General features: G+C 42.6%; 2 protein-coding genes across 18 annotated transcripts; one reads left to right on the plus strand and one right to left on the minus strand.

Annotated features, from left to right (window-relative positions):
* The first annotated feature begins 5,300 nt into the window (after nt 1–5,300).
* On the plus strand, nt 5,301–6,260 carry LOC117081038 (olfactory receptor 5B21-like). Its single transcript, XM_033206616.1, has one exon. It carries the CDS (start codon nt 5,301–5,303, stop codon nt 6,258–6,260), a length of 960 nt encoding a protein of 319 aa, XP_033062507.1.
* Nucleotides 6,261–53,664: 47,404 nt separating this feature from the next.
* On the minus strand, nt 53,665–113,111 carry CTNND1 (catenin delta 1). 17 transcript variants are annotated; one of them, XM_033204433.1, is made up of 21 exons: nt 112,822–113,111; nt 84,259–84,377; nt 81,635–81,923; nt 79,239–79,310; nt 77,586–77,738; nt 76,322–76,857; nt 71,069–71,532; nt 69,755–69,938; nt 68,992–69,109; nt 67,752–67,905; nt 67,305–67,322; nt 66,801–66,869; nt 65,196–65,323; nt 64,943–65,093; nt 64,000–64,192; nt 62,935–63,049; nt 61,660–61,747; nt 58,509–58,571; nt 57,354–57,460; nt 56,855–56,941; nt 53,665–56,545 (listed from the first exon to the last, which is right to left on the minus strand). In XM_033204433.1, exons 3-21 carry the CDS (start codon nt 81,827–81,829, stop codon nt 56,537–56,539), a joined length of 2,904 nt encoding a protein of 967 aa, XP_033060324.1. In that variant the 5' UTR covers nt 81,830–81,923; nt 84,259–84,377; nt 112,822–113,111; the 3' UTR covers nt 53,665–56,536. The 17 variants fall into 17 exon arrangements, with proteins under 17 accessions (XP_033060324.1, XP_033060322.1, XP_033060331.1 ...); XM_033204431.1 differs by having other exon boundaries at nt 53,665–56,548; XM_033204440.1 differs by having other exon boundaries at nt 53,665–56,548; nt 81,635–81,816; nt 112,822–113,090.
* Between the last annotated feature and the right edge of the window lie 9,349 nt (nt 113,112–122,460).

A 122,460-nucleotide genomic window follows, 5' to 3' on the forward strand; every position in this document is an offset into this window, starting at 1 on the left:
GACCTGGAGGGATGATAGAAGAGACCTGGAGAGGTGATAGAGGAGACCTGGAGGGATGATAGAGGAGACCTGGAGGGATGATAGAGGAGACCTGGAGGGATGATAGAGGAGACCTGGAGGGATGATAGAGGAGACCTGGAGGGATGATAGAGGAGACCTGGAGGGATGATAGAGGAGACCTGGAGGGATGATAGAGGAAACCTGGAAATACTCTACACTTGAGAACCTCAAAGTACACCTGGAAGGCTGTTGCCACGGTCACAAATAATTGAGAATTATTGATAGGTGTGCCGCTGAAGGAATCAAATGGCCGTCTGGGAGTTGAGATGGGAGCAGTGGAGGATTAGGAGGCAATGCAGTCCTGGGCCATGGGAAGACGGTGGAAGAGAGGGATTGGGAAGGTAAACAAGAAACATTATTTGCTGGATTCCAGGAACTCAGCCTAAAAATATGGCTGGGCGTGGTGACTCATGCCTGTTATCCCAGCACTTTGGGAGGCCAAGGTGGGAGGATTACCTGTATCAGCAATGCAAGACCAGACTGACCAACCTGGTGAAACCCTGTCTCTACTAAAAATACAAAAGTTAGCCAGGCATAGTGGCAGGTGCCCGTAATTCCAGCTACTCAGGAGGCTGAGGCAGGAGAATTGCTTGAGCCCAGGAGGCAGAGGTTGCAGTGAGCCAAGATCATGCCACTGCACTCCAGTCTGGGTGACAGAGCGAGACTGTCTCAAAAAAAAAACTTTTTAAAATAATAATAATGCTGAGTATGACTTTGTGAATGTGTGTGTCTAAGGAACTGGGCTGTCATCCTATCAGAGAAAAATGAAAGCAATAATATTCACTGTAGATCAGAGACTCATGGACATTTAGATTTGAACAGAAGGAAACCCCTAAGAAAGGTAGAAAGGAAAAAGTGTAAATGATTCACGGGGCATCTGGGTGGAGAAACTGGGGCACAGGCCAGGAGGCTGACTGTGCTAGGTTGAACGACAAAGCTGAATCATGGATAGGATTCTGCCACACCACCAGGACCCTGACTTTCGAGATCGCATATTCTGACCTTTCCAGTAAATAGAAGGCCATTCTGTGAAGGGCCTGGAATGTTTCCTGAATTCTCCTACAGTCACATAATCACAAGCCCATCTCTGGGAGAGAGGGAGGAGAGGCAGCAAGGGCGGAGGCAAGGTCCTGGAGGTTTCAGTAGCTGGCTAGTTCTTCTAAGGCCATAGTCTTCAAACGAGGGTTGGTAGCCCTGAGGGTAAGTGAAGACTCTTCAAAGGGTTCACAGGCAAGACCATCTTAAGGGCACCAGTTTCCAGGACCTCAATGTCCATATCTATGCTTTCCTAAAACTGACAGGCTTGAGAACACCTCTGTGATGAGAATGCTGGACTCTCTCTCAACTCCCCCTTCACGATTGCCCTTCTCCCACTTTTGAAAAGAAATGCATGTTTTTTTTCTTTCTGTCTTTTTTTCTTTTTTGAGATGGAGTCTTGCTCTGTCGCCCAGGCTGGAGAGTAGTGGCTTGATCTCAGCTCACTACAACCTTCACCTCCCGGGTTCAAGTGATTCTCCTGCCTCAGCCTCCCGAGTAGCTGGGATTATAGGCACACACCACCACGCCCAGCTAAGTTTTGTATTTTTTGTAGAAACAGGATTTCACTATGTTAGCCTGGCTGGTCTCCAACTCCTGACCTCAAGTTGTCCATCAGCCTTGGCCTCTCAAAGTGCTGGGATTACAGGCATGAGCCACCACACCCAGCAGAGAAATACATGCTTCTAACGCATGCTGAATCTTATGAGAAGGCATCTCACCAGCATATGCAGACTTCCAGAATACCACACGAAGATATAATTCGATAACTAAGTATTGAAAAAGTAAATAGAGATGCTGCTTAGTCCGGAGGCTGTTAGCTAGGCCTGTTCTCTCCTTTCGAATCAGAGGCTTCTGCTGCAGACATGCCCCACCAGACCCCTCAGTCAGACCAAGAAGCACCTGAGTTTGATATCCTGCTTCATATTTATTGGAGCTGGGAATACTGAAGCAGCATGGTATGTCTTGTGTCTGGCATTTTCAGTCTAGATGTTAGTTGGGCCAGGAAGAATAACCCAGAACCCTGGAACAAACTGAGTCCCAATGATCAATACAAGTCCTACTTAGTGAATGTGGATTACAGCAAACTGAAGAAAGAAGGCCCAGATTTCTAAATGAAATGCTTCACTGTAAAGCTGCTTAGAATTAGGATCTTCTAGATGCCATCCACACACTTTTCCTCTTAACCGGGAAATATTTCTCCTCCACAAACATGAAATCATGTTGGTGTACTGCGTTGGACATTACACTGATTAATAAATAACTGAGACATGAAAAAAATAAAAGAAAAAGCAACTAACTTTAGAATGCCTATAAAATCCCTTTTTTGGCTTCTTGTAGAAGGATACTTATACTTAACTTGGTGTTTGATATAGTTTGGATGTTTGTCCCCACCAAATCTCATGTTGAAATGTGGTCCAAGGTGTTGGAGGTGGAGGCTAGTGGCAGGTGTTTGGGTCTTAGGGGCAGATCCCTCACGAATGTCCTGGTGCTATCCCCACGGTTAATGAGTGAGTTCCTGCTCTGTTAGTTCATACAAGAGCTGGTTGTTTAAAGGACCTGGCACCTCCTCCCCATTCTCTCTTGCTTGCTGTGTTGCTGTGTAACACACCTGCTCCCCCTTCCCCTTCCTCCATGAGTAAAAGCTTCCTGAAGTCCTGACCAGAACAGATGCTGGGGCTATGCTTTTCAACCTACAGAATCATGAGCCAAATAAACCACTTTTGTTTATAAATTACCTAGTCTCAGATATTCCTTTATAGCAATGCAAAATAGACTCACAGAAAATTGGTACTGAGAAGTGGAATGCTGCTATAAAGATACCTGAAAATATGGAAGTGGCTTTGGAACTGGGTAATGAGCAGAGGCTAGAAGAGTTGGCAGGGCTCAGAAGAAGACTGGAAGATGAGGGAGAGTTTGGAACTTCTTAGAGACTGGTTAATAGTTGTGATCAAAATGTTAATAGAAATATGGACAGTAAAGGCCAGACTGACGAGGTCTCAGAGGGAAATGAGAAATTTATTGGAAACCGCAGTAAAGGTCACCCTTGTTATGCCTTTGCAAAGAGCTTGGCTGCCTTGTGTTCATGCCCTAGAGATTTGTGGAAGGTTGAATTTAAGAATGACGACCTAGGGAACTGGGTGCAGTGGCTCACATCTGTAATCCCAGCACTTTGGGAGGCCAAGGCAGGAGGACTGCTTGAGCCCAAGAGTTTGAGAATAGCCTGAGTAACATAGTGAGACCCTGTCTCTAGAAAAAATTTAAAAATTAGCCAGGCATGGTGGCACATGCCTGTAGTCCCAACAACTTAGGAGGCTGAGGTGGGAGGATCTCTTGAGCCTAGGAGGTCGAGGCGGCAGTGAGCCATGATCAGTGCCACTGCAATCCAGCCTGAGTAACAGAGTGAGACCCTGTCTCAAAGAAAAAGAAAAATGATGATGACTTAGGGTATCAGGTGGAAAAAATTTCTAAGTAGCAAAGCATTCAAGATGTGGAGTGACTGCTTCTAAAAACCTATGATCACATATTGGGGCAAAGGAATGACTTAAATCTGAAACTTACTAAAAGTTAGCGCAGTAGAAAAGTTTGAAGAATCACAACCTGGCCACGTGGCAGAGAAGAAAAAAGCGTTTTCAGGAGAATCCAAGAGGGCTGTGGAGCAACCATTTGCTAGAGAGATTTGCATGAGTACAAGGGAGGCAAGCGCTCATATCCAAGGCAATGGGAAAAAGGCTTTTAAGCCATTTCAGAAATCTTGGAGGCAGCATCTTCTATCACAGGCCCAGAGGCCTGGAGGGGTGGGGGGAATGGTTTCAGGAGCAAGGCCCTAGTCCATGCTGCCCTGCTCAGCCTCAGGACGCTGCTCCCCAATCCCGGATGCTACAGCTACAGCCGTGTTTCAAAGGGCCCCAGGTTCAGCTCAGGCCACCATTCTAGAGGGCACAAGCCATAAGCCTTGGTGGTTTCCATGTGGTGTTAAGCCTGCAGGTGTGCAGAGTGCAAGAGTGAAGGAGGCTTGGAAGCTTCTATCTAGATTTCAAAGGATGTATGGAAAAGCCTAGGTGCCCAGGCAGATGCCTCCTGTAGGGGCAGTTCCCCCACAGAGAGCCTTTACTAGGGCAGTACTGAGGGGAAAGATGTTGGTGGAGCCCCCATACAAAGTCCCCACCAGGGCACTGCCCAGTGGAGCTGCAGGAACAGAGCCACTGCCCTCCGGATCCCAGGATGAGCCATTAGCAGCTTGCAAATCCAGCATGGAAAAGCCATTTTAACCCATGAGAGCAGCCATGTGGGCCACACCCAGCAAAGCCACAAAGGTGGAGCTTCCCAAGGCCTTGGGAGCCCACCCCTTTCACCAGTGTGCCCAGGATGCAGGACATGGAGTCAAGGATGACTTGGAGCTTTAAGATTTAATGTCTGCCTTGCTGGGTTTTGGACTTGTGTGAGGCCTGTTGCCCCTTTCTTTTGACCAATTTCTCCCTCGTGTAATGAAATGTTTACCAGTCCCTGTACCACTAATGTATCTTAGAAGTAAGTAACATGTTTTTTTATTTTACAGGCTCATAGGTGGAAGGAACTTGCCTGGAGTCTCAGATGAGACTTTGGACTTTGGACTTTTCAGCTGATGCTGGTACAAGTTAAGACTTTGGAGGACTATTGGGAAGGCATGACTGTTTTGCAAGGGGAAAAGAACATGAGATTTGGGGGGCCAGGGGAAGAATGCTATAGTTTAGATGTTTGTCCCCTCCACGTCTCCCCACTGTTGGAGGTGAGGCCTGGTGGGAGGTATTTGGGTCATGCGGGAAGATCCCTCGTGAATGTCTTACTGCTCCCTCCATGGTAATGAGTGAATTCTTGCTCTGTTAGTTCACACAAGAGCTGGTTGTTTAAAGGAGGCTGGTACCTCCTGCCCTCTCTTGTGCTCCCTTTCTCGCCATGTGACAGGCCTGCTCCCCCTTCACCTTCCATCACGAGTAAAAGCCTCCTGAGTTCCTGACCAGAACAGACGCTGGTGCCATGCTTGCACAGCCTGCAGAACCAGGAGACAAAGAAATCTCTTTTCTTTATAAATTACCCAGTTTCAGATATTCCTTAATAACAACACAAAACAGATTAAAACAGTGTTCTTCCTCATTGTACCTTGCACAGAAGTAGATATGCTCAAGTAATTCTGTTTGAGTGATTGCCAAGTGTAAACTCTGCAGATGACACCTGGAGAACTAGCCCTTGCCAGTGGCAACCACACCCCAGTCACCAAGTTCATCTTGCAGGGATTCTCCAATTATCCAGACCTCCAGGAGCTTCTCTTCGGAGCCATCCTGCTCATCTATGCCATAACAGTGGTGGGTAACTTGGGAATGATGGCACTCATCTTCACAGACTCCCATCTCCAAAGCCCAATGTATTTCTTCCTCGGGGTCCTCTCTTTTCTTGATATTTGTTACTCTTCTGTGGTCACACCTAAGCTCTTGGTCAACTTCCTGGTCTCTGACAAGTCCATCTCTTTTGAGGGCTGTGTGGTCCAGCTCGCCTTCTTTGTAGTGCATGTGACAGCTGAGAGCTTCCTGCTGGCCTCCATGGCCTATGATCGCTTCATGGCCATCTGCCAACCCCTCCATTATGGTTCTATCATGACCAGGGGGACCTGTCTCCTGCTGGTAGCTGCTTCCTATGCATTCGGTGGAGCCAACTCTGCTATCCAGACTGGAAATGTCTTTGCCCTGCCTTTCTGTGGGCCCAACCAGCTAACACACTACTACTGTGACGTACCACCCCTTCTCCACCTAGCTTGTGCCAACACAGCCACAGCAAGAGTGGTCCTCTATGTCTTTTCTGCTCTGGTCACCCTTCTGCCAGCTGCAATCATTCTCACCTCCTACTGCTTGGTCTTGGTGGCCATTGGGAGGATGCGCTCAGTAGCAGGGAGGGAGAAGGCCCTGTCCACTTGTGCCTCCCACTTTCTGGCCATTGCTATTTTCTATGGTACCGTGGTTTTCACCTACGTTCAGCCCCATGGATCTACTAACAATACCAATGGCCAAGTAGTGTCTGTCTTCTACACTATCATAATTCCCATGCTCAATCCCTTCATCTATAGCCTCCGCAACAAGGAGGTGAAGGGCGCTCTGCAGAGGAAGCTTCAGGTCAACATCTTTCCCGGCTGAGCCCTGCAAGGTGATTTGTTGGAATGAGGAAGGTGTAACATCTTCCAAAGCACACTGTGAATTAACCTAACCAACCAAGAGCAGCCCTGGTTTTGGAGGAGATAGAAAAAGTAAACGAGAAACAGCAAATATATCTTGTACAGACCATGACAGTTTATAAGGCAGCTTCTTACCCATTATCATATCAAATTCTCACCACCATATTGTGAGGTACCCTTTGTTACAATGATCCCATTTTACAAATGAAAGATACATGACTCAAAAAATAATAATTACCTAAAGTCATGCCATGAGTGAGAGGATGAGTATCTAAAATCAGGGATTTCACATCACAACCAGAGATAGTTCAAGCACACCACGACCACAGTTGAGTCTCTATTGGCAGCTTATTGTAACTTCCAGGAAACATCAGACAAGGTGCAATACAGTCATTTCTGTTTTGCCGCTGATTTAGTGAACTGGGAATGGGCAACAAGTGACTTCGTTCTTTTTTCCTGCTCTAAAAAGAGAGATAACCAGGTTAGAGGTGTCCTTATTTCTTATTGCAACCACATTTTGCTGAACTGTTCCATGATAACCTCAGGATCCAGAGAGATCTTTTTTTGTACATCTGTATCTTGGCCAGATGTGTGTGTGTGTGTGTGTGTGGCTCATAATTCTCAAGGGTTTGGTGGCAGGGGGACGTGTATGATGATTAGGCAGTTACATCATTACATTAGATACTGTGCTTTGAGAAACTGATTTTTTAAGTATTTATATTCGGCCTGACTATCTTTAAGTGTACATGTCATATGGTGAGCATATGTGTTTTATAGAATCACACCAATGATGAAGCTGAACTTGAAGACCTAATTCAGGGTTGAGCACTGGATTAGAAAGCATACTCTTAAACCAATGCAAAGTCCTAATCTGAATGGAGTTGGTTTTAGCCTGAGATTTTTGGATTATTAAAAAGTTTTTTTTTTTTTCAGATATACCTCAAGGCCGTTATTCTAAATACAGAAAATCTTACTATACACATAGGTCTATCATAGGATCATATGTGAAAATGAAAAATTGGTAATGACCTAAACATTCAAACAAGAAAAGGATGAAATAACTTATTTCCTGGATGTATTATAACATCAACCATTACAAATTATGCTTGTGAAGACTATGTAATAACATGGAAAACAGCAGGCCAGAACATCTAGAGTGCAATCGCAATAATCTAACAGAAACAAGAAGCCGAAAAACACACAAAAATATAAATTATAGTTTTAGAGGAGGAAAAATGTTTTTCTATTTTTCTGAAACATTTTCCAAAACTTTTTTAATGAGTTTTTTTGTTTTGTTTTGTTTTTGAGATGAAGTTTTGCTGTTTTTGCCCAGGCTGGAGTGCAATGGCGTGATCTCAGTTCACTGCAGCCTCCGCCTCCTAGGTTCAAGTGATTCTCCTGCGTCAGCCTCCCAAGTAGCTAAGATTACAGGTGCATGCCACCACACCCGGCTAATTTTGTATTTTTAGTAGAGACAGGGTTTCACCATGTTGGCCAGGCTGGCCTTGAATTCCTGGCCTCAGGTGATCCACCCACCTCGGCCTCCCAAAGTGCTGGGATTACAGGCATGAGCCATGGTGCCCAGCCTAATAAGCATGTTTAATCTTGATACTTTATTCTTGTTACTAGTGGTGAATCCATACAGGTCTGTAGCAAATTCAATCCTTGCCTCCTTGGAGGGAAAGAATTCAGCTGAGGAGCAGATGTAGGTTTAAGGAACAGGGAGAGACTGAGGTAAGTTTTAGAGCAAGAGTGAAACTTTATGAAAAACTTATGGAGCAGGAATGAAAGGAAGTAAACTTCAAAGAGGGCCAAGTGGGCAACTTGAGAGATCCAAGTGCCTTGATCAACTCTTGACTTAGGGTTTTATACATTGGCATGGTTCTGGGTCTTCTTTTCTCTGATTCTTCCCTTGGGATGGGTTGTGCACATGCGCAGTGGCCTGCCAGCACTTGGGAGGGGCCACATGCGCAGTGTGTTTACTGAAGTTGTAGGCATGTTCACTTGAGGCATTTGTCCCTTGCCAGTTAAGTGTTCCTAGAAGAAGACCACACAGCAGTTAAACTTCACCATTTTGCCTCTTAGCATGCACGCATGAGCCCACTCGCCCCACTCCTGAGATCTTATCGGGAAGCCACTGGTCATTAGCTTCAGGTGTTTTTTTGGGGGGTGAAGGTTTAGGTTGTTTTGTTTGTTTTTTTTTTTTGAGATGGAGTCTCGCTCTGTCGCCCAGGCTGGAGTGCAGTGGCTGGATCTCAGCTCACTGCAAGCTCCGCCTCCCGGGCTCACGCCATTCTCCTGCCTCAGCCTCCCGAGTAGCTGGGACTACAGGCACCCGCCAAGTCGCCCGGCTAGTTTTTTGTATTTTTAGTAGAGACGGGGTTTCACCGTGTTAGCCAGGATGGTCTCGATCTCCTGACCTCGTGATCCGCCCGTCTCGGCCTCCCAAAGTGCTGGGATTACAGGCTTGAGCCACCGCACCCGGCCTAGGTTGTTTTGTTTTGTTTTGAGATGGAGTCTCATTTTGTCACCCAGGCTGGAGTGCAGTGGCACAATCTCGGCTCACTGCAACCTCCACCTCCTGGGTTCAAGCGATTCTCTTGTGTCAGCCTCCTGAGTAGCTGGGATTACAAGTGCACACCACCACACCTGGCTAATTTTTGTATTTTCAGTAGACAATGTGTTTCGCCATGTTGGCCAGACTGGTCTCAGACTCCTGACCTCAAATGATCCACCCACCTTGGCCTCGCAAAATGTTGGGACTACAGGTGTGAACCACCGCTCCTGGCCCAGGTGTTTTCTATCTATTGGAAGACTGTCTCTCCCTGGCACTGGCTGCAACCAGTTATTACTTTAGAGAGACAGTTGAACAACCCCCTGACCATCACTTGATGGTTGCCTGACATTCCTGGAGGGGGGACCTGTCTTGCCCTGGTCATGTCTGCCTAACTCCCTACCTACCTACTACCTACATTCTAAAAACGAACAATTTAAAAATCCCTTCCAGGAGGCTGAGTGTGAAAATTTCTCATTTTTGTCTTCTTTCATTCAGCAAATCTTTACTAAATTCCTCCTATGCTCCACCTACTTTTAACTTATAAACTAAATTTTTAGTACATTCAGTTGAAGTCAGGACTAGAATCTTATGGTAAAGAGATTTAGTAAAAGTTAATCTAAGGCCGGGCGCGGTGGCTCAAGCCTGTAATCCCAGCACTTTGGGAGGCCGAGACGGGCGGATCACGAGGGCAGGAGATCGAGACCATCCTGGCTAACACGGTGAAACCCCGTCTCTACTAAAAAATACAAAAAACTAGCCGGGCGAGGTGGCGGGCGCCTGTAGTCCCAGCTACTCGGGCGGCTGAGGCAGGAGAATGGCATGAACCCAAGAGGAGGAGCTTGCAGTGAGCTGAGATCCGGCCACTGCACTCCAGCCTGGGTGACAGAGCAAGACTCCGTCTCAAAAAAAAAAAAAAAAGTTAATCTAATTCATTCATCTGGGAAAATATTTACATGGCAATTAGGTGTGACACAATGTGGTAGGCCCTAGCTTGACAGTCAGAACATCTATTAGGCAGATTGCTTATGCCATAGTAACAAACAAACCCCAATGTCAGTGACTTCATACCACAAAGCTTTTCACCTATGCTAAATTTGAGACACATCAGGTGACCCTCGGGGAAATTTATCCAGCCAGTGACTCCATATCTGAGCCCCTCTCATGTTGCAGTCCTGCCATCTCACCCTTTGCCCTCCAAGATCTTAATGGTGGAGGAAATGGTCAAGGTCACACAGCATTTTTAAGCACCTAGCCTGAGGTTGGCTCACATCATTTTGACCCATGTACCATTGGCCTGAAACCAGTCTTATGGCTGATATATGGCAAAGGAGGCTGGGAAATGCAGTCCTTTTTTCACCCAGAGGAAGAAAAAGAAATGAGATTTAGTAAACACATAGCTTTATGTGTCACTGGCCAATTGGACATTTGATTAGACCATCATCTGTAAGAAGTACTAAAACATCACTGGAAAAAATCAGAAATAAGGTACTGGTTAACTCATGTTTCTACGTAACTGAGGTAGACTGTTTCCTTGAGTGGATATTTTAAAACACTCCTTGCCTGGACTGACCTATCTCTTTTCAGCATTTTTTAAATCACATGCCCAAGTTGCATGGTGCCACTACAAGCAGTAAAACTAATGATGAGACCAGTCATTTGATGGCTGCCTGAAGCTGGGGGTCACAGTTACCTCCTTGAATTCTAAAACTAAATAATGTACAACATAGTGGTATCTACTAAGAGTGATTTTATCTAAGTTTAACCCCATAATCTATCACCCAAGAAGTGGTACACACACAAACACATATTCTCATGAAGAAAGAAGAAACTACAAAACAAAAACTCATTGGAAAACATGAAAGTCAGATAAAAATACAAAAGTTGAATGTGCATACCATGTGGCTCAACTGTACAATTTTAACTAGTAGACTGTAAGTTGCTATTCACCTCAACTATATAAATATTGAATAAATACTTATAGGCTTTCAGTCTGAGAGTGGTAAACTATCCTCCCCTTCCACTGTTGTATCTTCTATGTGTAGAATAACACCTGGCACGTGGCAGGCACTCAATAAACATCTCTTCAATAAATGAGTGAATGGGTATCCACATGCTTGTTTTCCTTGGACTAGCAACACTGTCATCACCTGGGAACTTTCAAATGTAGAATCTGGGGCCCCACTCCTGACCTGCTGAATAAGAATCTGCATTTTGGCTGGGCGCAGTGCTCACACCTGTTATGCCAACGCTTTGGGAGGCCGTGGCGGGTGGATCACCAGAGGTCAGGAGTTCGAGACCAGCCTGTCCAACATGATGAAGGCCCATCTCTACTAAAAATGCAAAAAAAAAAAAAAAAAAAATTATCCAGGCATGGTGGCAGGTGCCTATAATGTCAGCTACTCAGAAGTCTGAGGCAGGAGAATAGCTTGAACCTGGGAGGCAGAGGTTGCAGTGAGCCAAGATCTCACCACTGCACTCTAGTCTGGGTGACAGAGTGAGACTCTGCCTAAAAAAAATAAAAAAATAAAAAGAATTTGCATTTTAACATGATCCCCATATAATTCGCATGTGAGTAAAAGTTTGAGAAGCACTGAACCATATGACTCAATCTAGTCCTAAATTTATGAACAAAGTATGCAGTTTTCCTCCTCCCAGAGCTCACAGTTTAGGCCAGGAGAGTGTTCTTAGCAGAGGGAAAAGCATAGCAAAGACCAAGAAGTGAGAAAAGAACAATGTGTCCTCTTCCCTGATCCTCTTTCACCATTGCATATGATCTACATTAAAATGAGCATTAGGAGGAGAATCAGCTTTAACAGAGTCATCATGTTACCTAATGTGGGAAGTGGGATGATAGGAAAGAATAGGTTACTATTCCCATAGTGACCTATCCCCAGCAAAACTGGACAAAGTGCTATCTAAAAGTAAACTAAGTAATTTTGATAGTGGCAAAAAAGTTAAGCAGTTCATATGAGTTCTCACAGCTAGTAAAGATATGAAGGACCTGGTTAGCTAATAAACATGAAAATCTCATTTTTTGAAGCAACAATTAAAAATCTCAAGATACACTTTCTTGGTTTTTGGTAAGCAATGTGGTTTGTTTTTAATTTTTTAATTGATGAATAACAATTATACATATTAATGGGGCACATAGTGATGTTTTGATACACATAATGTATAATGATCAGATCAGGGTAATTAGTTTATCCATCATCTCAAACATTTATCAATTCTTTGTGTTGAGAATGTTCAATATCCTCCCTCTAGCTATTTGAAGCTATATGTTATTGTTAACTATAGTCATCCTATAGTGGTATAGGACACTAGAATTTATTCCTCCTATCTAGCTGTAATTTTGTAGTCTTTAATCTTTCCCTATCCCTCCCTTCCCCTACCCATCCCAGCCTCTAGTATCCTCTGTTCTACTTTTTACTCCTATGAGATCAACTTTTTTTAGCTTCCACGTATGAGTGAGAACATATGGTGTTTAACTCTCTGTGCCTGGCTTATTTCACTTAACATAATATCCTCCAGTTCCATCCATATTGCCAGGAATAACAGCATTTCATTCTTTTTTTATGGCTGAATAATATTCCATTGCATACATACCAATTTTCTTTATCCATTCACCTGTTGTAGAACACCCAGGTTGATTCCATACCAAGATACACTTTTATAGCCACCTAACCTCCAAAAAAATCTGACCAGCCCAGTGTTAGTGGATGTGGAATGAGGGGCGGGGTGTGAATTGGATTGACTACTTTCAACAACAATTTAGCATCAAAATGAACATTGAAGATGTATATACACTATGATCCTGCAGTTCTATTAGTAGGCATATAATCTAGAGAAATTTTGGCACATTTGCACTGTAAAACATGTACCAGAAATTTGTCATAGGAAAAAAGTGAAAACAACCAATGTCCATCAACAATAGAAATTCATGCATAAGATAGGACCTATTCATGGCTGGGTGTGGTGGCTCATGCCTGTAATCCCAGCACTTTGGGAGGCCAAGGCGGTGGATCACCTGAGGTCAGGAGTTCAAGACCAGCCTGGCCAACATGGAGAAACCCCATCTCTACTAAAAATACAAAAATTAGCCAGGCATGGTGGTTGGCGCCTGTAATCTCAGCTACTAGAGGGGTGCTGAGACAGGAGAATTGCTCGAACCCGGGAGGCAGAGGTGGAAATGAGCCAAGATTGTGTCACTGCACTACAGCCTGGGCAACAGTGCAAGACTCAGTCTCAAAACAAAAGCGTATTTATACAATGGAAACTAACAAGTGGCAAAAATTAATGAACTACAGGTCTCTGTATCAACATGAATGTAGCTGTAAAACACAAGGTTGAATAAAATAAGCAAGCCATAGAGAAATGTACACTTATTTCATTTGTATAAAATTTTAAAATAGGTAAAACTAAACAGTTATAACGTTTAAAATGTATTCACAGGTAAACTTTCAAATAAAACAAGGAATAATTGACACAAAATTTAAGAAAGTGTCTACCTCTTATGGAGAGAAAAGGGATAGAATTAGAAGCAGCACACAGGAGCCATCTCAGATCATGCTATTCCACGCGTGATCATTGGCCTACCAGTATCTGTGTCACCTAGTAGCCTGTTAGAAATACAGAATCTGCTAGGGTTTCTATGGTTTTAGGTCTAACATTTAAGTCTTTAATCCATCTTGAATTAATTTTTATATAAGGCATAAGGAAGGGATCCAGTTTCAGCTTTCTACTTATGGCTAGCCAGTTTTCCCAGCACCATTTATTAAACAGGGAATCCTTTCCCCATTTCTTGTTTCTGTCAAGTTTGTCAAAGATCAGATGGTTACAGATGTGTGGTATTATTTCTGAGGGCTCTGTTCTGTTCCATTGGTCTATATCTCTGTTTTGGTACCAGTACCATGCTGTTTTGGTTACTGTACCTTGTAGTATAGTTGGAAGTCAGGTAGCGTGATGCCTCCAGCTTTGTTCTTTTGGCTTAGGATTGTCTTGGCAATGCAGGGTCTGTTTTGGTTCCATATGAACTTTAAAGCAATTTTTTCCAATTCTGTGAAAAAAGTCATTGGTAGCTTGATGGGAATGGCATTGAATCTATAAATTACCTTGGGCAGTATGGCAATTTTCATGATGTTGATTCTTCCTATCCATGAGCATGGAATATTCTTCCATTTGTTTGTGTCCTCTTTTATTTCACTGAGCAGTGGTTTGTAATTCTCCTTGAAGACATCCTCCACATCCTGTGTAAGCTGGATTCCTAGGTATTTTATTCTCTGTGAAGCAATTGTGAATGGGAGTTCACTCATGATTTGGCTCTCTGTTTGTCTGTTATTGGTGTATAAGAATGCTTGTGATTTTTGCACATTGATTGTGTGTCCTGAGACTTTGCTGAAGTTGCTTATCAGCTTAAGGAGATTTGGGGCTGAGATGATGGGGTTTTCTAAATATACAATCATGTCATCTGCAAACAGGGACAATTTGACTTCCTCTTTTCCTAATTGAATACCCTTTATTTCTTCCTCTTGCCTGATTGCCCTGGCCAGAACTTCCAACACTATGTTGAATAGCAGTGGTGGGAGAGGGCATCCCTGTCTTGTGCCAGTTTTCAAAGGGAATGCTTCCAGTTTTTGCCCATTCAGTATGACACTGGCTGCGGGTTTGTCATAAATAGCTCTTATTATTTTGAGATACGTTCCATCAATACCTAGGTTGTTGAGAGTTTTTAGCATGAAGGGCTGTTGAATTTTGTCAAAGGCCTTTTCTGCATCTATTGAGATAATCATGTGGTTTTTGTCTTTGGTTCTGTGAAAACCTAGGCAATACCATTCAGGACATAGGCATGGGCAAGGACTTCATGTCTAAAACACCAAAAGCAATGGCAACAAAAGCCAAAATTGAGAAATGGGATTTAATTAAAGAGCTTCTGCACAGCAAAAAAAACTACCATCAGAGTGAACAGGCAACCTACAGAATGAGAGAAAGTTTTTGCAATCTGTTTTTGCAATCTGACAAAGGGCTAACATCCAGAATCTACAAAGAATTTAACAAATTTAAAAGAAAAAATCAAACAACCCCATCAAAAAGTGGGCAAAGGATATGAACAGACACTTTTCTTTTCTTTTTTTTTTTTTTTTTTTTGAGACGGAGTATCACTCTGTCGCCCAGGCTGGAGTGCAGTGGCCGGATCTCAGCTCACTGCAAGCTCCACCTCCCAGGTTTACACCATTCTCCTGTTTCAGCCTCCTGAGTAGCTGGGACTACAGGCGCCCACCACCTCACCCGGCTAGTTTTTTTGTATTGTTTTTAGTAGAGACGGGGTTTCACCGGGTTAGCCAGGATGGTCTTATCTCCTGACCTCGTGATCCACCCGTCTTGGCCTCCCAAAGTGCTGGGATTACAGGCTTGAGACACCGTGCCTGGCTGACACTTTTCAAAAGAAGACATTTATGCAGCCAACATCCACATGAAAAAATGCTCATCATCACTGGTCATCAGAGAAATGCAAATCAAAACCACAATGAGATACCATCTCACACCTGTTAGAATGGCAATCATTAAAATGTCAGGAAACAACAGGTGCTGGAGAAGATGTGGAGAAATAGGAACAGTTTTACACTGTTGGTGGGACTGTAAACTAGTTCAACCATTGTGGAAGACAGTGTGGTGATTCCTCAAGCATCTAGAACTAGAAATACCATTTGACCCAGCGATCCCATTACTGAGGATATACTCAAAGGATTATAAATCATGCTGCTATAAAGACACATGCACACATATGTTTATTGGGGCACTATTCACAATAGCAAAGACTTGGAACCAACCCAAATGTCCATCAATGATAGACTGGATTAAGAAAATGTGGCACATATATACCATGGAATACTATGCAGCCATAAAAAAGGATGAGTTTATGTCCTTTGTAGGGGCATGGATGCAGCTGGAAACCATCATTCTAAGCAAACTTTCGCAAGGACAGAAAACCAAACTCCGCATGTTCTCACTCAGGGTGGGAATTGAACAATGAGATCACTTGGACACAGGATGGGAAACATCACACACCAGGGCATGTCATGGGGTGGGGGGAAGGGGGAGGGATAGCATTAGGAGATATACCTAATGTAAATGACGAGTTAGTGGGTGCAGCACACCAACATGGCACATGTATACACATGTAACAAACCTGCACGTTGTGCACATGTACCCTAGAACTTAAAGTATAATAATGATAAAATAATAAAATAAAGAAATACAGAATCTCAGGCTCTTTCACATACTGAATCAGAATCCACACTTTAAAATGATCCCCAGGTGATTCATAAGCTACCAAAGATATTTGTAAAGTTCTATTTCTAATGTGGATGGTGCAAAAATGGGTGTTTATTTTAGCAATATTATTTAAATGCCAGAGGTTTTAATACACTTTTGCATTTATCATATATTTTATAATTTAATAATATTTTGGAGCCAGGCACCATGCTCACACCTGTAGTCCCAACACTTTGGGAGACCGAGGCAAGTAGATCGTTTGAGCCCAGGAGTTCAAGACCAGCCTGAGCAACATGGTGAAACCCCGTCTCTATTATAAATTTTTTTAAAAGAAAAATAATATTTTTGAAATATATAGTTTTAATGATGTTTTATTTTAAAATATGTATAAAGACAGAAACAAAAATGAAGACCACAAAGATGACAAAGAACTGAAACCAAACCCAGATATTTAGACTCAAAATCCAAGGCTATTCTCACTATAATGATAATAATGAGGCCCACTATCTTTTTTTTTTTTTTTTTTAACATCTCTTGTGCTGCATCGGTAAACAGAACTTTGGTTAGTTTTATGAAATGCACCATCTAACCCCTTGTTTTCTGGGAAAAAGAAACCGCAATGACTTGGAGTTAAGAATGGCCTGGCACGGTGGTGGCTCAGGCGGGGCGGGGTGGTGGCTCACGCCTGTAATCCCAGCACTTTGGGAGGCCGAAGCAGGTGGATCACCTGAGGTCGGGAGATCGAGACCAGCCTGGCCAAAATGGTGAAACCCCCGTCTCTACTAAAAATACAAAAACTAGCGAGGCGTGGTGGCGAGCGCCTGTAATCTCCGCTACTCTGGAGGCTGAGGCAGGAGAATTGTTTGAACCTGCGAGATAGAGGTTGCGGTGAGTGGAGATCACGCCACTGTACTCCAGCCTGGGCAGCAGAGTGAGACTCCGTCTCAAAAAAAAAAAGAATGTGGATACCGCCTCCCTCGCGAACACTCATTCGCAGGCTATAAAGCATCCCTCACCCTCCTTCTTGCCGGCAAGCATACAGTACCATGTGGCAAAGGTACAGCAAAGATGGGCTTGAGACTCAGGCTCCATCTTTCTCCTCAGTAGCAAAGGAATAAGGTCCACTGTCTGAGTGTTTGCCCCAAGACAGTAAGTGAACTGACTCCGATGAATTTATCCATTTCTTTTCTTTTCTTTTTTGAGATGGAGTTTCACTCTTGTCGCCCAAGCTGGAGTGCACTGGCAGGATCTTGGCTCCCTGCAACCTCCACCTCCCAGGTTCAAGTGATTCTCCTGTCTTAGCCTCCAGAGTAGCTGGGATTACAGGTGCCTGCCACCACGCCCAGCTAACTTTTGTTGTTTTTGTTTGTTTGTTTGTTTGTTTGGTTTTGTTTTTTGAGACGGAGTCTTGCTCTGTCGCCTGGGCTGGAGTGCGGTGGCCGGATCTCAGCTCACTGCAAGCTCCGCCTCCCGGGTTCACGCCATTCTCCTGCCTCAGCCTCCGGAGTAGCTGGGACTACAGGCGCCCACGACCTCGCCCGGCTAGTTTTTTTTTTTTTTTTTTTTTTTGTATTTTTAGTAGAGACGGGGTTTCACCGTGTTAGCCAGGATGGTCTCGATCTCCTGACCTCGTCTCGGCCTCCCAAAGTGCTGGGATTACAGGCGTGAGCCACCGCGCCCGGCCAGTATTTTTTTAGTAGAGACGGTTTCACCAAGTTGGCCAGGCTGGTTTTGACGTCAGGTGATCCGCCCACCTCAGCCTCCCAAAGTGCTAGGATTACAGGTGTAAGCCACCACACCCGGACGAATTTATCTATTTCTAATGGTCGTGCTGCAACTGGATGGACAAAATCCCATGATAAAAATCGATAAACTACTAGAAGCTTCAGTGGTTTGATCATTTTCATTTCAATATTCTGGAATGGGGGGTGGGTAGGAAAGCTATTTTCCCATTCAGACAGTCCCTGCCTTTAATAATACATAATGCTTTCCTGGAAAATGTTTTGGAAAGTAGAATGCCTGAAATTTGAACTTTATACTTAAATGTTTTATTTGGTGGGGGAAGGAGGAGGAAGGGAGGAAAGAACAGAATTCAATCCATAGAGCTAGAGAAAAAAATTAACGAAGTCTCAAACATGATATTAATGTTTAACTTGATTTTACATCTGAATGTTATACACTGTGTGCAGATATTTAAACTATTAAAAATAGATTATTTTTTTTTTATTTATTTATATTGAGATGGGGTCTCTCTCTGTCACCGAGGCTGGAGTGTAGTGGTATGATCTCGGCTCACTGCAACCTCCGCCTCCCGGATTCAAGCGATTCTCCTGCCTCAGCCTCCCGACTAGCTGGGACTACAGGCGTGCGCCACTACGCCCAGCTGATTTTTGTATTTTTAATAGAGACGGGGTTTCACCATGTTGGTTGGCCAGTATGGTCTCAATCTCTAAACCTCGTGATCCACCCACCTCGGCCTCCCAAAGTGCTGGGATTACAGATGTGAGCCACTGCACCCAGCAAAAACAGATTACATTTTTTTGCCATCAAATTTAATTTTCTGGTGTATCAAATTTAATTTTCTGGTGTATCCTTGCAACTCAAAATCCTTGTTCATTTAGTTTACTTGAAATGATATTTGGCATATTCCTTCTCTCAGGGTTCATAAAGCACCAAGGAATAAGAATGGGACAGAGAGGGATACCTGCATATTGGCATTTACTATAACATCTTATTCCCATTTGCTTTTCAACTGCCAAACCATGTTGATCATATTTATGACTCCACGTCCCAAAAGGAAAGCCTCTCCGGGCTCTCAGCTACTCCTTTTTCTCTCTCAGACGGCAGTGGGCACATCCATCCACTCTCCCATGCCACTCTGGGTCCATAGGAATATTGTCTCAGACCCTCTCTGCCTGGCACTGCCACACGAACATTTCTTCTCAATGTCTACACTTCAAAAAGTACAGAAGCGGCCAAATGGGGTGACTCACACCTGTAATCCCAACACTTTGGTAGGCCGAGGTGGGCAGATCACAGGTCAAGAGATAGAGACCATCCTGGCCAACATGGTGAAACCCCATCTCTACTAAAAATACAAAAAAATTAGCTGTGCTTGGTGGTGCATGCCTGTAGTCTCAGCTACTGGGGAGGCTAAGGCAGGAGAATCACTTGAACCTGGGAGGCGGAGGTTGCAGTGAGCCAAGATCGTGCCACTGCACTCAAACCTGGGTGACAGAGCGAGACTCCGTCTCAAAAAAAAAAAAAGAAAAAGAAAAAAGGTGCAGAAGTTCTAGCAACTTGGGCCACTGGATGGATTCCTCCTTAAAGATTCACCAGACTTAGAGCTCACTTCTCCTCTGACTGCCTTCACTTTACAAGTCTAAGGAATTTGTTTCTAGTCTTTAAGAGAAAAGAAGGCACTGGAAAAACTGGCTCTGACTGATCACATATGCTTATGTGTCTGTGGTTAAGGCCTGAGTTTATTCTCTGGGTTATTCTCTGACTTTATTCTCAGGATGGTTCTAGCTTTTGAAGTTCAAAAGCTTTTCAATCACAAAGGTTTTATCTCTGCCTTGAGTTTCCAAAACATATTTTAAACCTCAAAGGCCAAGGATTGACTTCTTTGGTATCTGCACTATGCTGCAACAACCCTATCTCGAAGCATGGCTGCCAAGAGGTCAAGTTTGAACTGGGAAGGACCCCCGGGTTAAAAAAATATGTATTATCTGGAAATAAAACCTGATATATCAAAATAATATTCTGCTACACGTAATTGTAAAGATTCACACATTTGTTCCACGACTGCACCTTATTTTTAGCCACAAGCTTTGCCAACATACTCATAACATTTTGTACATGTGTTTTAAGTTTGATTGTTTTCTTTTGTAATTGAACACAGTTGTCAGATCTGCTTAAATTTGATAAGCATCAAAATTTACTGTTTTTGGCATACTGAATGACAGCTTCCTTTGACACAATTGGAAAATCATTAACATCAGCACTTTATTTTTCCATTTCCACTATACTTTTATAAATAAGGGCAAATATGCAACCAAATGTTCAAGTAACTGCACAGACATTGCCATGTTTAGATGGCAACACTGCTAAAATGAAACTATTGGCTGGCAGATGACAGTAACATAATGTAACTTGAAATAGTTATTTGTCTACTAAAATAAGAAAGTCAAAATTTGGTATAGAAAAGTTTAGAAGTGTTTATGTATAACATATGGAAATGATAGTCATATAAAAGCTAATGACTACCTGCATTTTGATTCATTAATTTTTGTTCATCTTCACCTGGCTCCATATCTCTTAAATATAAACAATTATTTTAAGAATTATTTGTAACAGCTTTATTTAGATACAATTCACATAACATACAATTCACCCATTTAAAGTATGTAATTCAGAGGCCAAGGTTGGTGGATCACTTGAGGTCAGGAGTTCGAGACCAGCCTGGCCAACATGGTGAAACCTTGTCTTTACTGAAAATACAAAAATTCGCGGGGCGTGGTGGCAAGTGCCTGTAATCCCAGCTACTCGGGAGGCTGAGCCACGAGAATCGCTTGAACCTGGGAGGTGGAGGTTGCAGTGAACCGAGATTATGCCATTGTACTGCAGCCTGGGCAACAAGAGTGAAACTCTCTCTCAAAAACTAAAATAAAATAAAACTAAAGTATACAATTCAATGATTTTTAGTGTATTTACAGAGCTGTACAACCATCACCACAATCAATTTTAGAAAATTTTCATTATCCCAAAAAGAAGCCCTGTACTCTTTAGCCACCATCTGCCAATCCCTCTATACTCCGCAGTTCTTTGCAATCACTAGTCTACTTTCTGTCACAATAATTTGCCTATTTTGACATTTTATATAAATGGAATCACAAAAAGCTATGTTAGAGATCGGTTTCTTTCACTTAACTAAATGTTTCTAAGTTTATCCATGAAGTACCTTGTATCAGTAGTTCATTCCTTCTTATGGCTGAATAATATTCCATTGTACGGATACATGGCTACACTACTCTTTATTTATTTATTTATTTATCGGTTAGTAGATATTTGGATTGTTTCTACCTTTCAGCTATTGTGAACAATACTGCTATTAACATTCATGTACAAATTTTTGCATAAACATATATTTTCAATTCTCTTGGTTACACATCTAGGAGAGGAATTGCTGGGCTATAGGGAAACTGTGTTTAACCTTTTGAGGAATTGTCAGACTGTTTTCCAAAGTGGCTGCATCATTTTACATTTCCACCAACAGTGCCTGAGGGTTTCAAGGTCCCCACATTCTCACGAACACTTGTTATTATCTGTCTTTTATTATTATAGCCATCCTAATGAGTATGAAACAGTATCTCATTGTGGTTGTGATTTGCATGTTCCTGATAACTAAAAGCTCGAGCACCATTTCATGTGCTTATAGGCCATTTTGATCTCTTCTTTGGAAACAACTGTCTCTTCCAATCCTGTGCTCATTATTAGTTGGGTTATTTATCTTTTTATTATTGACTTATAAGAGTTCTTATACAATCCAGATAAAAATCCTTTAACCAATATGTGATTTTCAAATATTTCACCCATTGAATAGCTTTCCTTTTCATTCTCTTGTTAATGTCCTTTAATTTATTTTTCTATGTTTTTCTAGAATTTTTTATTATTATTATACTTTAAGTTCTAGGGTACATGTGCACAACATGCAGATTTGTTACATAGGTATACAGGTGTTGGTTTGCTGCACCCATTAACTCGTCATTTACATTAGGTATTTCTCCTAATGCTACCCCTCCCCCACAACCCCACCCCATAACAGGCCCTGGTGTGTGATGTTCCCCGCCTAGTGTGCAAGTGTTCTCATTGTTCAATTCCCACCCTGAGTGAGAACATGTGGAATTTGGTTTTCTGTCCTTGCGAAAGCTTGCTTAGAATGATGGTTTCCAGCTTCATCCATGTCCCTACAAAGGACATAAACTCATCCTTTTTTATGGCTGCATAGTATTCCATGGTATATATGTGCCACATTTTCTTAATCCAGTCTATCATTGATGGACATTTGGGTTGGTTCCAAGTCTTTGCTATTGTGAATAGTGCCGCAATAAACATACATGTGCATGTGTCTTTATAGCAGCATGATTTATAATCCTTTGGGTATATCCCCAGTAATGGGATGGCTGGGTCAAAGGGCATTTCTAGTTCTAGATGCTTGAGGAATCACAACACTGTCTTCTACGATGGTTGAACCAGCTTACAGTCCCACCAACAGTGTAAAATTGTTCCTATTTCTGCACATCCTCTCCAGCACCTGTTGTTTCCTGACTTTTTTTTTTTTTTTTTTTTTTTTTTGAGGCGGAGTCTCGCTCTGTCGCCCGGGCTGGAGTGCAGTGGCCGGATCTCAGCTCACTGCAAGCTCCGCCTCCCGGGTTCACGCCATTCTCCTGCCTCAGCCTCCCGAGTAGCTGGGACTACAGGCGCCCGCCACCTCGCCCGGCTAGTTTTTGTATTTTTAGTAGAGACGGGGTTTCACCGTGTTAGGCAGGATGGTCTTGATCTCCTGACCTCGTGATCCGCCCGTCTCGGCCTCCCAAAGTGCTGGGATTACAGGCTTGAGCCACCGCGCCCGGCCGTTTCCTGACATTTTAATGATTGCCATTCTAACAGGTGTGAGATGGTAACTCATTGTGGTTTTGATTTGCATTTCTCTGATGGCCAGTGATGATGAGCATTTTTTCACGTGGATATTGGCTGCATAAATGTCTTCTTTTGAAAAGTGTCTGTTCATATCCTTTGCCCACTTTTTGATGGGGTTGTTTGATTTTTTTCTTGTAAATTTGTTAAGTTCTTTGTAGATTCTGGATGTTAGCCCTTTGTCAGATGGGTAGATTGCAAAAATTTTCTCCCGTTCTGTAGGTTGCCTGTTCACTCTGATGGTAGTTTCTTTTGCTGTACAGAAGCTCTTTAGTTTAATTATATCCCATTTGTCTATTTTAGCTTTTGTTGCCGTTGCTTTTGGTGTTTTAGTCATGAAGTCCTTGCCCATGCCTATGTCCTGAATGGTATTGCCTAGGTTTTCTTCTAGGGTTTTTATGGTTTTAGGTTGAATATCTAAGTCTTTAATCCATCTTGAATTAATTTTTTTATAAGGTGTAAGGAAGGGATCCAGTTTCAGCCTTCTACTTATGGCTAGCCAGTTTTCCCAGCACCATTTATTAAATAGGGAACTCTTTCCCCATTTCTTGTTTTTGTCAGGTTTGTCAAAGATCAGATGGTTGTAGATGTGTGATGTGATTTCTGAGGGCTCCGTCCTGTTCCATTGGTCTATATCTCTGTTTTGGTACCAGTACCATGCTGTTTTGGTTACTGTACCTTGTAGTATAGTTGGAAGTCAGGTAGCGCGATGCCTCCAGCTTTGTTCTTTTTGCTAAGGATTGTCTTGGCAATGCGGGCTCTTTTTTGGTTCCATATGAACTTTAAATTAGCTTTTTCCAATTCTGTGAAGAAAGTCATTGGTAGCTTGATGGGGATGGCATTGAATCTATAAATTACCTTGGGCAGTATGGCAATTTTCACAATGTTGATTCTTCCTATCCATGAGCATGGAATGTTCTTCCATTTGTTTGTGTCCTCTTTTATTTCACTGAGCAGTGGTTTGTAGTTCTCCTTGAAGAGATCCTTCACATTCCTTGTAAGTTGGAGTCCTAGGTATTTTATTCCCTTTGTAGCAATTGTGAATGGGAGTTCACTCATGATTTGGCTCTCTGTTTGTCTGTTATTGGTGTATAAGAATGCTTGTGATTTTTGCACATTGATTGTGTGTCCTGAGACTTTGCTGAAGTTGCTTATCAGCTTAAGGAGATTTGGGGCTGAGATGATGGGGTTTTCTAAATATACAATCATGTCATCTGCAAACAGGGACAATTTGACTTCCTCTTTTCCTAATTGAATACCCTTTATTTCTTCCTCTTGCCTGATTGCCCTGGCCAGAACTTCCAACACTATGTTGAATAGCAGTGGTGGGAGAGGGCATCCCTGTCTTGTGCCAGTTTTCAAAGGGAATGCTTCCAGTTTTTGCCCATTCAGTATGACACTGGCTGCGGGTTTGTCATAAATAGCTCTTATTATTTTGAGATACGTTCCATCAATACCTAGGTTGTTGAGAGTTTTTAGCATGAAGGGCTGTTGAATTTTGTCAAAGGCCTTTTCTGCATCTATTGAGATAATCATGTGGTTTTTGTCTTTGGTTCTGTTTATGTGATGGATTACTTTTATTGATTTGCGTATTTTGAACCAGCCTTGCATCTCAGGGATGAAGCCAACTTGATCTTGGTGGATAAGCTTTTTGATGTGCTGCTGGATTCAGTTTGCCAGTATTCTATTGAGGATTTTCACATCAATGTTCATCAGGGATATTGGTCTAAAATTCTCTTTTTTTGTTGGATCTCTGCCAGGCTTTGGTATCAGGATGATGCTGGCCTCATAAAGTGAGTTAGGGAGGATTCCTTCTTTTTCTATTGATTGGAATAGTTTCAGAAGGAATGGTACCAGCTCCTCTTTGTACCTTTGGTAGAATTCGGCTATGAATCTGTCTGGCCCTGGACTTTTTTTGGTTGGTAGGCTATTAATTATTGCCTCAATTTCAGAACTTGTTACTGGTCTATTCAGGGATTTCACTTCTTCCTGGTTTAGTTTTGGGTGGGTGTATGTGTCCAGGAATTTATCCATTTCATCTAGATTTTCTAGTTTATTTGCATAGAGATGTTTATAGTATTCTCTGAAGGCAGTTTGTATTTCTGTGGGATCAGTGGTGATATCCCCTTTATCTTTTTTTTTTTTTTTTTTTTGGTGTATTTGATTCTTCTCTCTTTTCTTCTTTATTAGTCTTGCTAGCGGTCTACCAATTTTGTTGATCTTTCCAAAAAACCAGCTCCTGGATTCATTGATTTTTTGAAGGGTTATGTGTCTCTATCTCCTTCAGTTCTACTCTGATCTTAGTTATTTCTTGCCTTCTGCTAGCTTTTGAATGTGTTTGCTCTTGCTTCTCTAGTTCTTTCAATTGTGGTGTTAGGGTGTTGATTTTAGATCTTTCCTGCTTTTCTTTATGGGCATTTAGTGCTGTAAATATCCCTCTACACACTGCTTTAAATGTGTCCCAGAGATTCTGGTATGTTGTGTCTTTGTTCTTATTGGTTGCAAAGAACATCCTTATTTCTGCGTTCATTTTGTTATTTACCCAGTAGTCATTCAGGAGCAGGTTGTTCGGTTTCCATGTAGTTGTGTGGTTTTGAGTGAGTTTCTTAATCCTGAATTGTAATTTGATTGCACTGTGGTCTAAGAGACAGTTTATTGTGATTTCTATTCTTTTACATTTGCTGAGGATTGCTTTACTTCCAACTATGTGGTCAATTTTGCAATAAGTACAATGTGGTGCTGAGAAGAATGTATATTCTGTTGATTTGGGGGTTGAGTTCTGTAGATGTCTATTAGGTCTGCTTGGAGCAGAGCTGAATTCAAGTCCTGGATATCCTTGTTAACCTTCTGTCTCATTCATCTGTCTAACATTGACAGTAGGGGGTTAAAGTCTCCCATTATTATTGTGTGGGAGTCTAAGTCTCTTTGTAGGTCTCTAAGGACTTGCTTTATGAATCTGGGTGCTCCTGTATTGGATGCATACGTATTTAGGTTAGCTCTTCTTGTTGAATTGATCCCTTTACCATTATGTAATGGCCTTCTTTGTCTCTTTTGGTCTTTGTTGGTTTAAAGTCTGTTTTATCAGAGACTAGGATTGCAACCCCTGCTTTTTTTTTGCTTCATTTGTTTGGTATATCTTCCTCCATCCCTTTATTTGGAGCCTATGTATGTCTCTGCACGTGAAATGGGTCTGCTGAATACAGCACACTGATGGGTCTTGACTCTTTATCCAATTTGCCAGTCTGTGTCTTTTAACTGGAGCATTTAGCCCATTTACATTTAAGATTAACATTGTTATGTGTGAATTTGATCTTGTGATTATGATGTTAGCTGGTTATTTTGCCCGTTAGTTGATGCAGTTTCCTCCTAGCATTGATGGTCTTTACAATTTGGCATGTTTTTGCAGTGGCTGGTACCAGTTGTTCCTTTCCGTGTTTAGTGCTTCCTTCAGGAGCTCTTGTAAGACAGGCCTGGTGATGACAAAATCTCTCAGCATTTGCTTGTCTGTAAAGGATTTTATTTCTCCTTCACTTATGAAGCTTAGTTTGTCTGGATAGGAAATTCCAGGTTGAAAAATCTTTTATTTAAGAGTGTTGAATATTGGCCCCCACTCTCTTCTGGCTTGTAGAGTTTCTGCTGAGAGATCCACTGTTAGTCTGATGGGCTTCCCTTTGTGGGTAACCCGACCTTTCTCTCTGGCTGCCCTTAACATTTTTTCCTTCATTTCAACCTTGGTGAATCTGACAATTATGTGTCTTGGAGTTGCTCTTCTCGAGGAGTATCATTGTGGTGTTCTCTGTAGTTCCTGAATTTGAATGTCGGCCTGCCTTGCTAGGTTGGGGAAGTTCTCCTGGATAATATCCTAAAGATAGTTTTCCAGCTTGGTTCCATTCTCTACATCACTCTCAGGTACACCAATCAAGTATAGATTTGGTCTTTTCACATAGTCCCATATTTCTTGGAGGCTTTGTTTGTTTTTACTCTTTTTTCTCTAAACTTCCCTTCTCACTTCATTTCATTAATTTGATCTTCAATCACTGATACCCCTTCTTCCACTTGATTGAATCAGCTACTGAAGCTTGTGCATGCATCACGCAGTTCTTGTGCCATGATTTTGAGCTGCATCAGGTCATTTAAGGTCTTCTCTACACTGTTTATTCTAGTTAGCCATTCAGCTAATCTTTTTTTCAAGGTTTTTAGCTTCCTTGTAATAGGTTTGAACATCCTCCTTTAGCTCGGAAAAGTTTGTTATTACTGACCTTCTGAAGCCTGCTTCTGTTAACCTGTCAAAGTCATTCACTATCCAGCTTTGTTCCATTGCTTGCAAGGAGCTGCAATCCTTTGGAGGAGAAAAGGCTCTATGGTTTTTAGAATTTTCAGCTTTTCTGCTCTGGTTTCTCCCCACCTTTGTGGTTTTATCTACCTTTGGTCTTTGATGATGGTAACCTACAGATGTGGTTTTGGTGTGGATGTCCTTTTTCTTGATGTTGATGCTATTCCTTTCTGTTTGTTAGTTTTTCTTCTAACAGTCAGGTCCCTCAGCTGCAAGTCTGTTGGAGTTTGCTGGAGGTCCACTCCAGACCCTGTTTGCCTAAGTATCACCAGCAGAGGCTGCAGAACAGCAAATATTGCAGAACTGAAAATATTGCTGCCTGATCCTTCCTCTGGAAGCCTCATCTCAGAGGGGCACCCAGCTGTATGAGGTGTCAGTCAGCCCCTACTTGGAGGTGTCACCAAGTTAGGCTACACGGGGGTCAGGGACCCACTTGAGAGGCAGTCTGTCCATTCTCAGAGCTCAAACACCATGCTGGGAGAACCATGGCTCTCTCCAGAGCTGTCAGACAGGCACGTTTAAGTCTGCAGAAGTTTCTGCTGCCTTTTGTTCAGCTATGCCCTGCCCCCAGAGATGGAGTCTACAGAGGCAGGCGGGCCTCGTTGAGTTGTGGTGGGCTCCACCTAGTTTGAGCTTCCTGGCCACTTTGTTTACGTACTCAAGTCTCAGCAATAGTGGACACCCCTCCCCCAGCCAGGCTTGCCATCTCACAGTTCAATCTTGGACTGCTGCGCTAGCAGTGAGCAAGGCTCCCTGGGCATGGGACCCGCTGAGTCAGGCACGGGATATAATCTCCTGGTGTGCCATTTGCTAAGACTGTTGGAAAAGTGCAGTATTTAGGTGGGAGTGTCCTGATTTTCCCAGTACAGTCTGTCACGGCTTCCCTTGGCTAGGAAAGGGAAATCCCCCAACCCCTTGTGCTTCCCAGGTGAGGCAGTGCCCCACCCTGCTTCGGCTCACCCTCCATGGGCTGTACCCACTGTCCGACCAGTCCCAATGAGATGAACCAGGTACCTCAGTTGGAAATGAAGAAATCACCCGTCTTCTGCGTTGATCACGCTGGGAACTGCAGACCAGAGCTGTTCCTATTAGGCCATCTTGAAATGCTGCTATGTCCTTTAATTTTTATCTATAAAAATCACAGCAATTTATCTATTGTTATGGACTGAATTGTGTCTCCTGCCTCCAAAATTCATGTGTTGAAGCTCTAATCCCCAGTGTAATGGTATTTGGAGATGGGGCCTTTGGGAGATAATAGATTTAGATGAGGTCATGAGGGGTGGAGCCCTCATGATGGAATTAGTGCCTTTGTAAGAAGAGACACCAGAAAATGTGCTTGCTCTGTCTCACTCTCTTCTCTGTGTGAGGACACAGTGAGAAGGTAGCTGACTGCAAGTCAGGAAGAAAGCCTTCATAAGAACACAACAATGCTGGCACCTGATCTCAGATTTCTAGCCTCCAGAACCAATAAATTTCTGTTATTTAGGCCACCCAGACTATGGTATTTTGTCATAGCAGCTTACGCTAAAACATCTGTTTTTTCTTTTGTTTCTAATGCTTTTGATGTCCTATCCAAAAATCCATTGCCAAATCTAAGGTCATAAAGATTTACCCCCTATATTTTCTTCTAACAGTTGTATGGTTTCAGGTCTTACATTTAAGTCTTTGATCCATTTTGACTTAATGTTTATATACAGTGTGAGGTAGGAATCAAATTTCATTATTTCGCATGTGGATATCCAGGTGTCTCAACAACGTTTGTGGAAGAGATGGTTCTCTCTTCACATCAAAAATCAACTGGGGCCGGGTGCAGTGGCTCATACCTGTAATCCCAGCACTTTGGGAGGCTGAGGCAGGTGGATCACTTGAGGGCAGGAGTTTGAGACCAGCCTGGCCAATATGGTGAAACCCTCTCTCTACTAATGATACAAAAATTAGCTGGGTGTGGTGGTACACACCTGTAATCCCAACTACTTGGAAGGCTGAAGCAGGAGAATCACTTGAACCTAGGAAGTGGAGATTGTAGTGAGTTGAGGTTATGCCACTGCACTCCAGCCTGGGAGACAGAACAAGACTCCATCTCAAAAAAAAAAAAAAATAAGAAGAAAGGAAAAGAAAAGAAAAAAAAAATAAGAAAGAAAAAGAAAAGAAAAAAAATCAATTGGCTGTAAATATACGGGCTTATTTTTGGACTCTGAGTTGTATTCCATTCTATATGTCTATTCTTATGCCACTTCCATATTGTCCTAATTACTGTAGCTTTGTAGTAAGTTCTGAAATTGGGAAGCATGAGTCCTCCAACTTTGTTTTTCTTTTTCAAGAATGTTGTGGCTACTCTAGATCCTTTGAATTCCCATATGATTTTAGGATCAGCTTCTCCATTTCTGCTAAGAAGCCAGCTTGAATTTTGACAGGGACTGTGTTGATTTGAAGATCAGTTTGGGGAATATTGCCATCTTAAAAATATTAAGCCAGGCATGGTGTTTCACACCTGTAATCCCAGCACTTTGGGAGGACAAGGCAGGTGGATTGCCTGAGCTCAGGAGTTAGAGACCAGCCTGGGCAACACAGTGAAACCCTGTCTCTACTAAAATACAAAAAATTAGCCAGGGATGGTAGTGTGGTGACATGCACCTGTAATCCTAGCTACTCGGGAGGCTAAGGCAGTAGAATCTCTTGAAACTGGGAAGCAGAGGTTGCAGTGAGCAGAGATGATGTATGATGTTAGCTGTGGGTTTTTTTGTAGATGTCTTTTATCAGGTTAAGAAATTTATCTTCTATCTCTAGTTTGTTGAGTGTTTTTATCGTAAGAGCATGTTAGATTTCTGCAAATGATTTTTTCCTGCATCTATGGGAACACACCTATTTTTTTTTTTTTTGTCCTATTGGTTGATTTTTGGATGCTAAACCAATCTTATAATACATTGCTAGGGCCAGGCACGGTGGCTCACGCCTGTAATCCCAGCACTTTGGGAGGCCGAGGCAGGCAGATGACCTGAGGTCAGGAGTTTGAGACCAGTCTGGTCAACATGGCAAAACCTGGTCTCTACTAAAAATATAAAAACTAGCCGAGTGTGGTGGCGGGTGCCTGTAATCACAGCTACTCAGGAGGCTGAGGCATGAGAATAACTTGAACCCAAGAGGTGGAGGTTACAGCAAGCCAAGATCACACCATTGCACTCCAGCCTTGGGGATAGAGCGAGGCTCTGTCTCCAAATAAATAAATCACTGGGATAAGTTTAACATGCTTATGGTATACAAGCATTTTTATATGTTGATAAACCCTTTTTGCTAGTTTTTTTTTGTTTTTTGTTTTTTTTGTTTTTTTTTTGAGGATTTGGGAGTCTGTCTTCTCATTTGGGTTTTTTTGTTTGTCTGTCTTGGGGAGGGTCTTGAGACAGGGTCTTGCTCTGTCACCCAGGCTGGAGTGCAGTGGTGTGATAACAGCTCACTGCAGCCCCTACCTCCCAGGCTCAAATGATCTTCCCACTTCAGCCTCCCAAGTAGCTGGGACTACTGGCATGCACCACCACACCCAGCTAATTTTTAATTTTTTTTGTAGAGATGGGAGTCTCAGTATGTTGTGCAGGCTGGCCTTGAACTCCTAGGCTCAATGCCATTCTCTCACCTCAGCTTCTTAAAGGGCTGGGATTATAGGTGTGAGCCACCATACCCAGCCAGGGTCTATATTTGTAAAGATACTGATCTGCAGTTTTATTTTTATGTCTTTGTCTGGTTTTGGTATCAGGATAATACTGACCTCACAGAATAAACTGAAAAGTGTTCATCCTTCTTTTTTTTTTTTTGGATAAGTTTGTAAATATTTCTATTAATTCTTCTTTAAAAGGTTGCTGCAATTTGCCAGAGAAGAAATCTAGGCCTGAATGTTTGTTGTTGTTGTTGTTGTTGTTGTTGGCAATTTTATGTTACTTGTCCAATATTTTTACTTGATAAAGATCTATTCAAAATTTCTATTTCTTCTTGAGTCACCTTTGGTAATTTGTCTCTTTTCAGGGATTTATTCACTTTATCTAAATTATCTAATTTATTGACATACTATTGTTCATAGTATTATTTTATAATTCTTTTTATTTCCATTAGGTCAGTAGTGATATCCCTTTTTCATTTCTGATTTTACCAATTTGAGTCTTCTCTCTCTTGCTCAGTCTAGCTAAAATGTTTGTTGATTTTGTTGACCTTTTCAAGGAATTGGCTTTTGGGTTTCATTTTTTTTCTCTATTTTTTTAATTATCTATTTCATTAATTTCCACTCTAACCTTTATTATTTCCTTTATTCTGCTTGCCTTAGGTTTGGTTTGCTCTTCTTTTTCCTTAAGTGTCTTAGGGTGGAAGTTTAGTTTATTGATTTGAGATTATTCTTCTTTTATAATATAGATGTTTATAGCTAAAGATTTCCTTTAAGTACAGTTTTAGTTGTATCCCATAAGTTTAGTTTTTTGGGTTTTTTTAGTTTTTTTTTTAGACGGGGTCTTACTCTGTTGCCCAGGCTGGAATGCAGTGGCACAGTCATAGCTCACTGCAGCCTTGATCTCTTGGGCTCAAGCAATTCTCCCACCTCAGCCCCCTGAGTAGCTGGTACTACAGGTGTGCCCCACCACTGCCCAGCTAAATTTTTTTTTTTGGTAGAAATAAGGTCTTGCAGAGAATTGCTTGAACCTGGGAGGAGAGGTTGCAGTGAGCCGAGATCACGCCACTGCACTCCAGCCTGGGCAACAGAGCGAGACTCCGTCTCAAAAAAAAAAGAAAGAAAGAAGGTCTTTCTATGTTGCCTAGGCTGGTATTAAACTTCTGACCTCAAGCAATTCCCCCACCTTGGCTTCCCAAAGTGCTGGGATTACAGGCATGAGCCACCACACCTGGCTATTTTGTCTTAGTTTTTATTCATCTCAATGAATTTTCTCTTGTATTTTGTGTGTTTTGTTGTTGTTGTTTGTGTGTTTGTTTTTAAGACAGGGTCTCATTATGTCACTCAGACTGACCTCAAACTCCTCAGCTCCAGTGATTCTCCCAACTCAGCCTCCCCAGTAGCTGGGACTACAGGCACACACTGCACTCAGCTTCTCTTGATACTCTTCTTTAACCCACTGGTTTTTAGTGTGTTAATTTCCATGTATTTGTGAATTTCTCATATTCAGTTGTTGATTTCTCATTTCATTCCATGTAGGTGAAGAACATACTTTGAAGCATTTCAATCCTTTTAAATGTACTGAGGTTTGTTTTATGGTGTAGTATATGGTCTATTCTGACGAAAGTTTCATATGCACTTGAGAAGAATTTATATTCTGCTGCTCCTGGAGTATCTGTTAGGATTAGTTGGTTTATAATGGTCAAAGATTCTGTTTCCTACTGATCTTCTGCCTACTTGTTCTATCTATTGCTGAAGGTATTGAAGTCTCCAAGGACTATTATCAAATTGTCATCTCTCCTTTCATTTCTGTCAGTTTTTGTTTCATGTATTTTGGGATGCTGTTAATAGGTGCATATATATTTATAATTGTTATGTCTTCCTGATAGATTGGCCCTATTATTATTATAAAATGTCCTTCTTTAGCTCTAGTAACATTTTTATTTTAAATTTTATTTTGTCTGACATTATTATAGCCACTTCAGATACCTCTGAGGCTCTGTTCATTTTTCTTCCTTCTTCTGTCTTTGGATTTCATAATCTCTGCTGATCTATCTTCAAGTTCAATTCTCTCTTCTGCCAGTTCAGATCTACTGTTGAGCTTCTCTAGTGACTTTATTTCAGTTACTGAAGTTTTTAACTCCACAAAATCTACTTATTTTTTATAGTTTCTACCTCTTTATTAATATTCTCTACATAATAAAATATTGTCATCCTATCTTCTTTTACTTCCTTAAGCATGGTTTCCTTACTTTGATAATGGCTACTTTGAAGTCTTTGTTAAGTCTGACATCTGTCCCTCTCACAAGTAGTTTCTGTTGACTGATTTTTATCCTGCATATAGGCCACACTTTCCTGTTTCCTTGACATTAGCATAATTTCTGTTGGAAAAAAAAGCACTTCAGATGATATATTGTAGAAGTTCTGGATATCAGTCCCCTCCCTCTGCCGCCAAGGCTTGTTATTGTTATATGCCTGTTTGTATATTGTCTGGCTGGACTATTTTAGTGAAGTCTATTTCCTTCACACTGTAAAACCTCTGATGTTGTTCCTCAGAGGGTGCAACATTGGGCATATGCACAGCCACCCTAGGATGTCAGTAATGTTATTTTAGCACGGCTCTCTTCAACAGCCTCTTCCCTTGATCACTCCCAGCTCTTATGCTTCACTAATTGTCAGCTGATTGCTCTATTGTTTGTGACAATGTCCTGGGACATAAATTGCTCCACAGCTAATCCAATTAAATTAGAACTCCCTTTCAGGGTTCATTTTTGAGATGCATGTTTAAGGTTTGCTCTGTCCCCAGGAGGTCTCTTCTTAGGAATCCTTTCCCCTGATTCTCTCTGGTAAACTAGTTGGTCAATGGGTTAGCTTGTATCTATCATAAAGCCACCAGCTGCCTCTTAATTGCTTTCTAATGAAACTGCCATTGTTTGAGAGAACCCTTAGACTTGAACTTCCCTACATCCTGTATCAAACTCCGTTTCTTATGGGAAGACTTTAGATTTATTTGTTTAGAGTCCGCTTCTCCCCCTAGGAAAAACATCAGAGCCACAGTTCCAGAGCTGAGGGGTGGGGATAGAAATGACTGGTATGCTTCTCTCTGGGTAACAGCTCTGCCTTAGGCAAACTAATTTTTCCATCCTCTGACCTCCCCTCACTCTGCTCCTTGACTGTAAGTCCCCATTTGTCCTTGTTGTATTCAGAATTGAGCTCAGTTCTACACTGAAGTCTCTTTCCTCTATTGCAATAGTACTGAATAAAATCTGTCCTTACCACCTCTAGTGTCCTGCTCCATTTAACACTCCTCACATTAATATTCCTCACACAGCAGTAAAACCCCACAAAACAATTTTTTGAACACTCTGTCATATATAATTTCTAAGTTTGTAAATCCTGGAATTAAAAATTTAGAAATTGTCAAATGTGTTGGGTATCATATATATGTATTACTAGTATACTTCTAGGGCATTACACAATGTATTACATTTATTTTCATTTCATTCCCAATCCCATCCTGAGCCCATCTCTCACAAAAGCTTTTCCCTGTGAGTTTTGTTTTTGTTTTGTTTTCGGTTTTTTTTTTGAGATGGAGTCTCCCTCTGTTGCCCAGGCTAGAGTGCCGTGGAACGATCTCAGCTCACTGCAACCTCTGCCTCCCGGGTACAAGCAATTCTCTTGCCTCAACCTCCCAAGTAGCTGGGAGCAATTTATGTCCCAGGACATTGTCACAATGCACCACTATGCCTGGCTAATTTTTTGTATTTTTTTTTTTTAGTATAGACAAGGTTTCACCATGTTGGCCAGGGTAGTCTAGAACTCCTGACCTCAAGTGATCGGTCTGCCTCGGTCTCCCAAAGTGCTGAGATTAGAGGCATGAGCCACTCACTGTGCCTGGCCATGATTTTAAAGTCTGTAGAATTTTACATGTCTGCTATTATTATCTCTAAAACTTTTCTGTGGGTCTTACCTCTCTTCTCAGCACACTGTCAGCTAACACAGGCATAGACATGCAGTTCAACTAATGTTAGTGGTTGGCTCAGCAGCACAACAGTGTTGAGTAAATGAAAATACAGCAAGTATCTGAGACTTACCAATGTGCATGGCATTATCCTGCTCAACGACAACAGTCTAGACCCCCTAAGTGAGCTCTGCATTCAATACATGCTAATAATCCTAGGTAGCCACAGAGAATAAAAATGGAAGCATTACCCCATATAACTCATCACAACTAAAAAAAATGCTACTGTGCTTCTCCCACATATATGCAAAATATAGGCAAAATGATTTTCAATGAAACATTATTTAATGGAGCAAAAATCAGAAACAACAAAAACATCCATCAACAGGGGAAAGATCAAATAAATTCAGTGTGGCCATGTAACAGAATGCTATGCATAGGGACTGACATGGGCAGATGTTCAAATCATACTGTTGAGTTGCAGAACAATACACACAGAATCATCGTTATTTATTTAAAGAAGGAAGGCAAAAGGAGGGAGGGAGGGCTGGAGGCCGGGAAGAAGGAAGAAAGGGAGGGAAGGAGGAAAGAAAGAAGAGAGAAAGGGAAGAAGGGAACTGTGCATGTAAAAGTATCTTTATGCCTATAAATATATAGGAGGGGTTTTGAATGAAACTCTTAACAGCAAATATTTTTCTGTGAAAAGTAACACTGGAAGTGGCGATGCAGAGGGAAAGGGAAGGCTTTGATGCTTTATGTACTTCTATGTTGTTTGAATTACCTATTCCTTAAAAAAAGTAACTAAATAGGAAAGAAAACGCACTGATATCAGGAAGAATTGAGTTGGAAATTCAGCTCTGCCACTTACTGGGTGACCTTGTACAACTCTGTCCTCTCTGCCTCAGTTTATTGTCGCTATAGTAGAGATTGGCATCAACCTCCTAGAATGTTGTGTCATTAAATGAGATAAGGTATGAGAAGGCTTCTATCAGTCTCTGGCACAGAGTTGGTACTCACTGACATTTTTAAAGATCTTGGCTGGGCACAATGGTTCATTCCTGTGATCCCAGAACTTTGGGAGGCAGAGGTGGAAGGTTCACTTGAGCGTGGGAGTTCAAGACCAGCCTGGGCAACATAGTGAAACCTATTTCTACAAAAAATTAAAATAAAAATATATTAGCTGGGCATGGTGGCTCCCACCTGTGGTCCCAGATACTCAGAAGACTGAAGCAGAAAGATTGCTTGGGCCCATGAGGTTGAGGCAGCAGTGAGACCTGATTGCACCACTGCTCTCCAGCCTGGGTGACACAGCGAGACCCTCTCTCAAAAAATTTAAAAAATAAATAAAAATAATTTAAAAGACCTTCATATATCAGTGAATTGCCTTGCCAATTTAGACTCCTCTCTGCCATGTATAAATAGCTTTTCCAACACATTATTAGACAATAGCATTGAAAACTTTTTAGCTAATTTGGTAAGCCCAAAAAGTGGAAATACTTTATTGTTTTTATTTGCACTTATTTGATTACTGGAAAAAGTAAACAATTTTCCATATATTTATTTGTTCTATAGCCGCATTTATTAATTATCTGGTCAAGTCTTCTGGTTATATATATGTATATATATGATATATGTATATGTATATATCAGCTTTTCATATAATGAACACATTTAATGATTTGTCATATCTGCTGAAGATATTTTGCCATTTTTTGAATATCTCATTTTATTTTGTTTATGTAGGTAACTTTTAATGCCTGTGTACTCTATATTTTCCTTCTTGACTTACTCAATCATTTAGAAGTTTGTAAGTTACAAAAATGAAAATACAAGCCACAGACTGAAAGAAAATATTTACAAAACACTTATCTGATAGGCCAGGTGCTGTGGCTCATGCCCATAATCCTAGCACTTTGAGAAGCTGAGGCAGGACGATCACTGAAGCCCAGGAATTCAAAAGCAGCCTAGACAACATAGTGAGACTGTAGTCCCAGCTACTCAGGAGGCTGAGACAAGAGGATCCCTCAAGCCCAGGAAGTCGAGGCTGCACTCCAGACTGGGTGGGAGTGAGACCCTGTCTGGAAAACAGCCAGCCACAGTGACTCACACCTGTAATCCCAGCACTTTCAGAGGCCAAGGCGGCAAATCACCAGAGGTCAGGAGTTTGAGACCAGCCTGGAAAACGTGTTGAAACCCCATCTCTACTACAAATACAAAAGTTAGCCGGTCATGGTGGCACATGCCTGTAATCCCAGCTACTCAGGAGTCTGAGGCATGAGAATCGCTTGAACCCAGGTGGCAGAGGTCGCAGTGAGTCGAGATCACGCCACTGCACTCCAGCCTGGGCCACAGAGCGAGACTCTATTCCAAAAAAAAAAAAAAAAATCCACTTATCTGACAAAGGATTGGTATCCAAAATATATGAACTCTTAATAGAAAAAAAATGTAAAAGGGGCAAAAGATCTGAACACTTTACCGAAGAAGATATAAAGATTATAGGTATGCAGATGAAAAGATGCTCATACCATACATAATTAGGAAACTGCAAATCAAGGCAATGGTGAGAGAGAAAACAACAGGAACAAGATACCACTACACACCTATTAGAAAGACTGAAATCTAAAACATAAACATTTACACCAAGTGCTGGAGAGGATGGGGAACAGCAGGAACTCTCCCTCACTGCTGGAGGAAAAGGCAATTTCAGTTTACAATGCTAAGCACAGACTTACCACATGACTCAGCAACTGTGCCCTGTACCAGTCTGTTCTCACACTGCTATAAAGAAATACCTGAAACTGGGTAATTTATAAAGAAAAGAGGTTTAATTGTCTCATGGTTCTGCAGGCTGTACAGGCTTCTGCTTCTGGGAGGCCTCGGACAACTTAGAATCATGGCAGAAGGCAAAGGGGAAGCTGGCACATCTTACATGGCTGGAGCAGAAACACAGAGAAGGAGGAGGTGCTACACACTTTTAAACAACCAGATCTCATGAGAACTCACTCATTTTCATGAGAACAGCAAGGGGGGAATCTAACCCCATGATCCAATCACCTCCCACCAAGCCCCTCCTCCAACACTGGGGATTACAATTCGACATGAGATTTGGGTGGGGACACAAATCCATACCATATCATGCTCCTTGGTATTTACTCAAATTAACTGAAAACGTATAGCCTCACAAAAACCTGCACATGAATGTTTACAGCAGTTTTATTCATAATTGCTAAAATTTGGAAGCACCCCGGATGTTTTTGGTTTTGTTTATCCAGGTAAATGGATAAACTGTGGTATAGCCACACAATGGAATATTATTGAGCAAGAAGAAGAAATGAGCTATCAAACCATAACATGACAGGAAAGATCTTGAAATGCTATTTCTAAGTAAAAGAACCCAATCTGAAAAGGCTACATACTCTAACCTTTCTGAATAATAATTTAGTACTGTATATCAAGAGTCTTAAAAATGTTCGTAATTTCTGACCCAGCAATTCCTCTTCTAAGGAAAAAATCCAGAAGAAAAAGATTTAGGTACAAAGATGTTTATTACAGCAAGTTTATAATACTATACATAGGTATTACACTTAAGTATCCAACAACTGAGCAAAAGTTAAATAATGGTATATTCATTTAATTAAATGTCATGCAACCATGAAAAAAATATGACTTTGAAGAATTGGGAAATGTTATAAAACAATGTTAGGCAAAGAAAAGCAGGTTAACTGTGTTGTATATATTGTATAATCTCTATCATTTTAAAAAATAGAAAAACACTAGATGGAAGGACGCCAGAATGTTAATAATGGTTGCCTCTGGATGGCAGGAACGAGGATTATAATTGACTTAGCCTCTACTTAAAAAAAAAAAAAAACTTCCTGTACTTTCTTATTTACTTAAAGATGGGGTCTCACTCTGTCACCCTGGCTGTGCAGTGGTGTGATCATGGTTCACTGCAGGTTCAACCTCCTGGGTTCAAGGGATCCTCCTGCCTCAGTCTGCCAAGTACCTGGGAGTACAGGTACACGTGACCACACCCAACTAATTTATTTTTCTTTAGAGACAGGGGGTCTCACTGTGTTGCCTAGGCTGGTCTTGAACTCCTAGGCTCAAGTAATCCTTCTACCTTGGCCTCCCAAAGTGCTGAGATAACAGACATGAGCCACTGTGCCTGGCCCTTTCTGAACTCTCTAAATTATTTTCAATTATTACATTTTTAAAATTGTTTACAGCTAGTAAAAATAATATATTAAAAGTTACTCAATATGACCTTCTCTGCTCTGTTATCAGTTTGTTGTTTGTTTTTGAGACACAGTCTCACTCACTCTGTCACTCAGGTTGGAGTGCAGTGACGCAATCTTGGCTCACTGCAACCTTCGCCTCCTGAGCCATTCTTCTGCCTCAGCCTCCTGAGTAGCTGGGAATACAGACATGCACCACCACACCTAGCTAATTTTTGTATTTTTAGTAGAGATGGTGCTTCACCATGTTGGCCAGGCTGGTCTCAAACTCCTACCCTCAAGTAATCTGCTCACCTTTGCCTCCCAAAGTGCTGGAATTATAGGTGTGAGCCACTGTGCCCAGCCCTATTATCAGTTCTGTACCTCAAAGAAGTACTTTGACCTGCTGGGATGTAAGCTTAACTCTGCAAACCTTTTTACTGTATCCTACCTAGAGGCACTTACAAGGCACTCTAACTCTGGACCGCTGGCTACCACACAGGAATAATACACCTGGGTGCAAACATGCAGAAGCACAAGACATCTTGCATGGTGGAAAGCCACACCTCCAGAAAAAGGAAAGTTCCAGTCTGAATTGGGGGAAGATGAGTACAGAAATAATTGATGAGAGACGGACAGAAAGAAGGAGGGAAGTGTGGCTCTCTGGGACATGACTTGGCTTTCTGAATTCAGAACTATACCTGAAAATGAAGGAAACCTGGGTCCACTGTCAGACTGTAGTGCTTCTCCATGAAGGGGCTTCACTTTAGCCCTAGAGGAAGGTAGTTGTTCTCTTTAGATAATGACCAGGACTCCAGAGTTTGAACCCCTGTAGCAGGAGTTAAGTGGCGGGAGCGGAAGATGCGATAGACTGTGAAGATAAGCTGAGTCTTTAGAGCAGAACTTCTCAAATCTTAGTGAACTTTAGAATTACCAGGGAGATTGTTCAAATTGGTGATACCGGCACCAGAAATTCTAGGGTAGGACAAGAAATACCGTATTTTTTTAAAACCAACCAAACAAGCAGCAATAAAGGAATACTGTATTTTTATCAAGAAACTCTCTGCCGTCAAATCTTCCTGATGCATTTAAATTGCAGCAGCTTTAAAATTCCAGAGACTCTCAAATGGCAGGCAAAATACTATGTGTGTGCATTTTTCTGGAGCAGGTCCATAACAATCATCAGATTCTCAAGGAGTTCCATAATTCAAGAAGGCTAAGATCTTAATGAGCACAAAAAGTAAGAACTAAAGAGGCTTCACTCAAGCATCAAGTCAGAGGGGCAAAGGCAATGTCAAGAAACTTGCATCCTGCCCACTAGGACATTGTACAGTGAAAGTCAGAGGGATAGAGATGCATAAAGATATACCTAAATGGGCCAGGCACGGTGGCTCAAGCCTGTAATTCCAGCACTTTGGGAGGCCGAGACGGGTGGATCACGAGGTCAGGAGATCGAGACCATCCTGGCTAACACCGTGAAACCCCGTCTCTACTAAAAAATACAAAAAACTAGCCGGGCGAGGTGGCAGGCGCCTGTAGTCCCAGCTACTCGGGAGGCTGAGGCAGGAGAATGGCATAAACCCGGGAGGCGGAGCTTGCAGTGAGCTGAGATCCGGCCACTGCACTCCAGCCTGGGCAACAGAGCGAGACTCCGTCTCAAAAAAAAAAAAAAAAAGATATACCTAAATGATTTTCACCAAATCTGGAATTCTTTTTATTTTTAGACAAGATCTAAATGTTCTTATTTTTATTTTTAGACAAGATCTCACTTTGTCACCCAGGCTGGAGTGCAGTGGCATGATCATAGCTCACTGCAGCCTCAACCTCCCATGTTCAAATGATCCTCCTCCCTCAGCCTCCTGAGTAGCTGGGATTACAGGCACGTAACCCCAAACCCAGCTAATTTTGGGGTTTCTTGTAGAGATGGGGCCTCACTATGTTGCCCAGGGTGGTCTCAAACTCCTGGGAGCTTCCTACCTCAGCTTCCCAAAGTGTTAGGATTACAGGTGTGAGCCACTGCACCTAGCAGAGTCTGGAATGTTAATAGTTCATTTTTATCAGCCGTAAGCAGCTTGATGCATGAGTATGTGTCCATGTGTTTTAAAAGCACAGGGCTCAGTGAGACATTACGTCTGAGGGAGATTACTAGGAGGGAAAGTCTGTGGATTTGCCTAGTCAGAAAGACTCTAAGATTTCACAGAAAAGGGAAGAAGAGATGGCTAACTGTTGGGGTCTTACAGACTGGAGTTTAAGCCGCTATAAGAAGGTAGAGCACTGTCAAGTAGATGTGGTGGTGCATACTGAAAGCAGCTATAGTTGAGACAAGAGCAACAACAATACAAGTGGTTACTGTGAACCCAAACCACTGGCATTACTCCCTGCCTCACCAAATTATCAGTTACGGTGCACAGGAGGACAGACCAGAGACTCTGATCAAAGAAGATGCTGAGACAGTTGTAAGGGAGACATGAGCTCTCCGTGTGCTCTGCCAAGAGCCAGATAGAAGAGAAAGGAGCAGGGTTCCAGCCTATTCCCCAGTAGGTGCTAAGGACTGGCTCTGTTGTTACAAGGAGTGAGCATATTTCCAAACCCTCTTTGTTGTCTTCCCTAGGTGTATGGCCTGGGAAACAATAACTACAAATAACGTCTTAAAAGGTTTACCTCCTGGCACCAAATCCTCATTGGCTAAATTCCTCTCAAAACAAATGGCTTTATTCATTTGTCATATTAAAATAACCTCCCAGCTGATTTCCCTACCTCCAATCTTCTGCACTATGGCTCAAGTGACGGTCTTTAAAATATTCAATTGTTCTCTCAATGGCTATAGAGAAATTTTTTGAAGCCTCAGAATCCGGTTTTTAAATAAAATATTACCTGAAAGCCCAATTTAATAAAAGTTAGAAGCAAAGCTGTTCTTGTTAAAATGTCCTGGTATCCCCTCTGTTCAGCTCCTGTCCCCTATCCTTGCTCCAGAGGCTCCATCTCAGAATGCTAGGTCTCCAGGATGGTGTGAAACTCATTTGTCTGCATGAAAAGAACTTTATAGCCCAAGCACCACCCCTGCCACTGCCACTCCCTTCATAACCCCATATCCTGCTGCCCCGTATGTACCTGTGACTCAGCCACATGGAGCTAATAGATCCCAAATATACCATTTTTTAAAAAATTATTACAGGGAATTCTAATTTTAAATTTTAAATAATATACAGAAAAATCAAATAGAATACTATAATGAACCTTGGTGTACCCATACCTCAGCTTGAATTACCCATAGCCAATTGTGTCCCTTGTAGCCCCATCTACTCTTCCCCCATACTTAGAAGCAAATTTCCTCATCGTAACATTTTGTCCATTAAAATTTCAGTACATTGCTCAAATTTACAATGAATTAATCATAACCCATGATACCACCGTCACATCTAAAAATAATAATCCCTGAGTAACATCAAATACCCAGTGTTCGAATTTCCAGTTGTCTCATAAAATGTCCTCTTTATGTTAGGATCCGAATAAGACCCATACATTGAGATGGATATTTTTTCTTTTAATTTATAGGTCTGTCTCCATTTTTTCTTTTTCTTACAATTGATTTATTAAAGACATTGGGTCATTTGTAATTCCTCCCATTTTGCTAATTACATCCTCATGGTATAGTTTAACATTGCCCCCATCTTCTGTGTTTCCTATAAAATAGTATTTGGATCTACAAGTTTGATCAGACTCAGGATTGATATTTTTTTAAACTACTTCATAGGTGATACCGATCTCTTTTTGTGATGTTAGCAGCTGTTGATGCTCAATATCTAAGATCCCTTTATTAGGGATTGCAAAAAGATAATATTCTATTTCAACCACACCTTCAATTATGAGCTGAAATGTTTCTATAAAGAGAAACTTCCCCTTGCCTATGTGGACACCTAATGAGCCACATTCTTTTTATATTTCTGTACTCTTGCACATTATTCTGAGTTGAATGACTTCACACCGGTGGAATCTTAATTATCCTTTCAAACCAACCAAAATGTCACCTCAGTGAAGCCTTGCCCTCCTTCCTGGCAGAAGTCAACCCTCTTCTAAATGTTAAAAAGAAATCATTATAATAATGCTTACCTCGTTAATGAATGTACTGCCTTCATCCCTGGGATCAGAGCTCCTCAAAGACAGGAACAGCCTTAGGCCCTAGCATCTATATGAAGTGGTTTCCCATCACTAGCAACATCGTAATGGTTGTAGTACCATAACACAATGTATTACTCATGTATTTGTGGTGATACTGGTGTAAACAAACTTACTGCACTGTCAGCCATATAAAAGTACAGCACATACAATTATGTATAGTACATAATAGTTGATAATAATAAACGATTATGTTATTGGTTTATGTATTTACTATATTTTATCATTATTTTATATATATATTCCTCCTTATTAAGAAAAAGTTTAAGTATGCCAGGCAGGGTGGCTCATGCTTGAAATGCCAGCATTTTGGGAGGCTAAGGCAGGAGGATTGCTTGAGCCCAGGAGTTTGAGACCAGCCTGAGTCTGGGCAACATGGTGAGACTCCATCTCTACAAAAAAAGATACAAAACTTAGCCAGGCATGGTGGCATGCACCTGTATTCCAGCTACTCAGGAGTTTGAGATGGGAGGATCGCCTGAGCCTAAGGAGTTCAAGGCTGCAGTGAGCCAAAATCGTGCCACTGCACTCCAGCCTAGGCAAGAGAACAAGACACTGTCTCAAAAATTAAGAAAGGTTAAGTGTAACATAGCCCCAGGCAGGTCCTTCAGCAGATCTTCCAGAAGAAAGCATTATTACCATAGATGACAGCTCTATGCACATTATTGCCCCTGAAGACCTAACAAGACACAATATGGAGGTGAAAGACAGTGATGATCCTGACCCCACGTAAGCCTAAGCTAACGCGTGCTGTGTGCTTGTGTCTTAGTTTTGGCTTTTGTGTGTGATTGATTCATTTTGAGAGACAGGGTCTTATTCTGTCATCCAGGCTGGAGTGCAGTGGCTCACTGTAACCTGGAACTCCTGGACTCAAGGGATCCTCCTGCCTCAGCCTCCCAAGAAGCGAGGACTACAGGAGTGCCTCATTGCTCCCGGCTAATTTTTTCATTTTTTTGTAGAGACGGGGTTTGCTATGTTTCCCAAGCTTGTCTTGAACTCCTGGTCTCAAGCTATCCTGCCAAAGAGCTGGAATTATGTCTCAGTTTTTAACAACAACAACGAGAAAAAATGTTTAAAGTAAAAGAACAAAATTTAAATAGAAAATAGCTTATAGAATAAGGATATGGAGAAAGAAAATATTTTGTACAGCTGTCCAATGTGTTTGCTTAAGCTGCTATTACAAAAAAGTCAAAAGTTTTTTTTAATTTTTAAAGTTTATGAAGAAAAGCTATAGTAAGCTAAGGTTAATTTATTACTGAAGAAAAATAGTTTATAAATTTAGTGTAGTCTAAGTGTACTGTAATGTTGCAGGTCTTCACATGCACTCACCACTCACTCACTGACTCACCCAGAACAACTTTCAGTCCTCAAGCTTCATTCACGTAAGTACTCTATGCAGGTATACCAGTTGTTTCATCTTTTATACCATATTTTTACTGCATCTTTTCTATGTTTAGATATGCAGATACCATATTACAACTGCCTACAGTATTCATTATTACTGTAATAATGGTACACACATGCTGTACAGGTTTGTAGCCTAGGAGTAATGGGCTATACCACATGGCCCAGGAGTGTAGTAAATGGTACCATCTAGATTTGCATAAGGACACTCTATGATGTTCCCACAACAATGAAATTGCCTAACGATGCATTTCTTAGAACATATCCTTGCCATTAACTGATGAGTGACAGTACTGATAGGGTCAGGGTTGCACTTCTTAAGTCAGTTTCGTGTAAACAACACTATGGAATGCAGGTAGCAAAGCAACTGGCAATGAGGTACCATCACTAGAATACGAGTTACCAGAATTCAAGACACTCTACAGGAAGTAAAGGTGAAGTCAGAGCTGAGATACCAAATGTCCACAGTCAGACATCAGAGAGGCCCAGAAAGGGGTTTTGGACCTGACTTCTCCAAACTACAGAGAAGACATGAGAGTTAGGTTGAGCCAGGGTCCTTCCTGGGAACTCCATCAGAAATAAATTAGAAGCAGGCTGTAGCCTTCAAACGGTGGCTAGGACCCAAAGCCGACTGCATTCCACCTCCTTCCTCTGCACTCATTTCACAGTGTCAGGACTGTAGGTTTTGGGATGGCAGGCAGAGCAATCCCTATCTTTAGATAAAACGTAGGTTTAAAAAGCCAAAAATCCTCTGTGTTATGTTGCGAAGGAAGGCAGGGACAGGATACTTAGCATCTCTGCCCAGGGGCACAGCGTAGTAGGAAGCATATGTCCAAATCCTCTGGGGAAGTGAGATGGAGGTTGATAAGGCTGAATTGTCCAGAGAGGGGGCAAAACGGCCACACTGTCTGCTCATCCTAACCATAGGATCATGGGCTCTGGACTGAGGTTCCACACTGGGAAAAATGTCTCCTAAGTGGGCTATAAGACTTCCATGTTGGCCACAAAAAGGTGGCCCAGAAGAAGGAAGATACCAGGTCTAAAATGGCACAGACTTACAATGGTAAACTAGGCAATCATGAGGAAAACAAGGAAGACTAATATGCACTATGGTAGAAAGATGTCCATGACATGCTTTATGGGAAAGAAACAAAATTACAGAATATGTACATCATACATTTCATTAAATTTTTGTGGTCGGGCACTAACTAAACTTTTCTTTTCCAACATATCCTTCTACTTGCCACTGTTTCCTGTCTCAATCAGTGGCTGATATCACCCACATATCAGAAAATCATTCTTTATGTTTTTTTTTTTTAGATGGGGTCTCACTCTTTCACCCAGGCTGGAGTGCAGTGGCATGATCTTGGCTCACTGTAACCTCTGCCTCCCAGGCTTAAGCCATCCTCCCACGTCAGCCTCCTGAGTAACTGGGACCAGAAGCCCTGTGCCACCACACCCAGCTAATTTTTTGTATTTTTAGTAGAGACAGGGTTTCACCATGTTTCCCAGGCTGGAGGAACTCATTCTCAACTCTTCTCCTCACCCTATGTTCCACCAATTCTACCTTCTAAAGCAATCTATGTTAGTAGTGAAAAAAATAAAAAGAAAAACCCACAGCATTTCTAATCAAACAAATCCGATCAAAAACAAAAAAAATGTTTAACCTTTGTCACTGAGTGTAGCCTAAGGCAAGTTACTTAACTGCTGTAAGATGGGGAGAATCACAGAGTTGTAGTAATTAAACAAGAATAATGCATATGGCTGGGTGCGGTGGCTCATGCCTGTAATCCTAGCACTTTGGGAGGCTGAGGAGAGATCACCTGAGGTCAGGAGTTCGAGACTAGCCTGGCCAACATGGTGAAACCCCATTTCTACTACAAATACAAAAATTAGGCAGATGTGGTGGTACACGCCTGTAATCCCAGATACTTGGGAGGCTGAGGCAGGAACTGTTTGAATCTGGGAGGTGGGGGTTGCAGTGAGCCAAGATCACAGTCACTGCACTCCAGCCTGGGTGACAGAGCAAGACTCCGTCTCAAAAAAAAAAAGAAAAAAAAGAAAAAAATGCATGTGAAGCCTAGCACAAAGTTTAGCCCCAAAATATTTGCTATTATTATATATGTTCAGGTCATTCTCCTATGTATAGGGTTCGTGTGATTAAATGTCAATATATTCAAAGTACTTAGAAAGTTTTACACAGCACTAAATATTAGCTATTTACATTACTGAACTGGAAATATTCTTTTCTTTCTGTACTATGACCTAGTCTATGCCACCATTATCCCTTGCCTAGAATCTTGCAGCTTCCTCTGATCATCCAGTCTTTTCCTCTCCACACTCTTCTCTATAGCTACTGATCTAATGACTTCACTGCTTAAAACCCTTTGCCCTTGGAGTAATTTACCAAATGTTCCTTGAGGACATGTGCTCACTACATGTCTATCACCAGTATAGGGTCTAGCATACAACAAAGTACTTAATAAATGTATATAGCTTTTTATTCATTCTTTCATTCAATTAAATCCCTTCATATCGCTCATGAGTTCTCATGCCCAAAGAATACTCCTTTATCTCTTGAGGTTGCAGACACCCAGAAAAACCTTGATATCTTGTGAGGAAGTCTTTTCTCAAGAAAAGTCTATGTGCTGTCACAAGCACTACCAGAATAAACAGATGCTTCCACGTGGGAATGCCATATAGTAATCTCTAAGCCTTTAACATTCACTTTTGCAAGAATCATTCCTAAAGGTCCTAACACTTAAGCACCTAGAACAGAGCCTGGACAAAAGAGGTCTAAGTACCCACTGAAAGACTAAGGCTATCTTTCCCTAATCTAGGGTGTGGACATGTATACCACTTGCTTGTTATTCTGAGTTCCTCTTGAATCCCTGAAGTAGTTGGACATAACTCAGTAATCACATAACTAATTATATGCATATATATGTAAAAGTACCTGGTGATAAATACAATAGTAATAATACACTATGTGCCAGGTACTGTTTTAAGTCCAATTACATTCATTATCTCATTACATCTTCATAATATGTAGATATTATTCTTCCCATGATGAAGGGTACCAAACGCTTTAGAAATCTGCTCAAGGTCACACAGCTAAGTAGCACAGCAAGGACTTGAACTCAAACAATTTGGTTCCAGAGCCTGAATTTTGTGCTGAGTAGTTTAATATAAATGATCATTCGAAATCATCTCAAAAATCTGAGCTAGATTTCAGAGTCACTAACCTCAATAAAAAGAAAGAAAAAGCCAGGCATGGGGGCTCACACCTGTAATTCCAGCACTTTGGGAGGCCAAGATGAGCGGATCACCTGAGGTCAGGAGTTTGAGACCAGCCCGGCCAATGTGGTGAAACCCCATCTCCACTAAAAGAATACAAAAATTAGTGAGGCATGGTGGCGGGCACCTGTAATCCCAGCTACTCGGGAGGCTGAGGCAGGAGAATCGCTTGAACCCAGGAGGTGGAGGTTGCAGTGAGCAGAGATCGCACCACTGCACTCCAGCCTGGGTGACAGAGTGAGACTCCGTCTCAAAAAAATAATAAGAAATAAAAAGATTAAAGCAAAAGGCATTTGAATAACACAGAAGATAGCACATCTTGATCCCATATATAATCTAAGCTTGTATCACTAGTATAGACATGCTTTAAGTGTACCATAAGGGACAGAGAAATGTCTGTTGCAAATGTGTGACATTGTAATGTACCACCAATTCAAAATTGAATCAATGTCCCCGAGTAAGCCCTTCTTAGTGCCCAGGAAATGATGATCCAGAGATGAGCTTGAATAGCCTAATGCTTCCCCATGACCTCTCCTACTCTAAAGCCAGTGGTACCTAAAAATGATACATCGTCATGTCAAAGGTTGGCCTCCAGCTTTAGTCTAGCCCTACTCTGGGTCAAACCCTTTTAGGATATGGGGAGGCTACTCAGACAAATAAGACTTTGCAATTTCATCAGCAAGGTAGGCAAGCTTTTGTACTGACTCTGTCTTTAAGCCAGGCTGACCAACTCACATAGCAGCCAATTTTTAACTTTGCTTTTACAGAAATTGTCTTGGAGCTATTTCCCTTGTCCCTATTCTTGTTCTTCACTCTGCTCTTTGCTGCACACATCTACTTCACTTGCCACAGGCTATGCCCCAGTGCTGTGATATGCAGGTGGGTGCTTCACCACCACCTACCACCACTGCCCTGCAGGCTCAGCTTGTTCCATCAGATGCAGCACCAGTACTAACCTTGCCCACACTCCTTTTGCTTTCTTCTCTATTTGTTTGGAGGTTATATGTCCTATGTTCATTCTTTAGTGGTTATTCCAGCTAATACGTATTAGGTTGGTGCAAAAGTCATTGCAATTTTTGCCATTTCAATGCAATTACTTCTGTACCAATCTATTTAGTTTTTCAAGTCTTATCAGTATCTTTACTTTCCTCCTGAAGAACCTGAAAATTAGTGTTGTAATTGCTCCCTCAACTTTACATGTTCTTGTTGTCCTGCATTTTAATTCTAGTCTGTATTTCTCTCCCATAAATTACACATTCCTCTTACAGTGAAGGCTTTAGCAATCTTGTTCAGTGTTCCTTCTTGCATCTCATTCTCCATCTGAGGTCATTTTCCTTCCACCTCAAGGACATCCTTTTATGAGTGGAAACTCTGCTTTTGTCTGAAAATGTTTTTATTAGCTCTTTTAAAGAAAAAAAAGTGTCACTGGGGGTAAGCTTCCATAATAAGTTCCTTTTTTTCTTAACATGATGAAGATAAATTTCACTGTTTCCTGGCTTTCATTGTTGACATAGAAGTCACCATCTGGCTAGTTTTCTACAGGTAGTCTGTATTTTCTCTCTAGATGCCCAAAATCTTTTCTTTGGTTTTCTGCATCTCACCCTGATGTACTAGATAAGTTGGTTTATCTTGCTTGAGATTCACTGGGCTCCCTAAGTCTGAGGTTTGGTGCCTTTCATCAAACCCTAAAAAATTTCTCTTTGAATATTGCCTCCTCCTATCTCCTGATGTTCCAAATAATGTATTTTAGATCTTATTCCGTTGTCATCTCAACCTCTTGCCTATTTTCCATTCTGTCTTTATCTGGAGTACATTCTGTATAATTTCTTATCTTCCAGTTCACAAATCCTCCTTCTATTTGTCTAATCTATTTAATCCAGCCATTAACTTACTACCTCAAATTTGTATTTTTCACTTCTAATTCAAAAAGCCTTTTTTTCCACTAATTCAAAAAGTTCATTAGTCATTATTTCATTACAATCTGTGCAACAATGCCAACATCTGAAGTATTTAAAAGATCAGCTTCTGTGTCTGTCTCCATTTTCACTCATTGTGCCTTACGTCTTTGTTCAGTTTATAATTTTTGGGCAAGAGCACTCATTTGCCTTGAAAGTGTATCTATGGGAATTGTTCTGGGGGCTTAGAGGAATTGCATTTGCTTCTGGAAATCACCTGGAAGCATAAACAACTTTAAATTCCATAAATCACTTTAAATTCCCCAGTTAAGCTTTTTGGACCACACAGGTAGCCTAAGTTTGGACTGAAAGCCCATAGAAGGCCACTTGTGGTTATGAATTGTCAGGGCAGATACTCTATACCTTCCATGTGGCACTAAGGTTGAGACAAATGAGTTCCTTGCTGTACCCTTCTATGGAGTGTTTATTTCTTGTTCACCTTTACACTGAGGGTGTCTAGCTTTACAAGGGAACCTACTAGATTTCTCATTTCCTGTTGCCCATACTTTGTGTAATCACTAAAATAGAAGGTTATGGTCTGCTGAATTTGGCAAAAATTCTGAGGAAAAGCTGGCTTTGGCAGTTACTTCCTAGGATTCCAACTTTTGCTTCATTTTGAAGAGCTGTAGGCTCCTTACTTTCGTGCCTGCTCACAACATGTTTAAAAGTATTTTTTATAAATATATTTACCGAGTATCTTGGTTGCTTCATGCTGAAAGGACTTTTCAGAATATCTAATCCAGCATACTGCCAAAAACAGAGCCCTGAATTAGTTCCAAATATGCACACCAACGCACTCCCCCTGCCCCGATTCTGCCAACAGCGTGAACTGTTTAAGACCAAAGCTAAGCCTGCCTTTAAGATGGAAGGAAAAAAAGAATTGAGGTGAGCTAGGCATGGTGGCTCACGCCTGTATCACTGCACTTTGGGAGGCTGAGGCAAGCAGACCACCTGAGATCGGGAGTTTGAGACCAACCTGACCAACAAGGAGAAACCCCGTCTCTACTACAAATACAAAATTAGCCAGGCATGGTGGCACATGCCTGTAATCCCAGCTACTCCAGAGGCTAAGGCAAAAGAACCACTTGAACCTGGGAGGTGGAGGTTGCAGTGAGCCGAGATCGCGCCATGGCACTCCAGCCTGGGCAACAAGAGTGAAACTTCACCTCAAAAAAAAAAAAAAAAAAAGAATTGAGGTGAAGACAAAAGTGGGTAACTGACTGGAACATCACCACGGATATGTCATATTTCTTTCTCCTCAGGCACAAATGTCTTATGGCACTGTCCATTAGCACTAGAGATACTGGGGGAAAAGACAGCAGGGTAGTAATACTTTTGCGTCCTCAATAAAAATGGAATAACCTGTCCTTTTTCAACAATAAAGATAAGTTTATGGAGATAAGTATAGCACTTTTTCTCAGGTAAAAATTTTTAAAGCTAGTTGCCACATGCTTATAGCTCCTACAATTATAACAAGTGTAAAGCTCTTCGTCCATTCATGGATAGCTATCCATGGTCATTTTACACTGCATAAAAGGATAAAAATATGTCAGGTTAAAATGATCAGACCAATCAATCTATCTTACCTCCTCCAACTTTCTCTTCATCCATGTCTGCCTCTAAATCCTGGACGGATCAGTTGAACTAATGCTTTAAGTGACACAGGAAACAGAACAGTCTTAAAGCTGTATGAAAAAAAAAATTGTTCCTAGCAATTATCTTGTTTCTTTTTTGAGCTTTCCTGAGGTAGCTCTCTCTGGAAGCTACCAGAGTGATTTAAGTTTCCACATGTGGTCTCCTTGGCTTTAGCCAATGGGGCTACTTGTTCCCCAGTTGAGGTACCCTTTGTAGTTAGAAGTAACACAGTTGAGGTACCCTTTGTAGTTAGAAGTAACACTTAAGTCAAAGTCGGCAATTCCAGGGGATTCTCTGTGACCTAGAGGACCCCGTATTAAGGGCTAGCTTCCTGCCTCAGCAACCTGAGCATTACCTGCATACGATTATTCAGGATGAGAATCTTCTCCTACCCAGATACCACACACCAACCTATCACCATTATCTCAAACTCTATTCAAAGTAATACATTCCTTTGACATAAAGTTTCCTCTATGAATGCTCTCTTAAAATGGCGATCACCACATCATATTGTCTACATTCACCATACTAGTATTACTGTCAGTGGAGTTGAAGCCAGTAATCCTGGGTTCCACTTTGAGGCTGTAACCTTAAGCAAGTCACTAGATCAGTCCCTTAAGTCACAGTTAACTGACCACACACATCAGAATATGGGCCAGGCGTGGTGGCTCACGCCTGTAATCCCAGCACTTTGGGAGGCCAAAGTGGGTGGATCACCAGAGGTCAGGAGTTCAAGACCAGCCTGGCCAACATGGTGAAACCCCGTCTCTACTAAAAATACAAATATTAGCTGGGCGTGGTGGTGGGCACCTGTAGTCCCAGCTAATCAAGAGGCCGAGGTAGGAGAATTACTTTAACCTGGGAGGCAGAGGTTGCACCAAGCTGAGATCGCGCCACTGCACTCCAGCCTCGGTGACAAGAGCGAAATTCCGTCCCCCCCCCCAAAAAAAGAGGATAACCTGGATGACCTACCATGATTTTAGATTCCTGAATCCCACCTACTGAATCGATTTTTGGAAATGGAACATGGGACTCTGCATTTTCAACAAGCATACAAGGAATTCTTATGTAAGTTGCTCAGGTCTATAGGGCTAGGTCTAGTCAATTCCATCTATGAAAATATTAAGAACCTTTGCTTCAGAAATAAAAATAGACAAAATGAGAAAAAATGATATGGAAAGACTGGCCCTTAGTTCTTCCTGGGTGAGGTGTTTCCAGTTTGTAGCAAAGAATATTAGTTCAGCAAGAAAAACAAGTGGCTGGCCATGCGCAGTGGCTCATGCCTGTAATGCCAGCACTTTGGGAGGACAAGACAGGTAGATCACTTGAGGTCAGGGGTTTAAGACCAGCCTGGCCAACATGGTGAAATCCTGCCTCTACTAAAAATACAAAATTAGCCAGGTGTGGTGGTACGCACCTGTAATCCCAGCTACTCGGGAGGCTGAGGCAGGAGAATCGCTTGAACCCAGGAGGCAGAGGTTGCAGTGAGCCGAGATTGCACCACTGCACTCCAGCCTGGGTGACAGAGCAAGATTCTGTCTTTAAAAAAAAAAAAAGTGGCCAAGTGAAGTCCCAGCTTTGACCTCTGTCACAAAGTACATCAATATCAAGAAACTTGTGAGATAGGGCCTTTACACAACATTCTGTGTAACATCTCACTGTATTTAGATATGGCACAGAGAAGTGTTTTTAAGATCATAGATCTTGTCTACGGCCATACCACCCTGAACGCACACAATCTCATCTGATCATAGATCTTAGCTATAGACGATTCTCATGGATTGCAATCTATGAGAAAAGATCCATCTGTTTCACTCTCTAAACCTAACCTTGACACAACGCTTACCATATAGGAGATGCTTGGCAAATATTTATTGAATGAGATAAAACAAATGGACCAATCCAGGAGGAAGAGAGAAGAGTAGGGTTTGTATATCTAGCTCAATGCAGTGAATAAGAACATAACAGGGAAATAAAGTGTTGCTGACCAAGTAGCCAGGTTTTTCTATATAGATAAAAATCACCTCAAGCAGGGCTATCAAAACTCTTTGGAAAGTAAACTCTAAATAGCTTTTTGGCTTTGTACTTCACCCTCTAGTCTAACACTACAATTGTTAGACACAAATCAAGCTTTAAAAGGTAGATTTCCTGGTCTCACGAGCCCATGAAAGTTTTCATACCCAAGTCCTAGTTCAATAAAACAAGACAGGACCATCATCAGGAGCAGCTATATAATTTTAATCTAAAGATTTGGGCATACAGAAAGCATTTCACATAAATTCTCTTTAGTCTTTAATTATATGACAGGACATAAAGACCTCAGAAAAATAAGTCTCTTCCCATAGATCTTAACCCTTGGTCTCTGCAGCAAAGACAGTTCCTAGTAATCCAGGTAATATGGTCTGTAAAATATTAATAAATAGGCCTGTCTACTGACTTCTGACTAAAGGACTGCATATAGCCTGAGAAGCAACATGATGACCCAGTGGTCAGTACTTATATACATGGGCCTTTTGATCCTACATTTTCCTATTAGGTACTTGGGATTGGTAGTTTCTCATCTTCTAGTCCTAAGTGTTATATTTAAGAGGGCTACATATTACAGTGGACCTTATTCAATGTTAGTTCTGTCAAATGTTGCAAAAGAATCCCAGTAATTAAAGTAAGTCACTAATTCTTTATGCTTCAGTTTCCTATCTCTTAAGTTAGCAATAAGCTCCCATGTTCAACTTCAGCCACATTCAATTTTTAAGAATCTTCAGAAGAAAAAAATGTTTCACATATAGTTAACAAGAATGTTGCTTAATAAGACTTGGGGCTGAGCTCAAAATAAATCTTGGTATAACCTCCTTCTGGTTGCTCTGGAAAGGACACTGATACATAAGGAAGTAACAAAGATGAAAAGCAGGGAAGAAATAACAGCTTGAAGTGAAGAAATGACACAGACCCCCCACATACACACTTTAAAAACTTTATTTATATAAAAAACTCATTTGTTTTTAAAAGCATTAACAAGACAGAAAGAAAAGAGAAAAGGTATGGAGCAGAACACAGGCCCCTTAGTAGTGTTCGGTGGGAAGGTGGGATTTTTGGTTCTCTGGAATTGAATGTTTAGTGTTTTTATAAACAAAAGAGGAAAAAAAAAGTTAAAGGTCCCCAAAAGCCCATGGCTGTTCTATTACCCACACCCCACCGAGAAAAAAGAGCACCAGGAAAAGAGCAGAAGAGGACAAAAGAAATCAAGAGTGGAGCCAGGTCTGGATGGGGCAATTTCCCCTGTGCAGTATGCTCTTAGGGGTCACAGAGAGCAAAAGGCTCCTTTTTGCCAGAAAAGGTAGATGAAAGTGGGAAGAAATGGAAAGGGGGGAAAGGGTAAATGAGAAATTTTAATGCACGAGTAAAGGGGGTGGTGGGTTGTGCACTTTTCTCCTACCCCATAGCCTCAATATATAAGGGAAGGGGAAGAGAGGGATAAAGAACTCCAGTTGCATGGAACAGAGCTTTTAGATTAGATTAAGGGGAGTAGAAGGCAAATAAGGAAAAGCATTAAAAATAATAATAATAATCAACCCGCATAGCAGCTGATTTCTCTAGCCCAACCTGCTAATTAATATATGCTAAAGTGAGAGGAGGCAATACTGGAGGGAGGGGACAATTGGGGAGACCACTTCCCTGTAACTCCTTCAGAGATGATGGTAAATTCTGGGCACCTAAGGAGTAAGAGTCACACCACTCACTTCCCTTACCAACCTTACTTTGAGATTCATCAGAATAGAATTTTGGCAAAATCCCACCCACATGCTGTTGAGCAAAAGCTTGCTATGACTGAAATCATGGCTATACCAATCCTCAGTGAAGAATCTGAGGTTCTCTAGGTCACTTCTCTTCTTTCTGCTATTTAGGGCCAATAGTAGGTAAGAAAGCAACAAAATATAATTTGCAAAATTATGAGAAATGAGACTGCAGAGGCAAAGAAAGGCACATGGAAGGGCGGGAGGAGATGCACCCCAGGCCAAAGGCACAAAGAAGAGGCAAAGCCAGGGGCAATCCCCACCTTGTAAGGGTAAAAGGGACAGGAGTTATGTACATCAAGTCCTTTAGTTTGCCAACCAATCCAGGGCAGAGGCAAGGGACAGGCCTATAAGGATAGGAAAAGGAGAAACAGGGGAGTGGGGAAGCCAGTTTCAGACTAATCGTTTCATGTACATTCCTACTAGCTCCTCCTAGAGGTCTTCTTCTTCCCAAAAACACATCTTTCTGCTCCTTCTCAACCGAAAGTCTTCCTTGACATTCTCCCCTTTCTATAGCCTCTTGGAAATGGCCAGGCCAACTCAGCAGACATATCACAGGGCGGGAGAAGTGGGTTAAGGACAGCCTCTGTTTAAGGGGCAGCAGCAATAGCCCAGGGTTGGCATGAGGCTTGCAGAAGAGATGGAGTCTGTAGGTTCTTGATGGTCCCTGCCTTGGAGATGAGGAGAGCAAGGTTTCTTAATCCCAGTTCTAGGAGACCTTCACTTACTCAAGGGTCCTTTGCCAGGTGGCATGTGCCAATGTTGCCGGCCTTCTTTGCTTCAAAAATAGCCATTACGAATAAGGGAAGAGTTCACACTTTCCCCTCTCTAAAAGAAAATAAAAGTCCCTTCCCCACCAGGAAAAAAATCTTAAGAATCATCAGTTTATCAGACTGCTGGACATTGCATATACAGCATGTAACTTCCAATTCTTCCCACGGCTTCCAGTGAAGATTGCTATTCTCTCCATCCCTCCCTCCACAAAAGGCCAAGAGTTCCAAGGAGAACTGGCAAAAAGAACTGATCTGCAGCAGTTTCTCAAAATATGCAAATAACTGAGTCAGGCTTCTTGGGAGAAAATGGAGGGAATGGGCGAGGGGGAAGCATTGAGACAATTAAACTTCACCGGAAGAAGTTGGGAGTTGATGGAAAGAAGGCAGCCACTTAGGGCTGTAAGGGCAGGAGGCAGCCTGGCCGTTGGCACAATAGTCCAGCGAAGAAAAAGGAAAATCATCAGTCAATTTCACCACCAAAAAATAAAAGTACATATAAGCCCAGATGGAATGGAGACAGTGGTGCTAAATCTTCTGCTGTGGAGAAAAAAGAAAAAGAGAGGATGTTAACGGGGTTGGGATTAAGGAGACCCCCCCGCCGCCGCCTCAAAAAAAGCTGAGCAAGTCTGGAGAAAGGAAAGCAGCACATAATGGAGAATCAGATTACCAGCTGCATGTCCCAGACTCTTAAGAAGTAATAATCACAAAAGCAGAACCCCTCGAGCCCCATGTGGCTGAGACTAGTTAGCCTCTGGCCTGATCAAATCAGCATGATTGACAAATTGCTGGCACACAGGAGCCTCCTTCCTCAAGGACAATCTTGGGGGTGACTGAAGGACATACCATGGAGGGGTAAGACACTTGGCCCCCCTCATCATCCAAAACCAACACATCCAACTCTTCCTCCAGAGATTCCTGCCCCTCGTCCTGCTGTGAACACATGCAATTTGTTAGTATGAGTAGAGACAGGAACCTCATGTGTGTGCCAGACCTAGGGAAACTCTGAAAATTTTTAAACTCAAACAAAACAAGATATAATAGTAAGAGAAGGGCAAAACATTCATAAACAGGGAGGAAGAGGAAAAAGGTAATGTTTGAAAATAGATCAGTTAGTGTTAGTCATATCAGTAACACTTTTACAGACATGCTTCCCCCATTTTGACCACTGCAGAATAATGGCCCACGAAATCCCAACATGAGTCAAAACCCTTACTTTTTCCTAAAAACCCCTACCAGAAAAGGATGTGATCTTTCTCTGTACTTTTTTTTGTATTTCACAAAACACATAGGATTCAAAATAGAACTAGCCTTAGACAGATAGCAGTATATAAAAAGAATTTACCATCAAGGGTGTTGTTCCCTTCAATGGCTCCATGTCGCCTAGATCCCCCGATCGATCCAGTGTTCTATTGTGGTCTCCTCTCTCATTTGGTGTGGAATAGTTGTTATCTGGTTAAAAAAAAAAAAAAATGTACACAGAAATATGACATTCCCCTCTACCGTACAATATATATCAAGCAGATAGGTGTAATTAGGCACCACTGTTGGGAACTGAGCTTGCCAAATGCTCCAGAAAGGCACTGAAGTCTGATGGTCCCAACTTAAAGAACTTGAATCTGGCTGACCGCGGTGGCTCATGCCTGTAATCCTAGCACTTTGGGAGGCTGAGACGGGCGGACCACTTAAGGCCAGAAGTTCAAGATCAGCCTGGCCAACATGGCGAAACCCCATCTCTACTAAAAATATAAAAATTAGCCAGGTGTGATGGTGTACACCTGTAGTCCCAGCTACTTAGGAGGCTGAAATATGAGAATCACGCCACTGCACTCCAGCTGGGAGTGAAAAAGTGAGACTCTGTCTCAAAAACAGAACTTGAATCTTGAATCTAAGATGGAAGACAATATGTATAAAATACCCAGAATATGACATAATAAAGCTAAACAAGAGGTCTGTCTGAAAATGATATTGGAATTAAAAGAAAAGCGAGTGAAATACGCTGCAATCGTTAGAAAGGACCTGACAAGGGAGAACAGGACTTGAGTTAAACCTTTGGAGACAAAGAGAATTTGGAAAAGCAAAAGGGAAGCACATACCAGTAAGAGGTATTACATGAGCAGAATCAAACTACAGAGTGAAAAGACAGAATAGCAAGCAGAATAGTTAGGCAGAAACAGAATGTATCCATTCACTCCGGAGAAGGAGACTGGGGTAGGAATATAATGGGCTATAAGTTTAGGGACACAAACTTGAATGTGTAGTAATGGGAGAGGCATAGAAAGATTTCTGAAAACCTTTGAGCATGTAGGGATGTGAAAAAAGTAGACAGATCAGATTTTATTAAATTTCCTTACATACTTCAAAATGGAAATGATCAGCCAATGCTCTCCCAGGATAGGAAATGGTTAAGGGTGTTAGAAAAAAAACTGTAGAGCTAGACAGCTCTCCTTAGCCCAGTGAAATATTACTCCACATCCTTAGGCAGGAATTAATCACATACCTAGCGATTTTGTGTTTGATCCCATATTGCTCATCTGAATTTCTTCCCGATCAGGCTTCTTATCTGTATGAAGTCAGAAAGTTACCCGTGTCAAAAACAATTCTTCAAAATCTGTACACATCATGAAAACTGCTCTCCGGTCCTCCTTTCTTCCCTTCATTCACACTTCTGCTTAGCACCAACTATGTGCACCACAACGCCTGGATAATTTTTTTTTTTTTTTTTTTTTTTTTTTTTTGTTGAGACGGAGTCTCGCTCTGTCACCCAGGCTGGAGTGCAGTGGCCGGATCTCAGCTCACTGCAAGCTCCGCCTCCCGGGTTTACGCCATTCTCTCGCCTCAGCCTCCCAAGTAGCTGGGACTACAGGCGCCCACCATCTCGCCCGGCTAATTTTTTGTATTTTTTTTAGTAGAGACGGGGTTTCACCGTGTTAGCCAGGATGGTCTCGATCTCCTGACCTCGTGATCCGCCCGTCTCGGCCTCCCAATGGATAATTTTTAAGTTTTTTGTAGAAATGAGGTCTCACTGCATTGCTCAGGCTGGTCTCAAACTCCTGGGCTCAAGCCATCCTTGCACCTCAGTCTCCCAAAGTACTGGGATTACAGGTGTGAGCCATCACACCTGGCCCTTACAGACTCTTAAATCAAAAAACAATTCCATCTAAACTAGCAGTTTTCAAATTATTTGGTCTCAAGGTCCTTTTATAGTATTAAGAATTATGAGGATCTAAAGAACCTTCATTGGTGTGACTTATATGTATTAACTGTTACCGTACTGAGAAGTTTAAAGTATCTATTTCACTTAAGTAAACTTATTACATGTTACCATAAACAATCTTTAATAAAATCCTTTTCATTTTTGCATATCTCTTTGAAGTTTAGCTTAGATTCTCATATCTGCTTCTGCATTGAATCTGTTGTGATATGTTATTATAGTTAACGTATATCAAGAAAATCCAGCCTCACACAGATAAAAAGTTGGAAAAGAGAGGATGATTTTAATAGTCTTTTCAGATAATTGTGGTTATTATTCTTTAATAGTATATTAATTAATAGTAGTTTCTTAAAGATTGATAGTAATGTGGAATCTATAACTAACAATCTCTTCATACTGTTTAAAATCCATCAGTCCGTCTTGCACTTTTAATGGATCAATTACCTATGTGCAATTTTGACATATGCATTTGTCACTTGCAAAATACTGCTTCAAGTTATCCAGATGTTCAAAATGCTAACACATAGCATTATACAATATTTTGAAATCACATTTGTTAATATCACTATTTCATTAGAAATGTCGCTTTTTTTATTTTATTCATGTATTTTTTGAGACAGGGTCTTGCTCTGTTGCCCAGGCTGGAATACAGTGGCACAATCACGGCTCACTGCAGCCTTGACCACCTGGACTCAAGTGATCCCCCTGCCTCAGCCTCCGAAGTAACTGGGACTACAGGAATGTGCCACCATGCCTGGCTAATTTTTTTGTACAGACATGGTCTCATTACGTTGCTCAGGCTGGTCTCAAATTCCTGGGCTCAAATGATCCTCCTGCCTCAGTCTCCCAAAGTACTTAAATTATAAGCATGAGACACTGCACTCAGCCTAGAAAAGTCTTTTCAGTATTGTGAAGTTACCAGGCTCACAGTAGCAAATAAAAGTTTTTCAAAACTACAATTTCCACTTGAAAGCTCAGGCAGCAAACACTGTGTTCTTGTCCTCAAAGCAACAAGCTTATCGCATTCATTTTTTGAGGAAATGTCTGCCAAATGCGCACATCTGAATAATCCCTTTGTCTACCAGACATTGTTTTCCAAGTAAAAATGGTGTTCCATTAAACAAAGTGGCTAGTGTGACTGGGTGCAGGATGTAATCCCAACACTTGGCCAAGGCAGGAGGATCACTTGACACCAGGAGTTTAGGACCAGCCTGGATAACATAGGGAGACCCCATCTCAAAATAAATAAATAAACAAACAATTAAAAAGTGGCTAGTCTAACTAGTAACTGAAACAATAACATAAGTACATTTCCTTAAGACAACCATCATGCTTTAATATGCTATTTCATCAGTACAGAATATTAAAAAGATGTATACTCAAGGGTAGAAAAATAATAAAAGTGATTTTTATTTTCTTATGAGATGGAGTCTCTCCTCTGTCGCCCTGGCTGGAGTGCAATGGTGCGATCTCGGCTCACTGCAACCTCTGCCTCCTGGGTTCAAGTGATTCTCCTGCCTCAGCTTCCTGAGTAGCTGGGATTATAGGGGTCCACCACCACACCCGGCTAATTTTTGTATTTTTAGTAGAGATGGGGTTTCACCATGTTGGCCAGGCTGATCTTAAACTTCTGACCTCAGGTGATCCGCCCTCCTCAGCCTCCCAAAGTGTTAGGATTACAGGCATGAGCTACCACACCTGGCCTGATTTTTTTGTTCTCCAATTAAGTGAAAATGGCTCTCTGCTTTTACCTATGTGAGTGGCAATGAAGACTACAATGACTCATTCAGCTTTACGTCACTGCTAAGTCACCAGAAGCATCACTACTTTCTGTGCCATAAGTACAAATGGTAACAGTCTTGGGACTCTCAGACCACACTTTAAGAACCAATAATCAAGGAAAAAGCCAAGTGTGATTAAGATAATAACGGTCACAATATACACTTCATGTGAAAAAGAAAAAAAATCACAAAACAAAATATATAATTCATCTCAGAGGAAAAATGTGTTTGCTCACATGGTAAAAATGTTTAAAAAGATACAAGTGGTTTTCTCTGGATAATAGAAACAAGTGATTTTTTGTTATTTTTCTGATTGTTTATAGTTTGTAATTTTAAAATAGTAACTATCTATTATAATATTCGGTATTAAATGGAAATTTAAAAGGAGAAAAAATAGAGAAAACAGACTAGAGTTCACTTTCCAGTGTTTTAAGTTCACAAGCAATGATAAGGGAATCACACTCAGGCTAATTACCTGTTTTAATTTCTAATGCTTAGACCTACCCATTTCTGCATTAGGATCCTGGAGTGGAGAATTATTCCCCTCCCCCAAAAGACTACCTAATTCAGAAATAATATATATCCTATTTGTTAGTAAGCCACCTAGAACAGCAAGAGTGGCTAAAAGGAGAGGGTGTGCCTTCTAGATACTGCACCTGATTTTTGGTTCCGGTCAATGAGAGGGAGAGTACTATCATCGTATGAATGACTGCTCTGGCTTCGGGAAGCATTGTTTAGATTCACCTAGAGGCAAACACAAATGCAATAATATCACAGAATACTGAATTCACCCATATCTTATGCTCTAATGGGCATAAACCTCTAGGTTCCTATTCCCAAATAGAATTACGAAAAAGCAACTCATAAGAGTTGAATAAATAACCTAGATAGTGAAACAAACTAGGATATTATGGCTTCTATTTGTGTTCCAGAACAGGAGATTACAAAGGATCCAAATGTTGATACTATCAGAAGAAAATACAGTTTCAGAGAATAGTAAAAATTCCCTCAAAGGGCTATGGTAGATTTGGGCAAAAGTCAAAAAGGCCATCATCCTTCATTATCACCTGCATCTAAAGTATGTTATGACATAGAGGGATGCCTGAGCTGTGTCGGCAACAAATGAATTGTAGACACACATCATCCTTTTGAGGAGTAAACCAAATGTTTTTCTTTCTTTTTTTTTTTTTGAGACAGGGTTTAGCTATATTGCCCAGGCTGGAGTGCAGCAGTGTGATTTCGGCTCACTGCAACCTCCACCTCCTGAGCTCAAGCGATCCTCCCACCTCAGCCTCCTGAGTTGCTGGGACTACTGGCAAATGACACAACTGGCTACTTCTTTTATTTCTATTTTTGGTAGAGATGGGTTTCACCATGTTGCCCAGCCTGGTCTCACACCCGTAGGCTCAAGCAATCCACCTGCCTCAGCCTCCCAAAGTGTTCAAATACAGGTTTGAGCCAACACGCCTGGTCAAATAATTCCTAATTAAGAAATATGGGTCAAAAATAGATTTAACATGAGGCCGGGTGCAATGGCTCACGCCTGTAATCCTAGCACTTCGGGAGGCCGAGGCAGGCGGATTGCCTAAGCTCAGAGTTCAAGATTAGCCTGGCCAACATGGTGAAACCTCATCTCTACTAAAAATACAAAAAATCATCTGGGCATGGTGGTGTGCACCTGTAGTCCCAGCTACTGGGGAGGCTGATGCACAAGAATCACCTGAACCCGGGAGGTGGAGGTTGCAGTGAGCCAAGACTGCACCACTTCACTCCAGCCTGGGCGACTGAGTGAGATTCTGTCTCCAAAAAAGAAAAAAAAAAAAAATAGATTTAACATGACGGTGAAATGGAAGAAACCAAAGACAACAGAAGCATTATCCTGGGACCAAGAAAAAAAAAAGTAAAAGTCTTGGTCTCAAAAGTTACTATACCTGAAAGTCTGATTTCTTCCATCCTTCTTTCTCCAGTGGCTTCCGCAGTTCCTTATATCCCCAGATTGTTTGTAATACAAGTGCTGCTGCTCGAACTTCTTTTTCTGAGCGGTTCCTTTGGAGGAAAGTAACACCATATGGAATTTGGATATAAGACCAGGAAAAAAGCTTAGACCCTATATCCTCTAACAACATAAGAATATAAATGCCAGGGGCAGGGCATGGTGGCTTATGCCTGTAATCCCAGCACTTTGGGAGGCCAAGGCAGGTGGCTCACCTGAGGTTAGGAGATGGAGACCATCCTGGATAACACCGTGAAACCCCATCTCCACAAAAATACAAAAGAGTAGCTGGGCATAGTGGCACACACCTGTAGTCCCAGCTACTCAGGAGGCTGAGCCTGGAGAATCACTTGAACCCGGGAGGTGGAGGTTGCAGTGAGCTGAGATTGCATCACTGCACTCCAGCCTGGGTGACAGAGTAAGACTCTGTCTCAAACAAACAAACAAGAATATAAATGCCAAAATGGGTTAAATCAAATTTTTACCAAATCCTGTATTCTATCCCAAATAGTGACACAAAAAAAGTCTGACATAAGAGCCTATTATCAATTTATGGATCAACATCAAGAAAGATAATAGAGCAACAGGTCTTCACATTTTACATGTAAATAAGGGGAAATTTCCTTTTTTTTTTTTTTGAGATGAAGTGTCGCTTTGTCGCCCAGGCTGGAGTGCAGTGGCGCGGTCTTGGCTCACTGCAAGCTCCGCCTCCCGGGTTCACACCATTCTCCTGCCTCAGCCTCCGGAGTAGCTGGGACTACAAGCGCCTGCCACTACACCTGGCTAATTTTTTCTACTTTTAGTAGAGACAGGGTTTCATCATGTTAGCCAGGATGGTCTCGATCTCCTGACCTCGTGATCTGCCCGCCTTGGCCTCCCAAAGTGCTGGGATTACAGGCGTGAGCCACCGCGCCCGGCTTCCTTTTTCTTAGTAACCAAAAGAAGGAAACAACTCCCCACTCACTCAAATTCTTCTGATTGTAATTTTAGGTAGTAAGCTCACCCTGATTTGTTGATCAACACCAGCTTCTCAATACCCTGTGTCTCTCGAAGCTTTTTGGCAGCCTCCAAGTTCTCAGCGATAACCTCATTGATAGTGTTCAAAATAGAGACTACAGTGTCCTCAGAGAAATTCCAAGAGGAGTTCTGCTGTCCTCCTGGCAGATTCTTTACCAAATTAGGAATTGCATGTTTACCTAGTCAGAAAGAATGTATGCAGGAAGAAAAGATCAAGTCAGGTCATGAAGAGCCTTACATTATAATTAATTGCATTAATCATATCAAGTGTAGGTGCTGTCCATAAGAATCAACTTCATTATCCTATAGGATTATCATCTCAAAAGGGCTAAGGACCTGAAATAGCCATGAATTTACTGTCCTACCTATTCCTTTATTTCTTTTCTTCTTCAACCACAGTGAAAGTGTACATACTGTATATTAGATAAGCTACACAGTACCTGAAAAGTACCTTTCAGATACTCTAATGAAAATATCTTGAATATTATAATAATTTGATAGAAGAGTTATTATGAATTTAAAATATAAATAAACAACTGGGCTCCGCTACTAACTAGCTACATTAACTCTGGGCAATTTACTTAACTTCCATGAGTTAAGTAATTTCCTTATCCTATAAAAAAAAATGGACCTTTGTAAAGTGGTGAGGATTAAATGAAAACACAGAAGCGTTTAACAATACCTAGTAACAAAGTAAGTGCTCAATAAATAATAGCAATTATTATTCTATTTTTGAAGAGTCGTCATTTGTTTTCTTTCCAAGAACCATTAAATTAAAACCCTTACCAACTCTCACATTCAGGAACTATGAAGTGGGGGAGGGTCCTTCCCTTCAGTCATTTCAATAAATTCAATAAATTATTAGGCACCTGTTGGACTACAAACACTGTACTAAATTTTGAGGTAATAGTTAGCATTCAACTCCTCACCAATTAATTCTTTGTTGCGAGCATCCACAGCCAGGTTTCTCAGTGCTCCAGACGCAGCTTTCACCACCCGTTCATGTTCATTAGTCAGGAGGTCAGCTATGGCAGAAAGAGCCTTCTCTTGACGCAGAGCAGAGCGGATGTATCGACCATACTAGAATAGCACATAGAAAGGGGTAGAACAAATTACAAATGGCAGCAAACTAGTTATCTAAGTTTTCCCATCTCCAAATCCATTTTCTAAAAGGTACTTTACCGTCCAGCGCCCAGCACACAAGTTCTGGATAGCTCCAGCTGAGGCTTCTAAGATGGCAGGAGTCTTGCTCTCCTTAAGAAGTGAGATGTATATCCGAACCACCTCTGGCTGAAATAAGAGCTCATAGCCTGCACAATAGAGAAAAAGAAGGCAGAAGGTGCTAATCGGTACCAATAAACCAGGCTCTAGCTGGCTGGAGTCCAGCCTTAATACTCCTGGTTGATGGATTTATGCTTCTATACCATTAGGTTCCCTAAACTCTCTCACACTCTCTACAGCAAATTTAGAGGCCAAATTCCATGTCTTAAGAATAATGAGGCCGGGCGCAGTGGCTCAACACCTGTAATCCCAGCACTTTGGGAGGCCGAGGCGGGCAGATCACGAGGTCAGGAGATTGAGACCATCCTAGCTAACACGGTGAAACCCCGTCTCTACTAAAAATACAAAAAATTAGCTGGGCGTGATGGTGGGCGCCTGCAGTCCCAGCTACTCGTGAGGCTAAGGGCAGGAGAATGGCGTGAACCTGGGAGGCAGAGCTTGCAGTGAGCCAAGTTCACGCCACTGCACTCCAGCCTGGGCGACAGAGTGAGACACCGTCTCAAAAAAAAAAAAAAAAAAAGACTAAAGAATCCATGGTAAGAGTGGAACAAATATCAACTCATTATACTCAACTCCTCTCTTTCCTTCCTTCTTGCCTCCTCCCCCATAGCTTTGCCTTTGGTTCTACCATGAGCGCTCAGGGGCTCCATTTAGCTCATTGACAGCACTCAAGGTTAAAAATTCCTCATCTCAAATCAATTATTTCTAACTTAACCCAGTCATTCTTCCCATCTTTGCAATTACTACAATGGTCCATTACAGATTAAACGTTTACAATTTTTATATCCATGGAGAGCTGTGAACTTTGGACTCACTGTATTGATGAATATAAAGATCCAAATTTCTTATAGTAAGGTGTAAAAATTATCTCTTTTTTTTATTTTTGAGACGGAGTCTCTATCTGTCGCCCACGCTGGAGTGCAGTGGCGCGATCTCAACTCACTGCAACCTCCGCCTCCCGGGTTCAAGCGATTCTCCTGCCTCAGCCTCCAGAGTAGCTGGGATTACAGGCACCCGCCACCATGCCCAGCTAATTTTTGCATTTTTAGTAGAGACAGGGTTTCACCATGTTGGCCAGGCTGGTCTCAAACACCTGACCTCAGGTGACCTGCCCGCCTCAGCCTCACAAAGTGCTGGCATTACAGTCATGAGCCACCACGCCCAGCCTAAAAAGTATCTTTCTTAGTAAAGGAGCTTCTTTTAAAAGTGAGGTTTAAGTCTCAGGCACTGTAGTGGTCATTTATGGTTCCCAAATTTCTGCTCTAGACCACCACCAGGACCTTGTTCTATCCTCAAGTAACCTGAATAACTGCCTTAACAAGCAGTCCTTTGTAAGTTACTGCTGTAATACCATACAGCTTCCCAATACTTTCACAATCATTTCAATCTGTAAGTTGGAAAAGAGAGGACAATAAACATATTACATAAAGTCTGCTGTTAGATTACCAAATATCTTATCTTTGTACTATGTTTATGAGACCTCTGGAGACTGAGAAGATAACTTACCCCGAGCTGGACTCGTTCTTTTAGGGAAATCCACTGTGTCATTTGCTGGATCCTCTATGGGTTTTTTCCCTATAAAAACGAAAAAGGGCAGGAAAAGGGGTAAGTCAGTTTAAAACAGAAAAGATTCCACCTGGCACATTTTTCATTCTTCGGTCAGAACCTTTTGATCACAGATGCACCACGAGGGGCAAAGGGCGGGTGGGGGCAACTTGTTCCACCAGGGGACTATTCAGAAACAAGGATAGAAAACAGGCAGCACATAGGTAAGATGAGGATGACCATTGTTGATGCTATTGTCCTGAGCTCTGATAATGGGAACTGCTGTCCAGAAACAGCATGCCATGAGCTATTAGCTCCAAAGAGCTAAATCTGTTTCAGTGTCTTCCTCAACTGAACTTTCCTACATGCATAGACAGGGAAAGGTTAGGCAAGGACATACTAGGGAAGTTAAAACCAAAACATGCAAATTAGAAGTAGAATAGCACCTTAAAAGACTCCACTCACCTCTGGAGAACCACTCATCTTCCAGTGCATCACCCAAGGCAGAAAGCAGAGAAGAGAAAAGAAATAAGAAAAATGCAGGAGAAAGACGTCAGCAGAATCATGGGCAAATAAGCAGGGAAGCACAGAGAAGAAAAGAAAAACACAGAAAATGCAAAGGACGTATGGGGAAGAAGGTCCCAGATTAGTTGAGTTCTCATTTTCCACTGCCGCACTCATTGATACGACCACCACCACCACCACCACCATCACCACCAACACACCACCACCACCACCCCACCACCAAACCTTGAATGAAGCACACAACACAGGAGAAGCAGCAAAGCAAAAAGACATCTGTAACCAGGCAGACTCCCATACTGCTTGCCAAGTATTTTGTACCTTAAGCTAAAGTGTTCCTTCCTTTCCCTGTCCCACATTAAAGAGTAAGAAACAGGAACCAAGACTCACCTTTGCCCTTCTTGGCCCCAAAGCAACTGGCAGCATGTGGCCCAGTATTGTTGGCAACATTGGGAGCTGCCTCTTGGTAACGCTCTGCCTGTGGGATCTCCCGGTGAACTTGATACGATAAGTTCCGAAGGAGGCAAACACAGTTCTCTACAAGCTTAGGTACACAAGATAAAAGGGCCAATGAGAAAAAAGAATGTCTATTGTGATTTCTCCACAAGTACAGGTTTCCATGACTCAGGTATTAAAATGTTGATATTCAAATGCATAACCCAATCCATAACTTCTCAGGATGCCTCTTAAGCGCTCCAGGCTTCTTGAAATCCCTGTAGCCTCAGGCTAATGGAAGGCCCAACTATGGACTAATTGGCTTCTGCCACTACTTGGTGTGTGACTGAAACGTGGATCATCATTCTTACTACTTAGACAATGTACAATTTTGGAAGACAGCTAAGCAGCTTTAAAATATATAGGTGACAGATTTTTAAAAAAAAGAAAAAAAAAGCTGGGCACAGTGGCTCACACCTATAATCCCAGCACTTTGGGAGGCTGAGGTAGGTGGATCACCTGAGGTCGGGAGTTCAAAACCAGCCTGGCCAACATGATGAAACCCTGTCTCTACTAAAATACAAAAATTAGCTGGGCATGGTGGCAGGTGCCTATAATCCCAGCTACTCGGCTGAAGCAGGAGAATCGCTTGAACCCAGGAGGGAGAGGTTGCCACTGTACTCCAGCCTGTGCAACAGAGCCAGACTCCATCTCAAAAAAACAAACAAACAAAACACATGTTTTCTTTTAAGTTGAATGCCCACTTTAAGGAGTAGGGGCTTGGCTGGGCACAGTGGCTAACGCCTGTAATCCCAACACTTTGGAAGGCTGAAGTGGACGGATCACGTGAGGTCAAGAGTTTGAGACCAGCCTGGCCAACATGGTGAAATGTACTAAAAATACAAAGATTAGCTGGGCGTGGTGGTGCACGCCTATAATCCCATCTACTTGGGAGGCTGAGGCACAGAGAATCACTTGAACCCAGGAAGCGGAGGTTGCAGTGAGCTGAGATCACATCACTGTACCCCAGCCTGGGCAACAGAGTAAGACTCTGTCTCAAAAACAAGGGGTAGGGGCCAGTAAAAACAGTTAACATTACTTGAAAGCCTGAGATGACAGGTCTCTGACCTACAGATACTTCATAGTTGTGGCGAATGGAATTCACTCAGTCATTAAAGGTAAGACAAGCACTTACCTTGCTGTCTGAATCCTTCTGCCCAATCTCAGCCTGAACAATGAAAATGAGGGCATCAACTAAACCATCACATTCCCGAAGTTTCCGGCGAGCTTCACTCCTCTCTGAGCTTACATTCCTGAGGGGAAACCAGAAGCTTCAAGATGACTCAAATCCACCTCCCTTAAATATCCCTCAACACCTACAAGATTCCTGAATATTTTTTTCTACTCACTATAATAGTGAAGACCGATCATAAGCAAGGTACTGCAGTTCAGAGAAAGTTGCCTTCTGAATGTTTATATCACTGTGGGGTAGGGGGTAATGATACATACCAGATGCAGTAATTCAAGATGGAATATACACTTCTTGTATGGAAGTATAATACATATGTAGAACAGAGCACAGAGGTGTATTCCAAAGAGAGAAAGATTATAGAGCAGCACGTATAGGATATAAAAATAATTCAGGAAAACTTTAATAAAATAAAGGCACTTGAGTTTAACCACAAAAAGATAAATAAGAAGAGAAAGGCATTCACGGAAAGAACAGACCTTCCTCACCCATGCCCTAACCTCCTAGTGCTCTGTACCCCTTTTGCTGCATTTTTCACCGCCTGACTTGAAATACAGATAACTAGGGAAAGGACATAGACAAGTTCAGGACTAGACCACCTTACATGTGGTAGATGCTGAGCAAAAGCTTACCGAAGTAGATGAACAAAGTCAAAGAGGCATAAAAGTGAAAAGGATGTGTGGGGAACAGCAAGAAAACTGGCTGTTACCTAAGGCAGCCAGCTGTGTTGGTGAGCACTGATTCCCACTCAATATGGCGTGGCTTACAGTCTTCATTAGGTTCCCGCTCCCAACCAGAATGAGGAATGATCACTTCATCTGTCAAGGCATGCAGTGCATGGTCCACAATCTCCATTTTGATTGAGTCATGGGATGAAAGATTCCACAGGGTTCCTGGAAGAGACAACTCATCAGATGGCTCTTGAGCATTCAAGACAACATGTCTGAAGAACATCAAAAAGAATCCCCTATTATATCATTTCTCAGTCATCCCCAGTGACCAAATACCTTGTAGCAATATTCAAGTTTTGTTTGTGAACCTCAGCAAGAAACATGTTCTACATTACAGCTCATAATAAACATACAGATCATGAAATAAGGTTTTGTAAAGCAATATTTAACGATAAGCAATGCTCTCTGATCTATCTATACCAGTTTTTCAACCTCAGCACCACTGACATTTTGAGCCAGATAATTCTTTGCTACGAGGAGCTGTCTTGTCTATTGCTGGATGTTTAGCAGTATACCTAGCCTTTACTCACCAGATGCCAGTAGCACTCCCTCTCTCCTGTTCTAAGTTATAACAACCAAAAATATCTCCAACACTACAAATGTCTGAATGTCCTCAGGGCAGGGCAGGCAAAATGGCCCACAACTGAGAAGCAATGGTCTACATTACTTTTTCTTTATTCCTTTCCCTTGGAATGCTGATTATGCTCCACAAAATTGTGTTTTATTCACTAATGGATCACACAAATAGATCACAACCCACAATCTGAAAAACTACTGTTCTAAATAAAGCAAGGACCACAGGCTTAAATGTCTATATGGGCCAAGCAGGTGAGTCAAGAGAGGAAGATATTTAAAAGAAATTACAAGCATGTGAAAAAATAGCAGTTGACAGCTCCATGTTTGGGAAACAACATCCTAAATGGCTGTAGTTGGTCAGATAATAGAATGTGTTGGAGATTAGTGTAAATTAGAGAACACATGCTCCAATCAGTTCAGACGAAATACTGCTAGGAAGGAAAAGAGATCCATTGTTAACAACTTTTCCACATTTTTAATAGAAGCCAAGAATCTGGAATTTTAAGTGAAATCTTCTGAATTTTAAACATCAGCAACCAGTTCTTTAAAATTTCAAAAATGCTGTGTGATCCAAACAAATCTGTGAGATGGATTTGACCCAAGGCCACCAGTTCACAACCTTCCATCAAAAGTAAAAGGTCTGGAAATCCCTCTAGTTCTTAACATCACTAGAGAGTAACAGTGACTTAGCAATTTTCCTTAGGCCTAGAACTCACCAGTAATGACTTCAGTAAGGTCCATATCACGAGCCTTTCGGAGCAATCGCACAAGGGCAGGCACACCATCACAGTTTTTTATGGCAATCTTGTTATCCTGGTCACGTCCAAAAGAGATATTCTTGAGAGCTCCACAGGCTCCAAGGTGCACTTCCTTTTTGGGATGGTCTAACAATCCCACCAGTACTGGGATGCCCTTGAGCTTCCGCACGTCAGTCTTCACCTTGTCATTGCGGTAGCATAAGTGTTGCAGGTATGCAGCTGCATTGGACTTGACAGCATCCAAGCGGAATCCAAGCATGGCGATCACCTCTGGCAGCTCTGGCTGTCTCCAATTAGGAGGTGGGGGCCCTCCTTTGCGCAGGCTATCCAAGCTTGCTAAACTTCCTCGCTCATGCTGGGCCAAAGGAGCCCAATAGTATTGATCCGATGGCACCTCCTCACCAATCATGTCTTCATAGCTCCTGAGAAGTTTCGAAATAACCAAGAGAATACATCAAGTCATTATGGCTAGCTTCCTGGACATTCCCATTACCCTCAACTGCAAAGCAGGATTAAATGGAGTTTCAGTGTGCTCGTCTTCTCTCTCCTTTGCATGAAAAATATACTGACCAATTTTCCTCAATGGGTTAGGAAAAATAAAAAGTAATAATCTTAAAGGCACCTAAAATTTAATTAAAACTACACTTTTTTCTTTGAAGTCTGCAGGCTTAGAAAGTAACAAGCATTCAGGAGAGGCTAATCAAAAAGAAAGAACCAAATCCTTATTACTTATCATTTATTTGAATGATACCTGACAGCTATTAACTTTTCTAGGTAGAGATCAGGATAAACTCTCAAAAAGCAGAATTAACCAAAGTAACTGACTCAATGCCACAGAAGTCTGAGAACAGTTCCTTAACCAAACAGGAAATTAGGCATTTATACACAGGAAACAACTGGTGGGTTAAGACCTTTAAATACATTTCATATTTAAGCTTCTCCTTATCCTATTTTGGAAATTATAAAAGATGGATTGATAGAGAAAAACTAATAAAGGGCTTCCTGCTACATTATAGGAGGATCTGGGTTTGGTACTGATGAAGTATAAACTTGAAAAGTAATTTTCACAGTCATCCCAAGGTCATGTCTGCTACTCAACAAATGTGTTAGCGGTAAGATTCCATCCTCCAATTTCTAAAGACAATACCTCCAGTTCTTTCAAAATGGAGCCTATTCACCAACATCACATTTGGGAAGCCCAGCCACTAGGAACAGAGAAAGCAACTGAAAGTAAGAAAAATCAAACCAGGAGACAATTCTTCCTGTTTCAGTACTACCAACAACCACTAGAGGGTGAGTCTGTCACACTATTATTTATTCATAACTACCAGGAAGAAAGAAACCCATTATCTGTGAGCTCATCTCTTTCTGACTCCCACAGGAGAGGAGAATCTATTGTGTGGAGCTCTCCAAATAAGCCGTTGTTTGTTCTACAAAACCACTCCCACTGTCACCAAATACTCAAGGTTGCCCTGAGCAGAAGAGCTGCCTCACAGGTATCAACATCAACTATGCAACAGTGATTCAGATAGACAAAGCATTTAGTAAAACATGACCAAGATGGTCTTAAAATAACACGGAAACAGGACCAGGCGTGGTGGCTCACAACTGTAATCCCAGCACTTTGGGAGGCTGAGGTGGGCGGATTACCTGAGGTCAGAAGTTCAAGACCAGCATAGCCAACATGGCAAAACCCTATCTCTACTAAAAATATAAAAATTAGCTGGGCGTGGTGGTAGGCACCTGTAATCCCAGCTACTTGGGAGGCTGAGGCAGGAGAATCACTTGAACCCAGGAGGTGGAGGTTGCAGTGAGCCGAGATCACACCACTGCACTCCAGCCTGGGCAACAGAGCAAGGCTCCATCTCAAAAAACAAACAAACACAGAAACAAAATGAATAGCTTAGATAGCTAAGTTTTAAAAGTAGGCTATTGAGCAGTATGTTAAGATTCCATTTTTGTAGAGGGAAAATAGGATACAGTTACATGTACAATAAAAAAACCTCAAAGGATATGCAAGAAAATGTTAACAGTGGTTCTTTATCAATAGATGGTATGCTTCTCTGGGTTTTTCAGGCTCCGTATTGAACATGTTTAACCTCTATTACTAATATACACAATTATAAGAACAATTACCATAACCAAAATTTCCAAATAACTCTATCTTATATCTTTTTCTATATAGAGGCAGTGGATTGGACATTCTTTCCTCTGTTTTACAAGTAACAAAGCTGTGCCCAGGAAGACCAAATGACTTGCTTGAGGCTACTTAGCTAGTGGCAAAGGCACAACTAGAACCAAGGTCTCAGGGTTCAGTGCTTTTTCCACTAATCACTGCCTCACTGTTTAAGTTTGACCTTGTGTTACTCTTCTAGCCTAGAACAGGAAGCAGCAAATACTCTTGCTAGTCAAGCGGGTTTCCAAGTCCATTGCTACCCTGGAACAAACCCAACCAAGAACGGCCCAAAACTCTATGTGAACTAGCACAATTAGGGACGGCAGAGAATGACCTGGCCACCCACACCCATCTGGGTCCAATCACTCTTTACTAATGAGGAAGTCAGAAAAAGCAGACTTGCAGTAGAGCCAACACCCTGGACAGACTGCTTCAATGATGGCTGTTATCTACCACTGTTCTAGGTTGCACCAGCCGAGGTCTGGTGCTCCTGGAGGAATAAAAATGACTAACATGGGAGTTGGATTAGCTATCCAAGATACCTGAAAGGTGAGTGACTCAGCCTTAGATAATGGGGCCTCTACCCCTAGGCCCAGCCCTGTTCACTCTTAACCAAAGCTACCTAATATATGAGGAAAATTAGCACCAAGGCATTTGCTTTAAAAGGTCATGACCCCATATAGAGAAATTCAGCAACAGCTGCTAGGATATCCTTACCATCAATACAACCATAAATCATCCCTTGTTTCTTATCATTTCTCTTTGCGTGGAAAACACTGTTTCTAATTTATTCTGAAGCAGCATTGGCAACCCATGGGCCAAACCTGTTTTTGTACACCCCCAGAATGCTTTATATATATATATATATATATTTTTTTTTTTTTTTTTTTTTTTTTTTTTGAGACGGAGTCTCGCTGTGTCGCCCAGGCTGGAGTGCAGTGGCGCGATCTCGGCTCACTGCAAGCTCCGCCTCCCGGGTTCCCGCCATTCTCCCGCCTCAGCCTCCGAGTAGCTGGGACTACAGGCGCCCGCCACCGCGCCCGGCTAGTTTTTTGTATTTTTAGTAGAGACGGGGTTTCACCGTGTTAGCCAGGAGGGTCTCGATCTCCTGACCTCGTGATCCACCTGCCTCGGCCTCCCAAAGTGCTGGGATTACAGGCTTGAGCCACCGCGCCCGGCCTTGCTTTTTATATTTTTAAAAGATTGTTTGAAAAAAAGAACAACAACATATGACAAAGATGATACATGGCCTGCAAAGCCTAAAATAGTTCTACATGGTCCTTTTCAGGGGTCTGTCGACCCCATTCTAAAGCATTCTCTCAAGCCAACAAGGCAAACCACATACCAGTCCAAACATCAATCACTCCTTTTTTCACATCACCAAAGAAATCTCCAGGGACAAGTAGTAAAGTCAGAGTAGGCAGCTGCTTAGTGACCTTTCAGAGTGTTGCTAATGTACCCCCCGACCCCCACCCAAGGATGCCACCACAATTTCACTTTACAATCAAATAATAAGACCCTAAGCACAGAATGTCAAGGCCCTTGTGAGGTCAAAGCTTGTTTTTAACTTTGGGATTAAAAACACAAGAAAGTTCTTATATATATCCTTAACTGTCTCTTTTGGTCCTGTATTTTTAAAACCTTCAACTTTGTTTTGTTTTGTTTTGAGACAGTCTCACTCTGTTGCCCAGGCTGGAGTGCAGTGGCGGCATCTTGGCTCACTATAGCCTCTGCCTCCTGGGTTCAAGTGATTCTCCTGCCTCAGCCTCCTGAGTAGCTGGGACTACAGGCACGAGCCACCACACCCGGCTAATTTTTGTATTTTTAGTAGAGACAGGGTTTCACTGTGTTAGCCAGGATGATCTCGATCTCCTGATCTCGTGATCTGCCCGCCTCAGCCTCCCAAAGTGCTGGGATTACAGGTGTGAACCACCATGCCCGACCGACTCTGTTCTTAATACCAAACCAGAAGCTAAAGAAATTCCCAAGAAGAAGTGAGCAAGAATTCCATGGCCCCAGACATCAGAATCCTCTGCCTAACACCAAAAGGGGGTCACATCTTAGCCAGAAACAGTAAAAACTTCAGCATAGAAGCAGAAGCAAAATTCAGTCTTCAGGACATAGACTAATAACAATCACAAGTTGTTTTCATTTTTTTATTTTTTGAGATGGAGTTTCGCTCTTGTTGCCCAGGCCGGAGTGCAATGGCACGATCTTGGCTCACCACAACCTCCGCCTCCCGGGTTCACATGATTCTCCTGCCTCAGCCTCCCGAGTAGTTGGGATTGCAGGCATGTGTCACCATGCCCAGCTAATTTTGTATTTTTAGTAAAGACGGGATTTCTCCATGTTGGTCAGGCTGGTCTCGAACTCCGGACCTCAGGTGACCCACCTACCTAGGTCTCCAAAAGCACTGGGATTACAGGCATGAGCCACCGTGCCTGGCCCATATATTCAAATTATAGAAAACAACTTGTGGACCAGGCGTGGTGGCTCATGCCTGTAATCCCAGCACTTTTGGAGGCCAAGGTGGGTGGATCACCAGAGGTCAGGAGTTTGAGACCAGCCTGGCCAACAGGGTGAAACCGCATCTCTATTAAAAATATAAAAATTAGCCGGGCGTGATGGTGCTTGCCTGTAGTCCCAGCAACTAGGGAGACTGAGACACGAGAAACATTTGAACCCAGGAAGTGGAGGTGGCAGGTGAACCAAGATGGCACCACTGCACTCCAGCCTGGGTGAAAGAGCAAGACTCTGTCCCTAAAAAATAAAATTAGAATGTATTATTTTCATTTAAAAAATTATATATATATTTATATTATATATATACACATTTATATTTTATATATATAGCAAGTCAATACTAAGCCAAGTCAGAAAAGGGAAAAACGGGGTAGCCTTTCACCCCCAAAAAAAGCAGAGGGGAGGAGGCCACAAGTATCTCTGATCCCAAAAAGCTCGTAGAAGTTGAAGGAAAAGCTACCCCTTACCCCTGGTTTTGGAAAGACCCTTTTCTCTTCCCTATTCCTGCCTACCTGAGGCGCCGACGAGGGTCAGAGGGTGTCCCAGTCCGACGGGCAGTGCCATAATCAGACATCATACCATAATCCAGGTCATCATAGCCCATACTACGCTGGTCATCCTCTAGCCCATAAGGCTCTGGATGAAAGCGATGCAGATCCACGCTGCTCCCACCTACCCGAACCTGGGGTTGGGGCCCATACACATCCTGTCTACTAGGTGCCCGGTAGCCTTCCATGCTGGGCCTATACCGCTCCTCAATGCGGGTCACCCGGGACAGACTGCCATAGTTATCACTGCCACCTGGATAACCATCTTCATAGTGGCGGCTATAACCATCAGGAGGGTAGTGGAAGTTCCTAGGAAGGGTAGCAGTGCCGGCTTGCCCCACATAGGGACCAGGTCCCCCATTGCCATTCTTGCGGAAGTCACGACCCAAAGTCTGGATATAGTTGTTAGAAACTGATGAAGCATCCACAGGCAACCCGTCTGGTCCCATAGCAACTGGCTGTACTGTCCGTGTTGTCACAGTCTTCACTACTTTCTTGACCTGCAAGTAGGAAACAAGAAAAAGAAAAACTAATTAAGGAAGTGAGCAATTAAATTCTTTTTTTTTTTTTTTGGAGACGGAGTCTTGCACTGTCGCCCTGGCTGGAGTGCAATGGTGTGATCTCAGCTCACTGAAATCTCCGCCTCCCGGGTTCACGTGATTCTACCTCAGCCTCCCGAGTAGCTGGTATTACAGGCACACACCAACACACTTGGCTAATTTTTTGTGTTTTTAGTAAAGACGGGGTTTCACTATGTTGTCCAGACTGGTCTCGAACTTCTGACCTTATGATTCGCCCACCTCCACCTCCCACAGTGCTAGGATTACAGGCATGAGCCACCGCGCCCAGCCATGAACAATTAAATTCTATACCACTCTAAAGAAACAAACCTTTACATCCCTAGGACACTTTACCTAGAAATGCCTTAAGGCCTACCATCTATCTTTCTTTCCATCCTGTAGGAAGTCCCCAAGTAGGAAAATTGCCCTGACAGTAACTATGCCTATAAGGGAAGCTACTATAGACCTTGATATACCTTCTCTCTTCCCTATGCCATTAGATTTTCCCATATCTCTTCATCCTTTCTATCTGGCCAGAGATCACTTTATGCAATCAGATCAATAACGGCGTTATCAGTCCTCCATTTTAATTAAGTGCTTAACCCCTCCCCTAATAGAGAATAAAAGACCTCTTATCACTTCCAGATCTTACACACGTCTTGGTTTACCGTGGTCTCTGTGCGCCGAGTGGTCCCATCATCTGAGGTCTCCACAGAGACTACAGACATGGCTCCCTCAGGATCCTCCTCCGTGTAGGTCTCCACAATCTGCCCCGGCTCCTGCATCCTGGGGATGGTGCTATATAGAAGGTGACTGTGATCCTATATGCAAAAGAGAAAAGAGAAGAAACTACTAGTAAGCACTATGTATTAACAAGCCATCCTAATAAGAAGCGTTAAGTAGTGACCCTGGAAACAGGGACTCCTCATGCATCTTCTATAGGCCTCAGGATTTTTAGATGGGTGGCTGTCATCTTTTGAACTTATACAAAAGGACAGCAGACATAATTTCCCAGTTGTAGTCATTTAACAAACATGAACTGAGTTAACTATAGCCACATCAACATCCAAGTGACAGACAGTAGATTTAACTTCCCAGCTGTGGTCATCTAAGTGAACAGGAACTGTGTTAACTGCAGTTTCATCTATATCTGAGTGACCCCTCAAAAGAGCAGCTCACCCAATAAATAAATCACTTTTATTTATTTATTTGAGATAGGGTCTCACTCTGTCACACAAGCTAGAGTGCAGTGGCATGATCATAGCTCACTGGAGCCCCAACCTCCCAGGCTCAAGCAATCTTACCATTGCAGCCTCCTGAGTAGCTAGAACTACAGGCTCATGCCACCATGCCTGGCTAATTTTATTTTTTTTTATAGAGACAGGGTCTCACTATGTTGCCCAGGCTGGTCTTGAACTCCTGGGCTCAAGCAATCCTCCAGCCTCAGCCTCCCAAAGTGCTGGAATTACAGGAATGAGCAGACCATGCCTGGCCAAAATAAAGAACTTTTTTTTTTTTTTTGAGACGGAGTTTTGCTCTGCCTTGGTCTCCCAAAGTGCTGGAATTACAGGCATGAGATGCCACGCCCAGCCTAAAATAAAGAACTTTTTTTTTTTTGAGATGGAGTTTTGCTCTTGTTGCCCAGGATGGAGTACAATGGCGTGATCTCAGCTCACCACAATCTCCACCTCCTGGCTTCAAGCAATTCTCCTGCCTCAGCCTCCCGAGTAGCTGGGATTACAGGCATGTGCTACCACGCCCGGCTAATTTTGTATTTTCAGTAGAGATGGGGTTTCTCTATGTTGGTCAGGTTGGTCTTGAACTCCTGACCTGAGGTGATCTGCCCACCTCAGCCTCCCAAAGTGCTGGGATTACAGGCGTAAGCCACCATAGCTGGCCAAAAATAAAGAACTTTTAAGACAAACCTGAAAATCCCAGTAAGAGCCATCTTTTGACTGGCTTTATGTTACTCTTCAGACACTATCTAAAAGGCTCAAGACCAGCCAGATTTTAGGTAGCGTTTTCTGCTGCAGAGTAGAAGCCTACTGTCTCTAGAAAAGAAACGCAGTACTTAGGGATCAAATGGGGTGGCAGTGGGGAAAAGGAATAGTCATAAAGATCAATGGTCATTAAAATTCACTTCAAAACAAAACTACATATATACTTTGGAGCTCCACTTCTTTGTTTTCGTAAATGAAAGAAACTAATTGACGAGTGTGTACAATGTGCCAGGCACTTTACAAGACACAAATATGCTCTTATAGGCTGGGGAAATAAGAAAATATGAATGAAGCAACTCACGTCTTGAGCCAAAGAATTACCTGGGGTCCGTTGAGTTTCAAATCTGAAAATTTCTGTCTCTCAAGGTCAGCATCGCCCACAAACCGGCCGTTCTGAAAGAAACACAGTTCACAAGAAGACAATTCATTTTGTGGCCTTCTTTTGCTCTACCAAACACAAATGATCTTTTTTTCAAACAGGAAGAGGGCTTTCAAGAAGATATGTGTGGCCTGGAGTCCTTGTGTCAGTACTCATAAGAGAACCATATCACTCTTTAGTCTTAGCACTTTCCTCAAAATTGAAAATCAGGCCTGGAACTCTGGCAGACAGGGTCTCTGGAACATAAGAATGTAAGCTCCATGAGGGCAGAGGGTTTTTGGGATTAGTTTAGTGATATATTCCCTAGTGCCTTGAGCAGTGCCTGCACATAACAGGTGCTCAAAAACTATATGCTGAATAAACAGCACAGACCTAGATAATTTCCCCTGCATGCAACCTTTTTGGAAAGCCATAAAAATGTACGGAAAGTTGGAAGGGCTAAGTTGGGGAGTTTCCAAAGAGCTTTATAGTCTCATGAATCTTCATGCAGTACTACCACTGGAAACTCCCATTCCCGGCAGCTTTTTAAAGAAAGAAGCAAGATGGCTATCATGTCCTAATGTAAAAAATAGAAATTTAATTAAAGAAAAAAGCAAGAGATACGAGTCTCCCTTTCCAAGTATAAAAACAAGCACCCCTACTCCTCTCAAGAAAAGAGAAGGCTCAACATCTTTACCAACAATTATTAGAGCCACAGAATTACATTCCAAAATGTCATCCAGAAGTTGCTCTGTCTTAAGCAGCAGGAAATAATCTTTATACCACATAAAAATGTATTTGCCTGCTCCTCTTCCAGTAGAACAGTGAGATCCAACCACTTTGGGAGACTCTTCCTCCACCCCACTCCCATTACATAGAGTGTAATGCTGCAGGGAGAGGAAGTTAAACATTACTTTCAGGAAGAAGGAAGGGTGTGGTTTTACTGCTAAGCAGAAGTTAAAAATAAGAGAGAAACCACATACTGAATCCTGGAATTCCCCATGACCTCCAAACCTGAGCAGTCCTGCTTTCCTCTTTCAATATAATTTCATACCTAACTTTCTATTGTAGTTCCTGTAAAAATCCCAGGAACACTGCAAGCATGCTGCCTCCCTCAGACTCCTTGATCCTCCAATTGGAATTCTGTTCTTTTTGCAAGGTTCCTCAGTATGAGGGACTTTCTCTATCTTAAAAAAAAAAAAAAAATTACTCGGCCAGTGCGGTAGCTCACGCCTGTAATCCCAGCACTTCGGGAGGCCAAGGCGGGCGGATCACAAGGTCAAGAGATCGAGACCATCCTGGCCAACATGGTGAAACGCCATTTCTACTAAAAATACAAAAATTGGCTGGGTGTGGTGGCACGCACCTGTAGTCCCAGCTACTCGGGAGGTTGAGGGAGGAGAAATGCTTGAACCCGGGAGGCGGAGGATGCAGTGAGCCAAGATTGCGCCACTGCAATCCAGCCTGGAGACAGAGCGAGATTCTGTCATAAATAAATAAATAAATAAATACATAAATAAATAAATATTACTCAATGAAAAGGGCTGTAAGGGCATGAGCACTGTTCTGGTTCCCACCCAGAAATCTCTCGTAAGATGCAATCTATCAGGCAATGCCTACCACACACACACATGCACACACACACACACACAGGAAGACAGACAAAACCTCAGACAGATTACATCACAGCAAAGTCAGACTAGAAAAACCAGAGGAAACATAAGATACTTCTTATTTCTAACACCAGCTCTCCCAAGTCACATCACAGAGTCAGCCAACCCAGAGACCACTGGCTCCTGTGGTTATTTGGGTTAAACAGCAGCATGATGCTCCCTCTCCAACTCTAACCAACAGAATGAACAATGACCCCTTCCTCCAACACATGATTTACATAGCCAACAAAAAGAGCACACAAGGACAATATAGAGCAGGAGTACACAATTTATGGATACTGCCACACCTGGGTACAGACTGTTCCCTCAGGGAGACTGAACCAGAGCTGAGCGCACAAGATGCCCAACCACTACGCGGGCATTTACTTTCCTGATTTTTTGATACCAAGGAAAAAAAATCAGAAAAGTAACTTGAGTACAGCTGCAAACTACACTATCTACCATTACTTGAATTGTAGCCCATCCAAAAAACCTACTCCAGCAAAACAGGAAGTCAGATGGATGCTTCTAGAGATAGTAACTCCACCCAACTCAGTCCAGCAGCAATATTCCTTGTCTTAAATCCCTGGAAGAACGGGCACTAGATAGCCCATCACCAAAAGGAGAGTAGCTTCCCAAAAAGGATCATAGCCTCTCTGTGATCATGTCAAAGTCCTACCTGCACATCTGATGGAGAGAGGGGTTACCTGATGCCGGCGGGTGAGTGTGCCGTTGGCCATGAGTGGGTTGGCATCTTGTGGTGAGACCCGGACGCGTTCCAGCTGCGCCGAGACGTGGCGCCGTTCCTCCTCCAGCGCCCGGGTCAGCTTCTCAAACTGGGCCTCTTGTTCCTTCACAGAGGCCAAGATGCTGGCGGTCGACTCCACCTCTGAGTCGTCCATGAAGGTAAGGGGCGGAGCCGCCGCAGGGCAGGGTAAAAGGGAAGGTGAATCACAGAGGAAGGAGAAGGAGGGAGAGAGACCCCCTCACTTCACACTACCGGGAAAGGGTAAGAGAAAGGAGAGAAAAGGTCACAGGTCAGAGAAGACAGATGAATTATTAATCCCAGAGCCAAAGATGCCCTCTCGTGGTTTTACTGCAGTGCAGAAAGCAAGCCACCACCAAGCCTGGGAGCCCATCACCAGTGTCTGTTCAAGCGGAATCCTCTGCCCACTATGCTCTCTTGAACCTCCCACCAGAAATAACTACTGAAAAGAACGGTGCAATTAAATCTAAGTCTCTACACTTAGGAGAGGGAGAATGTGGTGAGGTGCTGTAGTTATGTGAGTGGATTATTTTCCCTGAAAAAAATCTGCTGGTATCAACTCAGTGAAATGTGTAACTCCATGGTACAGACAAGCATTCACTATCCTGCAGGGACAAGCCACGTTTAGAGATAATCGGGCAATACAGATCTTACTTAAACTCTCCCACATCTAACACTTAAACTGCTGAAGTGGCAGCAAATTTTTTAAAAAATTACCATGCTAAACTAAAATGCCAATTAAGAAATGAAAAGGCCAGGCACTGTGGCTCACGCCTGTAATCCCAGCACTTTGGGAAGCCGAGGCAGGTGGATCACGAGGTCAGAAGTTCGAGACCAGTCTGGCCAACATAGTGAAACCCGTCTCTACTGAAAAAATACAAAAAAAGGCCGGGCACGGTGGCTCATGCCTGTAATCCCAGCACTTTGGGAGGCCGAGGCGGGTGGATCACGAGGTCAGTAGATCGAGACCATCCTGGCTAACACGGTGAAACCCTGTCTCTACTAAAAATACAAAAAATTAGCCAGGCATGGTGGCGGGAGCCTGTAGTCCCAGCTACTTGGGAGGCTGAGACAGGAGAATGGCATGAACCCGGGAGGTGGAACTTACAGTGAGCTGAGATCGCGCTACTACACTCCAGCCTGGGTGACAGAGCAAGACTCTGTCTCAAAAAAAAAAAAAAAAATTTGGCTGGATGTAGTGTACGTCTGTAATCCCATCAACTCGGGAGACTGAGACAGGAGAATAGTGTGAATCCGGGAGACAGAGGTTGCAGTGAGCCAAGATTGCACCATTGCACTCCAGCCAGGAACACAATGCAAGACTCCATCTCAGGGGGGTGAAAAAAAAAGAGAAATCAAAGTAGGTTGGGTGCGGTGGCTCACACCTGTAATCCCAGCACTTTAAGAGGCCAAGGTGGGTAGATCACTTGAGGTCAGGTTCACTTGGTCAAGACCAGCCTGGCCAACATGGGGAAACCTTATCTCTACTAAAAAAAACAAAAATTAGCCAGGCATGGTGGTAGGCACCTGTAATCCCAGCTGAGGCATGAGAATTGCGTGAACCCAGGAGACGGAGGTTGCAGTGAGTCGAGATGGCACCACTGCACTCTAGGCTGGGCAACAGAGCAAGACTCTGCCTCCAAAAATATAATACATTCATAAAAGGGCCTTTCTACTTTCCAAAACTATACTACTATAGTTTGTTAAATATAATATTGATGGCAAAACGTGTTCCTTGACTAATGGAGACAACAGAGTAATAGAACCACAAAAAACTCTGTGTAAAAAAGCACTGAAGTTTAAGGAAACTTCACCTCCTTGGGAAGTAGGAAAAGAAGTATTAGCCTCAACCTCTGAAAGTGCACCTCACAGTAGTTCATATCCTAACCTCCACAAGTCAATGGCTGAAGTTCCTACATCTCTGTAATCCTGCAGAAAGCTCTAACTCAAGCTTGTCCAACCCACAGCCTGCGGGACACACGCAGCCCAGGACAGCTTTGAATGCGGCCCAATACAAATTTGCAAACTTTCTTAAAACATTATGAGATTTTTTTTTTTTTAGCTCATTGGCTATTCTTAGTGTACATTATGTATGGCCCAAGACAATTCTTCTTTCAGTGTAGCCCAGGGAAGCCAAAAGATTGGGCACCCTTGTTCTAAATAGACTATATTTTTACCCTTTTATTTGTTCCAACTCAGGATAAATATCCAAGTATCTAAGGGTCTATGTGTGCTATCTATACAATAAAATATAGTTATATAGAAATGAAGAGTTCTCCATACCATTATATAAACAGGAGGTTTAACAGGCATTAGTGATACTCTGTTGGACTCAATGGGTTTTTTTCTCTCTTATAGCTATGAGAGACTTTATGCCAGTCCAAAATATACAATGTTGAAAGACAGGTTTTGAAATAAATATTCTCCCCAATTCCCACCCTCTCACCAACCCATAAAGATAAAAGGTATTTAAAAAGATTTTTTTCTGCTATGACATGAGAGGAATAAAAATACCTATTTCTTAAAAATATTTTTCATTCTTAATAAACATATTTCCATACACACCTGTTAAGAGAAGGTCGCAACTGATTGGTTTAACACAGAGAACAGCCCAGTCTAGATTCAAAAAATCATGGAAGAAGCATCCCAGCCACCACAGCAAGGAGGAAGCAGGAAGGAGAGAGCTGCAGAAATATTTGAAGGAAAAATGGGAATGAGAGGAAAATAAAATATACCCAATACATAGAAACAAGAAGAGCAAGGGGCAACATAAGGAATGAAAGGAAGTAATTTAAAATATGACTTGGAATTGCTTAATGTGACAGACAAGTGCCCTTTAGACCTTGCTGTGTTCAGATACCTAGGCCTTGGATATTGCTTTCATTAAAACCTGGATTCTACTGTCGTGTGAGTTCCTCTACTTGTATTTCTATATATAACCAGAACAGATTATAATATGCATAAAAATCCATTTACCCTGTTTTCAGCAACCAAATTGGGGAAAAAGAAAAAAACTGCTGTTGGAATGCCCTTCCCCCTCCCTTCCCACCCGTAAGGCAGAAACCTCAAAGCCCAGTCCCAGCATGCCCACAAAGACATTGAGAAACCAATGCAAAAGTTGTGTGGGGAAGACATGTGGGAACTAGCCTAGGCTGAGCCTTTTGCTTCAGTTCCCTTTCCCACGCTCCCCAGAGCCCCACCAAGCACAAATGCTTGGTCCTGTTTGCCTTAGAGTGTATGCAGAAGTCAGCAAGCAAGAGTACCCAAAGGAACTGATTAATAAGTGCCCAATAAACTCCTGAATCAATCCAGTCCCTACGTTTAAAGAACGTGGTCGCCCTTCCCTAAATTCGTCCTACCCCAGCTTGGAGTTCCCATAATCACTTATCAACTCTTCTTCCTTTCAGTCTAAAACCCATTGCCACTTTCTCATATTGCCAACCTACATTCCATTAGGCCACCCAAAGGTCTTTCTTGAATAAGCACCCTTATTTAAAAAAAAAAAAAAAGTGCTCCCCTTTCATCTCCATTTCTTAAGTACTTGCCCTTATCCACTACGTACAATGACCTATGAACCTTCCACACCAAGAGGACTCTGAGCTCAAAAAGAGACTCTTCCAGTTACTGAATTTCAACAGGGTCTGAAGTGCAATTACCACTCCAGCAGCATCCACCCTATAATCTTCTTTGCTAATAAAAGCCCAAATCACTGCTACCATGGAGGATACAGTGACATTCCCTGCTGCAAAGAGAAAGTGTACAGATGGCCATAAATGGCCCTGCAACTTAAATTCAGTGAAGAAGGTTAGGAAGAGAGATAGGAAAAATGCTCAGGGTTCTAGGTCAGAAAGCAGTATCTGGAGAAACATTAGCTTCCACCATCTTCTTAAAGCTGACCACCTGGCTCTAATTTGGAAAAGAAGACAGCACAATTAAACAAAAAGATCAGATTCCTAGGTCTAAAAGCATGGGGAGATATTCTGCCTGAAAGAGGGCAGAAGCAGAGGCCATATGAGATAGAACACAATTCAGAAGACTGGTCCCAGTTCTGGCTTTACTACTACCCAACAATGGCAGTAACCCTGTCATGTTCTCACTTGTAAGATGCCAAATCCATTTACCCCGTTTCCAGGAACCAAATTGGGGAAAAAGAAAAACAAAATTGCTGCTTCCCAGGAGTTAGGAAATTAGCCCAGTCTAACTCAGAGTTGTGAGGATCAGGTGAGACAACATTATATACAAATGTCAGGTATTAAGTTGTTTCAAAAGTTGGTTTAACACTTCCAATTACATTACTTCACAGTATGTCTCAGCCTCAAACTATTTTGTGAACTAGTAGATGAAATCAACTGGATCAAAAACATAACTAGGGCCGGGCGCGGTGGCTCAAGCCTGTAATCCCAGCACTTTGGGAGGCCGAGACAGGCGGATCATGAGGTCAGGAGATCGAGACCATCTCTGGCTAACACGGTGAAACCCCGTCTCTACTAAAAATACAAAAAGCTAGCCGGGCGAGGTGGCGGCGCCTGTAGTCCCAGCTACTTGGGAGGCTGAGGCAGGAGAATGGCGTGAACCCGGGAGGCGGAGCTTGCAGTGAGCTGAGATCTGGCCACTGCACTCCAGCCTGGGTGACAGAGCGAGACTCCGTCTCAAAAAAAAAATAAAATAAAATAACTAGGTTCTAAGGGGTGAATGGGCTGGTTTCCCTACTCCTAATCTATTTACTAGGAGGTCCCACCTATACCAGTGGTTCTGGGACAAAGGGTACTGCTCTAGCGCTTGGAAGTCATCACATCATTACACATCTGTCATAATAAGTTCTTGATTCTGTATTTGAGGCCTTAACAATTTATCACCTTGGAGAAAGAGAATGTGAAACAAACTAATGATTACTGAATGTTTTACATTTACTATCTTGGCAATCCTTACAACAACCCTAAGGAAGTTTTACTGCAAATAGCTCATGAGTGAAGAAACTACCCAAGGTCTCACAGTTAATAGCAAATTTTGATTTTAAACCCAGGTCTATGCCATTCCAAAGCCTGTTTCTCTTTCTATGCCATGGTGTCCAGTCCAAATAGAAGTGCAGTCAGTACCAGCTGGATGGTCCAGAGCCTCTCCTCTACAACCTTTGAGAGCTTTCTTCTTAACTATCACAGGAAAACAGGGAAAGAAAAGGGTTCTACTTTGTTTTTTTTAGGCTCAAGAGTTACCCATAATATCTACATATAAGTGAAAAAAAAAAATGGAAGGAAAAAGAATGTATGAGTGGGGAAAGAATGAAGCTGTTAGGCAGGCTACAGTAAATGGTCTCATAACTTGGAGACTTAAGGAAAAAAAGATTCTTCTCCATGCCATATGCATCAAAAAGATTACACTACAAACCTTCAGCTGACTTTGGCAGACAGTCAGGAGTCGTAATTACAAGTCCAGCCTAATACCTTTCCAGGTTTGCCACTTACTTTTTTTTTTTTTTTTTTTTTTTGAGACAGAGTCTCACTTAGTGGCCCAGGCTAGAGTGCTGTGGCACAATCTCAGCTCACTGCAACCTCCACCTCCCAGGTTCAGGCGATTATGCTGCCTCAGCCTCCCGAGTAGCTGGGACTACAGGCGCACGCCACCACGCTGGGCTAATTTTTTGTATTTTTAGTGGAGACGGGGTTTCACCGTGTCAGCCAGGATGGTCGCGATCTCCCGACCTCGTGATCCACCTGCCTCAGCCTCCCATAATGCTGGGATTACAGGCATGAGCCACTGCAGCCAGCTACCACTTACTTAGATTTAAGCAGATTACATTTGCTCTCACAAAAAAAAAAAAAAAAAAAAAAAAAGAATTCCTGAAGTCAGGGGGTTGAGGAGACATAAAGTGAAACTTGTTATTTCCCCTTAAGACTAGATTTTCTGAGAATACCTAGTTTTACTCTTAATAAGCCATAAGTCTTACATTACTGGCTCCCACCCACACTAGAAAGATATTCCTGCTATTATCCAGAGTCCATAGTCCATAGTAAAGATCCTTCATCCAAGCAATGATACTGATAAAAACTCAGTCTCTTCTGTAAGCACTCCAAACCAAAATAAGTAAAATTAAATCAAATACCCAGAAGGACCAAACAACTAGACAATGCTAACCAGATAGGAGGTTAAAAAAATAATAATAATAACTTATTGGCTGGGTGCAGTGGCTCACGTCTGTAATCCCAGCACTTTGGGAGGCCGAGATGAGCAGATCACAAGGTCAGGGGTTTGAGACCAGCGTGACCAACATGGTGAAACCCCATCTCTACTAAAAATACAAAAATCAGCCAGGCGTGGTGGTGCACACCTGTAATCCCAGCTACACAGGAGGCTGAGGCAGGAGAATCACTTGAACCCAGGAGGCGGAAGTTGCAGTGAGCCGAGATCATGCCACTGCACATCAGCCTGGGTGACACAGCGAGACTCAGTACCCCCACAAAAAATCACCTACCAATAGCACAGTCCCTGGAATGATTTCTTCTACTGTAAACTGGCTAAAGAAATACAAATTGGAATTATGATTCTTAAGGGGTTAAGCGTATAGGCTTTGTTATCTGCCTGGGTTTAAGTATAAGATCTATCACTTTTAGCTATATGACTTTGGGCAAAGTATCAACCACTCGAAACTGCAGCTTTCTTTTCTGTAAAATGGAGGAATAAAAATACATAGGGTGGTTGGGAAGATTAAATGAGGCATTTCATGTAAAGTGCTTAGAAAAATGTCTTGACGCACAGAAAGCCAGTAATACTGTTACTACTACAGGAACGAGAGCTTGGGTGTGGTTGGTAGAGTTTTTGAAGTTTGTAAACCAGCCTCCCCAGGCTCCCCTCTTCCATTTGCAGCAGACCTGAAAACTACAGGAATTATTCACTTTTAGAGGGAAAAACAAAATAAAACTCCAGATTAGGGCTCAAAAGACTGGGAGTCCAAGTCCTGGCTCCTCCAAAAACTAGCTAGGAGACCTTGGAAAAGGTATAACCCCTGTAAGCTTCCATTTCTATTACTCTTCATGGTTTAGTTTTAATGAGCTAATATATATAAAACCATAGCCTGTGCGAACTCTAAAGTTCACCAATCTTTGGGTTTTTGCAAAAATAATTTTGTCTCCGGCAGCCAGTCTCAAAAGCAACTCTCCTCCTATCTTCCTATTTATTCATTATAAAATCAAAACCAATGTCATGGCCGGGCACCACGGCTCATACCTGCAATCACAGCACTTTAGGAGACCAAGATGGGAGGATCACTTGAGGTTGGGAGTTCAAACCCAGCCTGGTCAACATGGTGAAACCCCATCTTTACTTAAAATACAAAAAAATTAGCCAGGCATGTTGGCACACACCTGTAATCCCAGCTCCTCAGGAGGCTGAGGCAGGAGGATCGCTTGAACTCAGGAGGGAGAGGTTTCAGTGAGCCGAGATTGCGCCACTGCACTCCAGCCTGGACGACAGAGTGAGACTCTGTCTCAAAAACAACAACAACAAAACGAATGTCACATATTTACGCTCTCCCTCTAAAAACAATGACAGGCAAAACTCCACTTCCATGTCATTCTAGGAAAATTTTTTTTTTTTTTTGGGACAGGGTCTCGCTCTTGTCGCCCTGACTAGAGTGCAGAGGTGTGATCACAGCTCACTACAGCGTGTACCTTGTGGGCTCAAGCAATCCTCCCGCCTTGGCCTCCCAAAGTGCAGGGATTACTGGCATGCGCCACTGTGCCCAGCCATTCTAGGGACTGCAAATGGCTTTTTTCAAAAGCACACTGGGCTGAGCGCAGTGGCTCACACCTGTAATCCCAGCACTTTGGGAGGCCAAGGTGGGCAGATCACTTGAGCCCAGGAGATTAAAGACTGGCCTGGGCAACATGGCGAAAACCCGCCTCTACAAAAAAATTACAAAAATTAGCTGGGCGTGGTGGTGCACACTGTAGTCCCAGCTACTCAGGAGGCTGAGGTGGGAGTATTGCTTGAGTCTAGGAGGTCCAGACCGCAGTGAGCCACAATCACTACATTGCCACCTGGGCGACCCTGTCTCAAAAATAAATAAGTAAATAAATAAATACCATACCGAGCCTCCTACTATAGAATACTAAATCAACAAAATACAGCACCTGTAACACTACAGCACTGTATTACATAACATTCAAGCCAGAAAGGGGCCCTCCAGATACCTCAAAGGGATTTATTTGCCTTAACTGGCACCTGACCCCAAATTTGAAGAAATTACTCCGGTTCAACCACAAACAAAGAAAACTGCCATTCTGTTTCTAAATCAAAGAAATATATTTTGTCAAGATTTTCTATGGCTTCTTATCAGTGCTTGTACCAGAGTCCAAAGTCGAAGTACCCCACCTACCTTCACTTGATGTTCCACCTTTTTTTTTTGAGATGGAGTCTTGCCCTGTCGCCCAGGTACAATGCTGTGATCTCGGCTCACTGCAACCTCCACCTCCCAGGTTCAAGTCATTCTCCTGCCTCAGCCTTCCAAGTAGCTGGGACTATAGGCATGTGCCGCTATGCCCGGTTAATTTTTGTATTTTTAGTAGAGACACAGTTTCACCACATTGGCCAGGCTGGTCTTGAACTCCTGACCTCAAGTGATCTGCCAGCCTCAGCCACCCAAAGTGCTGGGATTACAGGCGTGAGCCACCATGCCCCGCCATGTTCCACTTTCATGCTCAGTCAGAACAGTTCTAGTATTTCTCACTTCACTGGGAAGACTCACCTTCTGTTAATTCCAAGTCCCTTAAGCTGATTTGCATTAAGATTAAATGGACTGTGCTCACTTCACAATCTCAACTGAGCACTACTCAAGTCACAAAACCTGTATTATTCTGGATATGGTCTTCTCCTTCTCCTAGTGTTCACTGTTTCTATGCTTCCTCATGGATCTGCTTCCTGCTAGGCCCAACTTCTCCATTTAGAGGTGTTAAATCAAGTTTAGCCTAAAGTTGCCTCCTTACATATTTTAAGTTTGGCCTAAAGATTTCTCTGTACATAATGAACTATAACCTAAATGGTGGTAGAAATAGACTGTAACCTACTCTTGTGCCAATCCCTGAGTTTTGGCCAATCAAAGGGGGGCCAACTGTTCAAACCATGAACAAATAAAGTGACTGCCGGCCGGGCCATAACCAATTCAGCCGTTTCTATACCTCACTTCCATTTTTTGTTCATCACGTTCCTTTTTCTGTCCATAAATCTTCTACCACATGACTGCGCTGGAGTCTCTGGGCCTACTCTGGCTCAGAATGCTCCCCAATTCGTGAATTGTTCTTTGCTCAATTAAACACTGTTAAATTTAATTTGGTTAAGGATTTTCTTTTAAAAGAGAGTAAAAGGCTGACAAAAGAAGACTTATTTTCATGAGGAATAACTAGGTGTCCACCAGGAATCTCTCTCATGAATTAAGGAAGGCTCTGGGCAAACCACCCTCCTCTTAGGAAAGAATGATGCATTCTCTCTGATTAGAATGTCAGAGAAAGAATTTTTTAAAAAACAAAGATATAAACTTTTTTAATACTCCTTGTTAAAAGGAATTTGAGCTGACAACCTCTATACATCACCAGGGTACCTTAAACTCCCTTTAGTCTTATAATCCTTTCTCAAAGCTACCTGTCAACATTCAAAGTTTTTACTGTAACTTAAAAAAAATTCACCTCCACCATCATGACCTCCTAAATTCTGAGACCAAATAAAACATTCTTCTCTTTCTCTTTACCCCTCCCAAGTATTCTGAGAACCCCCTCTAAACCATAACATACTAAAATGGCTTAGTGCTGGGCTGGCTTTGAAGCCAAGGAAGGGTGCGGCTCTCAGCCAGTGAAGGGGCCCAGGACTGAAAGGGTACAGAAAGAAACAAAACCTGCTTCTCTATGGAGCATGCATGACGCACACACAGGACTGGTCTAACAAGTCCTGATCTCTCAGGCCAGGCCGCCTCCTTCTCCTCCCCCATTATCCACATGCCTCTCCAAGGCCCTCCACTGGGACAGTTAACATTGAGTTTTCTCTTATCCTGAGAAGAGACTGAGTTACTTACCTGGATCCCTGTGCAACCTTGCCAAAGGCACCTCACCTAGCCTTAAAAGGAGAAAGCAGGGCTTTAGGGAGAGGCCGATAAGGAAACAAAGATAAGAGGGAGGGGCAAAAAAAACAGAGCGAGGTGTTAGACTAAAGGAAGGGGAGAAGCCAAATGCCTTTCTCCTTCCCACAAGAGGAGAAAGATCAGGTACACTATGAAAAATAAGAAAAAACCTAATTGAAATGCAAAGGTATTGTTTAGGTCTCATGTCATAAAAGAGAAATCCTAAAATTAACTAAGACACCTTATACCCTTCCATACGTTAGGCTAGGGGAAAAAAAAGTATTCGTGGAAAAGCTTAACCTTAGAATTTACTAGGGGTCACCCAAGTGTTTGAGCTCACATTCCTTTTTTAAATAGCAGCTTCTCAGCCGGGCGCGGTGGCTCAGGCCTGTAATCCCAGCACTTTGGGAGGCTGAGGCGGGCGGATCACCAGGTCAGGAGTTTGAGACTAGCCTGGTCAACATGGTGAAACCCTGTCTCTACTGAAAATACAAAAATTAGCCTGGCGTGGTGGCGGGTGCCTGTAATCCTAGCTACCCGGGAGGCTGAGGCAGGAGAATCGCTTGAACCCAGGAGGTGGAGGTTGCAGTGAGAAGAGATCGCGCCATTGCACTCCAGCCTGGGCAACAAGAGCGAAAACTCTGTCTAAGAAAGAAAGAAAGAAAGGAAAGGAAGAAAGGAAAGAAAGAAAGGAAAGGAAGAAAGGAAGAAAGAGAGAAAGAGAGAGAGAGAGAGAGAAAGAGAGAAAGAGAGAAAGAAAAAGCAGCTTCTCACCAAACTTCCTGACTTTCAATCTATGGCATTTCCCCACCTCTTTGCCCATCATTTGAAAATAACTTGGAAAAGGTGGAAGCATGTAATTGAGCCATATTTACACAGTCCCAATTTCTCAAAATCCTGAAAAGACCAATAAGGCACTCTTTTCATCAAGTTTGGAGTATGTCTTCTTTTTGAGACAAGCAACAGGGAGACAGAACATGTCAATCTACAAATAAATCAATCAGAAGTGTTAAGGTCCTTTCTCAGCTTTAGGACAGATAGCAGGAGGAAATGTTTCTCCTTATCTGAAAGAAGAAAATCCTACTTTGAAGGGGAAGAAAAGTTGTGTATTATTGCTCTTCCCCTTGAAGTTATCATATAATCCTTTCAACACCTGCTGAGGTAATGGCCTCTTTTTATAAATAAGCATACTGCCTATATATCACAAGTATTTAGTATCTTGCCCAAGCTCATCAACTAGTAGTAAGTAGTGGAAACTCCTATTTTATTCCAAGTCCATGTTCCTTCTTGATAAAGTGGAAAGAGTATGAATTTTCTATGCTTCCTGTGGTTAAAAGTCATTCTTAGGGCCAGGCGAGGTGGCTCAAGCCTATAATCCCAGCACTTTGGGAGGCTGAGGCGGGCAGACAGCTTGAGCTCAGCAGTTCGAGACCAGCCTGGGCAAAATGGCAAGACACCATCTCTACAAAAAAATTAGCCGGGTGTAGTGGCACGTGCCTGTAGTTCCAGTTGCTCGGGAGGCTGAGGTGGGAGAATCACTTTAGCCTGGGGGTTCCAGGCTGTAGTCAGCCGAGATTGTGCCACTGTACTCCAGCCTGGATGACAGAGTAAGACCCTGTCTCCAAAAAATTAAAAAAAAAAAAAAATGACATTCTAGTTCCAATTGAGAAGTAAACCCAAAGTTAACATTTTTTTACGGAGAGGGGAAGGAGGCAAGAGAAGGTGGAATGGAGCCAGCTAGACTTTTGGGTCTTACCTTCACTTTAAAGAACAAAACCTTACTCAATTTGGGAAGAGTAGCTTGCAGTCTACCTCAGATTTGTCTCCCCTTTTATAAGGACCTAGTACTCGGGAGGAAAGGTGCTAAGAACAAAAGAGGCACTACTCTGTAAAAATCACCTACCTTACCACTGGCAAGCCTGCTCTAGAAAGCTGGCTACATGTCACATTCTCTGATCACCCCCTCAACCCTACCACAAGAAAAACAAATCCAATCACAAATATCCCTACTCTCATTTTTAATGTGACATCTCACTAAGCCAAAAGCAAAGATCAGAGCTGGGGTGGGAAACAGAAGGAACTAGAGGCACTAAAGATTGTGCTAGCCAGCATAAGAACAGAGAAGAAGGATTGTTCTAGTGGTATGTTAGCAATCTGCCTCTAGGGCAGCTGTCCTCCTGGACAATCAAAGGCGGGTTTGTGTGTGTGCTCAGAACCAGCCAGCTTGGCTCAAAGTTAAGGACTCAGCCACCCAATCTACAAAGTGAGAAAAGATGCCTGTTTCACAGCTGGAATGGAAGGCAGGGAAAACACAAAACAAGGGAGAAAAGAGGGAAGGAAGAGAGAGAGTATTGCAGGTGCTATTTCAGTCTAGACATAGGGAAGAAAAATCCCAGGAAACTACCAACCATTGTCTAGTCATGTTCAAACATTAGGGAATTGCTAGTAACTCTTAATACTAAAGCAGGTAGGTTTCTCCTGATCTGTATGTAGTAGGGTGCCAATTGGAAGGATGAGACCTAAAATGTAAAGGACCTCAGCAGCCCCTGAGGTCCTTTACATTTCTGTCCCTTTTAAACCCAACAAGGTACCTGCAATATACACAGCAAATGAACATTCCTTAACGTCTATTTCCTTCTAGAATTCCTTTCTTAATTAAATCCTAGAGATCCACAAAAAATAGTAGCACACACAAAACTCAGTAAGCTTCCCAGTGCTAAGAGATCGAGGCCATTTATATAACTCAAGTGCTAAAAACGCAAAAGGCCACAGTCAGAATTCACACTCCCTAATCCCTCGGAGTAGCTAGATGCTCAGAGACCCATTAGACACACAAAGGCTGCTCTCTTCTCGGCAGAGCTCTGCAGCAGAGCTGCTCTCCAGGGACAAAGAGATTTCACAGGAGAACCACAAAGACATCGACCCTCTCTGTTCCCCCACTCCCAGCTTTCTCACTTCCTGTCACAGTAGCACCAGACCACAGTCTCCCAGAAACAAACAAATACAAAGTGCTGGATTCTGGGCTTCAGGCCAACCGCATTCCAGGGCATCCTGTCTACCAATCACAGGCCAGAGCCCCCACTTTGCCCTGCTCAGCCCCTTATCATGTTCAGGGAAAACAACCCTCCTCTCTGCCCCAAGCCAACACTACGTAGGACAAAGCTCAGGCCTTCAAGAATCAGCAGAAAGATACTGTGCGTGGATCTAAGAGTTTGGAGGGGGTGAGGGAATTTTTAAGATTCCTACTTGGCAAGTTTCTTCACTTTGGAGGCACTGCATTAGGGATTTTAAAGCTACTGCTGCTGTTAATTCTCCTCAGCTACATGTGACACATCCCATTATGGCAATTTGATTACCAACCTAGGTGAATGGAATATTCCTATTTGGAGAACTACTTCAGGAACTTCACCTTCCCTATCATCCACCTCTGTTTTCAGCCTTTCAAACTTTTTCCCTACAAGCATAGAGTTGATTACTAAGACAGGCTCCACAGAGAACAAACAAAGGCAGCAGACTCCACCCTACAAAGAGGCAGTTTAATCAGGTGCTGGGAGCAAAGTTCCCCACTTCCCTAGAGAATGAGAGGACAACCACTAGGAATCACACAGAAGCCAAATCCTGGCAGCAAAGAGGTCAAGACAGCAACATCAGCTTTTCCTGCTCACAACCTCCTGAAGTGGGTCAGGGGCTGTAAATTTGGAGCCTAGTCAGAAAAGAAAGCCTCCTCTCCTAATAAGGGTCCTCCACTAACTCCAAGAATGAGATAAATGATAGACTTTTCTATTATCTTGTACAACCCATTGGAAATTAGCCCTAAGTCACAGAAGCAAAAATGCAGACAGAGGTTAAGCTGCATAAGCTAGAGATTCTTGAAATCCAAAGAAGCAACACCCTCTGCCCAAAGGGCTCAATTCCCTTTGCATAAAAATAGCATGATGCTCAGCAGAGTCCTCCAACCAGAGGGGCATACCAGAAACTAACTAGTAGTATGCTATCACTTCTCATCTTTTCTTCTCCCTTTATTTTTCTTATATTTCTTTCATCTTCTTAGATCTGCTAGAAGTAGTATGAGCCGAACCCTCATCTAAAGCAGCACATGATACAAAAGAACTAAGTCTAAAACAGACAACGTAGAAGGATTTAGTCCTTGGCCAGGCACGGTGGCTCAAGCCTGTTGTAATCCCAGCACTTTGGGAGGCTGAGGCAGGCAAACCATTGGAGGTCAGGAGTTCAAGACCAGGCTGGCCAACATAGTGAAACCCTATCTCTATTAAAAATAAAAAAATTAGCCGGGCATGGTGGTGTACACCTGTAATCCCAGCTACTCCAGGTGGCTAAGGCAGGGGAATCACTTGAGCCTAGGAGGCAGAGGTTGCAGTGAGCTGAGATCATGCCACTACACTCCAGCCTGGGTGACTAAAAAAAAAAAAAAAAGAAGGATTTAGTCCTTATCTGGATCTGGTATGACCAGGTGGTAAGGGTAGGGCAGTAATATACACAATAGCCATTCTAGGGTGGGATAGAAAAGAATATTTAGCAACACTATGGAACTTCAGCAGCAGAGCCTAGCCATTGCAAACTCTATCACTGAAGCATACACACAAAAAAGTTAACAATCTCTTACTTGGCATGGAATCAGACTAACTCCCTTTATCTCTCAAGAATACTGAACAATTAGTTATGACAGTATTCTTACCCAGTTCTTCCTCATGCATAGCCCAGGCCAAATAATTAGAGTTAATTAAGTACCACAGTGTGAAGTAGATATACTAAAGCAGATAAAAATAGTAGCTTTTAGTAGGGGAGAGTTTTCTGAGATACCAAAAAAAAAAGTTGTAAAAGACACACCCAGGCAGAGAACTGAACACACCCACATCAATGCTGCTAATCCAAAAGGATGCTTGGCAAGTTCTCTGCATCAAATTGAGCAGGTGAGACAGAAAAGGAGTGCTGACTCAGAAATATAGTAATCCTGGGGTGTGAGAGAGGGAAGAAGACAAGTATAGCCAACCAATTACAATTCAACTTAACTTCACCAGAGGTCCCAGTTCTAATTGTATTTAGGCTCTTTGCAGACATATTTAGAAACCCCAACTAAAGGAATAATGAATGGATACGAAGAAAGCCTCTGGAGGGCCCAAGACGTAAGCTGAATACTCAACGGGTAGGAAGGATGAATCTGTTTTGTTGTCTAACTTCCCACACCCCTCTCTCTCCAAAGCAGGCCCAACACTGAAAGAATTACAGGGAGGGGAGGCAGAAGAAAGAATGTGACTGGGAAAGGTTTAGCTACATTCCAACTAGCCAACATCCCACATAGCATTAAGAGTGCCTGAGAATTCAAACCCACTACATAAGAGTTGCTGAGACTCTGCTAACACGCATCCAATTCCTGTGCCACCAACCCCCACCCCCAAACACTCTGAAAAGAAGAGTAATTGAGATAGCTCGATGAAGGCACCAGCTGTTTCCATCACCACCCTCCCTCGCTCGCTCCCTCCCCTCCTGAGACCTCAGTTCAAACTCACATCAAACACTTAATACAATTGACTGGTCAGTAGGAAGGAGAAGCCTGGACTAAAATAGCAGTAGGAGTGCCAACTGGCCCCACTTAAAGGAATGCTTTCTTGGCTCAATTCAAAAATAAGAAACCTCTGTCATCCACTCCCCTCTGCCCAATTATGTTCTCCTTTCCACAACTTACCCCGCTCCGTGTCAAATGAGTTTCAGTTTCTTCCCTCCAAATCCTTGGTCTATTTTCAAATGTCAGAAAATACAAGGCAGTTGTATATAAGGTTGAATGTAAAAGTAATACCGGAGAGATTAGGCTTCCCAGACTAAATCCAAACCTAGTATAGGGCTCCCATATAAGAACAAGGAGACAGGGGTACATCCAGCACCCATCTATGTGTTTCAAGTGAGGAAAAGAGTAAACCTTAAGTGGCTATACACAAACATTAGTGGTAACACGATTACTAACATGACCAGCCCCTCCCCCACCCATATTCCAAGTTGGCCAGAGTTAACCAAGGAGGAAGGGAAGGAAGCCAGCACTTCCTTTTCAGACAGGAAGTAACATTGGCCCTTCCTGTCCAGTTTTAAACAAATTGTCCAGCTAAGTTTCAATGCTAACATCCTCTCCTGAATTTGTTCCACAATGTAAAACCACAGATACAGTCTAAAGATTTCTCTTCCTCCCAACAGGCCAGTCCTCCATACCATGCTAAGTGTTAGCATAACCCCCAAATCAAGAGGTAACATCTTTAATTCCAAAACAATACAGGACACAGAGGTAAATCACTTCACTTCAAATTAACGACTTTCTCGTCATGTCTACTACAATAAACCATGTTCTATACTTCTCTTTTCTTTTTTTTTTTTGAGACGGGGTCTCCCTATATTGCCTAAGCTGGTGTCAAACTCCTGGACTCAAGTGATCCTCCCTCTTTAGCTTCCTAAGTAGGTGGGACCAAAGGCACAGGCCACCATGTCTGGCTCTACTTCTCACCCTAACTAAATAACCATCCACCTGAGAAATAACATATACATGTAGCTTAATTCAAACATTCACGTTTTGTGATCCTGAATCGTGAATGATCAGAATCACCTAGGAGTTTTTTGAAAAAATTAAATCCCCCTTCTACGTCAGTTTCTACAGGGAAGTCTGGGAATTCATGTTTTAAAAAAAAAAAAAAACCCTCACAGGCTGGGCGCGGTGGCTCACACCTGTAATCCCAGCACTTTGGGAGGCTGAGGCAGGCAGATCACCTGAGGTCAGGAGTTCGAGACCAGCCTGGCCAACATGGCAAAACCCCACCTCTACTAAAAATACAAAAATTAGACAGGTATAGTGGCACACGCCTGTAATCCCAGCTACTCAGGAGGCTGAGGCACGAGAATCACTTGAACCTGGGAGGCAGAAGTTGCAGTGAGCCAAGATCGTGCCACTGCACTCCAGCCTGAGCAACAGAGTAAGACTCCATCTAAAAAATAAATAAATAAATAAATATTTAAAAACTCCTCATAGACTCTTAACGCCTGTTGTGAACCACTGTAGTGGCCTATCCCTAACAACCCACTGACCTTCTTGCTAAAAGGGCACTGGTTATAAAATACATTATTTGGGCCAGTTTTACTGCTCACCAGACAGCTCAGATCATTATTCAGTCTAGATTAGAGGCTCTTTGAAAGCATGAATCTAAATATAAGGATGGCTGCAATGGCACAGTCCTAACTCCTGTACTGCAGACTCAGAACCTAGAAGGAAGAACTGTCTAACTTGACAGCACCATCTTCTCTGGAATCCTGAGTTGCTACATTGTAGGATATCCCTCTGTACACTGCAGATTGGAGAACCCAATTAAGTTTAAAACATCTTAGATGGCCTTCAGGGAACAGAGAGCTATGCCAAATTTTCAAAGGCTGGTTCCACATTCTATCCCAAAAGAACTCCAAAGTCTTAAATCTACCATTAAAGATCCTAGATAATTCTAAACTACTTGACAAAAGAGAAAGAACCAGAAACTCTGAATTCAAGTGGTTACCTCTGACATTTATGCAAGCCACTTTAACTTCTGGTTTGAGTAAGAGCAAGCGAGTAACAAAAGGTCTTTAAAAGAACTAAAAAGTGAAACATTCCTACAGGTGAATATGTGTCACTGAAGACTCAAGAAACAAGAATGGCATTAAAAGACATACTCTCTCCCAGATCCCAAAGTCAAACAATAAAGGTACATTTAAGCCGGGCGCGGTGGCTCAAGCCTGTAATCCCAGCACTTTGGGAGGCCGAGACAGGCGGATCACGAGGTCAGGAGATCGAGACCATCCTGGCTAACACGGTGAAACCCCGTCTCTACTAAAAAATACAAAAAACTAGCCGGGCGAGGTGGCGGGCGCCTGTAGTCCCAGCTACTCAGGAGGCTGAGGCAGGAGAATGGCGTGAACCCGGGAGGCGGAGCTTGCAGTGAGCTGAGATCCGGCAACTGCGCTCCAGCCTGGGCGACCGAGAGAGACTCCGTCTCAAAAAAAAAAAAAAAAAAAAAAAAGTACATTTAAAACAAAAAACAAAGCCAAAAAAAGTTTGTTTTTTTGTTTTTTTTGAGACGGAGTCTCACTGTCGCCCAGGCTGGAATACAATGGTGCAATCTCAATGCAACCCCCGCCTCCGGGGTTCAAACCATTCTCCTGCCTTGGCCTCCTGAGTAGATGGAACTACAAGTACGCACCACCACGCCTGGCTAATTTTTATATTGTTTTTAGTAGAGACGAGGTTTTGCTATGTTGGCCAGGCTGGTCTCTAACTCCTGACCTCAAGCGATCCGCCCACCTCAGCCTCCCAAAGTGCTGGGATTACAAATGTAAGCCACTGCACCTGGCCAAAAAATTTTTTTTAATTTAAAAACAAACAAACAAAAAAAAGACACAGCCAGGCGTGGTGGCATGTGCTCGTAATCCCAGCTACTTGGGAGGCTGAGACAGGAGAATCATTTGAACCCGAGAGGCAGAGGTTGCAGTGAGCCGAGATTGTGCCGTTGCACTCCAGCCTGGGCAACAAGAGCTTAACTCCATCTCAAAACAAACAAACAAACAAACAAACAAACAAACAAAACATACTCTCAAGCTGGTCACAGTGACTCATGCCTGTAAGTAATTGCTGCACTTTGGGAGGCGAAGTGAGGAGGATCATTTGAACCCAGGAGTTCAAAACCAGCCTGGGCAACATATAGAGACCATGTCTTAACAAAAAATAAAAAAAATTAGCCAGGTGTGATGGAGGCTGAGATGGGAGGATCATTTGAGCCTGGGAAGTTGAGGCTGTAGTAAATCATGATCATGCCAGTGCACTCCAGCCTGGATGACAGAGCAAAGCTCTATCTCAAAAAACTCTCAAGACATCCACAAACATCTGGCACCAGCTATATATGATGACATAACACATATTAACCAGTTGTTTAAAACAATTTCAAAATTTTGGGTAATCTCTGATTGCCTGGATTATTTCCCATGCAAGATGATACACTTACCTGACCAAAGGGGAAGATAGGAAGAAAAAAAATTTCTTGGTTGAGATCATCCCTGATATTAAGTAACCAGATGACAACAAGGTAAGCATAATTAAAGGGAAGAACAGAGGGTAACCAGGTCAAGAGTCAGAGCTAAAAACTCCAAAGAAGGCCGGGCGCGGTGGCTCAAGCCTGTAATCCCAGCACTTTGGGAGGCCGAGACGGGCGGATCACGAGGTCAGGAGATCGAGCCCATCCTGGCTAACACGGTGAAACCCTGTCTCTACTAAAAAAATACAAAAAAAACAAACTAGCCGGGCGAGGTGGCGGGTGCCTGTAGTCCCAGCTACTCGGGAGGCTGAGGCAGGAGAATGGCGTAAACCCGGGAGGCGGAGCTTGCAGTGAGCGGAGATCCGGCCACTGCACTCCAGCCTGGGCGGCAGAGCGAGACTCCGTCTCAAAAAAAAAAAAAAAAAAACACTCCAAAGAGAGAGGAGAAGAGGAGTGAGAGAGAGAGAGAGACAAAGAGAAAGTAAGAGGGACAGGGAGAGGGAGAGGGACAGGGAGAGGGAGAGAGACAGAGGAGACAGAGAGAGACAAAGAAAGAGAAGGAGACAAGAGACTCTCACTGAGGAACAGACCAGCTAAACCAGAATTCTTTTTTTTTTTTTTTTTTGAGGCGGAGTCTCGCTCTGTGGCCCGGACTGGAGTGCAGTGGCCGGATCTCAGCTCACTGCAAGCTCCGCCTCCCGGGTTTATGCCATTCTCCTGCCTCAGCCTCCCGAGTAGCTGGGACTACAGGCGCCCGCCACCTCGCCCGGCTAGTTTTTTGTATTTTTAGTAGAGACGGGGTTTCACCGTGTTAGCCAGGATGGTCTCGATCTCCTGACCTCGTGATCCGCCCGTCTCGGCCTCCCAAAGTGCTGGGATTACAGGCTTGAGCCACCGCGCCCGGCCGCTAAACCAGAATTCTTAAGAGGGAAAGTAACAGTGGGTGATTCAAAACATAGGTACTCAATCAGATATCCTTTTACTTTCCTATATGGGGTTGCCATAGAACATCAAATCACTAAATAGTTGGTGCTTCTTCCTCAACTCCATCAAAGTCAACTAGGTAAAGTGGCTCAGGATGTGCTTTAATAACCTCTAATGCCTAAACAAACATATGGAAAGGGAAAGTGGAGACATCAGTTAGTCATCAGGGATAATCATCTCTCCTGATGTGCAAGACAGAAATATAGATATGGTGACCTATAAAGGGGTCCTCAAAACCATGAATTCTCAACAATGAAGGCGTGGGGAAGCAGGAGCTTTTTGGTCAAATCAGCAAAAGGAGCAGCAGCAGACAAGTGGGGCAAGCCTATTTAGTCAAAAGCACATAAACCAAACCAATAAATGTTGTGCTCAAAAGGAAACTGTACAGGTCTAGGCTGTCACACCTGCTCATAGAAAACGACTAGGTAGGCCGGGCGCGGTGGCTCAAGCCTGTAATCCCAGCACTTTGGGAGGCCGAGACGGGCGGATCACGAGGTCAGGAGATCGAGACCATCCTGGCGAACACAGTGAAACCCCGTCTCTACTAAAAATACAAAAAACTAGCCGGGCGAGGTGGCGGGCGCCTGTAGTCCCAGCTACTCGGGAGGCTGAGGCAGGAGAATGGCGTAAACCCGGGAGGCGGAGCTTGCAGTGAGCTGAGATCCGGCCACTGCACTCCAGCCTGGGCGACAGAGCAAGACTCCGTCTCAACAAAAAAAAAAAAAAAAAAAAGAAAACGACTAGGTAGATAAGAAGATGGAGAAATATACAGCATTTCTCTGGGAAGGAAAAATTTAGGGGCTGCGCACAGTGGCTCACACCTGTAATCCCAGCACTTTGGGAGGCTGAGGCAGGCAGATCTGAGCTTGAGCTCAGAAGTTTGAGACTAGCCTGGGCAACATGGCAAAACCCTGTCTCTACAAGAAAAAAAAAAAAAAAAACAATTAGCTGGGTGTAGTAGTGCATGCCTACAGTCCCAGCTACTCAGGAGGCTGAGGTGGGAGGATGGCTTGAGCGTGGGAGGCAGAGGCTGCACTGAGCTGAGATTGTGACACCGCAGAGACAGACCTTGTATCAAAAAAAAAAAAAGGAAAATTTTGATCTCACTTCCCAAAAACAAATAAGCTTATTCTAAGTAGCTGCCTTATTATTATCATTCTCTAAGAGAAGGGTAATTAACCTATGCAAAATCGGCTACTATGCAAATTATCTGCTAACTATATTTTCCTGGAGATTCCACAATGGGAGAAATATGGAGGATGGGTCAGGTGCTACCTCCAGTTACAAGAAAGACACAAAAATTCGGTAACAGCCATTGCCTCTGGGGTTTGAAGTGGAGATAATTTTTTTTGGTACAATATAATACACGACAAGACCCTACATTATTCCCCTTCCCCCAAAATACATTCCCAGTGCACCTCTCTGGACAGGTCTCTTACTTCTCCTTCCCTCCTCTCAATTACTTTTTTTCACTGGCAATAACCAGCCTCAGGGCCTTTGCACTTCCTACTCCTCATACCTACATGACTCCATCCTTCATTTCTCTTGGTCTCTGTCAAACATACCTTACACATGAGACCCTCCCTGACCACTCTATATAAAATAACCTCAGTCCCACCCTGGAACTTCTTATCCTCCACACTACTCATTCTACTTTACTTTTTTCTCAATAATATTATCACAATCTGACATACTACATATTTACTTGCTTATTATTTGTCTCTCACAACTAGAATGTAAGCTCTTTGAGAACAAACAGTAGGTCTATTTTGTTTGTTGTTGTACTTCAGTGTATGGCATACAACAGACTCTCAAATTTGTTTTGAATGGAGATGTTTTACTTCCTTCTTCAATGAATACAAAAAGTTAAATTTTAGAAAAAATAAACCAACTTTGTTTTCTTTTTCTATACTTTTTTTTTTTTTCCAACTGTGATCTTAGTTAGGCCTACGAAGAGGCTTAGGTGGCCTTACCTGCCTATTTGGCTGACCTTCAGCAGGGTAGACATCCAAGAGGCCAACTGTGCTCCAGTTAACAAAGTAGTCAATGGAGAGCAGAACAGCAAAGAGGTTACAGAACTTCCCCCATTCCAACAAAGCAGGAAAGAAATCAGATTGGCACCAATTTCTCTTTTAAAATAGGCTTTTTTTTTTTTTTTTTTTTTTTTTTTTTTTTTGAGACGGAGTCTTGCTCTGCCACCCAGGCTGGAGTGCAGTGGCCGGATCTCAGCTCACTGCAAGCTCCGCCTCCTGGGTTTACGCCATTCTCCTGCCTCAGCCTCCCGAGTAGCTGGGACTACAGGCGCCCGCCTCGTCGCCCGGCTAGTTTTTTGTATTTTTAAGTAGAGACAGGGTTTCACCGTATTAGCCAGGATGGTCTCGATCTCCTGACCTCGTGATCCGCCCGTCTCGGCCTCCCAAAGTGCTGGGATTACAGGCTTGAGCCACCACGCCCGGCCAAAATAGGCTATTTTAAAAGTGTACTGAATATACACCAGCTACTTTATTTCAATGAGATTTACTTCACTTGCAATGAAATGGGAACTGCAGGTACTTTGATAAAGGTATTGAGAAGTTGACCTAGTTTCTATAACAACGTCTTATGTCCTCAACCATGAGAATACATTTTAGTTTCTTAAAATATGAGCTTCCTAGAACAAAAATCTTTTCTCTTTCTTTTTTTTTTTTTTTTTGAGACGGAGTCTCACTCTCTCACCAGGCTGGAGTGCGGTGGCACAATTTTGGCTCATTGCAGCCTCTGCCTCCCAGCTTCAAGTGATTCTCCTGCCTCAGCCTCCCAAGGAGCAGGGACTACAGGCACGCGCCACCACACCCAGCTAATTTTTGAAATTTTAGTAGAGACAGGGTTTCACCATGTTGGCCAGGATGGTCTCAATCTCTTGACCTCATGACCCGCCTGCCTTGGCCTCCCAAAGTGCTAGGATTACAGGTGTGAGCCACTGTGCCCGACCATGTAACAAAAATCTTTTCACTCCATAAAGATACCTCCTAATGTGCTACTGCACTACAATATAGAACAACATAGAAAGCACAAATAAAAAACAGATAATTTACTCTGGAGAAAGTAAATTTTTTTTGCTCAACTGTCAACTAAACCAAAATGAGTAATTAATCAAGAAATGTGGATGAAATCTAAAAATCAAAGATAAAACCAATCTGAATCACTAGAAGAGACCAGTCTTCTTGGATTACAATTGATTCCTAAACTAGATCTAACTGAAATGAAGTGGTATCCTAACAGTTGTACCTTTAGCACACGGGTACAGTTTATTCTAGAGTAAAAATCAGAAATACTTCTTTTTTTTTTTTTTGAGACAGAGTCTTGCTGTGTCGCCCAGGCTGGAGTGCAGTGGCACAATCTCCGCTCACTGCAAGCTCCGCCTCCCGGGTTCACGCCATTCTCCTGCCTCAGCCTCCCGAGTAGCTGGGACTATAGGCGCTCGCTACTACACCTGGCTAATTTTTGTATTCTTTAGTAGAGACAGGGTTTCACTGTGTTAGCCAGGATGGTCTCGATCTCCTGACCTCATGATCCAACTGCCTCGGCCTCCCAAAGTGCTGGGATTACAGGCGTGAGCTACCGCGCCCAGCCAGAAATACTTCTTTATATTAACTGTGAGTGAGGCAAAGCAATGCCCATGAAGACCTAAGGGAAAACCTAAGGGGAAAAAAATGAAACCCAACCTAAAAGAAAAAAAAAAGATAAGGGAGGCAAGAGGAGGCAAAGAGAGACAAAGGAAGACACCACAGAGAATAGGAAAGCAAAAGAAAAGGAGAAAATACAGGAGAATTGGTAGAAGAAATTGTAGGTAAAATAAATGTGGGGAACTGAGTGTGGGAGGCTACGGGGTGCCAACAGAAATTAGCTTAAATAGCCAGGCAAGGTGGTGTGTGCCTGTAGTCCTAGCTACTCCAGGGGCTGAAGTAGGAGGATCACTTAAGTCCAGGAGTTGGAGACAGGACAACATACCAAGACTCTTTCTTTTTTTTTTTTTTTTTGAGACGGAGTCTCACCCTGTCACCCAGGCTGGGGTGCAATGACATGATATCAGCTCATTGCAACCTCCACCTCCCGGATTCAAGCGATTCTCCTGCCTCAGCCTCCCGAGTAGCTGGGGTTACAGGCATGTGCCACCATGTCCAGCTAACTTTTTTTTTTTATCTTTAGTACAGACAAGGTTTCATCATGTTGGCCAGGCTGGTCTCAAACCCCTGACCTCAAGTGATCCGCCTGCCTCAGCTTCCCAAAGTGCTGGGATTACAGGTGTGAGCCACGATGCCCGGCCTCTGTCTCATTTTTAAAATAAAAATGTAAAATAAAGAAAAAGTCTTCAAAGAAATTGGCCAAGTATTATTTAGAACACTACTTTCATGGGTTCTTTAGTATGAAGAAAAGGGAGGAAAAAGGAAGGAAAATTCCTAGGCTGGAATAAACCTGCAAGTTTCTAGGCAAGGTTGCATCTAACACACAGGTATTTCCCACAGACTACAGCTTGCCTTTTTCACATATAAAAGCTGACCCCTTTCTTAGAAGCACACTTCTCACAGGAAGCATTTATGAACTCATGTCACAGTTTTACAAATGTCCACAAATAAGTGTTGCAAACACAGAATGATGTCCACAAATTATTCTGTTTATCCTCTTCCCACTAGCACTTCACTTTACTAAAGTTATCCATTCTCATACTACTGTTGAACTTCACCCACACAACTCTCCAATATTACCTACTACTAAAAATAATTTTTTCCCATTTAAAAAATTTAAAAGTTAGCTTTTACTCAGGAAGCCCATATATTCTGTAATGCAAGCACCTACATCTACCACAGATTCTCAGGTTTTAAGAGACCTTTGGCCGGGCATGGTGGCTCACACCTGTAATCCCAGCACTTTGGGAGTCCAAGGTGGGTGATCATTTGAGGTCAGGAGTTCAAGACCAGCCTGGCCAATATGGTGAAACGCCCCCCCCCGCCGACTAAAAATACAAAAATCAGCCAGGGGTGGTGGCGGGCACCTGTAGTCCCAGCTACTCGGGAAGCTGACGCAGGAGAATCGCTTGAACCCGGGAGGCGGAGGTTGCAGCCAGCAAAGATCACACCACTGCACTCCAGCCTGGGAGACAGAGCGAGACTCTGTCTCAAAAAAAAAAAAAAAATTAACAAAAAGAAAAGATCTTCAAGGGCATTAGTTCAACAGACAAACGAAATTTGAATTCTTTAAAGCATCCATTCTAATAGCAAACACAAGATATTACTATGAGCTGTGCATTACTCTATAAGTTTTACATATGTTAAACAACTTTAGTGTCACAACAATCCTGTAAGATGGTTGATATTATCCCCATTTTACAGACAAGGAGGCCAAGGCAGAGAGAGATTAAGCAATTTGCCCTAGGTTACATGGTACCTCCGTGGCAGTCTGGCTCCCCATCCATGCTCTTAATCATTATGTTATGCTCCCTTGCCTCACCATATTGTGGAAGTCTCAGATTGGAAACTCCCTTTTTGATTAGCATATTGACCAAAAAATATAGAATAAACATTTGTGGCAACATGTTAACAAATGATACCTAGGCAAATGAAGGGTATACCAGAGTTACTGTGAGCAACTTTCCGCAAGTTTGAAATAAAAAGTTGAAAAGTGCTTTTGTCATCACATCACATCACATCAAACATCATGGGACATGTTTTGTCAAAGTCATAACCAAATTACCTACTGCTGACCAGCAAGGAAGGCTTTAAGATAAAATTATGGCCGGGCGCAGTGGCTCATGACTCTAATCCCAGCACTCTGGGAGGCCAAGGTGGGCAGATCATGAGATCAAGAGTTCAAGACCAACCTGGCAATTACGGTGAAACCCATCTCTACTAAAAATACAAAAAATTAGCAGGGCGTGGTGCCGTGTGCCTGTAGTCCCAGCTACTTGGGAGGCTGAGGCAGGAGAATCATTTGAATCCAGGAGGTAGAGGTTGCAGTCAGCCGAGATCATGCCACTGCACTCCACCCTGGGCAACAAAGCAAGACTCCATCTCAAAAAAAAAAAAAAAGATAAGAAAATTATTTGGCTCTTTATAATTCCCCCACTATATGCCTGATCTAAATTAACCACACCACACCAATCAAACTGAAGGGCTCCCTGGTGAGGAAGTGGCCCTAAAAACAGGGAACACTGTCCCTGAATAAAATGGTAAATTCAGGCCCCATTCTCAGTACTTAATATTTAATAATAACATGCAATTCCAAGTAGAATTAGGGAAAAAATTACTTCCAAAAAATACATTAAACAATTAAATACAAGTCAATCCATACCCTAATTTCCCCCTCATTAGTTCTAACCAGAACAGTTGTTCTTGCCTTCTTACAATCCCCCTGCCAGGCTATATCAATGCTCTATTGGAAACCTTGGAGGCAGCTGCATAGTTTAGGCAGAGCAATTCCCACTTCAGCTTTGTGTGGCATTTAACCCTTCTTTGAGGGAAGAGAACGTGAAAGAATATTTGTAGTTATTCACATCCTTAATACCTACAGTTCACTCCTTTAGGCAAGTTCCTTGTTAATACCTTTTAAATAACCCAAGAAAACTAATTTCGGTTCTTAAACTCATAAGCTTCCCAACACATGAACAAAATCTAAAGTTTTGTGGCTAAAGCAGTGATTTAAAGAATACACTGATATTCAAACATACTTTCTTTGAAACACTGATGTTCAAAACTATCATCCCAAGCTCTTAATGTTTTTATTAACAAGCATAGAAACCATTCACCTCCAAACAGGGCTGAAAGCAAACTCTTCTGCTGATGTCTTAATATATTCTCCCCTAAGAAATAGCTACATTTAAGGTTTTCAGTTGTTGAAGTTCATTATGAAATGAACTGACTAGGATACTTTATTTTTTTGAGATAGGATCTGGCTCTGCAAGTCCCCCTAAGTCTGGAGGGCAGTGGCACGATCTCGGCTTGCTGCAACCTCCACCTCCCAGGCTCAAGCTGTCCTCCCACCTCAGCCTCCCCAGTAGCTGGGACTACAGGCACACTCCACCACACCCAGCTAATTTTTGTATTTTTTGTAAAGAGGAGGCTTCACCATGTTGCCCAGTGATCCACCTACCTGGACCTCCCAAAATGCTGGGATCACAAGCGTGAGCCACCGCACCAGGCCAGATCCTTACTTTTTATACTATTCTTTGTACCACTTGCCAAGAAAAGAACAGGATTAAAGAAATGCTAAAATTTAAAATCCTCCATTATCTCCAGAAACTTTGCTTAAAAATATAAGGGAGGGCCAGGTGTGGTAGGGCACACCTATAATCACAGCACTTTGGGAGGCTGAGGTAGGGATGGCTTGAGCCCAGGTGTTTGAGACCAGCCTAGACTACATAGAGAGACCCCATCTCCACAAAAATATACAAAAATTAGCCAGGCATAGTGGTGTGCACCCATAGTCCTAGCTACTCAGAAGACTGAGATAGGAGCACCATTTGAGCTCAGGAGTTTGAGGCTGCAGTGAGCCATGATTTCACCACTGCACTCCAGCCTGGGTGACAGAACAAGACCCTGTCTCAAAAAAAAAAAAAAAAAAAAAATTAAGGGAGGAGAGGCATAAAAGGTTGAAACTACAGACTACAGTAAAAGTTGCAAAAGTACATTGCAATTTGATTAATCTATGTTGTTTTGCTTCCTTTCAAACCTTCCCCACAAATCAGTCCCTCACTGATTCTCATCAAATGCCTTATTTAACCAAGGCTTACTGAGCACTTCAGTATGTAGCAGACACTAAGACAGGTGCTAAAAAGATACAGAGATAAGGAAAGTACCTACACCCAAGCTGCTCATAGTCTAGAGGGAAAGACAAGAATATCTGAACTACCTCCTCCTACAAGCCTATCTCTGCAAATTGATGATATCCTATCATTCCAAACCACATACCTAAAAATTCTCTGGAAGAAGAAATTTTACTGATAATTGAACAATGTGTGGCACAATTCCAGGAAGTTTAAGAAATTAGGACAGCAATGGTGGGCATATGGATATAGAAAGATTCTCGTTCTAAAGATTAAAATAATATCCATTCTAGCACATCCAGCTCCCCATGGGCTCTATGGAAAATAGATCTTTTACATACATTATCCCAACAGGGGTAGTGGGGAGTTGGAGGGGGTTGGAAATTTGAGTACTGCCCCCGTGCCGAGATGAAACACTCCTGCCTCTAACAAGGGCTCATTTTAGTTCGAGCTGTTGTTTCCATTCTCTCTGGTGAATGGCAGTATATTAGTGGTTAAGTCCATGGACTTTGTAGTCAGTCAGAGCAGGGTTAATCCTGGCCTCAACCATTTACAGGCAGTGAGATTTTCACCAAACCTCAGCTTCTCTGAGGGTCAAATTCCTTAAAAAACAAAACAAAACAAAACAAAAAAAATGGTGGTGGGAAATTAATAGCTTACGCAACATGCTTAGAATACACTAAAAACAAGGTGTGGGGAGGTAGAGGGGAATGAGGGCCTTGGCAGTTACTAACGGGTACCAAAATAGGAGATAAATTATACAAAGCTAATCATTTTGTTATTCCAATTGATAGTGATCTATTTGCATCCATCCTATCTCATCCATCCCTGGAGAGCAACTACTTCATAAACCTAAGGCTGGATTGTAATTACTTAGTGCTTTTCTTTTTGTTAATATCTCCAAATAGTCTCAATTTTACCCTAGCTCAGAGAACATGTTGAAGCTTCTCTCCATGCTGGAACCTTGAGAAAGGTACTAGAACTCCAACCACCTAAAAGAGAACCGCCCCCCCTCTGCCCCCCAATCTGGAACACAGACCACTACCTTACTCACATAACAAAGAAACCAACCGTATATAGGAGGCAAACAAGGAAAGAAAAATCTGAACAGCTCATACTTACCTGTCATCATTTTTTACCCCAAAACCAAGACGAGGAGCAAAACAAAAAAATTTTAAAAATAAAAGATTTACTTATCTGCATCCCTTATAATTCCTGAAAGAACCAGTAGAGGTGAGGTAAAAGACAAATCTTCCATCTTATCACCCCAAAGGCTCTGTACTACACACCAGTCAAAACAACACCTTAGTTCGTGGAAATAGTCCTGGACACTAGGTTAACCAGGATGCTCACTTCAGCTACACAAAGCCCACTATTTAAAGCTAAACCCAAATCACCACCACTCAGTCATCCAGAACCTATTTTCAAACTGCCTTTGTACTCCTCCTTCAGATTCCCTCATCCCTCCCCCTAAAGGTTGAGTGGGAAACAGACACTCTGGAAGCAACATGACCAACACTCTAAAGATCCAAGAAACCTCCCCAGGCTGGAGTCAAGGCAGAGAGAACATTTGAAAGAAAATTTGGAAAATACTAAACAGACTATACATGTTGTATTTTTTTCTTTCTTTTTAACTGTACTTATTATAATTATGAGATCCAGACATCAAAAATTTCCTGCAGCCTTTGCCTAGATTAAATTCAAAGGAGGAACAAAGTTCTGTTTCCTCCTGAAGCCACAACTTCACAAGGATGAAATCATCTTTCAAGAAATACCCTCATTCTAGAAAAGAAATTCAAGGAAGTCTCGTCTTAAAAATAATTTGCGGCAGGAGGGGTGGGGGGTGGAACGAAATCAGATTATTAGAGATACATACCAGTTTAAAGCTAATGAGCAGCTTACCCACTAAAGCCCATCTTGTTACAATTAGGACGGTATCTATAATTTTCAGGCTGATTCGCATTTTCAAAAAAAGAAGAGAATACCCTAGTTTTTCAGCTAGTGATGAGTTGGCTATATAATTATCTAGAATCAGTACTTTTGCAAGAACGTATTTGCGAAAACAAAACAAATCTTAAGATTAAATATATGAAAGCACAGTCATAGGCCTTCAGCTCTAAGAGATTTAAGATTTCATGGTAAATTAACTAAACGATAAACTCCAAAAAACAACTTTCAGTTTGGTTTAAAGATAAAAATCTCCCTTGTGTTTTCTGAAACGTATTTTAAACACTAAACTTTGTATAAATGGTTTTTCTAAACCTAATTTTATTCCAGCCATGGCCCTTTCAGAGTGCAGAAAGCTGAAAATATTTTCAGGTGTGTAGTCACTTTACTCAGGTGAAATAAAAAGCATGATTAGAATTTCCTTATCCCTTTAAACACATAAACCAAACGTTGTCGTATTTGCAGATTTAACAAACACCTCCACAAATCTTTGCTATCAAAGGTAGTTTGGAAGGAAGAAGGAGATGGCAATTCAGTTAACATTGTTCCGTATGTTTTCTTTCATAAGCCAAAGCAGGGAGACTACATCTAGCAGGAGAATGAGGCTCCCACCCACCGCACCTGGAAAAGTAAGAGGGATCCACCCAGGAACAGCAGGGCTGAAACCGATACGGGCCGTTCAAACTCTCTGGGGGAAAAACAATACCATTTACGCTGCAAAGCTCCCTGCAACTTTCCACTTCCACAAATCCAATGATAAAGAAAAAAAAAGTTTGAAACATATGAAGAACCATCTGTATAACTAGGTTCCGACACGGACAAATTCCTTTCCCAACCCACATGCAACATGCCAAAAAACCAACTTTTGGGCTCTGAAAACAGAAATATGTTAGCTTAATCCAGAAAAAAACAAAACAAAACAAAAACATAAAATCAAAGAACACACCAAAATGTAAATTTTCAAACCTGCTCTTCCCCTCTGGATCTACTCAGCTTCCTGTATTAGAGAGACCTAGAAGTTTGTTTCCAGGTCTTGTATATTTCACCTTTTTAAATATAATAAAATACCAGAATCTACCCAAAGTATTGAAAGTAGAAAGAAAAATAATTGCTTAAAAGTTACTCATCAGCATAACAGACTCTCTCCCGTTTTTTAATTCCCTCCCGTTACCGTAAGACAAAAATTCGACTTGCTTATCCTCCTTTTCCCGTCAGTACATACATTTTCTTTAAAAGCCACACACCTCAAATGTGGAGTTCTAAAAACCAGTCCTTTAAGAAAGAAACCCAAGGCTTCGCCAAGGTGCTGAGAAAGACAAATCCAGCAAGGCAGTTGATTTTTCGCCACCTCTTCCTCCTTTCAGGATCTTTCCTGCTCTTCTTTCTCTCTCTCTCCCTCTCTCTTTTTTTTCCCCCTCAGATCCAACACCTAAAATGGAAGTTGCACCCAGCCAAAGGCAAGGGAGCCTGGGTGGTGACAAACTGATCTGGCAGCCCTACCCCCTTCGCTTTCCTAAGTGATGTCAGCCCCTGTGAGCTTCCAATAGGAGTCAGGCATAAATCAGGGAGCTGACCTTATCCAATAGGAAACTTTATTATAGAAAATTAAAAAAAGAGAGGAGGAGAGAAAGACACGGGGGGAAGTTTATACATATATATTTATATTTATATATTTATATTTAAAGTGGAGAGACTGTACAATCTCTGAGGAATTACTGCAGAGCTGAGGGGGGCGGGGGAGGCAAGGGAGACAAGGAACAAGGGCTTTTCAGAATGGCACGCCTAAGTCTCAGTTCTCTTTGATGATGGGTTCTTGCTCCCTCTTCCGTACTATCCCAGTGGGGAAATAGAAAAGAACTGATTTTACTTGCCTGCTGCTGTTTGGTTTGTTGCTTCCTACCCCAAAGCATTTCCCTAAAGGAAGATGGGAAAGAAAGGAGAGAGAAATCCTAGAAACAGGACTACTATATGTTGACCGGGATGGTAGGGGATATCTGAGGTAAACCCAGTTTCACTGTTTTGGATTAGTTGCATTAGAGCTAATTTTTTTTTTTTTTTTAATTTCTAGACTTGTTAACAGTTTTTAGTCTCTGTACTCTGAATTAGAAGGAAGCAGAATCCACTGGGCTGTTAAAGAAAATCACCGTCTTCCCAATTTGCCCCCAAATCAAAATAATATGGGTTTGTTGGGATGAGGAAATGAAATCCAATAAACAAACAATATATTTAGAGGGAATAACAGCATAGGTAAAGAAAGTAAACATCATGTCATGAACATTTTATTTCTTTGTGAACTTCAAGCTTAAGATGATCTAGTTCATACCTTCTCTTTTTACATTTGACCTAATTAAAGGATTATTGGGGTATTATTTTTCTGAGTTAGGACATATTTTTAAACTTAGACCATGATGGACAGAGGCTGGATTTTTTTTTTTTTTTTACATGCTCGACAAAGATTAGCATTTTATGATTATTCCCTGATTACTAAAACAAAGACAATGATGAATAAAATATTTCCTTCTACTTTCTTACTAATAAATCTAAAATTTATGCTATAGACTGCTGCCAAATGAGTCTTCATGAAGTTTTCATAATCTAGAATAGAAATATGAAACTTTGGCTGGGCACAGTGGCTCACACCTGTAATCCCAGCGCTTTGGGAGGCCGAGGTGGGTGGATCACCTGAGGTCAGAAGTTCGAGACCCGCCTGACCCAACATGGCGAAACCCCATCTCTATGAAAAATACAAAAATGAACCGGGCATGGTGGTGGGCGCCTGTAGTCCCAACTACTCAGGAGGCTGAGGCAGGAGAATCACTTGAACCCAGGAGATGGAGGTTGCAGTGAGCCGAGATCACACCATTGCACTCTAGTGTGGGTGACAAAGCGAGACTCCCTCTCAAAAAAAAAAAAAAAAGAAAGAAATATGAAACCTTAAGAACATAGGTTTTCACAGTCAAACTGCCTAGCTTCAAACTCCACCTCTGTAAGTACACTTACTCAAATATATGTACTATTATGTGACCTTGACCCAAATTAAATAATCTGAGCCTCAGTTTCCTTAACTATAAAATGGAGATAACTATCTCTCTCACACAAGACTGTTGTGAGAATTAAAATACACAAAAAGTTCTTTGGGCCAGGCTCCGTAGTTTAAGCCTGTAATCCCGGCACTTCGGGAAGCCGAGGCAGGCGGATCACCTGAGCTCAGGAGTTCCAGACCAGCCTAGCCAATAGGGCAAAGTCCCGTCTCTACTAAAAATACAAAAATTAGCCAGGCGTGGTGGCACACACCTGTAGTCCCAGCTACCCAGGATGCTGAGGTGGGAAAATCGCTTGAACCCAGGAGGCAGAGGTTAAAGTGAGCTGCGTTTGTGTCACTGGGCAACAGCCGGGGCAACAGAGCAAGACTCCGATTCAAAACAAAAAAAATTTCTTAGTGTATGGCATATAGAATAAATTCACTAAGAATGCATTATCATTATTTTTATTATTCAGTAACTACCCTGCCCAAAACCCTGCAGTGGTGAGCCACTCCCAATGATAGCAACCAGTGATGAAGTGTCTACCACGTAAGAGGTATTTTGGGCTCATTGCCTCAAACTTCTAAAACATGACCACAGAAATAGTACTACAACCATTCCACAGATGAGGAAATCAAGGTCCAACAACATAAAGAAATTTGCCTGATCTCATCTGGCTAAGCAAACCCCCACCAATCTGACTCCACAGCCCATGCTCTTTCTATTACGTTACACTATGGTCAAGATAAAGGTCAAGAGAAATCCTAGAAAAAGGACTACTGTATGTTGACTGGGATGGTAGGGGACTATCATGTGTTTTCAAGGCACCACATTTATTCATTCAGTACATTAAAGTAACACATTATTAACCATAATCTGACCTTTACCTAGCTAAATCTTTACCAAGCTAAACTGGAATTCAACTCCTGAGCATGAATGTGCTTTTAATCATGCTGATGTAGTCATTATCCACTCCCTTATATATGGTTTATCGTCTCATAGACCTATATTTGGTCTATGGTGGCCAAAAAAGGACTTTCCTCAGAAGTGTTGAAAAACCAAACATGCATTACAGCACTTGTTTGATGGGGTTTAAACAAACTACAGCTGAAAATGAATACATTATAACAAAGATATGAACAGCCTTTAAGCCTAGTTACCTAAAAATCTTCTCCTTTTATTTTATCACATTTTCTACCTCTATTCCCCATCAATTCCTAGTCCTCCATAGCAAGTTCAAAAGCCAAAGATAATTATCAAAGGAAAACAATCAGCACAAAAATGTTTCTTGATTCATTTGTTCCTAGATCAGAGCCACATACTAGAATGTTATATGATTTTCTACAGGCAGATTGGTCTTGTTTCCTTCACATCACTGCTTACAACTTGAAAGTATTTTGTCTTCCTTTTTCTTTTGTTTTCATTTGTGTGTATGTATATTTCTGTCTCCCCCATCAGCAGAGAAGCTCCATGGGCTGGGTGCGGTGGCTCACGCCTGTAATCCCAGCACTTTGGGAGGCCAAGGCGGGCAGATCACGATTTCAGGAGTTTGAGACCAGCCTGGTCAACATGGTAAAACCCGTCTCTACTAAAGATACAAAAAATTAGCCAGGCATGGTGCATGGTGGCACACGCCTGTAATCCCAGCTACTCCGGAGGCTGAGGCAGGAGAATTGCTTGAAACCAGGAGGCAGAGGTTGCAGTGAGCCGAGATCGCACCATTGCACTCCAGCCTGGGTGACAGGGTGAGACTCTGTCTCAAAAAAAAAAAAGATAAGCTCCATGAATAGTGTCTTTCTTGTTCATGGTCTATCCCCAGAGCTCAACCTTGTATCTCATATTTAGCAACAACTAAATGAGTGGATAAAGTCTCTTAGCTTGCTAGTTATATATTCCCGGTCAAGTTATTTAAAATTAATGAACATTTAAAATAGGCCAGGCATGGTGGCTCAAGCCTGTAATCCCAGCACTTTGGGAGGCCGAGGCAGGTGGATCACTTGAGGTCAGGAGTTCGAGACCAGCCTGGCCAACATGGTGAAACCCCTTCTCTACTAAAAATACAAAAATTAGCCGAGTGTGGTGGCACGTGCCTGTAATCCCATCTACTTGGGAGGCTGAGGCAGAAGAATCTCTTGAACCCAGGAGGTAGAGATTGCAATGGGTCAAGATTGCACCACTGTACTCCAGCCTGGGTGACAGAGACTCCATCTCAAAAAAAATAAAATAAAATAAAATAGAATTACATACAAATCAAAAAAGATAACTTAGTGGTGAAAAATACGTTAAAATTTAAATTTATCTGAAACAGGAAAACTGTCTCTACAAAAAAATAAAGATTAGCCAGGTGTGGTGGGACAAGCCTGTGGTTCCAGCTACTTGTGAGGCTGAAGTGGGAGGATCACTTGAGCCTGGGAGGTTAAGGCTGTGGTAAGCTGTGATCACGCCATTGCATTCCAGCCTGGATGACAGAGCAAGACCCTGTCTCCCTCAATAAATCAGTAAATAATCCAAAATGGCTATCTCAAAATAAAGTATAATAAGCATTAATGCACACTGACTGAGGAAAAACAGGTCACACTCAATTAATAGAAAATAAAAAGACTAGTTCCACTTGGGTGTTTTTGAGCACCTACTGTGAGCCAGGTACTCCACCAGATGTCAAGGATAACAAGATTAGAAAAGTTTCCTGTTTTCGGCCAGGCGCGGTGGCTCAAGCCTGTAATCCCAGCACTTTGAGAGGCCGAGGCGGGTGGATCACGAGGTCAGGAGATCGAGACCCTCCTGGCTAACATGGTGAAACCCCGTCTCTACTAAAAATACAAAAAACTAGCCGGGCGCGGTGGCGGGCGCCTGTAGTTCCAGCTACTCGGAGGCTGAGGCGGGAGAATGGCGGGAACCCGGCAGGCGGAGCTTGCAGTGAGCCGAGATCGCGCCACTGCACTCCAGCCTGGGCGTCACAGCGAGACTCCGTCTCAAAAAAAAAAGAAAAGAAAAGTTTCCTGTTTTCATAGAGAATAGGAAAGAATTCTTTCTCTAGGAAAGAATGAGAGGATTAATAAACAAAAATCAGATGGACCACTATGTTGATTTCAGACAGATTGATGGGAATGACTTGTGGCTTGCTCCAGATTGGATGTCAGGTGCAAACTCTCTGGAGAGGTGACATTTAAATTGAAATCTTTAGCCACATGCGGTGGCGTGTGCCTGTAGTCCCAGCTACTCAGGAGGCTGAGGTGGGAGGATCACTTGACCCTGAGAAATTAAGGCTGCAGTGAGCCATGACTGCGCCACTGCACTCCAGCCGGGGCAACAGGGGAGACCTTGCTTCCAAAAAAAAAGAAAAAAAGAAAGAAAATGTTGAAATCTGCCAGGCGCAGTGGCTCATGCCTGTAATTACAGCACTGTGGGAGGCCAAGGCGGGCAGATCACCTGAGGTCAGGAGTTTGAGACCAGCCTGACCAACATGGAGAAACCCCGTCTCTACTACAAACACAAAATTAGCCGAGCGTGGTGGTGCATGCCTGTATTCCCAGCTACTTGGGAGACTGAGACAGGAGAATCGTTTGAACCCGGGAGGCAGAGGTTGCTGTGAGCAGAGACTGCGCCATTGCACTCCATCTCAAACAAGAGAAAACTCCGTCTCAAAAAAACAAAAAGAAAAGAAAATGTTGAAATCTAAATGATAAGAAGCAGCCAAGTAAGTAAGAAGATATAAGCCCTGAGGTATGGAGCTGAAACATACTGGACCCAGCAGAGAGCATTGGAAACGAGGAGGATGGAGGAATAGATGAGAATCAGACTGTGAAGTTTTCTATAGTTCAGAGAATAAAGTTTGTATTTTTATTCTTAGGTAGAGGAAAACCTATGGGGTTTTTTGTTTTGTTTTGTTTTGTTTGTTTTTTGTTATTGTTGTTGTTTTTGAGATGGAGTCTCCCTCTGTCACCCAGGCTGGAGTGCAGTGGTGTGATCTCAGCTCACTGCAACCTCCACCTCTCAGGTTCAACCAATTATCCTGCCTCAGCCTCCCAAGTAGCTGAGATTACAGGTGCCTGCCACCATGCCCAGCTAATTTGTGTATTTTTAGTAGAGATGGGGTTTCACCATCTTGGCCAGGCTGGTCTTGAACTCCTGACCTCGTGATCCACCTGCCTCGGCCTCCTAAAGTGCTGGGATGACAGGTTTGAGCCGCCATGCCCGGCCAGGGGGTTTTAAACAGAATGACATGATCACATTTTTAAAAGATCTGGGTGGGTACAATAGCTCATGCCAGTAATCCAAGCACTTTGAGAGGCTGAGGCAGGAGTTCAAGACAGCCTGGGCAACATAGCAAGACCTCATCTCTATAAAACAGCAAGACCTCATCTCTATAAAATAAAATAAAAATAAAAATAAAAATAATTAGCTAGGTGTGGTGGCATGAGCCTGTGGTTCCAGCTCCTCAGAAGGCTGAGGCGGGAGGATCACTTGAACCCAGGAGTTCCAGGCTGCAATGAGCCATGATCAGGCCACTGCACTCCAGCCTGGGTGACAGAGCGCAACCCTATCTCCAAAAAAAAAAAAGAAAAGAAAAAAAGAAAGAATGAATTGAGCAGCCGGGCACCGTGGCTCATGCCTGTAATCCCAGCACTTTGGGAGGCCAAGGCAGGTGAATCACGAGCTCAGGAGTTGAAGACCAGCCTGGCCACGATGGTGAAACCCTGTGTCTACTAAAAATACAAAAAAGTTAGCTGGGTGTGGCAGCAGGAAACGTAATCCCAGCTACTCAAGAGGCTGAGGCAGAGAATTGCTGGAAGCCGGGAGGTGGAGGTTGCAGTGAGCCAAGATCAAACCACTGCACTCCAGCCTGGGTGACACAGTGAGACTCCGTCAGAAAGAAAGAAAGAGAGAGAGGGAGGGAGGGAGGGAGGGAGGGAGGGAGGAAGGAAGGAAGGAAGGAAGGAAGGAAGGAAGGAAGGAAGGAAGGAGGAAGGAAGGAAGGAAGGAAGAAGGAAGAAGGAAAGAAGGAAAGAAGAAAGAAGGAAAGAAAGAAAGAAAGAAAGAAAGAAAGAAAGAAAGAAAGAAAGAAATGGTCTTTGATAGATTTATGCAAAAATAGATTAAAGAGGGATACGAGTGAAAGCAAGACAAGTTAATTTATTTATTTTTTATTTTTTTGAGACAGAGTCTCACTCTGTTGCCCAGGCTAGAGTGCCGTGGTGCCATCTCAGCTGACTATAACCTCCACCTCCTGGGTTCAAGCGATTCTTCTGCCTCAGCCTCCCCAGTAGCTGGGATTACATGCATGAACCACCACACCCAACTGATTTCTGGTTTTTTGTTTTTTTTGTTTTTTTTTTTTGAGACAGAGTCTTGCTCTGTCGCCCAGGCTGGAGTGCAGTGGTGCAATCTAGACTCACTGCAAGCTCAGCCTCCCGGGTTTACGCCATTCTCCTGCCTCAGCCTCCCAAGTAGCTGGGACTATAGGCGCCCGCCACCTCGCCCGGCTAGTTTTTTGTATTTTTTTAGTAGAGACGGGGTTTCACCGTGTTAGCCAGGATGGTCTCGATCTCCTGACCTCGTGATCCGCCCGCCTTGGCCTCCCAAAGTGCTGGGATTACAGGCATCAGCCACCACACCCCGCCGATTTCTGTATTTTTAATAGAGACTGGGTTTTGCCATGTTGGCCAGGCTAGTCTGAAACTCCTGACCTCAAGTGATCTGCTTGCCTTGGCCTCCCAAAGTGCCATGATTACGGATGTGAACTATGCCTGGTCCAAGAGGAGTTTAAAGGCTATTGTACTGGTCAAGCTGCAGTGACAGGGATTTGGATTAGGGCAGCGGTAAAAATGGAGAGAAGTCAATAGACAGAAGATGTGTTTTAGCCATACAGAATTGTTTTATGTTTTTTTTCTTTCTTTTTTTCTTTTGTTTTGATGTATGGAATATTACACTCTGTGCTCAGTTTTACAAACCCTCAAAGTTTCATGTCCCCATCTACAATCATTACCACATACAAAACCAGAAAAACAAGATACCATAAAATGGTGAAATATTAAGAAAAAGCCAAGAGAGGAAAAAAAAGTGTGTTTTAGGCCGGGCGCGGTGGCTCAAGCCTGTAATCCCAGCACTTTGGGAGGCCGAGACGGGCGGATCACGAGGTCTGGAGATCGAGACCATCCTGGTTTAACACGGTGAAACCCCGTCTCTACTAAAAAATACAAAAAACTAGCCAGGCGAGGTGGCGGGCACCTGTAGTCCCAGTTACTCGGGAGGCTGAGGCAGGAGAATGGTGTAAACCCAGGAGGCGGAGCTTGCAGTGAGCTGAGATCCGGCCACTGCACTCCAGCCTGGGCAACAGAGCAAGACTCTGTCTCAAAAAAAAAAAAAAAAGTGTGTTTTAAAAAGAAGTATTAAAATTATTATATAGTGCAGAGTGTTATGCTGTGATTATTCTAGTTCTAAAATAGACTAAAACAGCCAGGTACAGTGGCTAATGCCTGTAATCCCTGCATTTTGGAGGCCAAGGCAGGAGGATCATTTAAGCCCAGGAGTTCAAGACCAGCCTGGGAAACACAGCAAGACCCTCATCTCTACAAAAAAAATCTTTAAAAAAACAATTAGCAGGGCATAATGGTGCATACCTGTGGTCCCAGCTAATTTGGGAGGCTGAGGTAGGAGGATTGCTTAAGCTCAGGAGTTCAAGGCTGCAGTGGGCTGTGTTTGTGCCACTGCACTCCAGCCTAGGTGATAAAGTGAGACCCTGTCTCAAAAATAAAATAAGGCTGGGTGCGGTAGCTCACACCTGTAATCCCAGCACTTTGGGAGGCCGAGGCAGGTGGATCACCAAAGGTCAAGAGTTCCCGATCAGCCTGACCAATATGGTGAAACCTCATCTCTACTAAAAATACAAAAATTAGCCAGGCGTGGTGTCATGCACCTGTAGTCCCAGCTACTCGGGAGGCTGAGACAGGAGAATTGCTTGAACTCAGGAGGTGGAGGTTGCAGTGAGCCAAGACTGTGCCTGCACTCCAGCCTGGGAGACAGAGCGAGCCTCTGAATGCCAAGAATAACTTTTAAAAATTCAACTCCAAAACCCCACTGGTTATCCATACAAAGAAAAACAAAATATTTTTACTCCTTTCTACCCTCTGGTGGTTACACATTACAATCAAAGTTTGTCATTTTTGAAGCCCTGGATAGGATGGCCATTTATCAATCCCTTTAGACGTTATTTTTATCTCTCTTTCTTTCTTTTTTTTTTTTTTTTTGAAACAGAGTCTTGCTCTGTCACCTAGGCTGAAGTGCAGTGGTGTGACGTCAGCTCACTGCAACCTCTGCCTACTAGGTTCATGCAATTCTCCTGCCTCAGCCTACCAAGTAGCTGGGATTATAGGTGCCCACCACCATGCCCAGCTAATTTTTGTATTTTTAGTAGAGACAGGGTTTCGCCATGTTGGCCAGGCTGGTCTCGAACTCCTGACCTCAGGTGATCTGCCTGCCTCAGCCTCAACAAAGTGCTGGGATTACCGGCCTGAGCCACCTTAAGAAATTCTACCAACACAAGATTTAACTAAAATGATGTTAGATTAAAAAAATAGGCCGGGCGCGGTGGCTCAAGCCTGTAATCCCAGCACTTTGGGAGGCCGAGACGGGCGGATCACGAGGTCAGGAGATCGAGACCATCCTGGCTAACACGGTGAAACCCCGTCTCGACTAAAAAATACAAAAAAATTAGCCGGGCGAGGTGGCGGGCGCCTGTAGTCCCAGTTACTCGGGAGGCTGAGGCAGGAGAATGGCGTGAACCTGGGAGGCGGAGCTTGCAGTGAGCTGAGATCCGGCCACTGCACTCCAGCCTGGGCGGCAGAGCCAGACTCTGTCTCA

Source organism: Trachypithecus francoisi, unplaced genomic scaffold, assembly GCF_009764315.1.
Source record: "Trachypithecus francoisi isolate TF-2019V2 unplaced genomic scaffold, Tfra_2.0 Lachesis_group8, whole genome shotgun sequence".
Classification (NCBI taxonomy): Eukaryota; Metazoa; Chordata; class Mammalia; order Primates; family Cercopithecidae; genus Trachypithecus; species Trachypithecus francoisi.

Coding starts and splice junctions, on each gene's coding strand:
- LOC117081038 (XM_033206616.1), top strand. CDS start 5,301: ATGACACCTGGAGAACTAGCCCTTGCCAGTGGCAACCACACCCCAGTC.
- CTNND1 (XM_033204431.1), bottom strand. CDS start 81,829: ATGGACGACTCAGAGGTGGAGTCGACCGCCAGCATCTTGGCCTCTGTG. Junction 67,906..68,991: donor AGAAGGATTCAGACAGCAAG/GTAAGTGCTTGT, acceptor TGTGTACCTAAG/CTTGTAGAGAACTGTGTTTG. Junction 64,193..64,942: donor TCGCAACAAAGAATTAATTG/GTGAGGAGTTGA, acceptor CTTTCTGACTAG/GTAAACATGCAATTCCTAAT.